Source organism: Xenopus laevis, chromosome 8L (assembly GCF_017654675.1).
Source record: "Xenopus laevis strain J_2021 chromosome 8L, Xenopus_laevis_v10.1, whole genome shotgun sequence".
In the NCBI taxonomy this organism is placed as follows: domain Eukaryota; kingdom Metazoa; phylum Chordata; class Amphibia; order Anura; family Pipidae; genus Xenopus; species Xenopus laevis.
The window spans coordinates 100,257,995-100,402,173 of NC_054385.1; the positions used below are offsets into that span (position 1 = coordinate 100,257,995).

The 144,179-nt window shown below is 38.6% G+C and overlaps 2 protein-coding genes across 12 annotated transcripts; one reads left to right on the plus strand and one right to left on the minus strand.

Annotated features, from left to right (window-relative positions):
- Positions 1-950: 950 nt before the first annotated feature.
- On the minus strand, positions 951-109,560 carry ralgapa1.L (Ral GTPase activating protein, alpha subunit 1 (catalytic) L homeolog). 11 transcript variants are annotated; one of them, XM_041573317.1, is made up of 42 exons: positions 109,180-109,559; positions 90,871-90,981; positions 89,449-89,498; positions 87,381-87,438; positions 84,335-84,378; positions 82,044-82,221; positions 81,233-81,348; positions 79,885-80,023; positions 78,495-78,703; positions 77,476-77,706; positions 75,491-75,688; positions 73,342-73,476; positions 73,106-73,254; positions 71,293-71,422; positions 70,214-70,451; positions 69,837-69,998; positions 67,446-67,586; positions 62,524-63,840; positions 58,352-58,476; positions 56,652-56,868; positions 56,362-56,538; positions 55,229-55,366; positions 54,798-54,991; positions 53,953-54,051; positions 50,189-50,344; positions 49,521-49,649; positions 48,252-48,377; positions 46,698-46,756; positions 46,215-46,323; positions 45,394-45,504; positions 45,150-45,218; positions 44,687-44,821; positions 39,204-39,387; positions 28,919-29,768; positions 27,882-27,953; positions 26,598-26,721; positions 25,609-25,764; positions 21,490-21,648; positions 20,718-20,845; positions 7,782-7,906; positions 5,000-5,027; positions 2,548-2,685 (listed from the first exon to the last, which is right to left on the minus strand). In XM_041573317.1, the coding sequence occupies exons 1-41, from the start codon at positions 109,283-109,285 to the stop codon at positions 5,020-5,022; spliced, it is 7,362 nt and encodes a 2,453-aa protein (XP_041429251.1). In that variant the 5' UTR covers positions 109,286-109,559; the 3' UTR covers positions 2,548-2,685; positions 5,000-5,019. The 11 variants fall into 11 exon arrangements, with proteins under 11 accessions (XP_041429250.1, XP_041429249.1, XP_041429246.1 ...); XM_041573316.1 differs by lacking the exon at positions 5,000-5,027 and having other exon boundaries at positions 951-2,685; positions 56,362-56,487; positions 109,180-109,560; XM_041573315.1 differs by lacking the exon at positions 5,000-5,027 and having other exon boundaries at positions 951-2,685; positions 56,362-56,490; positions 109,180-109,560.
- Positions 109,561-123,222: 13,662 nt separating this feature from the next.
- On the plus strand, positions 123,223-140,208 carry brms1l.L (BRMS1 like transcriptional repressor L homeolog). The gene is made up of 10 exons (NM_001093253.1): positions 123,223-123,370; positions 128,094-128,184; positions 130,677-130,804; positions 130,946-131,025; positions 132,230-132,326; positions 133,366-133,452; positions 134,500-134,564; positions 135,221-135,260; positions 137,875-138,001; positions 138,685-140,208. The coding sequence occupies exons 1-10, from the start codon at positions 123,235-123,237 to the stop codon at positions 138,800-138,802; spliced, it is 969 nt and encodes a 322-aa protein (NP_001086722.1). The 5' UTR covers positions 123,223-123,234; the 3' UTR covers positions 138,803-140,208.
- The last annotated feature ends 3,971 nt before the right edge of the window (positions 140,209-144,179 follow it).

Sequence of the window (144,179 nt, forward strand, 5' to 3'; positions counted from 1 at the left end):
CTCAATGTAGTTTCACCTAAAATAAAATACAATTGGGGGAAATTTATCGAGATTTATTATACCCCGAACCTGCTAAAAGTCCGAATCTGAAAATACTCCTGCCGAAGTCATGTAGAAATCAATGACAGAGATCCCTTTAACCATTTGAAGATGTTGTTTGCCCTGGTTATTTACACTCGTTTGTGCTCTTAAACTCTATAAATTGGAGTTTTTTTCCCTGATTGCATTCAATGGAGTTTCTTGCATTTGGGTTTTTTCATAAATAAGCAAAACATTCTAGTTGTGAGTATATTCGAGGCAGAAAAAACCTCACAAGCTCGACCTTTGATAAATAACCCCCTTAATACAACTGTTACTAGAATAAGGATTCTTACATATAACCCCCAACTGGGCTGCAAACTCCAGCCCATCTGTCCTCTAGAATTCTAATTGCTGTCTATCTGGCAACAAGGTCACTTATTATGGCAAAAAGAAGAAGGTGGGCGACATACCGAAAAGTCTTTGCTGTCTCTCTTCTGTCCATCACTTTTATTTCTTTCTAGATTCAGTTCTAGGAGCTTTGGTAGAGCAATGAAACTTGAATACAATGCTTTATAAAATACTATTTGACACAGGAACACTATTTACACATAGAGGGAAATTACAAAAAGAAAATGAATACAAATTCAGGTGTCTATGTCTATGGGTGCCATGAATGGTGGAATCAACAAGTGACATTTACCCCTCTTACACTTAATTGGACTCTCCTTGCCAGGGACCTTTCCTTTGGCTTGCCCAATCCACCAGCCGACAGTAGGGCACTTACAGAGCAGCTATTATAAAAGTGTGTACCCGCTGACATAGGATCCTATTGGCACTGAGATGGCAGAACTGCATAAGGAGATATTTTCAATAGGAAAGCATTAATAGGGCAATTAAGAAAAAGGGCATCTGGGCTGCCAAAGAAAACGTAAAATATGTAGTGTTTTTATTTGTAACTTGCAGGCGTTAAATTTGGCTATGAGTGGAAAAGAACAATACAATGCGACCACAATCACATAATGAAAGAGAGGCTGTACAGTCATTGCAATGCAATAGTTACTGTGCAAGAAAAGCAGCCATATTGCAGCTATACATGGGAGGTACACAATGTCACTGCTTCTGATAATGGCCTTAATGGAACCCTAGTGGTCTGCACTCCTCTCATGAAGGACAAGCAATGCTATAGCAGCAGGAATGTTAACTATGCAGAGTTTAATTGAATAAGATGCTCATTCTGTATAGTTTCCCTAGAAGACATGGCGCTCTGTATCAGTGCTCATAGACTAACCACAAGCAGGACGAGAAAAATAATAAAGAAATAACAAAAATAATAAAGAAAACAATGCAGGCAATGCAGGGGAGTGACATGATTGGAACACACAAAAACAATCCATGTGGAATTATACGAGACCGGCATCTCATAGGTGCTTAAGTCTACAGACTAATGGGTTTCAGTCCATGACTTTAGGAGCACTCGGCCCCGATTGGCCAATTTACAGAGGGTTATTCAAGGTCGTGATTAGAGAAATGCCTTCTATAATACAGCAATGCTTTGTTGCCAAGGCATAGACCATTGTGTGATGCCTGTACAATATTCATTTACATGCAACCAGTTTCATCACGTATATATATATATATATATATATATATATATATATATATATATATATATATATATATATATATAAATATATATAACAAAAACAACAATAAAACCTCCAATGTTATCTTTTGGGAAGTGGAATGACCTTCTCGGGAGCTCGGCTCATCAGCCAATGAGAAGCACCGACACATCCATCCCGCTAAACAAACAAAGCCATCTTGCCTTTGCAAGCCCTGCGCCAAATAACACATTATTCTGAAATAAAATCAGGCCTGTGAAAGAAATATAGATATATATTATATATAAAACAAATAACACATGTATAAAAATAGTGAGTTGCTGTGCTACATTAATCTTTAATCTGGAATCTCTTTAGGTTTCATTGTACCAAAAAAAAGCCATAGACATATTTATACAAGAGATCTTTCAAAATCAGATCATGATCAGTGAAACAACAGTTTACATCTAGGTTTCATTTTTGTGTTGACCCAGACAAAACAGGTTTAAAAAAAAAAAAAAAGAGGAAAAAAAGCCTCTGGTAATAATAATAATAATAATAAATGTGAATAAATATACAACTTGGAGAACACAAAAATGAAATAGCTACGAGAGCTCACTGAATGTTCATTTCAGGCATTGTTTCAGCCTTTCAAAGACCCAGTACTAGAGGCTAAAAGCTGCAAAGATATACATATGGCACCCTGCATCGTATAGAATTAAAAACACGGGTATCAGGCTAAAATATTAAATAAGGTTTAAAAGTCCAGTGTTGTTCACTCAAATAAAATGTGAAAAAAAAAAACTACCATAAAAACATAGGAAGTATAAAGTCTGGAGTATGGAGTGCCTGGATTTGTCCTGGATATGGCACTGCCAGTGATTGGGAAAACTCAGCCGCGCAGCCCAGGGATATGTAGAGAAGACTCAGGTTTTGTTGGCAGATCCAGAGGAACGTCGTAGCTTAATGGACATGCGACTTTTGCTGCTCCGTGGCGACAAAGGTTCTGATCCATCCGCCGGAGGTGAGAGGCTCTCGTCTTGCTCTTTCGTGGGGCAGGTGCCTGGACAATGACACATAAGAAGAAAGGAAGGTCAAGGGGAGAACCTCAAATCTTTCTCAACATGTCAACTGCACATACACTATAAAGATTGAACCATTGCTAAATATCAATAAAATAGCTCTGGCCATGCTCCCATCCCATGGCGCCAGTGGCGTAACTAGTTGTTTCTGGGCCCCATAGCAAATTCAATTTAGGGCCCCAAAATATTTATAAGTTGGCCTATTTTACCAAGATATATTAAAATTGCTAATTAATTAGGGTCTCACTGGGCCCCTTACACTCCTGGGCCCCCCTGCAACCGCAGGGTCTGCTTCCTCTATAGTTACTCCCCTGCATGGCACTGTACAGTGCAAGATAACTTGTATTAATCCACAAGTACATCCAATGGAAGGAAAGATCTGTGTGTGTGTGTATATATATATATATATATATATATATATATATATATATATATATATGTGGTAGAATAATCCAAGATAAATGAATATGTAAGATGTACTGTATTGTAAAGTATTAACATATAACGATACTGCTAGTGAGACATCAACACCACATAAGTTAAATATATGTTTATTATTCATGAGGCCACAAAGTGCTGTCACTATTTCCACAGCTTTAAGCTCCTCTTTCCATAGCAGATTTTCTATGCCTTTGCACTTTATTGGGTTAGGCCAGGTCTAAAGTATAAAACAATAGTGGGGTTTATGACGTTAGTCTGGTCTGAAAAGGTCTCATGAACGGCTTTGAAGCTAAACTAATAGCAAGCAATCCATAGCGGAGGGAAGGGAGGAGTTTGTTCATACAGAGGCTTCTCAGGGGGCTGCTGATTTTTTTGACTTTGCTCTTTGGGATCAGGAAATAGAATGCGACTTCAGTTTCATTTTCAAACCTTATCCTGTTTAGAGCAAGAGATAAAAACCGTACACAGTAACATAGTAAGTTAGGTTGAAAAAAGACACCTGTCCATCAAGTTCAACCTTTGAAATCTATTTTAACCTGCCTGCCATTTGATCCAGAGGAATGCAAAACTTCTCATTGGAAGCCTTTCCAATTTGCCTCAGAGGGGTAAAAATTCCTTCCTTCCTGGCTCCAAAATGGCAATGGGACTAGTCCCTGGATCAACTTGTACTATGAGCTATTTCCCATAACCCTGTATTTCCTCACTTGCTAAAAAGCCATCCAACCCCTTCTTAAAGCTATCTAATGTATCAGCCTGTACAACTGATTCAGGGAGAGAATTCTACATCTTCACAGCTCTCACTGTACTTTCCAAATATTTAGACAGAACATCCAAAACAGGCAAAAAGAATGTTTAGGATAAGCCCTATTCACTAAAAGACTGTTGAAAAAGGGGGTAAACTGTCCCTTTAAAACAGTTTTCTACCTTGATGCAAATAGTTGACACCGGAGTTGATGCCATACTTTTCAGTAAATGCATGTCAAGGTTAGATTGCCTTTTTACCTGACCTGATTCCATAAAATCTCACTGGTTTGGGGCCTCATTTAAAGGGGGGATTCAATATGTTATAGAATGGCTAATTCTAATTAACTTTTCAATTGTTCTACATTTTTTCTTTTTAATAGTTTTTGAATTATTTGCCTCCTTTTTTCTGACCCTTTCCAGCTTTCAAATGGGGGTCACTGACCCCATCTAAAAACAGATGCTCTGTAAGGCTACAAATATATTGTTATTGCTACTTTTTATTACTCATCCTTCTATTCATGGTTGATAGGTTAATCTGAACCCTAGCAACCAGATTGCTGAAATTTCAAACTGAAGAGCTGCTGAATAAAAAGCGAAATAATTCAAAAACCACAAATAATAAAAAATTAAAACCAACGGCAAATTGTCTCCGAATATCACTCTCTACATCATACTAAAAGTTAATCTGAAGGTGAACAACCACTTTAACAAAGTGTTGAGTCAGTATAACTGGAAATTGCCTCAAATTTTTGCCAAGTTCCAGGATATTACAACCTTACAAGGGCAGAATAGCAGGACACTGGTATCACTTACCCATGAGATGAGTAGGAAGAGAGCAAATCACTGTTTGTTACAGAACTGCTGCCGAATGTGTCATACGCAATGAATTGTCATGTGATGGCTCTGCACAAAGCTTATTAGTATTAGCCATACCCCCGTTACATGCAGTACACAAGGTGCTGGGGTGAGTGAGAGCTATTAGTGAACAGTGTCTTATTGCCCAATAGTCATGCAGTAATTAGAAGTCAGAAAAGGAAAGTAGTAAGGGATAACAGGCATGTGCTGAATCATAAGGAAGGGTGAAGGAGACAGGCAGAAGAAAGGTCTTACCTTTGATAAACAGAACAGATTTAATGATCTGAAGAAGGGAAATAATAAAAGAAAAAAAACAAAAGAATACAAATCAAATCACGAGCAAAGATTGAACAGATCGACTGGATGCGACAAACTGAGTATAAATCAACAATTTTAACAGCCTGGGCCAATCACAAAAGAGCACCGATCAATACAAACAAGATTGTAGCACCATACTCTGCATTGGCTCCTAATCAAGAACTGATCACAGCAATAATCATTCCAAATTGGCTTCACATGTCATTACTGAGGCTATGGGTTATTGATTCCTAAACAAACAGAAGCTACTATTGATTGGCCAGATCAAGTAGTGGTAGTAGTAGCCAGGATCACATTAAAAGACCATCAGATTCATCTCGAAAGATTTGTTTAATCTTACAGAGATTAAAGAGAGTGGAACTGTGAGTTTTTTTGCTTTAGCCTCTCCTCATTAACACTGGGAAGCTGGAATAAGAAGCATTTATTATGTAGACAAGGAAGGTCTTAACCATCCTGCAATAATCTTCATTTCATTATTTGTTTATTTAAATAGTAATAATAAAGCTTTTTATTTTGCAAACCCTTACATTTAGAAAATTAATAAGCATATACTTTTCTTTCTTCAGGTAATATATTGCTGAGAATTTCACCCCAATACTATCCTGGTTATTCTGCATGGAGAGAAATCAGCCCAGGCTAAAGATGGCCATACATGGACAGATCTGCCCACCTAGGGCCCAACAATTGGATCACAAAAGCAAGAATGCAGGTGGTCAGGGCCGGCCTTAGGCCTATTGGACCAATTGGGCCCAATAGGGCCCCGCACCTCTGGGGGCCCCACACCAGAGGGCAGCACAGATAGTATTTCCCCCAGCACATGATGTTGCCTGGCCTGCCCCCAACTTTGAGAGTCCAGCCCATCCCCAAATCCATAGGTCCAGCCCACCCCCAACTCTGATAAGCCAGCCTATGCCCCAACTCCATAGGTCTAGCCCGCCCCCAACTCTCATAGGCCCAACTTTCCTCCAACTTTGATAGGCCCTGCCAGCCCCCAATCCAACCAAGCCTGCTCCCAAGCTGAATCGGCCCAGCCTGCCCCAAACTAATTGGCCCAGTCCACTCTCCTATTTCCTCCCTCTCTCTCTTACCCTGTGTGCCCCTATTATGTGCCCCTATTTCATCCCTCTCACTCTCTTACCTTGTCTGCCCCTTTCCTTTCTATTTTGTGCCTGTATGCCCTTATTTTCCTAAATACTTGTTGTGTCAGTAGCCAGCAACACTTTGTCTAGGGGCCCCGCCAACATGGTTCCAATTGGGCCCCACATTTGATAGGACCAGCCCTGCAGGTGGTAGGATTGAGGACCACATCAACAAACCAATGTGGTCCTCAAGCAAACAGGATTTTTAACCCTACCTGATGAACATCTGGCTGATTTTTGGCCAAATATTGGTCAGGGAAGCCTGTTGGAGAGCCCCATACACCGGCCAATTAGCTGCTGACTTTGTAGGCAGCTTCTATCGGCCCCTGTATGACCACCTTAAGAGCAGTGTCGCCCCAACTGCCAGCATCCAAGCTGTTCATGTTGTTCTCCAATCCTTTAGATGTTGCCTCAAAGCAGGTGCTTATTTTTTAATCTCTGGCTTGAAGGCAAAACCATGGGCACTGTCAAACAGAGCCTCCTGTTGACTGTAAATCCACATAGGGCCTATCAATAGCCAATGACAGCCTTCATTTGGCACCCTAGGAACTTTTTTTCATACTATGTTACCAACTTTTTTGGATGTGGCTCACGGGTAAAAAAAGGTTGGGGACTAAAAAACACTGAGCTGATCTCAAGACAGACAAGGCATCGTTATTTCTGCAGAATCACTATATCTATACATTATAGACCAGCATTATAAAAATAAATTTCACAACACAGGGTTATCCTCTTTAAAGCTATGTGTTTTGTTTTTGCTGTAATCATGAGGGGTTGTTAGGGGGAGACACGATGGAGCCAGCCACAAGTCAAGTGTGAATGAGCACCAAGGGGCACCGTTTCATTCCTTGTGGCAGGGGCAATTATAAATGACCCATAAGGCTGACAGAAAGCATATGGCAGCAAATCTGAGCAAAGTCCATAAACCACTACATGGAGAAATGTTAGCAGTATGTTGAGCTTAAAAATAGATTACGGTAATACCATGCTGCCATTGCTTTGCATGTACCAAGAACACTTCTATATGACATTTGCATTTTATCAGCAATGTTTTAACACCAGGGCTCCTCTGAGAATAGACATCAGATAAATTCAATTCTTTGCCGTGTCTTTGCATTTCTGGGCATTCTATTGCTCCAACGGGAGGAACATTTAGACTTTAGGGCCTGCTCCAAACAAAGCTTTGCAGTAAATTATTTAATTTGTTAGCCGTGAATTTCTCCAGTCAGTAATGAGCAAACCAATTAATGATCTCTCAGTTTTTGCCTTGTCGTGTAGGTCAGTGATCATCTGGCTAAGGGCCAGGACTAGTTTTATTTCAAGGGCAGCCGTGGCTGTTACATAAATTCATATCTGTTTTGTGAGAGATATAACTAACCTCATCTTTTTGATTTTGAAAAAGGGGGTCAATATGTTTATGTTAAAATGTATTGCAACACTACAGTGAAATATTTATAGGGCATATCACAAACGGGACACTCCAACTAAAGGATATTTCAGTGTTTTCAAATAAATAGTTAGCTCCCTTTTCCAACTCTTTAACAGTTGATCATCAAAGTATTGTCACTGTCCAGACTTACGTGCATTCAGCTGGAGGGGATTGTGTGGCACTGGGCAGAACACTTGGGCAGCATAGTCTTCAAAGGTGGTTGGCTCCAAATGCTGCTGTGTGATTGAATCCAAGTAGCGCATCCGTTCCTCAAAACTGATTTAAACAGGTTAAGCAAAATATTCATGGAAAGGGTTTAATTATTCACTTCATTATTCACTTTCCCTCTGCTCACATAAACCTACTGAGTTATACCATGAACCTCATAGATCTGGAGCAGAAATTCCAGTAAATCACAACTATTCACATACTTCTTGCTATCTAAAACTTCTTTCTATAAAACATCTACATCTGGAGCAAAAAAAAAAAAGCAAGTGAAAATGTACTATGAACTATATCTTGTATCAAATGAACTTTCTCTTGCATTGATTGAACTTTACCTGGTGTTTAAAGCACAATCCAGACCCACAACCCAACCCAGACCCACAACTACCACTCCGCTATGCCCCTTTCCCAGACCTGCGACACGACCAGCACCTGCAATGGGTTTGTCGACCCGCACATCACTACTGAGCTGGTGCAAAGCACAGGTACAGGATTCATTATCCGGAAACCCATTATCAGGAAAGCTCCGAATTACAGGAAGGCCATCTCTTATAGACTCATTTTAATAAAATAATTACATTTTTTACAAATGATTTTCAGTTAATAGTGCTGCTCCAGCAGAATTCTGCACTGACATCCATTTCTCAAAAGAGCAAACAGATTTTTTTTTTATATTCAATTTTGAAATCTGACATGGGGCTAGACATATTGTCAATTTCCCAGCTGCCCCATGTCATGTGACTTATGCCTGCACTTTAGGATGGAACTACTTTCTGGCAGGCTGTTATTTCTGTAACTGAATCAGTCTCAGTGGGACTTGGCTTTTACTATTGAGTGTTGTTTTTAGATCTACCAGGGAGCTGTTATCCTGTGTTAGGGTGCTGCTATCTGGTTACCTTCCCATTGTTCATTTGTTAGGCTGCTGGGGAGGACAGGGAGGGGGTGATATTACTCCAACTTACAGTACAGCAGTAAAGAGTGACTAAAGTTAATCAGAGCACAAGTCACATGACTGGGGCAGTTGGGAAACTGACAATATGTCTAGCCCCATGTCAGATTTCAAAATTGAATATAAAAAAAATCTGTTTACTCTTTTGAGAAATGTATTTCAGTGCAGAATTCTGCTGGAACAGCACTATTAACTGATTCATTTTGAAAAAAACATTTTTTTTCCCATGACAATTCCCTTTAAGGTATGGAGATCCAAATGACTGAAATCCACAAAACCCCAAATCCTGAGCATCTTGGATTATAGGTTCCATACTTGTACAAATAAAATCTTGCATGCAGGCTCTTTATCCAGGGCATTAATAGAAGATCTGACCTGTTTTGCCATACATGTAGCTACTAGTATTCCCTTGTCTGTAACCATATCTTGGACTATGATTTTGGGCTTGACTTATAGGACTAATTCTGCCCCATAAGGAAACAGAGGTGCCTGGAAAACCCTGACATTTCTTCCTTACAACTATACAAATACCATGTATCGTACCTGGATGGTGACTTTAGGGTAAAATGATGAATCACAGTATATATACATATAAAGCGAATATGAATACAGGTACATTAAGAAACAAACAATTATTCCGGTTCACAAAAGCTTGTAGATAACCAGTAAACTTGTGAGCCGCAGGCAGCCGCATCCAGTTATTGGGAGGAAATAAGTAGCCTGCTTTATTTGTTTTGCTTCCAAACATCTCTCAATCCACATGTCTTTAAAAATGTTAAAAAAAACAAAACAATGTCCTATTGTTGTTTACAATTAAAATAAGGCCAGGACTTTCTTTCAAGGTAATGTGTCAGTTCAGAAGATATGGAGCCATGCCACGTACTACTTACTGTACTTATCTATTCTGGGACCCAATCTCAGGAGCAGGTATTAGTGAACCTGTGAGTACATCAGTAGCAACAGTCTAGGGAGCTTTAGTCCTCACCATAAAATCATACAGGGGAATACCTAAAGTGAATTCAAAGGTGTATTTCACCATTAAATCAACCTTAAGTATTATGAAGACAGTGATATTCTGAGGCAACTTGCAATTGGTCTTTATTTTTTGAGGTTGTTAGGGACCAATTTACCTAGCAACCAGGCAGTGAAGGTGAAAAGCAGAGGGCAAGGGAATAGCATGGAAGATGAATAGCAGAGAACCTGAACAGAAAGACAGGTAATAAAAAGTACCAATATCCAGTATGGAAAATGTTTGTGGCCATGGCGTGCTTCGAATGATGTTTTTAGTTCAATAATGTACAGCTATGGGACTGGTTATCCAGAATGCTCAGGACCTGGTGTTTTCTGTATAAGGAGTTTTTCCATAATTTGGCTCTTCATTTCTTAAGTCTATTAAATAATTATTTAAAAATTAAATAAACCCAATAGGCTGGTTTTGCCTCCAATACGGATTAATTACATCTTAGTTTGGATCACGTACAAGGTGCTGTACTGATCCCATGTTTAAAGATATGTATTTTATAAAAAATCTCTTATCATATGTAGATATACATGCAATAGATTATGCTATTTTTCTAATGTCATCTATTTGTCTACATTTATGTCTTTATTTACACACTAAATAACACCTTTTAATATATCTCCAGTAATATTAGCTGGACAGACAGAACTAAACAGGCGTATGTGTAGTAGCACATCAGTTGTTTCTGAAAGCAGCAGCTTCAACGACGGTGGGAGAAGGTTACAGGTAGATTATGGCAATGCGGCCCGGGAGACACAACTCACTAGAGATTCTATAGTGGACATTAATCTTTTGATTGGAGGTGTACATTTGTGTGTCTATACAGAGAAGGAAGTGGCTGATAGAAGAGCCTCTCGCAGCTGCCTATTTCTTTGCAGTTAATAGAATCCTCAGATTCACAGCAGTCTCCTTTGCACATAAAAAAAATGTCCTTTGTGTATAACACAAACTAATTTTCTATTTGGCTGCAAAGGGAAAAAAAAAACAGTTTTTGCTTCTCTCTCCCGTGGAGCTTTTCATTATGTTTAGTTCACTCAACTTGCAAGCTATTCCTTGGAGAAGGGGGAGAGAGAGAAAAGCCATGGGCAGGCAAGAGGGACAGAAATGAGCTTGTTAGCACATTGTAAGTGTGGTATCTTGGTGGGCTGTGCAAATCCCACTGGCATGCTAACTGATCACTCTAGGCATGCTGGCAACCCCTTTCACACTTTATAGGTGACACTAGATGCATAGCTTTTGCCATATGTAAGCAAAAGCATGGAAAATAAAAGCTGTTGACGTTCACTATCTTTTCTTTTTCATGTACCATTGACTCATGACATACTATTCAACATGCTATCCACAACTTACAGCCTCACGCACATCTGCACTTGGCCACCTACGGCAATGATCTAGGACAACGTCTTGCAATGGTCAATTATGTCACATCATGGAATTGTGTGTTATTTTCATGCAGTTTTATAAGAATTTGGACAGACCTAAGGTAGTCAGAATGAATGGAATACATATAAAGCTGGCCATACACAAACAGATCCCCTCATTTGGCAAGGTCACCCAGCAAGTGGATCCTTTTCCAACATGATTGCCAGTAAGTGCGCAGCCAAATTAGACAGATTCTAATAGGGGGCCTGGGCAGGCCAACTCGAAAAGGGCCACCTCAATGAGCCAATATGGTCATTGTCTGATGGGATTTTCTAAACTGCCATATTGAAATCTGACCAATATTCTGGTAGAACACAGTCAGCAGACAATTAGAAGGTCCCCATATGTGGGCCAGCAACCTGCCAACTTGGTCAGGAGGTGACAGGTTTATTGGTCCGTGTATGGCCACCTTTAATCCATCAAGATTAGTTTTTCCATAACACTCTACTAATTGATCCAGAAGATGGCAAACCAAAATCCCCCTTAGCTCGACAGGGGCAGATTAAGCCTCAGAGTGAAAAATCCTTATTGTCCCCAAATCAGCAATCCATTCCCTGAAATGGCTATTAGTTGATTTACAAAGCATAACAAGCTAAGCCTGTTGTGTAAAAGAAATCCAGCCCATTTCTATCTGAACCAATGAATCTATGAATGAATTCTATAAACATACTTTTTTTATACCACAGAACCCTTGTCTGGAGTATGATAAAAAGAAAACTCTGAGACACGTATGGACTGGGGAGCTGTGATTTGGGGAAATGATCAATGAAAGAGAAAACTGGGGGAAGCTGGGAAACAGCAGAATCAAGGCAATAAAGTAACTGCTATAATAAGTGGGAAAGTAATAAGATGTATTGTGAGAAAGAAAAAGACGTGAGTTTGGCACACACTCCGGTATAAGGGAAGAAGGTGCAGAGAAGAGATCAGCATGACTTGTATTGTGTGCTTGGCTGGCCAGTGATTAGAGGACTCCTGGTATGTCTGGCTAAATCCCACAGGCTACCAGATGACTCAAAATCCAGAACAGGTGCTGATGGCTGTGCAAGCAGAGCCTGCATTAGGACATCTGCCACAACAATAATGGACATGATTAAAAGGCGCTAAATTAATGGCTTTGCAGGGAGAAGCCGGTACTAATAAAGCAATAACTTAAGCAAATTTGAAGACCAAGTTCTGGGGTAATCACTAAATAAAAAAACAACGTGTAATAATGGCAAATGGAATCCGCTAATCTAGACTGGGAGATGTGACAGTGCAGGGCCTCTGACCTGCTGCTTTGCTTTGTGTCTCTTTACCTCCCCCCCCCAACCCTTCTTGGATAATACATAGAAACTGCCCACATTGTCCAAATTAATGAGTAGTAACAGTCGCCAAAACCTGAAGGGTAATGGCACACAGTTACATTTTGTAGTCTCCTCCAGCGCATGCAATCACCTTTCCCTTGTTGGCAGTGTGCATTGTCATCAGTAAAACGCTTGAATGGCGCAACTGTCGGAAAATGCAAGGGAAGGCAATTTCCTGCAGTTACGTAAATGAAAAGTTTTACTGCCAGCAACTAACTGACACCAGTGGAAAGGTATTTTAGGACGTCTTGTTGACTGCGCTGGAGGAGATAAAGTGTGGGTGGCAAAACATACGGTTTGCCATTACTGTTGCCACAAGGGGCACTTTTGGCTGCTCTGAGCACCACGTTTTTACACAGCCCAAAAAGTCTAACCGTCCAAAACTGACTCCAAAACTGCCCCCTATGACTTCTACAAGGTTGTTTTTTAAAGCCCTTCAATCGCTAATAACTGAACTCGATGGCAGAATAAGTGATATCTGAAACAGAGACAACAGGACACATGGTTTAAAGCCAGCGCTCTCCTATACTCCCTCAAGTAGGACAGCCAGACAGGTTCAATTGTCCAGTATTATGTGCTTATCTGCATCTATGCATACATGAATCAAGTTAATGTCCAATTTAATCTTGTAATTGTTATTAACGCACAAAAAAAAAAAAAACATTGATTGCATTACTTTAAGTGAGCTCTGACAAATGACAGGGAGATATTGTGTCAGACACAGAGTGTATCTCCCCGATAAGCAGCATATTGGTTTAAACTAATGCACAATCTGCCTCTAGGGGGTCAGCTGGAGTGAGCTCTGGAACCTGACTCTGCAACTAACCATTAATCTACACTTAAATTTAATAATATATATATATATATATATATATATATATATATATATATATATATATATATATATATATATATATATATATATATACACATACATACATACATATACATACATACATACATATACACACACACATTTATATATATATATAAATATATACATATATATATACACACACACATACATTAAATCCAGTGCCTGCACTCTTACCGGATTATAGACAACTTCGGGTGCAAGGGTCAAAGGCTCTTCATATAACGTAATGAAAGGACCCGCACGTGAATAACTTGTGTTTTATTTCATTAAAATAGGATATGCATTAAATAAAACATAAGTTATTCACGCAAATATGGAGTGCGGGTCCTTTCATTACATATATACATATATATATACATACATATATACATACATACATACACACCAAAAAGATGACCAGATGGCTTTCGGTCAGTTCAATACAGGAAACTTTAGGAATTGGAAGAGGTGGCTCTGCAGCTGCACTTGAACTACAATACACAGAATTCCCTGATGGGATGCTGGGAACTGTAGTTTACACGTAGCAAACATTTCTGCATTAAATACAAGACTAAGCAACAAAATCTCGAGGGGTGTGAATTGTCCTCGGCTGCACGAATGAGTAGAAGAACATTCACTTACAGATAAAGAACGACGGCCGCTCTATGCATTAAGAGCTTATATTCTGCATGTTTTTATGTTAGATCTGCTGCTAAATGAGACTCAAATGGAAAAGTAATACAAGCAGAAAAGTTAGGGTCAGAAATGGGCTGCACAGCAAATCCAAGCCTCAGACACAGTGTTGAGTCCCAGGTTATGCAGATGGTGTCAAGAGACAGATTCCTGCCATAACCTAACCCCCTGATTGCAGAATCCGTCAAGCTGCTTAGGAACATTAGCAACAGTACAATACTGCTATTGTGTACATTGTCGGTCATCTCTTCCCACTGAGAGGAAGCTCCTGCTGCCCCTGATTGGTGCCTGCAAGAACAAAAGCACAGATTCAGGCTTTCATCCACACAAGCAAAGCCAAGCGCTGCTATCAGGCTGCAACATATGCCAACCCGGATGGCCAGACTCTTGTGCTTATGAGAAAGCTACAGCAGTTACAAATACTAAATGAGTGTTTGCCTTTGTGACAGGCATGGCGATGCTGAAATGGCTTGGACGGGGGAATACCTCGCTCTTCTATTGTGAGCGCCAGATGTTACACTTTATGCAGAGGTCAAAGCCAATGTCCTAATGATATGGATAAAACATCTTCCCCTCTTTTGTCATTCTAATTTCTTAGGGCCTCTTAATCCAAACATTGGGAAATACAGCTGTAACTGGAGACTCAGCAAACTACTTCCATCTTGCTTGTATCAATGATTTTGCAGCACTGGGTCAAAAGGTGTCAACAGGGGAGGGAAAAAATATGATATTGTCCAATAAAATGTAGGTAAATTGGTGTCAGTGAGAGTTCTGGGTATTAACTTTTTTTTTTACTTTTCTACTTTAAAAATTAAAACTGATAATATAGATCGAATAAAATAAAACACAGGGAGCTCACACCCCTGAATAAACACCCTTTGTGGTATAAGGTGCTGTACAGGGAAACCCACACCTACCTCATGGGTCAAAACTCATTTGAAAGAAGTACCAGCAGCACACTGAAAAATTGAAGTAGCACAAGGTTTATTTAACCCCAAAACATACAGAAAAAGGGCAGCGTTTCAAACCAAACAGGCTTGATAAAGGGCCCAGGTAGCCTGAAATGTTGTTTTGTTGTTAAATAAACCTTGTACTAATTAAAATTTCTGCTCTCAATCTGTTCTAACTCATACACCCTATACTGAGTGAGTCGGAGAGGGGTAAACAGATCAAGTCCCAGCTCTCAAAACCGATGCCTTTAAAGGAGAACTCAGCCCCACCACTAATAAAACCCCCTACCCAGAACCCTACATAGTCCCCTCCCTGCTACCCCCCCCGCATAGGTGATAACACCTATAACCCCCCCTAATCCTTTACTTGCCTAGTGGAGCTCATGGGTGCTATCTTCCCGCTCTTCGGGATTCTTCGGGTCCTCTTCCCTTCAGCAATTTCTGTCACTTTTGGTGCATGCACATTTGCAGCAAACAGGAAGACTGCTCCAACTGCGCATGCGCCAATACGTCGCTCACTTCCCCAAGAAATTCGAAGAGCCGGAAGATGGCGCCCACAAGCTCCTCTGCGCTTACTCTGCACCTATAGGCAAGTAAAGGATTAGGGGCACTTACAGGTATTATCAAATATCCGGGGGTGGGGAGCAGGGACTATGTAAGGAACTGGGTATGGGTTTTTATTAGTGGAGGGTTGATTTCTTGCATGGCAGCAAGTAGCACTTACCTAGCGTTCTGACCACCCCACCTTTCCTATTTTGCCAATACAGGTATGAGACATGTTATCCAGAATGCTCAGGACCTGTGGTTTTCTGGATAAGGCGATCTTTCCTTAATTTCTATCACCATACCTTAAGTCTGCTAAAAAAAAAAAAAAAGATTTAAACATTAAATAAACCCAATAGCATTGTTTTTCCTCCAATAAGGATTAATTAAATGTTAGATGGGATCAAGTACAAGGTATTGTTTTATTATTACAGAGAAAAAGGAAATCATTTCAAAACCAGCCTACATTTTCCTTTCCCCCCAGTTTTGGGAGCAACATCATCTGTCCCAAAGGGTTAAAACCAACAACTGAGCCTGGTCTGAACACTCAAGCTTTTAAAAAAAGTATCCCAGGGGAAAAATAACCCATCTACCAACAGGTAAGAAATACATTACTGGCAGACACACATGTATCTGCCACTAGTTGAGAAAAGAACAATTGTTCCGGCAATTGCTGCTTGTTGTACCCCTCATTCTAACTGCAGGAAGAAGCTGTTAAAAAGTAGGCAATGAAAATAAAACCTAGCAGGTTAAAGATGTGGAAAAAGGTGGCACGCACATTTGATGAGAAGGACATGCTAGGGGAGGGTGACGGACCTCAGACTTGGAGCCATGGGCAGTGATAGAGACAGATTGCTGTAATTCTTTCTGATTGATCCACGGAGAAACGTACAATCAATGAACGGCCTATTTTGCTGAGCAGTACAAATAGGCATTTGTTAAAGCTCTACATTACTAAAACCAAAAGCTTTGGAGGGGGGTAGCATAATTTTCTCAGCTCTTGCTAGCTTAATGCCTACTTACAAAAACCCTTGTGAGCAAGTGCTTTTTTTTTTTTGTAAAGGTGGTTGGCAGCAACAGAAACTAGAACCCAAGCAATTACGACTAGAATCTAAAAAATAAAGAATTAGCAGAAGTCATTTTATGAGATCACAAAAAATCTGTTATTTTAAGAGATTAAGTTACAATCCAATTCCCACATGAATAGATCCTTATGCATGAATAGAAAATGGAACCTGGAATTCTGCTCTTTTTATGTACGAGAGCAATTACATCTCTAAACCAGAATTCCTGCCCTTCTCTTCATTTCTGCCACCTTGGGTAGTAAGTACCCCCTTATTGTGCTACAGCTTATAAATACTACAACTTATTTACACGCTGAAAGGTTTTTTTTTTTTATATATATATATATACCAATATCATGTGCACTTAACCATACTTCTATAGCAAAGGTAAGGTTGCCACCTGTCCAGCTTTGACCTGGAAAGCCGGCTGCCCAGTTTCCAAATTAAGAAAACCGGGCAGGATTTCCTGGGATTGGCGCGAGATCGGCCAATAGCAACGTCACAGCCCGCCTCCCCCCCGGAGTTCGTCCGGGGGGAGGGGGGGGAAAGGTGCCGACCCTAAGCAGAGGTGTGCATACTTTAAGAGCTTAAAGACCAAAATTCGGGCCAAACTTTCCTCTTGACACTCATAGCTCATAACATGGTTACATATATATAGGAAATATAACTAGCTTCTACACTGCTGGAGTTACAGGGGCTTCAACAAAAAAAGTCACACTACTAAGGCTCACACTGTAGACCCTCTTTCCACTCAACGGTGTTTCCCAAGGGGGGGGGGGGCAGGCCCAGTGTTTGATTGGGATACCACAAGCCCACAAGAAATATTAACCCATAGGCCCAATCTTCATGTATTTCTCCTCTTCTCTTTACTTAGCTTCCTTACTCTCCTAGTATCTTCCATTTTCCTACTGTCAACTAGGCTCTCCATTTCTCCTCTTTGTTCTCATACAGAAAAAAGAAATGACAAAGTTATAGCCATACAAGGCAAATTGGTTGGGTGAGCAGGAGGTCCCACTGACACCTGGAGTTTTCCTGGTATCCCGATGTGCCAGTCCAACAATGGTCAGGGCTCCATTGGGCTGTAGAAATCTTCACAACCTATTCCCATGTGTGCTCCAATGTCTACAGCCCAGGGACAGGGGGCACAGGGAACTTACAATACAAGGGATCAGAGATGCAATGTAAAGTGTGAAAAATGTTACGGTCAGTCAGGGAGAGACTGGGACCATGTTTTTATAACTATAGCACTGTAAATCATTACTGCACCAGCAACTTCAAGAGCATTTGTATTCCAGAATTTAGAACAGATTGGACATTGCATTTGGGTCCTAAAACAGGTTTAAACCTGTCACAAGCTATGTAGAAAACAAAAATAGAATATTTATGATGATCTTATGATATGATTTTCTTCACGTGAGTTCTATTTTTTTTTTACCAGGTGCCAATTTATACAGTAAGAAGTGCCTAAATATAAGCAATAAAAAATATTATAAAACAAGGAATTCCCTTTTTTTAGAAAGATCCAAATAATGGAAAGGTCATCTCCCATGGACTCCATTTTAATCAAAATAATCCAAAACTTTAAAAATATTTATTTTTTCTCTATAATAATAACAGTTCCTTGCATATGATCCAAAGTAAGATACAATTAATCCTTGTTGGCTACAAAACAATCCTATTAGGTTTATGTAATTTTTATGTGCTTTTTTTTTTTTTTTTTTTTAGTAAACTTCTAATCTGGGAAACCCCAAATCCTGAAAATTCTTGATAACAAGTCCCATATCAGTACAAATCTCTAGCCACATATTCTGCTGTCTCTCACATCAGTGACCCCCCGTGACCAATAGAGTTTAGGTTTCACTTAGGAGAAAGGTCTCAATAGGAAAGGTAATTAATTAATTGTAAAAACACATGCAAAACACAAAAAAACATACACTTTTAAAACAAAAACAGAATGTTGGTGTGTGTCAGAGGCAAATACATAAAATAATCCTTGTTGAATGCAAAGCTACATATATAAGTGCTTATATGTATTCAGGTTTTAATTTTGGGCTAAAATATGTTCATTCTTTGCCTCAGATATTTCATGCTCTGAATGTGTATAAATAAAATGAAAATCAGAAGCAACATAAATGTTCTCCAGGTTTCCTACGTAATCAGAGTGCATTCAGTCCCAGGCAGAGGATTTGAGAGCCCTGGAAGCATTAAATGCCGAGGCATGAATCAGAGTCGCTCTGAAAGGGAGCAGCTGACAAAGGTGTAGTTATGACTTTGCAGGTGGATCAGGAGCGATTATAAAAACACTTTTTAAGAACGGAAGGGGAAGAATAGAGAGCAGTTAGCATCCGCAATCATCTAGAATTACGCATCTCAAAAATCATAAAAGAAAAATGGGGAAAACACTTACATACACCTAAAATCTGGAGTTATTTACTTGATTTTGAACAATGTGGAAAATGCTCCAAACAAATAAAAGCACACATTTCTCTAGTAGCAAGAGAGACCATATACTAAACGCAGCTTCACTCAACACTGCCTTTGTACTCACAAGGCATAGCACTGCTAAGAAGCCATGGAATACAAAGAGAAGATTATTGTTAATATGTTGTCAAATGAAGAAAATGGCATTCTATCAAAATCTGCAACTGGTTTCCATATGATATGATTTTGTTTCATTTGAGTTCTACTTTTCTCTTTTGTTCCCAGTTGCCAATTTATACAATAAGAAGTGCCTAAATATAAAAATAAGCAATAAAAATATTACAAAACCGGGGATTCCCTTATCCATAATGCAACAAATTATCGAAACGAAGCCCATCTCCCATGGACTCTATTAGATTATTGAAGGCAAAACAATCCTATTGGGTTACATGCTTTGTTAGAAGATAAGTATGGAGATCCAAATTACGGAAAACCCCTAATCTGGAAACCCCCTGATCCTGAGCATTTTGGATAACAGGTCCCATACCTGTACAAATCTCTAGCCACACATTCTGCAGTCTCTCACATCAGTGACCCCCCATGACCAGAGAGAGTTTTAGGGCTGAGCTCTACAGCCATTTATCGGCAGATTAATACACGGCGACGAAACACAGGCTATAAGTCAGATGCAATTGCAGGTGGCAAAATATAATTGGACTCAACGAAAAGTCGCAGGTAAAAACTACATTACATCCGACGCGACACCACTGTCGGATGTGAACGCAGAAAGCAGTCTTCAACTGATAGTCTAACTGTGTAGTTTTTACCTGCGACTTCTCGTTGAGTCCAATTATATTTTGCCGCCTGTAATTGCATCCGACTTGCTGTCTGCGTTTCGTTTCTGCTCACTGATCTGCCAAAAACGCCCGTGGATTTAAGCCCTAAGTTTAACTTTGGAGAAAGGTCTCAATAGGAAAGGTAATTAATTGTAAAAACATATGCAAAACACACAAAAAAGACCAGTTTTAAAACTGCTTAGAATAATTCCATCTGCAACCAGTTAAATGTCACAGGTAACTTCCCACTTAAACCATTTTCTTGCATAGTTCTACTTTAAGCAACTCTGGCATGATTCCCACATAAAATATTATTCCTTATGTACATGTTTTTCTTTCATTTACAATTAGGAAGTAAAGACTAGTTGTAGGTGGCAGTGTGATGGCTCTGCTGACAAATACTCCCCCTGCTCTCTATAGCCATGGCTATAATTACATGTCATTCACAACACTAACTGTCTGCTGCTGCGATGAATGAAAAGACAGCTTCTACTGGCAGAAACCATATAAAAGATGGCTCAGCAAGAGCAGAAGATGGGGGCTGCTATGGACAATGTTGAAGGCATGGATCATTGCTATTATAGGGTTGCTAAACTATCGGGCTGGGACAGAAAGTTTAGCATATAAAAGGGTCCTATTATTTTTGGGAGTTCTCCTTTGTGTCAAACACTTTACTTGATTCATTGAAGGCAAATTGACTAGATACAATGTGGTAATGTCTATGACCACCTTTCCATGAGCAATACCTATAATAGGAAGGATACAAGTTTTGGTACAGGGGAATGAGAGATTTAAGTGCTCTGCTGGCATTGATGGCTGTTGCACGAACCAGTCCTGGGAGGATCTTTCCATTTACGATGGCTCCATCGAAGAGGGGCCCGAAAAATGGGACCTTGGAGAAAAAATAAAAAATAAAAAAAACCGAGTTCTGCTACAAATATAAATAGCTGTGTAAAAACAGTCAATGCTAACTATCTGCCCAGATTCATTTCTGTAAGAAGCAAAAATAGCAAAACATATTAACTGCAAAAAACGTTTTCTCTTAGCTGAAATTTTCTTCTTTACCTACCAGCAAAGGATAGCCTTGTGTCTCTCTGCGAGGGACTATTAATATAGGACTATTAAACTTTTATGTGGAACCTGCATACATTCTGGCCCCTACAAGTGCCACTCCAGTGTAAAAAGCACAGCCCGGCTAGTAATAGTGTTGTGAAATTCTGGTATTCTATTTCTACGCCAAGAATGGCTGAAGTTTGGGGTCTTGGTGACTACTAAATTAACTTAAACGGGAGCTTTGATCATTCTAACAGGCTTCTCAGGTAAAAACTTGTTCTGTTTTCTTAAATGATTTCATTAAAATAAACACGTGTCCAGGTGTCTTAGTTGAATAAGCTATTTCATATACATTTAATTGGTATGAATAATGCTGTATAATGTAACTTCTGCATATCAAAGTATTAATTACAATTCATTATATGTTAGAATGCCATTTGTGCATTTGGTGCACGTGCAAGCACACATTTGCAACTTTCTTACTTCTGGCTTCTTCATGATCTGGATGCTGAACATGTGGTTCTTCATGGGGTATATTACAAGTAGGACATCCCCGAATTCAGTGGGTATGATGCCGCGCCGATACTCCCGACTGTGTTCTGACCACACAATATGCACCTCGTCGTTCCCAAGGTGGCGAAGCTTCAGAGAATAAAAAGCACCAATCAACATGGCCAGACCTCATAGCAACACAATGACATTATTTTAGTTCACAAACTAAAAAAAACCTTTAAACATGCTGCCATTTCCAAAAAAAAAGTCCAGTCTCTTATAATCTGCCATTGAATGGGTTGTTCACATTCCAAAATTTTTTTCAGCTCAGTTCAGCAGAAGACTTTTCCCAAAGACTTATATTTTCTAGGTGACTGTTTTTCTAATATTGAAGTGTAATTTTTCACCTGTAACCGACCCTGTAAACCAGGGATCCCCAACCTTTACAACCTGTGAGCAACATTCAGAAGTAAAAGGAGTTGCGGAGCAACACTACCATGAAAACTGTTCCTGGGGTGCCAAATAAGTGCTGTGATTGGCCATTTGGTAGCCTCTATGTGGATTGTCAGCCTACATTGAGGCTTGATTTGGCAGTACATCTGGTTTTTATCCAACCGAACTTGCCTCCAAGCCTGGAATTCAAAAATAAGCACCTGCTTTGGTGCCACTGGGAGCAACATCCAAGGGGTTGGAGAGCAACATGTTGCTCGCGAGCTACTGGTTGGGGATCACTGCTGTAAACTGTTCTAAATTGATCAATTTACGTTTCTTATCTTTGTCCCTGCTGAGCAGAATCCCTGAGTTTCATTAAAGGCAGCAGTTAGTATTGATACAATAGTTGCTAAAACTCCAGAGAAGCTGCTGAAAAATGTGTGATGTCACACGCACAGACGTCGCGGAAGTGACGTCAAGCAAAGTGTGTACGTGATGTCACTTCCGGCGACCAGCCCAGCCCCCTACCCCTCACCGGATTTCCTATACGCCCCTGTATGCAGGGATGGGACTTTTGTTGAACACAAAAACGCAAATCCAAAATTCTTCATAGCCAGTAGTCCCTGTTTATATTGATTCATCTTTGTTAAGTAACATTAAGTAGGAATGAAACAATACTTAGAGCCAATCATTTAGAGTCCTTTCGCTGGCTAACTAAGGAAAGCACATTTTCGCTTCCTCTGAAATATTTAGCCTTTCTTTCATTTTACGAGTCTGCAAATAACAAAAACACATTAAGATGCGTTTTCTACTCTTTGGAGATGCCTCTGAGATGTTATCTTCCATGTGCCTTTCTGTTCAGCATCTTACTGTGATGTGAACTGCTGTACCCTGCCATGTCACTCCTTGTTCTGTGTAGCCACAGGACAAATGTGATGTAAATTAAACCTTAAGGCAGGATTAAATGCAGGTTTCATCTAATAATGATTTAATCCTTGATGCTAGAATTATGTTTTGTGGCTATTGGCTCTCTAGACATCTTTACAAAGTGCTCAATGACATAAATGGTTATGGAATTACAGCTGAAAGAAAGACACCAGCATCACAATATATGTAGGGCAAGGGTCTTATTCATAGTATACCCATGCAATAACAAGGAACTCCCCATGTTTCCACACTTTGTGAAAGAAAGCGGACAATTTCTATCCTGTGGCTGACCATCTGGTGCCACCCCCCTCGGGCACCCTATTAATTAGAAAGGTCGTTGCTCCGTAGGTATTCCTAGCACCAAAAACACTGGAAAGTTTTGACACTGTACTTAGATCCCTGCCATGTATAATTTAAACCTATTAATTGACTATGAACTTTTATGATTTTAAAAATAAAGATATATATATATATATATATATATATATATCCACATTACTCAAATGTTTCTTTGATGTTATTATTTTCTTATGCTGCTTAGCTGCCATAAGGCCCCATAAGGTGTTTATATCATAAATAACAAGGTCCATATCGAGCATGAAACTGAGCAAAGTTAGTACAGCAAGATATGGAATAGTTTACTCAACCTGGCACATAAAAGTGTACATTAATATAATGAATGTTTGTTTACCTTTAAATGTAGATGTGCCATTGGCCTTAGAAATAAGCCATTTCTGTTACAGTAATAAAATCTCTTACTTTAATGTAAAACCCCTACATCCTTATTATCAAAAACTTTGTACAGGAGATATATAATATATATATATATATAAAAAACAAGGGAAAGTTGTGCTCACCACTAGTTTTTAAAACCATTAGGCGGGGGTGCAATGAGGGTGTGACCACAAAATACATATAGTCAACTACAAGATTCCTCTGCACTCAACCCATTATCAATATATTTAAGACAGAGACATTTTGTGCATACTGCTACTGAAAAATGCCTTACCCTTTAAACAAAATATATTTAAGCTGGCCAACTACGTCAAAGTCATCCCATATCTGGCCAGTCCTATGCTCAATTTTCATTTGATTCATTAAGAATTCTATGGTTTCATTATACATTTTATAAAAGGGACGAATACGTTTTACCTGCAACTTACTAGCTGCTTTCAAAGTAAAACTCCCAAACTTGTAAGTTGCAGGTAAAACGTATTCGTCCCTTTTATAAAATGTATAATGAAACCATAGAATTCTTAATGAATCAAATGAAAATTGAGCGTAGGACTGGCCAGATATGGGATGACTTTGACGTAGTTGGCCAGCTTAAATATATTGCAATATATGGACAAACAATCCCTGTTTTGTTTAAAGGGTAAGGCATTTTTCAGTAGTAGCAAAATGTCGCTGTCTTAAATATATTGATAATGGGTTGAGTGCAGAGGAATCTTGTATTTGTCTATATATATATATATATATATATATATATATATATATATATATATATATATATATATATATATATATATATATATATATATATATATATATATATATTATATGTAGAGTACATGGTTAAAGGGAAGATGGGTGTAATGTATTGCTTTCCCTTGGATCATTTTTCCCTGCAAATGATGATGAAAAAGAGTGGTTGTTCTTCAGATTGGACAAGAGGCTTGAACAATGGATACATAACAAGCAGCTAATGCCTGGGGCCAGGCCAGCGCCCAATACTCCATTCTTCTAATCTAATTAGAGGCATTAAACTTCATGCTGAGGTCAAGCAGCTTCTACTTCCTGCATCCTCAGACCTCCAGCCTGAGCTCATTAATGTATCCACTGGCTAGATTAACACCTCTAAACATGCATGTAGGAAGGAGCCAGGGGACAAATGAATCTCTAAAAGTCATCACTGATAACAATCCCATGATATCAAATATATTTACGTGTCCGCAATCATTGTGCAGAAAAAATACAGGGAGCACTTTCAAGACATCATTTATCTGTGAATATTCACATACAGCACTAAAGGAAACGTAGCTTATTTATGACCAATTGCACCTCTTATGCTGAGTGCAAATAAAGTGCTGGAGGTGGTTGAACAGATGGAGAATTTAAATGAATCTGTTACCGGCCCATTTCATGCCAGCTTTATAACGTGGGCCATGCAGTTGCATTACTATTCCCATTTATTTATAAAAGGACAAACCTCCCTGGAAAACAACTTGAGAACACTTACAAGGATCGCCGAAAGAAGGAGATTCATACACAAGAGAAATACATGTAGTGCAAATAAGTTCTGAGTGCTCAGATTTCTACGATAACATTTTCAGTCCTAAAATGGGCATACAACTGGCAAATGTTCAAGTATCCAATTTACTCTTACAGTGAGTCTTAAAAAAACATGGATTCAGAAAGTTCCGAATAACTGGAAGCCCATTTACCATAGACTCCGTTATAATCATATATTAATAATAATAATTCACATTTTTAAAAGTGTGATGTGTATCTCACGGGCTTACACCAAAAATGAGGTCTGCTGATATCTTATTATCATTACAAGGCCAGGCTAAATAGCTTCACGTAGAGCAGTCTTGCAGAGCAAATGCTATGCTGTATTATTAAGTAAGATTTATATGCGCAGTTTCTGATGTTACTTTGCACACTAAGAATTTTGCAAATATGCAAAAGTATACCAAATAAAAGTCGCACCTAGTGACAAAAAAAAAAAGAAAAGATGCGGATACTCACCTTTTTGGTTAAACAATCATCAGAGTCCGAAAGCATTCTTGTAGAAACATGAAACATAACCTCCACTATTGAGGTTGCAAAATAAGGAGTGCTAAAGCCAGTGCTCTTGTTTCTCTGAAGTCCTCCCAGGAAACCGCAGTGATTGGCCAGATTGACCTGGAGAAATGAAGAACATTTTGATGTTCTCTAGGTCATGCCATTCTGTAGTACAGTTGAAGACTGAAGGGAATTTTTTTTTAGTTTCAGTGTGCTATAGGCATCATAGGAAAACCCTAAACTTTGGTATTCTCAGGGTTGTCATATTAATCCACAACTGCTTGACGCAAGACATTTCTATGATGCAAAACATCTAATGAGATTTAGTCTAATCCAACTGGATGTTTCTGACATTTATGCTTCAAAAAAGCACCCACACCCCCAAATTATTATTTAAAAAAACTGGTGGTAAAGTATACTGTATATTATTAATGAAATTTTAGATGTGACTGGAGCTACTATCTGTTATATAACAAGAATATAGCTTTGGCATTTTGGGTAGCCAGAACACAAATGCATTCTATAAGACACTCGCTGTGCTTCAGTGGAAACTGCAGCTTGTTGGTTTAAGTCTAGGAAAATGCATTATAGCAACCCCATTGTATAAGAAGAACATGCCATGATAGGGACTCAGAAATAGTCATTTGCCCTATGGTAAACTTGATGTTGAGACCTTTTTACTCTTGTGCTTGTACAGTAGGTGATGGGAGCCTACAAAGCGCATTAATCCTTTTAAATTTTTAGGTTATACAAACTCCCATAAGCTACAAGGAATATTAAAAAAAACAACAGGGTTTAATGATTATATGGCAGGGGAACAGGATGGTATGATGGGACCTGCTGCATTAGTTCCTGTCCTCCTATTGTTAGGCCTTTGCTTTATCTCATTTTCTTTATAAATAAATCATGAATATAAACAACTCAGTAAACAAGATGTATGTTGGTGATTATACCTCCCATCCAAGACCAGCCACAAAATCCTCGTAATCCTGGCTGCCACCAGTGTTTGATAGTATTGAATGCTTGTCCTCCTGCCCATCTGCAACGTAGAAAACTGCAATTTTGTGTGTCTCGCGGCTATAAAATAGAAGAATGAATTTTATCAAATGCAAAAAAAACCCCAAAAAGATAAAAAAGGGTATTTCGGGAAATCCTATAATCTCTCAGATAATGTCCATTTTCCCTTATTCATATGATTTTTATAATTTCCCATCTTTATAGTCCTATTTAAAGGACAAATAGATTGTAATAGAAAAAGCGACCCCAGTTTTAGGACAGGGATGGCCCTAAAGTTGTTGAAATAAACCTCTAAGCATCCCAAAAGAAGCAGTTGGCATCTGATTGACCCATCACAAATATTTTTTGGAGAACACCTTTTAATCAACTAAATGTATGTTTGAGAGACGTGACTACAAAAATACAACTGGTAGAATACCATTTAAGTTAACTTTTAGTATTTTATAGAATGTCCTATTCTTAGGAACTAGATTTTTTTTAACTATTCATCTTTTATTCTGCTTGAGTGTGTTTGTGACTCCAGCAGCCAAAAAATGATTGCTCTTATGCTCAACAATTGTTTATGTTAATTTTTTTATTACTTCTCATTTTATTCAGGCCTCTCCAAATCATCTTTCAGCCACTTAAACCACTGCCTGGTTGACAGGGTAAACTGGGCCCTAGCTAAGCAGAAAGCTGCTGAAATTCCAAAACGGAGAGCTGCTCAACAAAAAGCCAGATAATTCAAAAACCATAAAAAACAATTGCAATCGTCTTAGACTACAAATGTCTACGTCATACTAAAATTGAATTTGAAGGTGAACCACCCCTTTACAGTTAAACATATTCCTCTGTATCTGTAAACCTGACACACCAGCTGTAGCTGAGGAAAGGGAGGTCTTTTTTTAAAAAGGACTCACTATCTGTGTTCAAACCAACTGTGTTAATAAATGAACTGGTAATTTGCTTAATTGCATTCTCCTCCCACCACAATTTCTGTCAAGAAGCAGGGAAAATAGAAAATAAAGGTACTTCAGTTTAAACTCTTGCAAGAAATAACATAAAACAAAAAAGAATGCCCAGCACAAGCCAGTAGTGTAGTTCTCAAACAAATATAAGAAAGTCCATGAAGGAACTGGACTACATGGAACTGTGTATCACACAAACTTTTTAAAAGCAGACTTCTTTGTGTATTTGAACCAATGCTCTTGCATTGAAAGGACAATTAAACCAGGGCTTACCATTGCCGGGAGTCTAAATTTTTCAGCTCACGCAGCAGTTTCTCGTTCTTCTTGAGCAAGTGGAAGTTTCGCCTGTAGAACAGAGGGTGCGTGTTTGATTGCATGTATCAGTTCCATATCACTTACACAGCATGAAAACTTTAAGCACACATAATAGCCTGCAGTTTAACGTGGAGCCAATTACAACTGCCCTATAATGCACTAATGGAAAGAAATATTTTGCTTTAACTGGAGTATGACAAAAAAAACACAACAGAGTGTCAATTCAAATACCTTTGGAATTGACAGCAGCAGTTCATTTAAAAGATATAGCAAGACACAAAACTCACCACAATCTGACTTATTCCTTCTCAAGTTCAACCTCCCCCATGTGTTGCAACTCTTGTAAGCAAAGACCAATGATAGAATTAACTACTTTTCCAGAAGGTACTCAATTAGCCATTATTAATGGTACTGGATATATGTCTTTCCCAACATCTTAGAGCACTCACACATACAAATATTTAATAACTTTAGCACCACAGTGAAACAGAAGCTTCTTGCTGCTGCTGACAATGCCTGATGTTTCAGGGGATGGAAGAGCGACCAAACACACATTATGGAAAATGGTTAGTGTGTTTTGAGCTCCATTTTTTTAGCCAGAAGACTGTTTGGTGATTTGGACAGATCCACCAGGGAAGGATGCAACTATTCTCCTGCAGATTAATCTTGCAACGTACAATACCTTACACAACATCAAAGATCTCACTTATCTATAGGGTATCCTATTTGCACTACACTTTGTATTGAAACGTGGGGGCTTCTTCCGGAGTTTGAGTCCAAGTTTGTTACGTATGATACTCAACATTTATTTGCAAAATATTTGATGCATCGAATTGCTATTGATTTCCTTTTATTAGCAGCTTAGCTTATTAGCAAAGTTACTTTGCACTTTATGGAAATAATTCAACTCAAAAGGGAGGCAAAAACTATAAATATTCATTTGTGTCCTGGAAAATGGAAAGGAACATGGCAGAAACATTCACACACTGCTTTACCTCTTCTCCCAGGAGTTCATGCCGAGGATACTAAGCAATAGCCGGGAGTAGTAGAAAGCCGATTGGGGTTTTTGGTTTACAGGCTGATCTTGAGGCATTGCTCTCATGTGAAGGTTACCACTATGTCTTTCCACAAATTCTCTCTCTTCAGCGCTCTGTTTCAGAATTGCATTGCTAACCTCATTCTCCAGCTTCTCAGAAAAGCAAGCAGGTGGAGGTGAGGGCACATTGAGGGGGACTCCTGCCCTCTGAAGGCACTCTGGACCAGTAGCTCCCAGATACTGCAAAAGGCAGTCAAGAGCATCTTGTTCATCTGATAAGCTGTCCCATAGGGGCAGAGATTCCCTTCCTCTCCTTCTTGATGAAAGAGATGAAAAGTCCTCAGATTCCCGCTGGGTTGATGGGTATTCAACCTCTTGATTGGAAGGAGGAGAGAATGTTGCCAGAACGGAAGACCACTGAGTCATTTGTCCCTCACATGGGAGTACAGGTCCATATAAGATAGAGGAATCCCAACTGTACTTGCCAGAAAGATCCCGCATAATTACGCGTACAGTTGATCTGGCAGAAGAGAGGTCCTCACCAGGAGGTAGTTTCTCTTCAGACTGAATCTGAAGGCAGGACACAAGAGTGGTATTATTGAGAGCAAAGAACTGCAGATTGGGGCTATGGAAGAGTTGAGGAGATAGATCAGAACTTTCACAATAAGGATTATCATGGTTCTCGCAGATTTGGCTAGTCAACATGGCAGGGTCTCCACTCATCGGATAGTGCCCCAAGTGGTTTACCAAATGTGTGATTACTGTCCGCGCTGCTACTGGGATAAGACCTTGCTGCTTTGGAATTTTCACTGAAAAGAGAAGATGTGCAAAATGTTTTAATGACTTTAAAAGAAAAAAAGACAATAAAAATAGGGCAGTGCCCTCTATTTATTTGACAGGGGAGTTTGTTTGCGTTTCAAGCAAGCACTAGGCTGGAGGAGCTGCCTGTCCAAATCAAAAAAGACCCTTAGAATTAGTTTTATTAATTAATGTATTTTAACCCATGCCTTATATTTGTTTTTAATAGATTCTGGATTCTGCCATGAGATGGAGCAAGGAGTGAAAAACAGAAAACTGATGACATTTTTGGAAAGGATTGAGAGATCATTGTAACTACCCAGCCACGTTTCGAAAAAGCACTTACCTTTGGGGGTGAACAATTAACTCTGGCCTCGATTGTTTAGCGGAGCAGAGTGCTCAGTAGGCTGGAAATTTAACAACCCCTTACCTAATGAGTAACTTAGCATATTCTTGCCAGTGTGGTTGAAGCCTTTTTCAAAAAAATCTACATTCCTACATATCATCCAAAGCCTCCCTGGGGCATTTATAACATTTCAAATCCTTCATCGCAGAGTCTAACACTCACAAATGAAAATGAAGTAAATACATTTAACTGGAAAAGCACAAATACTATAAGGCCCATTTACTAACAGGCAAATTTAGTTTTTTTTCCACGAATCTCTAAAAATTTGTAGTTTTCACATTTTTTTTTAAAAGCTCTAAAAATTCTAGATTTATCTAAAAACCACACAAACCACGAATACAAAACAGGTAATAGCTGTCGAGGTCCTGCAGAAGTCAATGGGAGCTGGGCTGATCCCGTTGGACCATTTTAAATCAATTTGGACTTTAAGAGGTTTTTGTATTTTTCTCTCTCTTTAGAGTTTGTGTGTTTAGTCGTGGTTTCAAACACCTCTAAATCCACCAAAATTTGACCTTTGATAAATAAGCCTCCACGAATGCCACGCTTTCATACCATAGGGTTGGTATTATTGCCTTGGAGTACTGGGGGTCTTGGTTTCAATTGTGACCAGGGTACTGTCTACATAGAGTTTGGTTTTCTCTATTTGCTTGAGTGGAATTTTCATCAGGCAGTTCAGTTTCCTCCGATACTCCAAAAACATACTCTCCGGTCAAAGGGTTCTTGATAAAACTGATCATAATGTAACTGAGCACACCTTATTTCTAGTCCGGCTAAGACATAATAAAGGTTGTTAACCAAGCCAATCCTATAGAAAACATTGTGCTTATTGTAGAGGCAACACTGCTATATACCCACCACTATAACAATACAAGTCAATCTGAGGTTGAGCACAATAGCCTAGGACTGGGATGAACTGTCATCCTTTAGCTGTCGTTGCACTACAACTCCAAGCAATCCTGAACGAATACCAAAAAAACAAAAAAAAGACAGCAGGGCACAGTAAGAGTGTCCCTTGCTCTAGGAGAAATAAGCAAATTAAGATGCAGAATATCTTTTAAATAGATTTAAAAACTTTCCCTACAGACATTACATGTTACAATACACTCTTACAAATCAACATGTTTTTGAGCCCCTTCGTCATACTAAATTATATTGTTGGTCAAAGTGTGGCTCAGAGGAATAGTCAATTCTGTTTTTAATGCATCTGCTGCTAATATGGTTAGTATTTGAACAGGGGCACTTTGCAGGTCAACAAGGAAGACAAATTTCAGACCCATATTCAAATTAAGTGGAGAATATCAAACTCATCTTTCCAGCTAATGTACTACTGTTATCTGGCATTCAATAATTAAGCAATAGATCTGCTAAAAGTCTACAATTTGTCTTTATTTGGAAGATAGGGCCTCGGGCTGTGGTGATATTAAAAAAGCAACGGACATTTGCGTGCAATTACTTTCCCTCTGCTTTAATTAAAGCTCTGTATACGTGCCTATTAAGCAAGCCAATGGGAATGTGATTAAAAATCTGAAAAAGGTACTGGAAGGTCAGATAAACCCCAAAAAATTGCAAAAGTTTCCTAAAATTCAGGTGTTCAAACATATTATGCATTCCTGTAATCATAGTTTATTTTAGTACTGCTGTTTTTAAATTTTCCATGCTTTCGTGATGCCAATTGGGCAAATCATGAAAGAGTTACAGATGTGTATATTTATTTGCAAGAAAAAATACTCTGAAGCAAAAAAGCAAAATTGCAGAATTAAAAATAAAATTGGAATCTGCCTTCTAATTAAAATGTCATAAACAACAATTTTTCATAATCGACTAATTAAGCAATCTCAACATTTCTAGTTTTGGTTAGGTGTCCGCCAATGTAACTGGTTTATGTTTACAGTCATATGAAAAAGTTTGGGAACCCCTCTCAGGCTACATAATAATTTACTCTACTGTCAACAAAAAAGATAACAGTGGTATGTCTTTCATTTCCCAGGAACATCTGAGAACTGGGGTGTTTTCTGAACAAAGAGTTTTAGTGAAGCAGTATTCAGTTGTATAAAATTAAATCAAATGTGAAAAGCTGGCTGTGCAAACATTTGGATACCCTTGTAATTTTGCTAATTTGAATGCATGTAACTGCTCAATACTGATTACTGGCAAAACCAAATTGGTTGGATTAGCTCATTAAGCCTTGAACTTCATAGGCAGGTGTGTCCAATCATGAGAAAAGGTATTTAAGGTGACCAATTGCAAGTTGTGCTTCTGTTTGACTCTCATCTGAAGAGTGTCAGCATGGGATCCTCAAAACAACTCTCAAAAGATCTGAAAACAAAGATTGTTCAGTATCATGGTTTAGGGGAAGGCTACAAAAAAGCCATCTCAGAGGTTTAAACTGTCAGTTTCAACTGGAAGGAATGTATTCAGGAAATGGAAGGCCACGGGCAGAGTTGCTTTAAAACGCAGGTCTGGCAGGCCAAGAAAAATACAGGAGCGGCATATCCAGAGGATTGTGAGAATAGTTACTGACAACCCAAAGATCACCTCCAAAGACCTGCAAAAACATCTTGCTGCAGATGGTGTATTTGTACATCGTTCTACAATTCAGGGCAATTTGCACAAAGAATATCTGTATGGCAGGGTGATGAGAAAGAAGCACTTTCTGCACTCCGGCCACAAACAGAGTCGCTTGTTGTATGCAAAAGCTCATTTAGACAAGCCACAGTCATTTTGAAACAAAGCACTTTGGACTGATGAGACAAATATTGAGTTATTTGGCCATAACAAAAAGCGCTTTGCATGGTAGACGAAGAACACCACAGAAGAAAAAAACTTGCTACCTACTGTCAAGCTCAGCCAATGATAAACAAAACCCAAAGAATTAAAAGGCGTTCCCAAACTTTTTAATATGACTGTAACTATGACAAAATTTGAAATGAAAGGTTCTGGAAAAAGGAGCAAAACTCCCTACAACACCAGATGCCTCAGAAATGAGACCGATTTTGCAATTCATAAAAAGACATTTGAGGTGTGGGAAATTTTATTTGAGACTCTAGAAGCGAGAAAAGATGGAGGAAGGATAAGTTTGAAAGGCAAACCACTGGACTTTTTGTGAATCCTGGAGCTATGAAGGGAAGAAAGAAATCTTAGTTTATTTGTACTCAGCATCTATCACCTAAAAAAGAAAGAACTGGGCTTTTTAAAAAAAATAAAACAAATGGAGGCTTACAGGGAAGTAAACATATTGTGGCTGAGGACATACCATCAAACAGTGATAAATAACCACACTGTTCAACAAGGGAAAGTGGGTATCTAAGAAAACAGATGCCCAAGAATCTGTTATATGATTCAGTTAATGCCTTTAAGAATGGCTTGGATGATTTTTTTAGACAGCCATAATATCAAAGGCTATTGTGATACTAAGCTCTATAGTTAGTATAGGTATGGGTATATAGAATTTAATTAAAAGTAGGGAGGGGTGTGTGTATGGATGCTGGGTTTTCATTTGGAGGGGTTGAACTTGATGGACTTTGTCTTTTTTCAACCCAATTTAACTATGTAACTATGATGGAAAGACTGAGTTTAAAGAGAAAAATTGCAGAGTTAGAAGAATGTCAAAGGATATTCCATTCAACTAACAAGTCTATGTCTGATCCTTATGATTATAAAACCATTGGATGTCTTCCAATATCCACATCTTTTACAGCACAGGGTCCTGCAATTTTTTTTTAAAAAACCCCGCAAGTGTGTGTCATGTGACACAAATGATATCACTGAGCACCATTTATAAGAATAAAGTTTGAAGGACATTCATGACTTGTGTATTACAGGTATGGGACCTATTATTCAGAATGCTTGGAACCTGGGTTTTTCCGGATAAGGGATATTTCTGTAATTTGGATCTCCACTAGGGATGGGTGAATTTTTTCACCTTGTTTCGCCGCGGAAATGACGCCCATAGACTTGTGAAAAAAAAAAAAGACATGCGTCAAAAAAAATATACAAAAAAATTGACACCCATAGACTATAATGGGCGTCATTTCGCCGGCGGCAAATTTTTGACGAAACTAAATGGGTCAAATTCGCCCATCCCTAATCTCCACAGCTTTAGTCCATTAAAAAATCATTTAAACATTGAAGAAACCCAATAGGATTGTTTTGCATCCAATAAGGATTAATTATATTCTTAGTTGGGTAAAAGGTACTGTTTCATTACTACAGAGAAAAAGGAAATCATTTTTAAAAATGTGAATTATTTGATTATAATGGAGTCCATGGGACTCTTAATATTATAGAAATGATAAGATATATAATTATATATATATATATTATGATTTCTATAATATACACAATAGTGTGTAGAAAGACCACCTCGGAGCCTTGTTTAATGGTTGTTCATTTAAAATAGGCCTATTCAGTGCAAAGGTTTAAACAAACAGCCGGGCATTGTGCTGCAAATTCAGTAATTAGAGATGATTAATTTGCCCACAGATGCCAGACAAAAGCATAACGCCTGCTCTTCTTTACTCAAGCAAAAGAAAAGACATGGAAACTAATTGGGATCAGATGATGGGCTCACTTTAATAGAAATAGGTGAAGATGTTATTAAAGGAGAATAGCAATGTTCTGCTCTTACAGAATAGCACACTGAACTTTTAGGTCAATTATAGTAAGGAGAAAAAAAGTCTGGAATAAATAGACTGAAGCATTTCCATATCTGACATAATTGCAACCTCTCATGCCCGAACAAAGCCACAGTATTTTACGGACCCGAATATGATATTAAGCACATTTTGCTGCATTGTACCGCGGTGTCTCATTTATACTCCTGAACCAACACAGGTAGAAAGTCAAGTTAAACCTTGCTTTTTTTTTTTTTTTTTAATGAACATAAAAAGGAGCAGCCGAAGCCTGATATTTCGTCTTACGGCTCCTGTTCAGATTGTCTGGCCCAGGGACCATCAACTACAATCTGCACAATCTTGTACAATCTGGTTACACAAACTGAGTGCCCCATAAATGTAGCAGCAGTCTGACAATTGGACAAAAAAAAAAAAAAGTTTTCCTGCATTAATGCAAAGTTTATGTCCAACATGGCAGGCCTATTTCGTATCATATAACACGCATTTACAATTATGATTAATTTGCAGCCACAATTGTGCAGGAATTGTGGGGAAAAACACAGCATTGTTGTAAAACATGGCAATTGTGTACAAAACTGCCTTTTTTGTTTATTTATTTACTTCGTATATATAAATATGGGGCCTATTATTCAGAGCCTGGGATTTTCCAGATAAGGGATCTTTCTGTAAATTGTATCATCATACCTTAAGTCTGCTAAAAATCATTGGAACATTAAATACAGCCAATAGGATTGTTTTGCCTCCTTTTTAAAAATTTCGATTACATGGATAAAATGGAGTCTATGGGGCAAATTCACTATTGGCCGAAAATGGGCCAGCGACGGGTTCGCCACACTTCGCCAAGCGTAGTTTCGGCAGGGCTGCTCAAATTCACTAAAATCTGAAGTTTCCCCCAGGGAGGCTAAAGGTAGCGAAGTTGCTCTAGCGTTAATTCGTCAAGCAAAGCGAAGTTACGCTAGCGATGCCTAATTTGCATACGGCGCCAAGTTAAAGTAAAATGGACGTATATGTAGCAGCAAATACATTACACTACACAAGCCTGGGAAAGCTTCATAAAATAAAATAGAGTTGTTATTTTGCCCTATACATATGCCCACTGTATAGTTTAGGTGCCGCATGTTAGGAAATGTAGGGGGGGAAGGAGGGTACCCCCAAAAAAATTTACGCAAGTTAGTGAATTAGCGTAGTTACGTCCCTTTGCCACATCGCAACTTTGCCTGGCGTTAGCGCTAGAGTATGTCTACTTCGCTAGCGAATTTATGCCAGCACCCATTAGTAAATCGGCGAAGTGGCAAAATGACGTCACGCTGGCGAATTTTATCTAGCGTTTGCCAATTCGCCCTTTAGTAAATTTGCCCCTATGGGAGATGGCCTTCCCATAACATGGGAACAAACATAGCAATATGGTACGTACATCTTAATGCAGTGAAAGGGATGATTCACCTTTAGGTTAACTTTTTAGCATGTTATAGAATAGTGAAATCTAAGCAACTTTTCAACTGGCCTTCATTATTTATTTGTATAGTTTTTGAATTATTTACCTCCTTCTGACTTGGGGGTCACTGACCCTATCTAAAAAACAAATGCTCGGAGGGGCTGCAAATGTATTGTTTTTGCTACTTTTTATTACTCATTTTCTATTCAGGCCTCTCCTATTCATATTCCAGTCTGTTATTCAAATCAATGCATGGTTGCTAGGGTAATTTGGACCCTATCAACCAGATTGCTGAAATTGCTAACTGTTGAGCCGCGGAATAATAAAAATGAAAACCAATGAAAACCAATTCCAAATTGTCTCAGAATTTCACTCTCTACATCATACTCTAGGACAATAGATCTCTTTTGTCTTTATTTTGCTTCCTTGGACATTTTTAATAATAATACGTTTTGAAAGGAAAGCCATGCAAGTGTGAGCTAATGACATAGAACTATGTAGGACAATAAAGGTTTTATGGGATAATATATATATAGTCACTGCACCTGAAAAACAACAGCAGGAGGTGAATATCAAACATAACACATTACAGGTATTGGAAAGTAGCTCATAGAAGCTCTGCATGCACTAACGTAAAAAGGAAAAGAACATTTTCTTTTTCCATGACCTAGAAGTTTCACTCTACTGATTACAGTACTGAGTATATCTTTAATATGACCATGGGTGTATTTTCCCATGTAGGCACATATTGCTCAGCTGTGCTCTGCACAACATCTCTGGGGCTGGCTTGGCGCATGCAAAATCGTCATCAATCAACCTGAATAAGATGCTGGCTGTAAGAGTTATTTGTAGTCTAAATAAGCACAGCCTACCTCTGAAAGTCGTGGCTTTACATTTCCAAATACTACAACTCCAGGAAATTAAAGAACTGAACAAGGTTAAGCCCCGTCAATGAACAAAGACCCATATGGAGGATTCAATTTACTTGCTGATCCAAGAAATGAAATGATTTGTGTATGAATCCCTACTGGGAAACTTCAGCTAGTGCCATGATTGTTAATAGAATTGCTGTTTTTTTACCATTCAGGACCTGGCTTGAAGCCATCCTTCATTTTTTTTGGTGTGATAAATTCTAAATTATGGCTATAAAAACTTTTGGCACTCAATATTTGTTCTGGCCTCCTTATTAAATTAAAAACAAAAACAACAGACCGCATACTGCAGGTCGTTAAGTAGGTCAAACTAGCAGTACATTTCTGTAAAATGTTATAAAAAAAATAATTGGGATAAATGTGCTTCTTAACACAGTTACATGGAATAGCAGAAAAAGCAACCTGGAACACATCATTTTTATAATGCTCGTTTCTTCTGCCATGGTTAGAGAAAACACACACACATACTTGATGGCAGCTACTAGTGACATACAAGACAAATGTGGTGAATGAATGAAAAGGGATCAAGTTAGAGAAAGAGGTACCAGTTCTGCTTGAGATAATGAGATATATATATATATATATATATATATATATATATATATATATATATATATATATATATATATATATATATATATATATGCGCCTATGATAAGGTGTCAGAGTCAGTGTCCAGAAAACTTCACATCAGGACAGTGTCCTTTCTGTGAATTGTCACATTTTTTACAGATGTTCTATTTCTTATCGTGATATATTAGAAGCAAAGGCAAAAGCTCCTAGCCAATCAGGATTTAAAGTTGCCAACTAGAAGCAAGCAGTGGCAGACTGCCATTCGCCCACTAATAAACTTGCTCCAAAGAGAGCAAAAAATAAACCTGGCAACGATAAGCACCTACCCAATCAATACTCTATACACTGACTTTTTGCTCGCCCACAAAATTGGATATTTTCCTTGTTACACTTCCCAGTTCAACAGAATTCACAGATAAAGTAAATGTTCACTTTGTAGCATACTACTTGGCCTAGCTGCTGGGCTGCACATATGGAACATTCATATCCACTCAACTGGAATTTGACTGGTGGAAAGTAAGAATTGTGCTATAAAGAAAGAGGTATGAAGAGGGGGTATTTTAATTTATGCAGGACTCTGCAAAACCATCTACAGTAAAACCACTATATTAATATAAAAACCCAATATGAAAAAACAGTGAAGGGGGCAGTTTGCCAGAAGACCTGCAGATACTTTGGTGCCTTTTAGTTTCGCACTATACTGTATTTTCTTGAAATGTACCCAACCTCATCTAATTCTACAAATAATACTCTAGCGGTCACTCACTTAAGTGGGAGGACACCAATTTTACATCCCTCAAATTTATGTTTTCCCAGATCATTCACCCATTATTCAAGGCCCATACACTTCGGACATTTTCTCCTGGATTTTATGTTTTCCTGAATTTAAGTTTGTTAAACTCAACCCCTTGAGAAACTTAAAAGCAGGGTTCTACTGTGACACATTTTGAGTTCTTTGTTTACTGCTCATCAATATTGTAACAAATTAAACAAAATTATTTTTCTAAGCCAAAAATGTTTGGCAAAATGCTTTAAAAACAAATGTACAATTTTGTCTTTAGTAATGACATGCATTAGCACATATACAGTCGACTTAAAATGTTTTCAGCTACATGTATGCAGTACAATTTTTTGTAGGAAACTGACATTATTAGAACTTATTTAGGCATATAAATATTCTATAAACCAGAATGGAACGCATAACACTTGGGAAGGGTTCCCCATAAAAACATATGTGCTCCTCACACCAATGAAGCAAGAAAGGGGACCATTCTAAGATTAGGACTCAAAGGCATCAACTGCCTCCACAACATGAATTCACTTTAAGCATAAACCCTCTAAAACTAACAAGAATGACTGTAATTATTCACTAGGCTAAGCTACATTTTAAAACACAACATGAGACTATTAAATAACGTGTCTTGTGCAATATTCTGTACATTTAATAAAAGCAGTTACACACATACCCTCAGTAACAGGCTGCAATTTGGTGGACCGCTCAGAATCTGGGGAATGTAATGGTTCCGGCTCTTTTAGGCATTCCAGTTGCATAAAGGGATCATAATCCTCAGACGCCAGATCTGAAAGGCTCATTGGAAAGTACTTGGGATTGCTGTAATGTTGGGAGCCATAGACACAATCATGTAGAACCTGTAGAATGAGATTTGAAACCATAAATATATCTTACTATAATATGTATTCTTATAAAAAGTGCTTAGTGATGTCATCAGTTATAATCAGTGCTTAGTAATGTCAGTTGTGTCATATGAATACTGAGCACTGCCCCTCCCCCCCAAAAAAAAGTGCCCCCCCCTTGTAAAATATGTGTATATTAGGAGTCACTTCAGAGTTTGATGGCCAGTATAAAAGGCCTCTAGCTTCATGCCTTTATATGGTTATGCAACTCCTTGAAGACTTCCAATTTGCTTTTTTTCCTGGCCAACAAACTCCCTCTGCGCACATATGCAAACTAATGAGCAGTGGGAGGGACAAGGGCCAGGACTTTCAAAACAGTAATGAATTTGTAACTACTGTGTGCTCCTATAATATATCAGCTTTGAACTGACCACGTAATTAAAGGGGAACTATCGTGAAAATGAAAATATAATATAAGCTTCCTCATACTGCAGTAAGAAACTTTCTAACTACAATCAATTAAAAACTCTGAAAAATCGAAGGATTTTAATCGATCGATCGAACGATTTTTCTTCGACCAAAAAAAAGCTTAGAAAGCCTATGGGGACCTTCCCCGTAGGCTAACATTGAGGTTTGGTAGGTTTTAGGTGGCGAAGTTGGGGGTTGACGTTTTTTTTAAAGAGACAGTACTTCGACTATCGAATGGTCGAATAGTTGAACGATTTTTAGTTCGAATCGTTCGATTCGAAGGTCGAAGTAGCCAATTCGATGGTCGAAGTAGCCAAAAAAACACTTCAAAATTCGAAGTTTTTTGCATTCGAATCCTTCACTCGATGTGCCCCTATGTCTCTCTCAGCGCCTGTTTATCTTCATTCTGTCTTCATGCAGAAGTTGGGTGTTAAATGAATGATCCAATACATCTTATAGAGGAGCTTCCTTTCCTAGCAGATGTATTAGAGCTCACTCAAGTAACTGATTCCAGTACAAACAAAATCTAACAAAATAACTGCCTTTTTTCCACAAATTCTACATGTAGAGATACCCGAGTTCTGCTGTTTTAAGCAGAGTGAGCTCTAATACATCTTCTAGTTAAAAGAAGCCCCCTATGAGATATATTGGAGCATTCATCTGACACCCAACTGCTGAATGAAGAGAAACAGATGCTGAGAGAGGAAAAGTGAAGATGAACTTGACTATTTCAGAAACGGTTCAAAAATTTTAATTGATTGTATTTCGAAAGTTTCTTATTTCAGTATGCTGAAGCTAATATTAAATTTTCATTTTCGCGATAGTTCCCCTTTAAGGCAGGGACTTTTATAACTAAACATCCAACAGCCATGCAGCAAGCCAAACAAAGAACAAAAATATATTAAATAGGACATTTAAGATAAAGAATCATCTCAAAATAATATTTGGAGGGGATGTACATTATTTGAGGCATAAGCCTAGAATCTTTTCAATCCCAACAGAGTGTGGCAGCTGCCAACGTTTAAGAAGTGCATTTTAAATACATAATAATTATAGTAATGAAAAAAGCAATAGTTTAAAGAGGACTGTAACCAAGAAGAGCCTGTACGTGCTGCCCCCTTGGGCATAAGTGTACGGATAAATGGCCAGACTGTCCCAATGCAATATAAGCCATTAGCGATCTGAGAGAGAGCTGTTTCTGCAGCGGAAATGAAAGAATTGTTTCAGAGTGATAATTTCTAATAATCAGAGAACTGCACAGGCATGGGCTGTAGTATTAGAAATAATGTGAATAAAATGATGATAAATCCTGTTGCTTTATGGACAAGACCTGGTGAAAGAGCCATGATTCAATGTGACATAATGCCCACAACAAATATAAACACCCGCTAAATGGCCATGAAAACAAGATTTCTCTACAATACCCTGGAGCCTGGAATGAAATGAGCATGTCCCAAATCCTTTTAAAAACAACGTTGGCACCTAATGGTGTAATATAACCTCTACTTTGAAATGAAATAACCAAGCGCAAGGTCAAAACTGGCATGGCATAAAATACAACTGATGGTTGTACAGTTGTAATTAGCGGCTAGTTGTGTCTTGCAAAAAGAAAGGGGCCTACTCAGCTATGGACCCTGTAAAAAAAGGCTTTACAAGCTTTTATATAGAAACCTCAATTTTACATTTTCCAAGATTTTTATAGTACACTGCACGAATATATCCAAACAAGCAGATAAAAAGCACACACACACATATATATATATATATATATATATATATATATATATATATATATATATATATATATATATATATATATATATATATATATATATATATATATATATATATACACACACCTTCGGAGAAAGATCAGCACTCACAGAACTTAAAAAAAACTTCACTTTATTGTAGAGTAAAAGGACTGATGTTTCGACCCTCACTGGGCCTTTCTCAACGTGTCAAATGAACAATGAAAGTGCCTTATATCTACAATGTGGCGGGAAAACAACAGCATTGCCCCTGACGTGTTAAAGGAATAGTTCAGTGTGAAAATAAAAACTGCGTAAATAGACAGGCTGTGCAAAATAAAAAATGTTTCTAATATAATTAGTTAGCCAAAAATGTAATGTATAAAGGCTGGAGTGACTGGATGTCTAATAAAACAGCCAGAATCCAACTTCCTGCTTTTCAGCTCTATAACTCTGAGTTAAGGTGGCCATACACGGGCCAATAAAAGCTGCCGACAGACCGTGTCGGCAGCTTATTGGCCCGTGTATGGGGGCCCCCGACGGGCTTCCCCGATCGAGATCTGGCCGAAAGTCGGCCAGATCTCGATCGGATGGGATTAAAAATCCCGTCGGATCGCGGCCGCATCTGTTCGTTGATGCGGTCCCGCGATCCGACCGCCTGTTTGGCAAACGCTAGGATCCGATCGTTGGGCCCTAGGGCCCACGATCGGATCAGCCCGATATTGCCCACCTCAAGGTGGGCATATCGGAGGGAGATCCGCTCGTTTGGCGACATCGCCAAACGAGCGGATCTATCCGTGTATGGCCACCTTTAGTCAGCGACTTGAAGGGGGGCCACATGGTGCATTTCTGTTCAGTGAGTTTGTAATTGATCCTCAATATTCAGCTCAGATTCAAAAGCAACAGATATGACCCATGTGGCCCCCCCTAAAGTCTCTGATTGGTTACTGCCTGGTAACCAGGGTAACCAGTCAGTGTAAACCAAGAGAGCTGAAAAGCAGGAAGTAGTGTCCTGACTGACTTATTATACATCAAATCACTCCAGCCTTTATACATTACATTTTTGGCTAACTAACTATATTAGAAACATGTTTTATTTTGCACAGCCGATCTATTTACCCAGTTTTTATTTTTACACTGAACAATTCCTTTAACCCCGTCATACCAAAGCGACTATCATTTTAAACATCAATAAACATACATATAGCTAAAAAAGTTATAAATACATATCAATTAATAAAGTTTTGATACCATTCATTACTTGTTATACATACATTTAAAAACAAGACACATAGTAGCAATCTTTACCACATTTATATTGTAACATCTCAGCTGCCAGTTTGAATACATTTTTGCTATTGTGTCAATCTCTGAGTAAAATGTTATTATATAAAGCTACCAGCCATTCCGTGGACTGTCAAGAGTATACCACTTCTTTATCTATTAATTCCATTTCTAACATTATAGATCAGGAGTGTCCAAACTTTTTCCACCAAGGTAAAATACACAAAGAGCCGGGCCACTCACTCGAGGTGGAGTACGTAGGTACACCGTGCAGGTCCTCTCCATTTTTAATTAGACACTGAAACACTGTAGGTTCAGACACTGAAACACTGTAGGTTCCACCCCCCAATGACGCAGTGGTTAGAAAAAATTTTTTTCTGGCTGCTGAAAAACTTGTCAGCACTTTTAGGGGGGGAGGGATTTTTGCACTCTGCGAGCCAATAAAAATGGATATCGGGCCGCATTTGGCCCCTGTTATAGCTCTTTCTACAATTATTTGGTACAATATCACATTAATTCCTTAATATATATTAATATGTCACTTAATTCATCACTAAATTTAATGAAATCATTATTTATCCTTTATTAGTTATCACTGGGAATCTGTTTAGGACTCCCTGGCTTTTAACGCACTACATTATTAATGTGGAATATTCCCTCATATTCCCATTGTGCGAAGCATGAGAGATCCCTGGGTCTTGACCCATCCCCCTCTAATTACTACAGGACTGTGTTCAATGATTAGTAATGCTATCTATCCCAGATATCTATACATCTAGGTGGTTAAACGATATATTTGAAAAACCAAGCATCAATGATTGCTATATTGTACCATTTAAAACGTGTCATCCCCAATACCATTCTATAACTCATGAAATAAAACACCACTTTAAACCCTCCTGTTAGTCTGTGCATCACCTTATTACGGATCCTGTTGTGTATAGACCCCTTACTTATTGTTAAAAGTAAATAAATGTGGACACATTTATCATGTTAGTGCAACAGATCACCTCAATAAGGCAGTTAAAATTAAAACTAAATATAAAAACTAAAAATAAAACATCAACAAATAGTGTCATTCACTTGAATGTATCCGCATTTCACCTAAATGTGCAACTACAACTCCTTTGAGTGCGGATCTTTCTCTGGAGGTATGGATAAGTTATGATGATTTTGCACCCAGGCATACTAATGGACTTTATCGTACATGTAGCAGTCAGTGAATATCACCCTCAAGCAGATATTAGGTCTGTTGAGATTTAAGCTTACATATAATTATGCAATAATAATTAAAATTATGCTATAATAATAGTCTAGAAAATATTCATTAAAATATATTGGATAGTCCCTACAGGCAGCCCTGTCTGTGCATTTTTGTGTTATCATGGCTGCTCTCATGACAACACCTTGGCTGATGACTCAATCCAAAGACTAATGAAATGATGCCAGATTACAACTAACTGTGGCAGAATAGTCTCTTGGTTTTAACAAGCGATAACATTTAAAGTAACCATCTCACAAACATGGAAATACTCAAGGATGAAAGTGATATAAGAAGGATTAGATCATGATATACACGTTGAGCGTCATGAACCTTGCTACAGTGGTTCTTGTTATATAGATACGAAACTTAATTAGAGAGGGTGCACTTGAAGCAAGTAGATGTGTTACACAAAGTATCGATGCAAAATTGCAGTTTTCTGATAACTAATATCACCATATAGGCCAATTACAAAAGAATGAATCAATACCATTAAAGAAATTAACATTTGCTTTAAATGTTTAAAAAATATTATGGTTTCTTACACTACCTTATATGCGCAGTTTAACACAGAATTCTCCCTTCCATCACTCTCCGACTCAGCATGGTGTAGTGGTTTCAGTAACAACGGAAGGGGTAAAGCCATCATCCAGTCCAAAAGGGAGAGAAGCAGGGAGACCACCAACTGGAAGAAAAAATTAATTACCGTAGATGCACCAAAAAGGCCAGTATGTGGCAGTTTTTCTCAGTTAAAAAACATGTATTATTTGGATCAAATATATACTAGGGTCATGCCTTCTGTAATTATAGAACATGAAACAGATTTTAAATTTGCCAATGCCTGCACAAAAGAAATATAAATCTTTATGATAACTGCTCCATAATATGGCTCTCAAATCTTTATTATCTGTAGTATTTATAGGTGTAGGAGTATAAATGTGACGTACAATGCCAAATGGTATAAAACATTAATTCCACCCATGTGCAAAATGTTGCCAGAGTGGCATTCTCACCCGCTTGTCTTGTTCATAAGATGAGGTCTCGGCACTTGGCAGCAGATAGGTCACTGTTGCTAGCAGGATCTTAAATTAAAATTATTAGCATTAGTGAGAAGTAGTAAATCTCTGCAAAGTGTATAATGAACAACCTGCTTACTAACAAATAAACCAGAAACCGCTCAATAGAATTAATTTTAACTTTAAAGTGTCATTAAATGAAGTTTTCTTTATCTTGAAGAGTGGTGTTATTTCAACTTACCTCTATGATTTTAAGTGGGTAGTCTGAATGGTAAATCTGAAGTTGCTGAACATAATTGAGCAACACATTCAGCACACTGCAGGCGACCTGGGCCACCACTTTATTGGGAAACTAAAAAAAAAAAAACAACAGTATCCCTATTAAAGTATGGACAGCTATATGTGTATAACACACTTTGCCTTGACTTTGTATTTCATAGACACCACATAGAGGATGGGCAGGTTTAAAGAATAAAACAAGGAAGAAATAACTTGATAGGATTGATAGGATAGGCTGAAAGAATGCGTGGTTCCTGCATAAGGGTATACATAGTCTGAACACAAAGGTGATGCACTTGAATACAAATGCTAACCAGCAGGTAGCAAACTACAGTTAAGATGCTTTTGAGGCAACCCTTATTCCATGAAAGCAGACAAAATGCTAAATTCAAAGTCTGACATTTACCTGTGTAGGTGAGCTTTTTGTCATCAAAATAATATTTCAGCCAATGCTATTATTCCATATACGTATATATTTGTATAATAAAGATGAAGTATGAGGATCTGGGGTATTTCAAGGACCATCCAGATAAAAATGTGCAAGGGAATAGAATAGAATGGGTTATGGCTATGAAGATTTTCATTCATCCAGGTCATGGAATATCTAATATAAGTAATTATAAAAAGTATAAATTATAAATTGTAAAAATTATAAATAGAATGGGCTACTTAATCAGTCATCATAGAGGAAACCACTAACACTGAATTGAGTAGTAATATTGCAAAATCTCTGAGAAGTTCCATTTTGATACTACAGATAGAACAGTAGCTATAACTACTTACTTTTAGAGAGACACAGATGACATTGAGTGCTTCTTTGATTTGTGGATGATTTGTTTGATTGACAAACTCCTCACACATCCATATTCCTAAACTGCATAAAGCTACACATCTGCAAAATACAAACAGAGTTTCACAGACAGGCTACAGGGTTACACAAGTCTACAGCATGAATCGGATGCTTCATATTTAGGAATATATTAAGATATAATTAATATATTTTATTTCCATTTGATACCCTTAAATGGTCTCTTGCTTCAAAATGGGTTGGGTGAGCTTTTTATGGCAGCATGAAACCAAGAATCTTCCAATCAAGACGGTTTCATTGTGAACATTATTTTGTAGAGGGAGATTTGTCTCAAAATAGGAGGCTTCCCTGAACACTCATTTACCAGAAAGGTGCATAGTGGATATTTTACTTTATAATGGCAGCTGAAAACACGAAACCAAGTGAATATAAAATAGATGGAGGTTATTTTCACCTACCTTGCAGGGCCAGATGGTTCTTCTCTGGCTGAATTTAGTACAGTTTTAATTGTGAGCTCCTGATATATGAAGATAATAGAAAAAAACAATTTATGCTGTTTATATGTATATGGATCAGCCATGCTTTCACAAGCCATAAATCAATTATATACACATATCGCGTCCACAATAATTAACTAATTTGTATAAAATGATTAAATGCATGATAAAATACTACACTGTAATGGGGTGGACTGATACGTTAGCAAGAGTCCATAAGTAACAAAATAAAACAAGAAAAACAGTGAAGAAGGACAACTAAAATTCAAAAGAGAAAGGAACTTCACTTAAACCACTCATTAAAAAAACATTACCAAATTCCCATATTATACCACATATGTACAACTGTATGTATGTATGTATGTATGTATGTGTAAAATGATCACAAATGAAAAACACGGATAATTTTAAAGGGATTCTGTAATGGGAAAACATGTTTTTTCCCAAAACGCATCAGTTAATAGTGCTGCTCTAAAGAATTCTGCACTGAAATCCATTTCTCAAAAGAGCAAACAGACTTTTTTTATATTTAATTTTGAAATCTGACATGGGGCTAGACATTGTGTAAATTTCCCAGCTGCCCCAGTCAAGTGACTTGTGCCTGCACTTTAGGATGGAATTACTTTCTGGCAGGCTGTTATTTCTGTAACTGAATCAGTCTCAGTGGGACTTGGCTTTTATTATTGAGTGCTGTTCTTAGATCTTCCAGGGAGCTGTTATCTTGTGTTAGGGAGCTACTTTCTCGTTACCGTCCCATTGTTCTGTTGTTAGGCTGCTGGGGGGGGTGATATCACTCCAACTTACAGTACAGCAGTAAAGAGTGATTGAAGTTTATCAGAGCACAAAGTCACATGACTGGGGGCAGCTGGAAAATTGACAATATGTGAATAAAATGACTATATACTGTATAATGGTTTTAATGGCTTTTAATCTAAAGGCAAAATGTATGTTCACATCCCTCCTTCTTCTGGAAAAAAAGACAGCAAATCAGTCAACATCACTTTAAATATTATAGTTATTAAAGTTATTTTTCCAGCCTAAGTGTCCTTTAAGCTGTGAGTCTAACTTTCCCCAAAGGGACCTGTTGTCCTATATTGTTGCAATTACTTATTTGCTTATCTCAAATTTGTTACAAAAGTATATTATATGCTGCTGAGGCTGTTCTGGGCTCTCTGCCAAAAGCCAATTAAGTTAGAAAACTTTGTTTCTTTTTCTGGCTGTTCAGTGCAGAGAAAAACTGGACTTTCCAGTACTTTCCAGGACTGCAGGTTGAGCTGTAAAAAGAGGGACTGTCCCTCTAAAAGCGGGATAGTTGGGAGGTATGATTGATATATATATACATACATATATATATATATATATATATATATATATATATATATATATATATATATATATATAGGGTTTCGTAGAAATTGATATGCAAAGAAAACCATTCATGTTTTCTATGTGACAAAACAACAAATATTATCCCATGAAGTATGTGGGTATAAAGATGAATGTGCAATTCTTTACCTTGACATCTGTAAAATGGGACATTACAATGTCAGAATTACTTGGGTGCAAAGCAGGCAATTCCTGGTAGAGGTTGGGGAAGCAAACAATGGATCCCAGAAGAACTTGAGCTTCCACACGTGGAGCCTGCCATTGGAAGAAATAATTTATTCCTCAGTGGTAAAGCTGCCACCTTCTATATCTGGTTGGCATATAAATAATACATTGAATAGTCTGGCCCAAAAATGAAAGATCTGCAAACAATAACACGGGACCAGATAAAGGATTTGACTTTGCTGCTTATAGAACTGCTAAAAAAGCACAAGCGCAAAACGGGATGCAAAATTTGCAGCATTAAATTATATAAAATCGTTCCTCCATCTGAATTTTTTTTTTTAATCATTCAAGGCAATTTTCCAGCAGTGGATGTTAAAGTTATTTGTAAATGTATTTCCCGTTTAAAATCAGTGTCAGTTCATATCTTTCTGTTCTCTGGGCCTGACTCTCTTAAACAATGTAGAAGAAATTAGTTCTCCTCTAGGCTTGTTAATCAGCTGGCTTGCTACATTGTTTCAAAAGTCAGAGCCAGGAGTGCAGATAAGACATATATTACTTATAAAAGCAAATACATTTAAAAAAAAAAGGTTTGAAACGTCCATGATGCTTAGAATTACATTTTGTTGTACTTTCTTGCAAAATGCCCAGGATTGTATAGGACAGATAAAATGAACATCTGTATTAAAAAGACCTTCAAGGACTGCGCTGTATATGTGCAACTGACTTATGTTAATTTGTGGAACATGCTATTTAGCTGCCACCCTCTATTATACTGGCATAAAATTTATAAATTGCGTGTAAACAAACATGGAGCCAATATTTTGCACTTTGCATAAAGCAAAGCTTGCATATACTATTTGGCTACATGGATGCTAATCCACGCATCAGAATTGGTAAAATGCATAGAAATGGAAGTGCATGCTATTTTGTGGGCACCCACAATCTGGATAATAACCCTGTATTTTAGGCAAACAGCAGATTGCATTCGAGTCATGCACATCATTGTTAATGGGACCTAAAATCTTGATACAGACTCTAATATATATTGCCCTCTGCAGGCCAAACATATTTTCCAACTCTACCACATGGCAGCAGCTTGCCTCTTCAAATACAGTTTTAACCTCAAGTTCCTTTCCCCATTTACCATTATGAAAGCACAGAGTATACTGTATGTACATGCATTTTCTAATACAACTCTACGGGAGAAAAAAAAAGTCAACAAAGAGGACTTACATTAAGGGATGACGAGGAAGCAACTCTCCCAGCAGCTACAATAAAGTCCATAATAAGGAGTGTGGCACCAGGAAGCCCAAGGGCAAAGAACTGAGGTGAGCAGTGCTTGATTATAGTGTTCACAATGTCCTGAAAGAAATGCACCAAAAATTGTACATGACATTCCTTCCCGACATCCAGGTTATGGGACCAAAATGCTCAGGAGCTGGTGTTTCTGGGTGAAGGGTCTTTCTGTCATTTTAATTACCATACCTTGAGTCTGTTAAAAATCATTTAAAAATTAAACCAACCCAATTGATTGTTTTGTCTCCAATAATGATTAAATATATCTAAGCTGGGATCAAAGGAAAGGGGAATATTTTAGTTATTTGCTTAAAATGCGGTCTATGGGAGATGACCTTCCTATAATTCAAAGCTTTCTGGAAAACAGGTTGCTGGATAAAGACATAGATAAAGACTTCTGTATTAAAGAAATCTGGTAATGTTCATATATAAAAAAGCCAAATTTCTTATAGCTTCAAAAAACATTAAGACGCGTAAAAACTATTGTGTGTGTATTTTTTATATATGTATATAATAATATAGTGCATTTATATGGAAGCAGGCACATGGGTAGTGAGATGGATGCACTTTTAAAAGGTGTCTCTACCTGTATAGAGGAAGAATACCTGATCAGTGTGAAGAAGACCACAGTGCATAATGTTATAGAAGTGCGTTAAGAAGTCCCTGTTTGGGGATACGTCCTGTCTTCTCTTCATGATCTTGCAAATCAGTTTGTACGCATGGAGTTTGCCCTGCTTGTACTTTTCAGGCAGCATGGTAGCCTAAAATTGAACACAGATCTAGTTGATAATGACACAAGCAGATATTTGGTTTATGTAAGCACTTGGACTGTGTACTTATCACAGCTGATTTCAAATTTACATATGCTTCAGTGCCAAAAATGAAAGAAAAACAAATAATTATGTTTTGGGCAATGTTTGTTTTTCTCCAAAAACAGGATATTTAACGTGACAGATGTATTAAATACAGAGACATATGAACTTCAAGGGTTACAAATTAGTAATTTGCTTTATAGTGGCATGCGCCAGTTGCATATGAAGTGATTACAGTAGGAGTTGGAAACAAACAAAAGTTCAAGGAGTCCTAGAAAGTTCAAGAAAAAATAGCCTTTTGATCACTTCAGGACATTGTGCTGCTTTACTTCCTCCCCTATAAAGTAGCCCTTTACAAATACAAATAAGGTCCGCTTTAACATAGATGTGGGCACCTGCTGGTGTTTTGACCTAGGGCTGCACGAAAAAACAGTAAATTCGATTACAGTTTCAGGCTTATGTAAAAGCTTTAACACAGATCTGTAAAGACAATTTACTTAAAAGGCTGGCTCTAAAGGTGCCCATACACAGGGAGATCGGCTTGTTTGTCGATGTCGCCAAACAAGCAAATCTCTCCCCGATATGCCCACAATGAGGTGGGTAATATCTTGCTGATCCGATCTTGGGGCCCTAAAGCCCAACGATAGGATCAGAATGGAGGCCATACGGGCGGTCAGATCAACAAAAAGATGCGGTCGCGATCCGACGGGATTTTTACCTTGCCTCATCTGCATCTGGCTGACTTTCGGCCAGATATCGATTGGGGACGCCTGCTGGATGGCCCCCCACACAGGGCAATAAGCTGCCGGTCTGTCGGCAGCTTTTATTGGCCCGTGTATGGGGGTCTTAAATCCTTAAGACATTTTTATTTGTTTATATAGCAAACAGCAATGAAGATTACACATTAGTTCAATGAATGAGGATTAACTGCAGTGCAATGAAGTGAGGGGTAGCACACTTTTGCCTGAGATTTAGGGGCAGATTTATCAAGGGTCGAATTTCGAAGTACAAAAAACTTTGAAATTCGACCATCGAATTAAAAAACGTAGAATTCGAATATCGAATTCTACGTTTTTTCAGCAAATTTGGCAATCCTGCGGTTGAATAAAAATTGATTCAAACGATTTTAGCGTATGATCGAAGGATTTTTATTCGATGTGTAAAGACTTAGAAAAATGTTGTAGAAGGTTTTTAAAGAGACAGTACTTCGATTATCGAATGGTCAAATATCCGAATGATTTTTACTTCAAGTCTAAGTAAATTCGAAGTCGTAGCATCCTATTCGATGGTCGAAGTATCCAAAACATTAATTTGAATCTCGAATTTTTTTACTTTGAAAATTCCCTCGAATTCACTTCGAACCCTTGATAAATCTGCCCCTTAATATACCTGGCAGCTATCATAATGGTTGTCCTAGCTGAGGAGATCTCTATTATCAATCTCAGAACAGAACAATCTTCCTGTAATATATAAGAGCTTTAAATATATATTTATATGTGTCACCAATGCCAGACCTAAGAAATGTAGCCCCTGGTTCCTCATAGCTTCACCACCCTTCTTCTCCTTAAATAACTGTAAAATGTGTAAATGCAAACCAAAATATCAAAAGATTTGAGATTCTTCAATCTTGAATGGTTTTTCCATTCATAGATTTACTAATTAGGTTTACAGGGTTGAACCCAGCTATACCTCTATTGTTTTTCTTAAAAGCGGTTTTCAGATTTAAATTAACTTTAGAGAGTGATATTATAAGGCAATTTACAATATTTTAATGTGTGGTTATGGAGTTATTTAACTTATTCAACAGCTCTCCAGTTCCAGTCCAGCTCTCCAGCAGGGACCAATGACCGTAGCAACCATGCATTGATTTGTATAAGAGACTAGAATGTGAATCGCAGAGGGCCTGAATACAAAGAGTGACAAAAAGAAAGAGTAACAATATCAATAATTTTGTTGCCTTACAGAGCATTTGTTTTTTAGATGGGGTCAGTGAACACCATTTGAAAGCTGGAAATTGTCAGAAGAAAAAAAGCAATTAACTCAAAAAGTGAAAAAATGCTTAGAATTAGCCATTCTGTAACATACTAAAATGTAACTTAACGGGGAACTCCACACAAACATAACTTACGCTTTTTGAAAAGTAACCCTAATTTCAAGCAACTTTTCAATATACTGTACATCAATTAAAAAATATGCAGACTTTTCATGATTTTTAATGGTTGGAAGTTTCTTAAGCCTAGCCCCCTGCTCTCCTGATAATCTGTCTGACTACTTTGCTGAGCTGTCTGACTACTGTTACTTTGTATCAACAGTCAGCTGTTCTCAGCCTGCATCCTCCAAACCCAACAATTCCCTGCACACGTGATTTCAATCACAGTGCAATGCATTGTGGGTTATGTAGTTCCTGCATGCTGTCTGTAAGCTGTTGAGAAGTTGTTACAATTTGTAACATCAGTGTTTATTCCCTCCTTCCCTGCCAGGATTTCAAATGATGCAGAAAGAGAAGAACTGTTAACCAGCTGGATTTCAGCATAGAAAATGTAATTTATTCATACTTTTTGAAGAAACAGGTAACTGTGATGGATAAATTAGGGGTTTCTGTGTTATGTGGGCTTCTTTATTAAATTTTGGTTTGGAAGTCGGATTTCCTCTTAAAAGGCGAATGCCGAATCCTTCGTGAAAGATTCGACCGAATACTGAACTGAATCCTAATTTGCATATGCAAATTAGGGGAGGAAAGGAGAAAATATTTTTTACTTTTTTGTGACAAAAAGTCATGCGATTTCCCTCTCTGCCCCCAATTTGCATATGCAAATTCGGATTTGGTTCGGCCAGGCAGAAAGATTCGGCCAAATCAGAATCCTGCTGAAAAAGGCCAAATTCTGGCCAAATCCCGAACCGAATCCTGGATTTGGTGCATCCTTAGTTTTTATGCTTTCTTCCCTTCATCTTCCACTCAGATTTTTTGAATTTCTGCTGCATGGATTCAACTAATCCGGGAGTGTCATGCACAGTAAGAGAAAACTTGAATCCAGGGCAGCCTTAGTGTAAAGACCCTTCATGCCAGTATCAGACTAAAGAACTTTGGGCCCAAGGAACCAAACGTCTAGGGCACACCTCTGACCACCACAGATTCACCCCTCAATGCATAGTACACAGCTACCCCACCATGGTGAATACTTCGACCAAGATTCCCCTCAGGGGGGGAAGGGAACTGCAACACAGATAAATAGAAAAATAAAATTATTTGCCTTCTGACTCTCTCCAGCGGTCAAATGGGGGTCACTGATCCCTTCTAAAAAAAATGTTCTACATGTTGTTACTTTTTTTTTTTACTCATTGCTCTATCCAGACCCTCTCCTATTCATACAACATTTCAGTCTCAAATCAATGCATGGTTGTTAGGGTAATTTGGAAGTTACAAACCAGATTGCTGAAATTGCAGACTACAGAGCTGCTGAATAAAAAGCTAAATAACTAAAAAACCACAAATAATGAAAAATTAAAACCAATTGCATGATAGATGTCCTAAATAAACAAAACATTGTGCAAATTACCTTAAAAAGCCAGGGAGTAAGAATCCTTAGGGGAGGGATAAGAACTGGAGGTCGAGGAGAAGACTGATTATCCAAGGATATTCCCAAATTATCTCTAATCTAAAAGAATTAAACACAAGCACATGAAATACAAGATACAAGGATTTCTCAGAAGTCTAACAAGTCAGTAGCTTGTTGCAGTCTACACAAGCAATGATATCTATATCACAGCTAAAGAGATTTTTTAATGGCCACTAAGGGCAGGGGCACACTAGGCAATTCGGGGAGATTTAGTCGCCTGGCAACTAATCGCCTCAGCTTTGCAGCGATTAATCTCCACAAACGCCTTCCATCTGTCTTGCGCTGGCTATACTGAAAAGTTGCCTGCGGCATGGCACACACGGTGCTTCGTATTCCAAAGTCGCCCGAAGGTGCCTCACAAGGAAACTTCACGCGACTTTGGAATACGAAGCACTGCGTGTGCCATGCTGCAGGCGACTTTTCATTATAGCCAGCGCAAGACAGATGGAAGGTGTTCGGGGAGATTGGTCACCGCAAAGATGAGGCGATTAATTGGCAGATGACTAAATCTCCCCGAATCGCCCAGTGTGCCCCTACCCTAATACCTTGTGTTTTACTGCAGAACAGATTTAGTGTAGAGGCATAGATTAATGGTATCTCTTTAAACACAAAGCAAGAAAAACAAGGCATGAGATGTCGAAGTAGATTTTTTTAAAAACTATGCTGTAGAGCCTCTTCGTAGGTGGTCAGAAAGATACTCACCTTCAATTTATCGGCTCTCATTTAGAAGAGTCAACATCTTACAACCTAGCTGCTATTATTTTAAGAAATGGAGAATTGTGTACCTTAGCCAGGTTTTGCCAGAGTTCGCACAAGTAATCAAAAACCTGAGCATGTATCTCAGGATTGGCAATGTTATTGACATCCCCTAGAATTCCAAGCATTCTTCTCCACATGACTGTGGAAACGTCCGCGTGCCATCCAGTAAGTGTGCCTCCGGCCATAACACTGCAGCTTTCTAAAGGAAAGTCACAAGGCTCTAAAGGAAGAAAAACTATATGCAAACATACTTATTTAACACACAATGTATGCTTTCAAAATGGACAATGGAAAAGGCATTGAGATTCAAAGTAATGAATTGCTTCCTTTAATGTCATCAGCTTATATCCCATTTCTCAGTGAACATTTTCTTGCTTCAACGAAAAGTGCAAATGCAACTGTTCATTTGTAGGAACGGTAAAAAATGCTGTCCATGCAATAAATGCATCTTGCTTACCGATGTCATCAGGAGTGTGTAAAACTGAATGCTGAAGCTTCTCATGCAACTCTGCCTGGTCTGAATTTAAAGCTGCAGGGGAGGGAGTCTCTGATCTTGACCCATGAGCAGACAGTGCAGGGGAAACACTTTCTGACCCTGAAAGAAAGCAAAAAAGGAAAACTTTACGTTTGTAAAATGTGTTTATGTGGGAGTATAAGAAAATAAATTTGCAAATTAAACTACCTACGTAAAGTTAATACTTTAAATTAAACAAAAATAAACAAACAAATTTGGTGTTTCAAAGAAAACAAAAATAAAAAGAAGGTTAAATATACGTGTGTGTGTGTTGAGGAAAGCATCATTGCATTATGCAACTATATGTTCTCAATGAAAATGCAAGTTTTTATTTATAAACAAAACGTATACCTATATTGTTAAATATTGGAATAAAAAAACTGTATTTTTCTTCCTTGAAGGAGTGAGCTCCCCAAAGCAGTAACTTAGTAGTCTCTTATCCAACTCCCTAAAGGAGCAGTATACAACTACACTTTTATTTAACATGAGTACTGAAAATGCATTCTACTCTTTTCTTTAATATAAAGTGATCCATGTTTTCCCTTATAATTTAAACTTATAAAGCAATAACAAATTAAAGGAATAGTAACACCAAAAAATGAAAGTTTTTTAAAGTAATGAAAATATCATGTAGTGTTGCCCAGCACTGGTAAAACTCATCTTTGTGCTTCAGAAACACTACTATAGTTCATATAAACAAGCTGCTGAGTAGCAATGGTGGAAATTGAAAAAAGGCTATATGGCACAGGTCAAATAGTGGATAACAGATAACATTATGTTCTACAGAGCTTATCTGCTGTGTAACTTGAGCCTTTTCTCCTTTGAATGGCTGCTCCCATTGCTACACTGCAGCTTATCTATATAAACAATAGTAGTGTTTCTAAAGCAAACACACCAGTTTTACTAGTGCAGGGAAACACTCAATTTTTATTACTTTTTAATTTTTCAATTTCAATTAAATTATTTGATGTTACTGGTCCTTTAAATGGAATACCATCACTGCCCTGGTATTAGGGGAGTTTAAGAGGTCATATAGCTACTCAGATTCTAGCTATTAACATAATCATAGATCATACCCGTTACAGCCACTGCTTCTGTGCACATGGCCTGCTGATTAAAGCTGCTGGTCTCTGAGTCAATATGCAGTGTTGTAAGACTTCCAACTTCTTGTTCCTCAGCGCTTAGATGTGTAGAGCCAGCATCTGCTTCAATACATATGGGAACTGTTGAATCTCCTCCAAAGGGGAAACCTGCTAAAGTAATAGGGCTTATACTGTATGCATGAGGGCAAGGAGTTGTTTATACATTTAGCATGGTGCATTCACTGACCCTAGTAAAACTAGACAGAGCAGATAAAACAGGATACCTTCAAACTTCCTTGCATCATACTGGAAGGCGTTAAAAGAGTCCGAATGGCTGTCTGAGCTAAGAAGATCACTGCTGGCTGCGCTTGCTGGAGAGGTCCACTCTGAAGGGACACCAGGGTCATCAGCTGGGCGCATCTGGCTATGCTTGTTAAGCATATCTGGTAAATCTTTCGGAACTTCAAGACTACCAGGACTGCTGCCTCTTCGTGTGATAGTCTGGAACACAGTAGAAAATGATAAATCCTTAGTTTCTGGTTCCAAAAGAAATGGTGGAATTAACATTTTGTTGGGTTTTTCCTTTCCATAACAAAGACTTTTGCTGGCTGTCTCTCATTAAAGACACCTAATTAACTGCCACTGTGCTTTCTATGCACAAATAGATGGTTTGTACTTAGCTGTTCCTACCATCTTTGGATATTTATATAATCATTTGACTTATTTGCTTTTTGTATTTGCTAATAGTGACTGAAACCTGGTCTAACCCTGATAGCAGTACAAAGAGACTGTATTAAACTTCTTTAAAGAGAAAGGATTATTTTGTTTAAGAACTGTATATTTTATGCTTCATTTACAGTAAAAAAAAAAAAAAGTATAATTCTAACCTTTTGGGCTCAATTAATTTTAAGGATCATGCTTCCCCATAATTTTTTATAAATTGTATTTACAAAAGATTTCTAACTATCATATGAGTGCTATAGGCCTAAAGATTTCCAAACACGGCAACAGATTTGTTCAACCACTCTGCAAGTATGGCAATTGGGGTCAATCCAATGATCCTGATTGAAGTGAATAGGAGCCGCAGTGCTCCGTGTATGGCCACCTTTAGGGGTGGTGGCACACATGGCTACTCAGGGAGATTAATCACCTCTTCTTCGGGCGACTAATCTCCCCTAATGTCTTCCCGCCCGTTAGAATGTAAATCGCCGGCAAGATGCCACTTGGAAAGCTTCGTGTTCCGAAGTCACCCTAAGTTGCCTCACAAGGAAACTTCGGAAAGTCGAATCGATCAGAGTGCCATCCCGCCGGCAATTCGCATTTTAGCCGGCAGGAAGGCATTTCGGGGAGATTAGTCGCCCGAAGAAGAGGTAATTTGTCACGGGGCGACTAATCTCCCCAAGTAGCAGTATCTATGCACCTTTAGAAGTCTATGGCGGTAACACAAAGATATTGTATTGTTGTCTAAAGGGCCCAACAATCATGCTGATATGGCTGGTTTCAGTTATGTTTGGAAAGTTTGCAACAATGCCACGCTCCAAGTTCTGACTGCTTTTAATATTCACTACATGTGCCACCTTCTGGTATAATTCTAATGCATGGATACAAGCTATGGATTGGATTATTTAAAATAAGACCATTGATAACAGTAATATTACAGAGTGTAACGACAAATGATCAGATGCTGGATTTTGCCATTTCTCTGTACTAACTCATGGCTCTCTCTCAACAAGAACTTGCGGACATACCTTTTTCCAGTCTGCCCCATAATATTTTCTCTTACAGATCCAAACCTTGAAATCATTATTTTAAACTTTCTACATTCATATTGTGGACTTTTAGCCTGGCAGTATCACCAGGGCATGACAAAATAGCTTAAATCCACATCTATGTATTTTCCACCCAAGCATACCCCTTCTCTTCAGTCACATCTTTCCAAACTCTATTTATTATACAGCCACTACACAGTAATTTACAGACTTACCACACCGGTGCCTGATCGCAGTCTCTCAGCTATAAACTCGTCCATCAAGTCTGGGATATTTGCATTAGTGCCAATTTCAGCACTGGCGATGTCATTGACTTGGGGAGCCATATCTTCTTTATTAGCTAAACACATAAAAATGAAAAACAATATCATATATTTGAAATTCAAATGGCGTTGAATGAGTGCTTATACAAGCATGGAAGCCCAGGTATTACAGTAAGGGAAACTGCACTTGCTATAAGGGCAGCATGCAGTTAGGAGGAAATATTCCCATTGTGGCAGCAGATTTAATAACTGGGAATTAGTACATGCCAAAACTACTAATAAGGTTTCCATAAAAAAAGCAGAAATTAGATTAGGTGGAATTCCAGAAGCAAGGGAACTCCAGAGAAGTAGTCAGGAGGTAAAGAGAGATTGGGAAACTGGCAGTGCAAATGAACAATTGTATTAAGTTTGATCATCATAAGGTTTTCTTTTGGATGGAAACATTTGCGTGCTTCAGAGAAGATAAAAGGAAATCTACATTGGCCAAGCTGACTGTTACTGTTCTTGTCACTTTTTAAACTGTTAAAATTTCCAATAGCCCACCAACCAAAGACCAACAAAAAGCGCCATCTCTATGTATTAAATTGGATCACATAAAGGTTGGATAAGATACGGCTGGTAATGTACATGTGCAAATGAAAACTTAAAACAATAAGACCAGGTAAAAGAAAAAAAACATTTACTACGTACTTCCACTATACATTTGCAGGTTACTGCCTAAACCCATAGAAATGGTGCAAGGTCATCGATTAAGGTTTATTAATCTGTATTTATGCACGCTGCTGATTACACAGAGAGAGGCTTCACATGAATCCTTAGTGGATAGAGAAGCAGAATCTCAGACTTTTAAGGGGATGTTTAACTTTATATTCAATATTTGTATGTTATAGATGTATATAGATATACTCCAACTTTAAGGTTTTGTTTTATTTTATTGGGACTTGAGCCCTAGCCCATACCCTGCAAACAGACCCAGACCATTATTCCTCCTCCACCAAACTTTACAGTCAGTTAGTGTGCTCCTGGCATCTGCCAAAGCCAAACTTTTATCACCAGATGGTGAAATGCCAATTATGCTGCAATGTCAAATGGCATTAATCCTTACACCACTCCAGGCAACCCTTGGCACTGCAAGTTTAGGTTTGTTTTTCCACTGATCACCGATAAAAATCCTACAATCCCTATGAAAAGTTCTTGTACAGACATTGCTTCCAGAGATTCTTGTAACTCAGCAGTAAGTGTTCCAACTGAGAAAATGTAATTGAATATGGAATGTTTACGTACTTTTGGCTAAAAAATGTGTTTGGATACTTTTGGCCATATAACATGCAGGTATGTTATCCAGAATGCATTGGACCTTGGGTTTTCCGGACAACAGATTTTTCCTTAATTTGGATCTTTATATATCTACTAGAAAATCATGTAAACATTGCTTCCGATAAGGATTAATTATATCTTAGTTTGGATCAAGTACAAAGTACTGATTTATTACTACAGAGACAAAGGAAATCATTTTGAAAAATTTGTATTATTTGGATAAAATAGTCTATGGGAGACTATCTTTCTGTAATTTGGAGCTTTCTGGATAATGGGTTTCCTATATGCCACAATTCAGAAATGTCACCGACACCCAATACTAAACAACTCCAGGTACAACGCCTTTAATGAGAAGCAACTGTTAAGTTGAAAATGAAGTCTAGAAATAGTATGGAACAAAAAAAAAGTCTTACAATCTATGAATATTTATCTACCCACTGGCAATGACTTGCTACTAGGGATGCACCGAATCCACTTTTTTGGATTCGGCCGAACCCCCGAATCCTTCGTGAAAGATTCGGCCGAATACCGAACCCTAATTTGCATATGCAAATTAGGGGTGGTAAGGGGAAAACATTTTTTACTTCCTTGTTTTCTGACAAAAAGTCATGCAATTTCCCTCCCGCCCCTAATTTGCATATGCAAATTAGGATTCGGATTCGGTTCGGCTAGGCAGAAGGATTCGGCCGAATCCGAATCCTGCTGAAAAAGGCCGAATCCCGAACCGAATCCTGGATTCGGTGAATCCCTACTTGCTACTATGGAGTTACAGCAATCAGACTCTAAAAAAGCCAACAGCCATACTGTGATTCCCCCTGCATCATCTATAAAACTGCTTAGGATGTCAATAAAAGCTGTCTTGTGGCAGTATCACTGGGAACGCATGCAGGTGCTCAATAAAAGGAAATAAAGAGTGGCAGTAGTGATGCCTATAACATGGCAACAATTGTTGCTCAATTGACACTGCACTAGGGATACCCAGATACCAGCATTCCCAAGAGAGAAAGACACACACAGTCTGAAACACAAGGTAACACTGAAAGGAAACACAACAAACAAAAATATAACATGTCTAGAAAACAAACAAAAGGGTTGTTCAATTTTAAGATGATGCTTTACACACACCTTGTGCATTGTTTACCAAAGTTGCCAAAATGACGTGTGCAGACATGAAAGCCTGACTACAGTAGCACTACATGAATAAAGATATGCATAAAAGACTTAGTTCTAGTTTACAAAACATTTGGGGGGTAGACATTAACTAAAGTATATGTGTATGTCAAAGAGAATGACTTGGCCAATCTACATGGCCGATTTACATACACAAAAGCCAACAGCTATATTTATGGCAATAGATGCACCGCTTATTACGTACAAAGCTAATGTTTGTATGATATTCGGTGTGTGTATGTTGGGAGACGAGCCAACATATATCGTCAGAAGACTTGGATATCGGTTGGCTTGTCAATCGGGCTAGCTGGAAAATTTTGATTGGGCTCCTTTGAAGGAGCCCAGAACATTGGCCGTTGTTAGTGCCGAATCTTCAGATACAGGTAGAATTCTATTGTTTCTACCTGTATATCTGACAATTCAGCTCTACATGTGTGTATTGAAACTAACGATTTTCAGAAAGATCATAATTTTAACATCTATGGCCACCTTAACTCTGACTGCTCAACCACATGTTTTAGTTATATATAGAAAGGCGTGTGCATTTGATAAATATAACAAAATACTGTACAGCCACAAAAGCACATGGACACATTTAAAATTAATCAAGTGGCACAGGTACAGTATTGTTATTGCATTTAGTACCCTAGAGAAGCATATGGCAAATGTATGTAACCCTAGACTTTCACTTTTTTTTTGTTTTTTGACACCTAAGATCACCTTCTGGACATGCCTTCTGAATCACCGCTTTGCTGAAAAATTAAGTGGAAATGACTTATGGAGGCAACTTCTTATAACCTAAGAAAACTTTAAAACACTTATACTGATATAGTAACCTGTTTTCAAATAAATAAAAAAAAGATGGATACGCCAGTCATAAAGCCCCAAGCTATGATACTTCTTCAGTTAAGCTAAAAGCCTAAAAATTCAAATATCTCAGAAATTGCTAAAAAAAGAAAATTAATATAAATTGTAAATGTGCTCAGAGAAGCACCCCGTGTATGTTTGCATCAATTCATTTTTTGGGTTTTGATGCCCTTTAAGGAGCTTATGCGGCTTGAAGAACATAAAAATCCCTGGAAAGGTCACACCTGACCCATGGGTTTCAACTATTCACCTTTAAATACACAAACACAGTTGTCTGGTAGCTCATTAAATCACAAAGGTAAAAGCTGGAAAACAGGTAGCTATCCAAACATGTAGACACATCATCAACATGTAATTACCCAACTAATTTCTCTCATTGTGGTTATTATGAAAATAGCTCTACTAAAACTGAATGCAAGGCAATGGCTGACAACGAATTGTGCCATGGCTAGCTACATGAAAATGTAACAGCCAAGAAATTGTAGGACTCACCTTATGGGAAAGGACATTAGTACAGAAAGCAGAGCCGCTTAAAAAAGGTAAAGGAAAGGCTTTTAGAGAGGATTTTTCAGCCATAGGAAAGTCACATGCAAAGATCCAAGAAAGGGTGTCAATGAGGCACGGGTGAGGAATAAGCGACTAGGCATCCCAAAAAAAAGCTCCTGATTGCTGGCAGCTGGGTTTTATTTTTTCGGCTGCAATACAAAGCCAAACAGGTGCTGCATCTCTACGTGCGCTCTGGGAATAAATCCCAGAGCGTGCCATCTCACCTGCTGCCTTCCTTCCAAAATAGCCCATAACATGACCGTACAGGTCCTTCAGTGGAGCCTCGGTTGCCATCTTTTGTTGCTTCTGCAGGGACACACTGGCCTTAGGTTTTGAGAGAGCATGGACAACAGTTTTATATACGCCACCCAATGACGCATGAGAGGGGGCTCTCTCCTGACTGCAGGATCTTTGCCTAATGCGGGCACATCCCTTATGTATTTGTGGGGGAGGGTAAGATAATTCTTGGTGGTCATTACCTGGCTGGCTGACACCTGACGCTACTCTGACTGCACCGAGTGCAGCATAGGCAGTGGATTTCCCTGGCTCTACTGCTATAGAAGGGCTAGTGCTTAAACCACTTAATTTGCGCAGCCTCACTTTCCAAGGGGCATCTTTGTTTTCCATAGAGTTGTAGAAATGCACAGCCTCAGTGGCTGGGCGGAAGGTGACCTGAACGCTGCCACGTTTCCGACGCATTGCTTTAGTCTTGTGTGTTACAGACTCACAAAGATTTTTTATGTTGGCCCCATGTTCGGTGCCAGAGAAGTGTTGAAATTTTGAAGATGCCAAGTCAGAGGGTTCCTCTTCCTCAGCTGCTTGTTGCCTACAGAGGCCTTTCTTTCGCTCACCTTGTTCCTGGGCATGGTTATCATTCTCCCTTTCTTCTTCATCAACCCGTATCCGTACATGGACTTCTCGTGACCTGTTACTCATTCTAATGCAACCAGCTTTCTTGGCTATATTGCCCTCCCCACTTAAACGAGTATCATCCTGCTCTGAAGAAACTGTTTGACTGTATAGCTCTGGAATGAAGGCAATAGCATCCCCTTTATTACAACTATCTATGTATTCAGAATTCTCACTGTCTTGATGAAACAAGTAAGTGCCTGCCCTGTCCTTCAGTGCCTCTAGAACTTCCTGCTCACTTAAATATGCTCTTAAATGTGGCAACAGACCTTCACAATCCAATTCCTCATACAAGCCCTGTTCTTTTGTTCCATCTCTCAATTCAGCTGAGCCAGCAAGCTGGCAGAGATGATCATATATACTGCCATCGACCTGCGTAATGGGTGCTTCCTGAGACAGTGTGTTAGAGGAGGGGGGGTCCGAAGCCTGAGGGGTGAGATGATCTGTACCAGACACCACACCTTTGGTTCTTTCAGCTGTGAAGGGGCCCAGGATGTCAGAGGTGCTGCTGCTGCGAGGTAGAGTTGGTGCTTCTTCATTTACTGCTGCAAATGCTTCTGTAGGCATCTCCTCACTCTGAGAATAGTGTCTCACTCGTGAAGGTCGTGGATGCATAGGAGCATCATCCATATCTACCAAACAGGAGAGAAAACAATGTATAAGTAAACCAAGGCAGCAATTAATGCACCCACAATCGGAAAAGTACCAAAAATATACTTGTTCAAATATATAAGTGAAAGATCTGGACAGCAAAATGTTGCATCTGGGTAATAGAAGTCTGAACTAATCTATAATAAAAGGTTTTATTAGAAGATTAAGAGACTGAACTATAAATAGCTTAGCATGTATGCAAAACTGTTAACCAATTCTATATGTTAGAACCTGGGCAGCTTCTTTTTCTAGTATAGATGAGAACAGACTTCTTTATGCAAAAGAAAAGTACATTTATTTTATAAAATGTCCAGAGGGTATAGGAAAATAACCAAAGGAAAGGTTAGTATATAAATCATGAGCATGCATGGAGTTTGTGGATGGAAGGAAGCAAAAGCTGAGGCATTTATTGCACAAACCAGGTATGTTGCAATTTATTATTTTTAAGTGTAGCAAAAAGTTATTTTTAAGAACAGTGATGTGGTAAGGTTTCTTTTTTGTATTAAAGTATTTTTTATTTCAAGCAGTAAAAAAAAAACATGTAAAAACACACAATGTAATGATATAAATGACCCACTTGTTATGAGTTAAAAAAAAAATGCACATTCATAATTTTTCCATAAACCAAAGGCATAACAGTATGAGCAAAGTGATGGCAAAAAGGACAGTGCTATACTGTTGTCTTTAAAATAGACAGATAAACATTGCTGCCCTCTATATTCAAAAAAAAAAATTATCTGCAATTTTAAAGGGAAAGTATTTGAAAGAAATCACTCGACCAATGAAATGGATGCATCATATACATATATGAGAAAATACATGAAAATTGTTCTATGGGGTCTAACCCATGCCAACATGACTTAAAACTGCAGGGGAAACATGGTACTGGGCCATTCTGGCTTGTTCTTGAGAAATAAAGCATTAATGAACCTAAAGCCAAAATAAACAAACCATGACAAGCTTGATTCAAATGCCAAAAGAACAACTATATGTTAAAGAACCTGCAAAAAAAAATTAAAATTATTAATCTGAACTAACAGACCACTTACTTCTAAATGAGTACATGTGAATATTCTTAGAACCGATTAAAAAGCCCTAGTGTTTTTAATTCAGTATAATTCCTCAGTTTTTTTCTAAAAAGGACTGAAAACAAAAGTGCATTCAGGCTACAAGGTTGGTACCTGGTATTTGGAAGCAGAAAACAGACAACCCTGGCATTTTAAAGAAATAAGGGAATCACCAGGGGATGCCATAATGTTAGGCACAATGGTTATAATCACTTACTTGATACCCTGGGTCAGTGCTCCTGTTGTCTGAAAAGTGCACGGCCCAGGGTACTTCTATAGGAGCGCCATCATATTCCTCTAAATCTTCTTCTACGTTTCAAGTGGGCAAGCGCAGTTGAGAGAAAATCAGAAACAAGGCAAAAAGACGGATTTTAATCAACTAGAGCCAATGAGACAATGGAAGAAGACCACGACATGGTGCTCCTATGGAAGTACCCTGATCCTGGGTGGTTTTCAGCAAACAGGAGTACAGGCCTGGGGAATCAGGTAAACAATTAAAATGTCAATGAGGTTATATATTTACTTCTACTTTAACTGCTCTATAGTGTGCCTGACTATTATAAGTTAAGGGTTGTTTGGTCTTTATGTCCTTCTTCAATTAATTAAATTAAATGGGTTACCTGAAAGGAACATCATTGACAGAGGGACAACATTAGTATAGAACAAAGTAGTAACTGATGACAGAATGATATATTATTTTGCTTTCTGGGTAGTTAAATCTCATCGATGTATTGATTGATGAATTGTTTAAAGAAACTCCATGTTTTAGAGATAGCAGGTAGTAAGTTCAGTAATTTAGAAATACAGGTATTAAATAATAAGGGTTTAGTAAAGGTTTGTTATGACGTCATACTGTAAGATTTAAATTATATGAATTACGCACAAATTACAAGAGGGAAATTCAATCATGTTTATTGCAAATCACCAGGTTTTTGTTTCAAATAGTAAGTATGTTCCTGACCAAAGTCTGCCAGAGTGAAATTTCCTCTGCCAGGATAATAGTACACAAAATGTCATAATAAATAGTGGAATCCTGGTGCATTATTCAACACCTTCACGTATCACTTTTATCTCTAGGGACTAAACAGTTAATGCTGACTCACCTTGACTTTTGCTGATGAACTCTTCTATTTTTATATAAAAAAAGATGTAGAAGGCAAGGTGTACAAACAGCTTTGTTAAAATATAATTTGCATAACTCTAGACGACTACCATGATGTAATGTCAGAGGGAGCAGGATACTTTTGTCCATGCATGTAACACAGTACAAGGGACACAACTGCATATATGAGTAATTAGAACAAAAATCTCTTGTTCCTCATCTATATGCTATATGGTGAGTGTTGCTGTGGCATTCACTGTAAAAGGTGGAAGTGTGCACCACAATGGAAAACTGGGTACGCTGCTTGCAAAATAACCAACATCAACCACTCATGCATTATGAAACTTTAGCTGCACAAATACACCAAAATGTTAAATTATCTTTTATGCAAGCACCTTCATTTTAGTATGCATGCCTCTCTAAGTCCAGCTTTTTCAGCATACTTTCCCTTTAATGATGCAGAAAAACACATTCCAAACCAGTTTTGCAACTGCTATTACAAGAAGTTAGTTAATGTTATCCAAAAAAAAAGCAATAACAGGAAAAGTTAGTGCCTTGTTGGAAGATGCTTTAAGCTTAAAACATACTACAGTTATTCTCAAACTTTTCATATACTCTCTCAAAAAATGTCACTATGTAGAAAGTCTATATACAAAGCATAGAACACACATTAAGGCAACATGTTATGGCTAGAGCCAAGTTGCCAGGATCTAAACACTGGACCATTGCTCCATAATTGTATAGTTTCATTGGATTTATAAATAATATATATATTTTTTTAAGATAAAACTGAAGAAATGCAGATATTATTTGCTAATTAATTTTGCTTTGATATATTTCAAAGAGAAGAATGCAGAAAAGCACTTAATAATGCTCAAGTCAAAGTATTATGCCATTGATAATTCTGATATATAGAGTCAATCATAAGGAATTGGGGGCAATACCATCAGATAACCAGAGAGGTTAGTCATCAAAAGGCCAACCAGATGCAACACAGTGATTCCATGTGATGTGCAAGTATACTCTTTAAATAACTGGACATTTTACAGATATTTAACATAAAAGTATATTAAAGGTCTACACTGAACTATTTTGGTAAAGAACCTCTTTAGTTGCATGATGGTATTGCCTGTGATTGCTTAAGGGTCTCGCAATGCCTCATGGCAGTAAAAGCCTTGCTCTGTTGTGTTCAGCTATCGAAGTAAAACTCCAAAATCCAATTTAATTGGATTTCTTTATGTAATATCAATGAAGACGTTTGAGAATCACTGCGTTTGAGCATGAAAATTACTAGATCAGAAATCAGATAACCCTCTGTTATAGCATAAGGTAACAAACATCCCCATATAGTACAAGGTTTTTGTTGTATCGTTAGAAGGGCTGCAGTTGGTGGGAGTGCAGATGGAGGTGCCACTACCTGACAGCTCATCGGAAAGCAGAGTGAGAACAATATCAGGCAGAAGGGGTTTGGAAGGATGGATCAGGACAGGTGCACTTTTAGCGCTGCGGATAGAGGTGGATGGCAAGGCACTGTCCCCAATGGATCGGCTCCTCATGGCTTAAAAAAAAAAAAAGACAGGGAGAGACAGGAGAGATTGGGGAGAAAAGGGGCCGGAGAGGAAAGAGAAGTGACTAATGAGAGAGCTGCAAAACCACAATAAGCAGGCAGAAAGTGAAAAGACAGAAGGCATGTGAGAGGAAAAGAAGAAAGTGTATGTTTGCTGAATGCATTACTAAGGCACATCGACATATATGTGGCACAGAGGTTGAGAGTCGTACAGAGTAGAAAAGAAAGGACAGACAAGACATACAGAGATTGCCAGAAAATACATTGAAAATAGTAAACACGTGATTAAACACAGACACAGAAGCAAAGGTTGTCTCAGCAGCAGGATAATACTGGTTTTCACTTCTGCTGTACGGATCCTTAAATACCAAAGAATTGTGCAAAAAGGTGCCATGAACACAGAAGAAAAAAGGGTGATTATGTGGCACTTAAACTGTGAATCAGACAAGCAGGCAGCTGATAGAACTCATTTGGGTTTAAAGAGTAGAACCTTTGTGTTGATACTGATTTAAACACCTTATTTACCAAGAACTACTCAAAACTGCTTCTGTTTGATTTCCTAACATGAAAGGGCAACACACGTGATTAAATTTCTCCTAATAAATTATCAAAATATCATATTATTTACATATAGCAGAGGTACACAATGCCGATGTTCCAGACCCCAGCCAAATTTAGAGCCTTTCCTGAACAAAGGGTTATCTCAAAAACATAAATTGGCATTTGACAAAACAGTTTCCACACAACAACATTGTGCATATCTGCGATATACTGGGTGGCACAATTCCCCAGTTACCAGGCCAACAAAAGGCTGGGATATTATATGAAAGACTCACTGAAACGAGTACACTCAGTGATATAAATAAAATAAAGCCGTAGGCTACTTTAAAGGAGAAGGAAAGGTTCAAACTAAGTAAGCCTTATCAGAAAGGCCAATCTAAATATACCAGTAAACCCCCAAAGTAATGTTCCTCTGAGTCCCCTGTCAAAAGAAACACAGCATTTCTTTCCTTCTATTGTGTACACATGGGCTTCTGTATCAGACTTCCTGCCCACAGCTTAAACCTTATTGCCCTGGGCAAGAGCATGCTCAGTTTGCTCCTCTCCCCCCCCCCTCCCTTCTCTACTGTAATCTGAGCCCAGAGCAGGGAGAGACTCAGGCAGGAAGTGATGTCACACCACATTAATACTGCAGCTCCTATCCTAAACAAACAGAGTTTCTAGAGCATTTTACTCAGGTATGGTAAAACATTCTACAGACTAAATATAGCATTCTAGCTTGCACTATTGCAGCTAATCTATTGGCAATAAAATGCATCCGTAGCTTTCCTTCTCCTTTAACATTACTGTGTAGATTATATGGAATGCCTGGAACAGAAGTATTCTTGGAATACATTTATTGTATAGTTTAATCATAACAATTTAGTAGGGTTGCTACCAATTTCTAAATAGAGTTGTTACAAGCAGAAATTCAGTTTTTAACCTTGCATGAAAGTGAGAAAATAATACTGTCTGCTCTAAGGTAAGGTAAAATGGGTTAATATGTAATAAATATAATTTATTACTTCGCAATATACATCATTTAAAAAATATGCAAACATTGCATGATTTTTAATGGTTTCTGACAGTTCCCTAAGCCTAGCCCCCTGCTCTCCTGCTGATCTTTCTGACTACTTTGCTAAGCTGGCTGACTACTTGTACTTTGTATCAACAGCCAGCTGTTCTCAGCCTGCATCCTCCAAACCCCACAATTCCCTGCAGACGGATGGATATATTAGGGGTTTCTGTGTTATGCGGGCCTCTTTATCAAATTTTGGTTTGGAAGCTGGAGTTCCCCATTGACATGGAATTTATTAAAAGACCCAGTAAAATCAAAACATTAGGGTTCCTATGAATTTAAATATTTTAATATGATATTCACTGGTACCTTTCAGAAAGGCTTTAGGGCTGTAGGGCAAAGAAAATAACAGATAAAATGTGTAGAATACTATGGGCTTAGAACTGAAGCGGTGATAAACAAGGGACAATATATCACTTATGGTTCTTTACCCCCTTAGAACGTTTCTATTTAAAATAGGACTAGTAGTACCCTATTGGAACCCTATTTTTAAAAAACCCACTTCTCAAGGAGATATTTTAGTGAAGATACTGAGAAAGTACATAACAGAAGTTATGTTATCAAGAAGGTTCAAGGATTAAAAACAGATATGGAATTGTCAAAGATGCTACTGTTTCCCATACCAATGGTTTTCTGGCGCACAATATTTCTGGCTTTCTCAGTGCCGGGGGAACCAGTGGTTGTGGCACTCCGCTGCCGCATTGGGGCCTGCCCAGGCTGCTCTCTACTCCAGCCTCGTGAGAAAGATTTGTCCACAGAGACCTTCTGGAAATCATGGCTACCCCCTGCATGCATAAGAAAACCATATATTTTGTGAATTTACAGTGCATTGTCAACAACTATTTACATTACACCTCTTCTAATATTAAGTATTCAAGATATTCTAGGCGAAAGATATTTTGCTAGGGGTTTGCATCTGAGGTACTTAAAGCTTTAGCAAAGTATCTACCTAGTGTGCAGCAATCAAAGACTTCAAATAAATATATAAGTAGCTTTTGACCTTTGCCTTTGTGTTTCTTCTGTTTCTGTTCGCTCAGCTTGTCTAAGGGCAAATCATTTAAGTCGAGGTGGTAGACATTCTTGGCTAGCACTTTGGTCAAAGTTTCCATGGTGTGAGCCCATTCTGTAGCCTGCTCCTCCCAATACGTCAATGAAGACATTACCGCAAGAAGATCATCCCACAATTCCCGGGACACACTAACATGCAGACTTGACTTTATCCATGCAACAATCAGGGTCTAAGAGGTAAGAATATAAAATATTAAAAACAAAAGTAGTTTCAGAAAAATATGCTCACGAAACAAACTTGTAAAGGGATGTTCACCAAAATGTAAACTTTGTAGATGCAACTTTGCATAAAGGCATTCATGTTTTTTTTTTTTAATCAATTTGTCTCCCTATATGGACTTTCTACAACTCACAATTATTCTTTCAGCAAAATAAAAAAATTATATTTAGGTTCCTGGGTCGGTCATTAGCAGCAGGAAGCAGAATGGGATGCTGGGAGCTGCAGATCATAAATATTTGAAGTTAAATTGAAAACTTCCAATGTCTACAACATATAAAATGACTTGTGGTGAACATTCACTTACAGCAAACTCGGCAGTTACTAGTCAGTGTTGTTCTAAAGTTTCACTATTGAGGAACTTTTCCCCTAATGTTTTCTCATCCTGTTTGAACCTTTGTTTTCTATCTGCCAGTGAAACATGGGATCAATATCAGCCAACAAAAGGAGCAGTAGAATTAATTTAATAAGCAGTATTATAGCTTTTGCAGCATAAAGAAGTAAAGCAGTTTTTGCACAAAATCCAGACAAAAATTGAACCTTGTGCAAAGCAGCAATGTTTCTGGATTACTCAAACCATGTTACTCATATTTGCATTTACAGACATACAGTACAGATCACACGAATGCACTAAATGAAATATGGTCTAATATATAACTTAGCAGCAAGAAGCTTTCATCCCTTAACCTTTTTCCATATCTGTGTTATTTTTTTACATTTTAAAAAAACATTTTTAAAAAGTCCTTGGTTAACAGAATAACAGTTAACTTCTAGTCTAGCGTAAAAAAACTTGCCTGAAAGAGGGGTCCCGCCAGTCGTCCAGCCAGGATCTGATTCTTTCTGCCTTGATACTGACCTAAAACTTGTGGTGAGATCTTCAGTACAGACTCTGTGACCCTTAGCATGACAAGCAGCAGCTGCATCCTGTATACAAAACAAGGTGCATGCAGATTATTTTCAACCCCCAAAGTCTGCAACTGTTCAATTATATTCCTCTCTTTTATGCCACATACATTGAACAGAACATGCACACTCTGCAAATGTATGTGTTACAACTTCCTTTTGGAAGCCACTGGATAAGCATCAGCACGCTTAAATATTTCAGGCTTTAGTTGCCCTTTAATATGCCTTTAGAGTTTTGATCCCAATATCCTTACAGTAATAAAAGAAAAAATGATGTGTTAAGGTCAGTATTGATTCAACAAATTAATTGATAATAGCATTCAGCTGAATCTTTAAAAGTAGACTGAATGCTTCAGTAGTTTAAAGTGGACCTGTCACCCAGACACAAAAATCTGTATAACAAAAGTCCTTTTCAAATTCAACATGAAATCCAATTTCTATTTTTTATTAAAGCATTCATAGCTGTTGTAAGCTCATTTAAACATCTCAGCTGTCAATCAAATATTGTCTGCCACTCCTCTATGCCATGGGCATAGAGGCGGGGCAGGCAATTACTTTCACTTTCCATTCAGCACTTCCTAGATGTCACTGCTCTCCACATATTCCCCCATTCTCTTTACTATTTAATTGTGTAGCCAGGGCATGGGGATGGACTTCGGGCCCCCCATTCTGGTGCACAAACAAGATTCTGAGATGATTCAAGACTTGTCTTAATAACAGTATGCACAAAATGGCTGCTGCCTGCTTGCTATAATTATGAATTCCCAGACTGAAGGAAACAAGATTCAAATAATTTATATAGTGTAATTAAAGTTAATTTTGCTTGACTAATGTGATGAAATAGGATTTTTAAATTTTTTTGGGTGACGGGTCCCCTTTAAGGAGTAAACTAAGGAGTCTTCTCAGAGCTAAGGAAGTAAGGTAATAAAAAAACTAGCAATTGTACCAATTTAACCACCTTTTTCAAGGGATTCTGTCATAATTTTTTGATGTAGTTATTATTTCTACACTGTTTACACTGCAAATAGTTCACTCTACCATATAAAATGTAATTTGTGAACCAACAAGTGTATTTTTTAGTTGTAATATTGGTGTGTAGGCAGCCATCTCCAGTCATTTTGCCTGGCCATGTTCTTTCAGAAAGAACCAGTAATTTAGGATGGAACTGCTTTCTGGCAGGCTCCTAGTGAAGGTGTTGCAATGGTATTTGGATTTTAATACTGAATACCGTTCTTATACCAGGGAGCTATTATCTTGTGTCAGGGAGCTATTATCTGGTTACATTCCCATTGTTCAGGCTGCTGGGGGAAGTACAGCAGTAAAGTGTGACTGAATTTTATCACAGCACAAGTCACATGACTGGGGGTAGCTAGGAAACTGACAACATGTCTAGCCTCATGTCAGATTTCAAAATTAAAAATATAAAAATCAGTTCGCTCTTTTAAAAAGATTTCAGTGCAGGATTCTGCTTGAGCAGCACTATTAACGGACACATTTTGAAAAAAAACTTTCCTGTGACAGTATCCCTTTAAATTCAAAAATTTTACTAGGCTGCTATCAGATACATCTTTGTGCAAACTTTACAACTTTTATTACATTAAAACGTCAATATGGAAATACCCGATGGCTGGTACACTAGCGAGAACTTCAAGAACAGAAAAGATTGTTGCAATATATTGGGTCCAAGAAAAAGAGATATATTACCAGGTCTTCTTGTTCATGGAGACTTGGACCACCATGTATCGATAAATGTTCAGAACTCTCTTGCACATATCTGTATGTTCATTCAGCATTATTTTATTCTCATTAGCAGGCTCCAGCAAAATGATATTTGCAGAATTTACAATAAACACCTGTTGTGAGTTAACAAGGAAACATTGGATGAGTGTGTGCATACTACATGCCATGCATTCAGCTACTGTCACAATCATTTATAGCACCTGGTACACAGCTTGAGCCCCTGCTTTTACTTTTCTGTCCAATGTTTCTGCTTCCGACAGCTTATTACTGGCTTCCTTGTGGTTTTTATTCAAGCTGGGGGTTCGAATATGTCCAGAAGATCCTGTCATTTTTTCCTATAAAGAATAGATATCAATGAACTTTACTACAGGCTTGAAGAATGGAGAAAATATCAGTATCAATAAATAAAATGCAAAAATCAGCACTTTATTTTTTTTTTTTTGCCAAAAAAATTATTTATGAGGAGGTTAAAGTACACCATTTGCCTGAGAATAAGAAAGCAAAGGCTGAAAGAACTGCAATTCCTGTTCCGCAGGACAAATATGCAACTTAATAAAAATTAAAAAAGGGGCCATTTTAAAATCAAGCGTTTCTTTGAATTACAACTGCCAGATACCCAGAGAAACCAAAAAGTACACCTGATGCAAGTTAAAAATAAATTTGAGTTTTGATAATTTTCACAGGATAAATGCAGAGGCCCGAGAGGGAGGCACGCAGAGGTAAGCCAGGAGGGGGCCCACGGTGACTGCCTGGAGGGGCCTTCATGTGGCAGTCCCGGTGGGCCAATGTGTAAAAGAAAACGGATCCGCACACACACTGATTAGTGCAGTCGGGGATTATCCCCTTTTATTCAGCCACCAAACATCAACGTTTCGGGGGAGAAACACCCACCCTTCATCAGGATGCTAAGGGACCCGGCCGGGTCAACGGAAGGAACGCACCACCAGCTTGCAGGAGTGGTGAACTACAGGTGTGCGGTAGGAGAATTACATTGTAGTCCCGGTGGGCCCCCATTACTCCAGTCCGACCCTGGGCACACACGGGGAGCATAGGGCAGGCAGAGTATGGTGCACACACAAGGGGCATAGGGCAGACAGAGTATGGCACACACAGGGAGCATAGGGCAGGCAGAGTATGGCACACATAGGGAGCATAGGGCAGGCAGAGTATGTCACACACAAGGAGCATAGGGCAGGCAGAATATAGTAGGAGACAGGAAAACCACAGGGACCACTCTAAAATGAACAGTTCATACTGTGCCACATATATTGACACAATACTGGTGCCCCTCCATCAGTTTATAGGAGTGTGGACAGGTGAAAAATATGGGCACTTTTATCCTGGGTCTGAGGTGTGAACAGTACAGGCCTTTAGGGGTGTGAACAATAGAGGTGTCACAGGTGTGAACAATGCAGGGGGATTACAGGTGTGAACAATGCAGGAGTTTACGGTCTGGATTTGAGGTGTAAACAATGCAGGGGCTAGCTAATCTCAGTACTGATACTTTTTAAATCTAACTCAAGGTAAGCAGTCACAGCAGGCAGACTTTTATTTGGGGGGCCTGTGGGCCACCAGTTGGACAGCAATGATCTAATTAATGAAGGAGCACCATGCCAACATGGTCTTCAAGGCATCCCCACTGTGATTGGGTGAGCACCACCCTGCCATTTTTTCCCTTTACCAATTCTAGTAGGGAGCACCACCAGCACAGAAATCTTTGAGAAAAAGTTCTGACCTGCACATGTGCTTGTCTAAAGCTGGCCATAGACACAAAGATCTCATCATACGAATCGAGGATTCATACGATTTTCGGAACGTATGTGGAGAGTCCAGACCTTTTTTCGTCCGGCGGAGATCGGTCGTTTGGTTGATCGGACAGGTTAGAAAATTTCTGTCGGCTGCCGATAATATATCTGCGTGTATTGCCGATCGTACGATTTGCAGTGGGAGACTGTCACTAGCTTTGTCTATCGTACGATTGCTGTCAGGGGCAGAACATCGGCTGATCTGTTCTTTAACTACTTTATTTGGTCGGAATGGCAAGACTTTGATCTGAATGGTTAGTGGCAGGTCGGGAGATGGGAAAGTCCGATAGTACATTGATTCGTACGATCGGATCTTTGCGTCTGTGACTGCTTTAGTCCAGCAGGGATCTCAGGAAGACTTGAACAAATTGGCAGCATTTAGCAAACAGTACTCAGAGCTGGTGCAGTATAGATAGTATGTAACAGGAATCACTGGGGAGTGATTACAATAGAAAGTCTCTAAACTGAGGCATTTGCACAGCACTCAATTATTTAATGCTCTTTATTTAGAAAAAATCTCTAATACCAGCATATTATCTCATACCTCTTCCCCTTCCTTTGTCATTTCAGTAGGCACGTTGGACATTTCTTGGAGCTCTACAGCAATTTCTGCAGCATTGGTGGGGACTGTATCGTCTGGCTCTTGCATGAATAAAGGCTTGTCTTTCTGTTTGATCCACTGTTCATATACTTTTAACGCCTTGCGCATGGCAGCAGCTTCACATATAGGCAACAAAAATGCCTGCAAGAAAAGACCAAACACAAAAAAACATGCAATAAACTGTGTATAACAGTAATGGCATTTGCAAACTTGGATATTTGTGGCTAAACTTGTATCAGAAAACAGGATCAATCATTATCAAATTAACATGTAACCTAGAGATGTAAAATATATGGCACTGCCACTCAATGAAGGTCCATGCAATTACAATCTACCAAATATAAAGGGTTAAGGCTAATGTTAAAGCAGAACTAAAGTCTAAAAAGGAATATGGCTAAAAATGCCATATTTTAAATACTGCACTTATTGCACCAGCCTAAAGTTTCAGCTTCTCAATAGCAGCAATGATCCAGGACTTCAAACATGTCACAGGGGTCACCATCTTGGAAAGTGTCTGCGACACGGACATGCCCAGTGGGTTCTGAGCAGCTGTCGAGAAGCTAAGCTTAGGGGTCGCCTCAGAAAATGAAGCTGGCCTGTAATAAAAGCTGATACTACAGGGCTGATTATTACATTCTGAAACTAATAACAGTGGTTTCTGAGCTGCCATGTAGTAATTATCTGTATTAATTTACTAGTCAGCCTTATATTGCAGCATTTCTATTCTATGTGTACTGTATATTGTGAGTGGGTCCCTAAGCTCAGTAAGTGACAGCAGCACAGGGCATGTGCAATGAATCAGCAGAAAAGAAGATGGGGAGATACTGAGGCATCTTTGGAGACACAGATCTTTACTGTTAAAGGGCTGTGGTTGCCTTAAGCTTGTACAGAAGCTAAAACATAATGTACAACATTTATAGCCTGCTTCTTTAGTTAAGCTTCAATTCTCTTTTAAATAAAACAGTTTCTGGTGGTATATTTATTGTGTGAAATGCCCAAAACTGCTTTTGTGGCTGTTACTTTGTTGGCAGAGAAACCACCAAGTCTGACATGAGGCAAAACTTACCTCCCTTTCTCTTCTCATATAAAATATGACATCTGTAGCCACAAATTATTTACTTGTGGGACAGATATAAAAGTTGTGTAAAAAATGGCAGTACAACAATACTAAGTAGCATTCATGCAAATTTAATTCAGAGTCATGAGCAATTTTAGTTCCACCCATGGAAGTAAAAACACAAGTGGGCAATTAGACGCATTATATCACTCAATGTTACGTTACCATAAGGAGCCTATGATATAAATCGGTGTAAAACAATCTACATATGAAAATGTGAAAAGTGGGGTGAAATAGATGGCATATCTATAAAGCTGTGTATTTCTCCTAACACAGGATTTTATGCTGTGCACCGCAATCCCTGTTGATGAAGTTATCAATTTGTCGTGTCACCCAGCATTAAATGATTTTTTTAAAATTCCAAGCAAAACGATGGCCAATTAAATCAGGGGAAAAGGAACAGAATTGTTTTGAAGAAAAGATAACTTGTATATTTGTTTAATATAGGCAAGACAACCCCTAACTATTTCATTCTGTTAAATTGAGTATTTGAATACTGTTCATTGAGGAATATGTAACTTATTTTACGCTCACTAAAATCCAGGTTTGTAATTCCAATAAGAGCAAGACAAATTTAAAAACCAAAATGACATGAGTCACATAAAACCTGCAGCATGCTGAGGCTACAATTGCAAGTGGCAGTATGACCCAACACATTGGGGCAAAAATAGTCTATTTCTTGTGTAAAGTCCCCAAAATGGCATAATCGAAGACTGGATGAACAAAAAATTTGTCTTTTCTTTTTAATGATAACTTGGGCCAGTAGTGAATGCTTACTTAAAAAGAAAAAAAAAAAAAAACAATACCTTACCTGCCTGAAGATCTCTATTACAAAATCAACATGGCAGCGCTTGCTCGAAAAGAACCTGCGGATGATTTCATAGTCTGTAACATGCTCCTCTGCAATACTACAGAGGCTGGATACACTGGGTTCTCTCTCTGTAAGTGTGCTGGTGTTTGAATGGGATTGCTCTGGCTCAGCTGTGCGCTCCATGCTCTCGTTCCTATTTTCCTCTTGGGCAGCCAGACTGGCAGCAGCTCTCTGGTTACAAACAAGGGAAAACAAAGAAGAGAATATATATATATATATATATATATATATATATATATATATATATATATATATATATATATATATATATATATATATATAAAACCATGTCCTATTGTTTCTGTATTAGTTCAGTGCATTAAAAGATCTCTAAGCATATTTAGTATAGATTATACAGATCATACATTATTAGTAGCTACCCTCAGACCAGCAGTGCTTACACCTCCAGACATTCTCATAAGGCAAATTACCCAAGTACTTAAAGCTAGTTCTGTCAATCACACTGGGTTGGGGGGTAATGCAAACTTTAAACAGGCTGGAACACTGTTCATATTTGGAATAATGGGGTGTAGGCTGTTGGTGTCATCTGGTGCAAAACACCATGGTGAATGCCCTGGTCGATGCACGTGAAATGGTAAAACTCTCCATGCAAAAATAAACTTTCAAGCAAGGTCTGTCATCACTCTGTGTATTCTAACCTCTCCAAGCCCACTGAGGAAGGTACAGTAGCTCCATCTTCTCTTTCTACTGGAGAGTTTTGTATATATTTTAAATAATATAACTAAATAAGATTAGTTTTTACTTTTTTTTAACAAATAATGAAATAAACAGTTCTTTGTAGGAGACTTTGATTATTGACTTTAATGCATGTATGTGTGTTTGTGTGTGGTGCACATGAGTAAGTATATAAAAATATATATTTATATATTCAAAAACAGGAAAATGTCAAATAAGTCATCTAAATCCTTCCTATTAACAATGGGATCCATGTCCAACACCTGTATATTCTTTGGCACATTCTCCCCTTCAGTCCCAGGAATCTGCACTCCTGCATGTGGCTTTGGTTCAAGCCAGAATGACACCAGCCACCGGATGACAGTCACCCGAGCACTGAGGAAGGGCTCTTTGGTGCAGTACTGAGCTTCATTGCTCTCTGCATCTCTCCGGATCAGCATATAGTGAGGTTTAGATCTCATCTGTGGGATCTCTGTAACAGAGCAAATAGTACAATATTTTTTATCTTTAGTAAATGCAGCTCAGTATAAAATCTACTTTATTTCAAAATATTACTGCTTAGATTGGATGGTGCAGGTTCTGGCTTTCAGCTTGGGAGCATTTGCTAAATAATATATATATATATATATATATATATATATATATATATATATATATATATATATATATATATATATATATATATATATATATATATATAGTCAACTACAAGAAGACCTCTGCACTCAACCCATTATCAATATATTTAAGACAGAGACATTTTGTGCATACTGCAAGCCGTTTCGTAAGAGAACGAATAAGGGAGCACAAATCAGCAACAAGAACAAAGAAAACTGAACAAGCTGTGGCATCCCATTTCGTGGAGATGTGTCATGGTATAAAACATCTTAAATACCAAATTGTAGACCATGTACCTAAAATATGTAGAGGTGGCGATTGGATAAACATACTGAGAAAGGAAGCCATTTGGATTAGGAAATTAGACACCCTTACTCCCCATGGGTTAAATAGGGAATATGATCTACAGGCAATTTTTCGTACGTAATTCTTTTTAATGTGCTTATAATACTTGTGTTTTACAGATATCTTATTGTTCTTGAATACATATGGATTTATAACAAGATGTGAGATACGATATTCTGTAACACTGTGCAAGATTGTAACATCTTTGTAATTTTTTTTAATGGTGATAAGCATTGTAACAAAGTATAAATGATGATAAGGCCAGCAGATGGCGTAATGCTTTCTGTCTATAAAAGGAAGTAATTATGTAGCAGTTGGTAAGCTTGAGAAACGGCCAAACAAGGCCTGAAACGTCGCTGTGTCCAGATTGTTGCCATGTGTATAGAATAAAGGCTTTTTTATTTTAAACACAGACCAGTTCTGTGCCTCAAGTATTCCATAACCCTGTATTCCCTCATATCATGTTCGTGCTAACATAGCCTACTGTACTTTCAATGTAAATGCTAAATGTCATGTACATACTCTGTCTAACTCTACTTTATGTTCATTTTAATCAATCAATAAAACAGTTTAACCAAAAAAAAAAAAGAATACTAGCATTTTGTCATCTCAGAAGGTCTGTAAATACATATTATAGTACTGCAGAAAATATACACACTCATAGGATTACCTCTCCGTACTGGCACTTACCAAGTACTGGGTTGTATAGGCTGCTTTCCCTGCTCATGGCAGGGAAAATGTAAGGCATGTAAAATTGCTTAAAGTTTGAGAATAAAAAGGCAAAGCCACATTCCTCTTTTTCTTTGTTGCGCCATTCCAAACTTCGGACCTAGGATCAACACAATTTAACAAACGTAGAGTTAAAAGGCAAATTAAAAATTAATTTATAGTAACATTAAACACATAAATTGGACGCAGTGAGCTTGCATTTAGTAACCCACAGTAACTAATCAGACGTTGAGCTGCAAATACTACAAGCTTTTGCAATATGTTATTAGACCAGCAAAATTAACACCCTTTGTTATTATTTTACCCTTATAGTCTGTTGCTCCATGTAACAACACAAAAAAGAACAAATATCTAGCCATGAATCGTAAACAAAATATGAGGGCTCCACCAAGACAAAAGAAAGCTCCTACAATGCAGCATGCAGTTTTATTAAATGTCCTAATTCCTCCTCAGTTTTCTGCACATCGCACAGGTGGCTGTTCAGTTCACCAGGACCATATGAAAAAAATGCTAGTTACCGTTTAAAGGAGAAGGAAAGCTCATTCCAAAGGGGGGTGCCAAACGTTAGGACATCCCCCAAGGATTATAATTACTTACCAGATACCCTGGAATGGTGCTCCTGTTAAAAGAAAACTGCACTGGCCCGGGGCGCTTGTGAGCGAGTGATCCACTTCCTCCCTTCTTTTTTCTTTAAAGGAGAATTCAACCATTTTCCAAAAAAAAAAAAAAAAACCCTACCCCCCTCCCTCATCCCCCCCAGCCTAGCTATCCCCCGGGGAAATGCCCCTAACTTTAGACGTATCCCTCTGCGCCAATTCAGGCATCGGAGTTCACCCCAGCCATCTTCTGGGTCTTCGTGTCTTCTCCCAGTGCCAATTTACATCCATTTAGGCGCATGCACAGTTGTTGCAAACCGGCAAATTGCTCCAACTGCGCATGCACCGCTTCGCCGGTCACCCAGTTAGTTTCCCGAAGACCCGGAAGATGGCTGCGTGGAACTCCGATGCCTGAATCTGCGAGGGGTAAGTATAATGAATTCACTCTACTGCACTTGCCCAAATAAAGAAGGAAGAAGACTGCTCACACGTGCCCCTGACTCGTGCAGTTTTCTGCTAACAGGAGCACCAGCAGGGGTATCAGGTCATTATAATCATTGGGGGTACCCTAATTTTTGGCAACCCCCCCTGGACTGGAGTTTCTTTGTCCTTTAAGTCTTTCAATAGCAGTTTGCTCTCCACATAGGAAACACCAAGAATGAACTGAGGTATATTTTAATAATTCCACTTAACTATAATGACTTGCTTCGTACCTGTATTACCATGTACTTCAATAAAGCTTCAAGATAGAAACTAGTAGAATCTTCCTGAGCTTTTTCTCCCGATTGTGGCGGTACAAGTGGTGTAATTTCCTCAACTGTGATTTGATCTGGATGCATGAAAAAAAAAAAAAAAGTTTTTTTTTTTTAAAAAAAAATGTTCCTTATTTGTTAAAATAAAAACTGGGTAAATAGATAGGCTGTGCAAAATAAGTCATGTTTTCAATATAGTTAGTTAGCCAAAAATGTAATCTATATAGGCTGAAGTAAGTGACTGGATGTCTAATATAAAAGCCAGAACACTACTTCCTGCTTTGCAGCTGTCATGGTTTCTACTGATTGGTTACCAGGCAATAACCAATCGGTGACTTGAGGGGGGGGGGCACATGGGTCATAACTGTTGCTTTTGGATTGGAGCTGAATGCTAAGGATCAATTGCAAACTCACTGAACAGTTATGTCCCATGTGGCCACCATTAAAGGGGTTGTTCGCCTTCCAAACAGTTTTGTCAGTTCAATTGACAAAGAGCTAAAGCGATTGTCTAGGGAACTTTAAAATATTTTCATATTTCTATTACAGAACAGATGAATGTATTCACAAGAGAGCTTGCATATTAAATACTAAAAGTAATCCCTGGACTAAAAAAATACATATACAGTGCAGTTAGCTCAATGGAGGACAAAGCAGAGATCATTTTAATAAGTTACTGAGCACAGGGTGGATTTGCAAAAAGATAGATAAAAATAAACAAAAGTTGTCTAGTGTTTCTGATACACAACAGTCCCACAGACTGCCAAACTCTTACTTTCTTGGAGATTCAAAGGAAGGTTTATTAGATTATCCAGAGTGCATATCCCATGGTCAGATGGTGGCGCCGGGAAGCCAGGAATGAGACAAGCGAATATACCGAGTTGCTCTGAACTGCAGTTATTCTGGAGTGCTTGAAGCCACAGGAGGAATAAGCGCAGTCCTTCAAGGCGGATCTGAGGAACAGCATAATAATCAGATGACTGATGTAAATGTCAAGCAAGATGCTTAGTAGCCATTAACCAGCAGGGACCCATGATTGCAAAAGCATTTATGTTTAATAGGAAGCATCCTAAACTGTAATGAAAATGATAGCTAGTGGAAATGCTCTGTAGAGGAGGTGTGCCAATTTTTTTTTTTATCAATGTGGAAATAACAGACATATAATTAGAGCACCTTGGCAGCATAACTGTGCATTTATAATGACAAGTGCAGGGCTTTGTACCACTGGGGAAAAAAATGATTTGCAGTGAGTTGATTTCAGTGTAGAACATAGAACAGTGTGTATATTAAGAATTGTTCACAAAATTATGCACTTTGTTCATTCTAGACAAATAATGGAACATTTTCTGCCAGTTTTCTATGAAGTTTTTTTTTTTTGTTTTTTTTTTAATGAAAATCTATCACTCCACCCACTCAAGAATTGTCAACAGTTTTAAAATTTCCAGTGATTATTAAAGTCAATGTCATCCTAGCGCTATTGTCCAGTGAAAACTTTTCAGGTGTTATTCACGTTATATTTAAGCCACAAATAATACCCAGAAGAAATCACAATCACTTGAAACAGCTCTTAACCTGCAATGGTAGCTTGAAACAGCATACAGAATGCCTTTGGTGGGTAGTTTATGGCTGACTGTGTTTTTGGGCTGCTTAAAAACACAGTAAACACTTTGGCTAAAATAGCCCAGTCTACAATTACTCTTACATGTCGGAAGTCTCGGTCGGACATAGACAAACTCTTGCACAAGTCCTTGGCATCTTCCATTTTATTTTGGTGGCCACAACATTCTTCAAGCAATGACTTCATACAAGAAGTGAAGTGAAAGGCCACCATGTGAACTGCTAGAAAATTTGTATCATATCTATAACAACAGTTATATCAAAGCAGTTGCAGGTATGGGACCTGTTATCCACAACCTGGGGTTTTCCAGATAACAGATCTTTCCGTAATTTGGATCTTCAAGTCTACTAGAAAATCATGTAAACATTAAATAAATCCAATAGGCTGGGTTTGCTTCCAATAAGGATTTATTATATAATAGTCTGGATCAAGTTAAATGTTCTGTTCTATTATTACAGAGAAAAATGTTTAAAATTTTGATTATTTGGAGTCTATGGGAGACAGCCTTTCTGTAATTCAGAGCTGTCTGGTTAACAGGTTTCTAGATAATAGATGCCATACCTGTATGTTTAATAGAAAACATCCTAAACTGTAATGAAAATGGTAACTAGTGGAAAAGCTCTAGAGAGGATGTCTGTCTTGTTTAAAATCAATTTAGAGAGGAAAATTGATCAATCACCTCCTAAAAAGACTTAATAGCCAGATCAGCAGTGAGACATCAAACCATTCAAATCAATGAGACTGCAAATCATTCAAATCAATGAGCACTGCGTTGCTTTTTAAATGAAATTCACTCCACTTACTCAAAAATTCTCAACAGTTGTTGGGAATTTTCTTCTTCTGACAAATAAAGTCAATTTTCAATGTTTTCAGGTATTTTTCTAGGTTATATTTAAATCACAAATGAGAATTCCCCAGAAGAAAATTTTGATATATCACCTCTTAAGAAAGACTTAACAGCCAGCTAGTCAGTGAGGTTCTAGGTTTATAAACTATTAACTGGGGACTGGTATTAACACATGGAGCATAAGAAAGATTGTACACAGAGGGGATATTGATGATGTGCTTCTTATTCTTTACTAAATCATGAGCACTCACACACACAAAATTGGTGAGGACAGTGCACACAACAAATGATTGATAATGAGAATTATGTTTGAAAACATACAATGTTGGACTTACTTGGACCCATCCACCTCGCTGCACACAATGTTTTTAAAAGGTGCCCATAAAAGGTAATATTTGCCCATATAGTTCAAAAGAAACTATAGTGAAAGTTGCACACAATAAAAATTTAAATAAAGAAATTTGGGGAGATTCAGATGAGATCAGTGGCTGAACATCAGATTTACATGGCTCCCAGCAAGCTCAGATGCTCTATGGGCACTTCTTTGTGGAGTTAACTGATGGTTCAAATAAATAATGAAAAACATTAGCATTACTTTTACCTTTAAGGAATTCCCAGTATGAAGCAGCTTTTTCAGTATCAAACCTTAAATACAAAATATATATTAATATGTAGTATACATGTAGCTTTCACACAGGTTAATCAAAAACAAACAAACAGTTCTCGGAAACTTGCTAGCAGCTGTATTTTGTTGAATCTAAGAAAGATATGGAATTTTAAAGGGATTGATCACCTGCCAACACTGCTTTCAGGTTAGTTGTTTTCAGATAGTTCACTAGTTTTCAAATACTTTCTATTTACTATTTGTCACCATTTTATAACATTGAAATATAAGGTTTCATTTTCACCTTCTTTTGTATTTCTAAAGCAGCTCTGGGAGGGGGGTCACCGACTCTGTAAACTGTTCTAAATTGATACATTTAGTTGATACATTTCTTATCTTTGTCCCTGCTGAGTGGAATCCTTGAGTTTCATTAAAAGCAGCTCTTAGAATTGATACAGTAGTTGCTATTCCACAGATACAATTTGCTACATTAGTTGATACATTTCTCAGCAGTATCACTAGAGATATCACTGAGCTGCCAGATTGAAACACCTAAACTTTAATTCTGGGTAATATTGAAAGTAATTGCAGATTATCTTTATTTCTGGTGAACAATCTGAAAACAACAGAACTTAAAAAAAGTGTTTGCTCCTTGGACACTGGGAGACACATTTATTAAAGGTCGAATTTCGAATTCATAGGAGTTTTATAAAAATTCCCCTAAACTCCCATAAATTCGAAATCAAAATGTATTTAAAAAAAATCGAATTTTTCAAACTCCGATGAATTAAATTGACCTGAAAAATCGAAAAAATCTAATTTGAATCGAATTTAAAAAACTCGAATGTCAGGAAGGGTTCAAACAACTCCAAATTGATCCCTGGATGTCTCCCATTGACTTGAACAGCAATTCGGCAGGTTTTAGGTGGCGAATAGTCAAATTTGAGTTCTTAAAGTGTCAGATTATGATAAATCTCGAAAATCGAATTCGAATTTTTTTAAAACCTCGAAAATTTGAATAACTCCCTAGTTGAATTTGACAGTTTTGACCTTCTGGGTCAAAACACTTTCAAGACAATTAAAGCATTTGCTCAATGTGATTTATACACAGACCAGCATCTGCTAAAATCTAGCTACTTTTCAAAAGAGGTTTCCATTTGATGGAAATACAAAATCTACAAGCCATGAAGTTCGCTAGCCATTAATTAGGAAATGTATGAACTATACAGCTGCTTGAAAAAGCATACAGATTCAGAATGTCTTTGGTGGACAGCTTCAAGCACAGCTTCAAGTTTTTAGTCTAAAACAGGTCAGTCTAAAACGACTCTTTACATGTTCGAAGTCTCGGTCGGACACAGACACAACTCTTGTACAGGTCCTTGGCATCTTCCATTTTTATTTTGGTGGCTACAACATTCTTCAGGCAATGACTTAATGCAAGAAGTGAAGTGTAAGGCCACCAGTAGGTACTGCTAGTAAATGTGCATTATATCTATATGCTTGTGCATCATTCTGCTCTCTGGTTATATTTATCTGGTGAAATGCTTGATGTATTACAAAAAAAAAAAAATAATAATAAGTGATTTAACTGTTACATAGTTTAACTATGTAACTATGTAACTGTTAAATTACTAACACATCAAGCATTTCACCAGATAAATATAACCAAGCTGCTATCCAAGTAAGGAAGTTTGACAAATAATTATCCAAAAACAAACACTGCCACTAATTGTTTGGTGGCTCTGTCTAGAGATTCTCATCTAGCTCCTGTGTCATACCTTATATGTTCTCTTAAAGGGAATGTCAACCCAAAAAAATATTTATTTCCTCATAAAAGAATATATAATTCTAAGCAACTTTGCAAACTACATTCATTTAATTTTTTAATGTTTTTTGTGTTATTTGATATGTAATGCTATTGAAAGCAGTGTTTGTTTGTCCCTGTGTATTCAATGCCCTGATGGCTCAGATTGTTGATACAATCTAAGACAAGGCAGCTGATTGACAGACCTTTGTTTGCTGGGGAACTAAGGGGCAAATTCACTAAGCAGCGAAAAATCGCCAGCGCTGGCTTTGCGCACATCGCAACACTTCGCCAGGCGTAAATTTGCCTGGACAATGTTAATTCACGAAAATCCAAAGTTGCGCATAGGGTTTACGAGCGCTGGCGAAATTACGCTCAGCAGTTTGAAGTTACGCTAGCGTTGGCTAATTAGCATACGGTGTGCAGTTAAAGTCCAACGGCTGTATATGCTGCAACAAATACAATACACAAGACCAGGGAACCTTAATTAAATTTATATAAAGTTGTTATATTGCCCTTCACATGTGCCCACAGTATAGTTTAGGTGCCATATGTTATAGCTGTTGTGGGGGGGGGGAGGGTACTCCAAAAAAAAATTTACGATCTTTTTCAGTCTATCACCCTTTAAATAGGAAAAAAGCCAGCGTTTTTTGGGACTTCGAAAAATTTTCAACTTTTTTTTTAAGGAACTCCTATCTACTCTATTGCACTTCGCCTGGTCTGTGGTGGTCGAAGGCAAGTCTGGTGATAGAGGTAAAGGTCAGTAAAATAAAAAACAATGAATTTTCGTAGTAATGCTCTTTCACCAGACCGAAAATTAGCCTGGCTTTAGAGTGCGAAGTTGCACCAGAGTCTATCTCCTTGGTGAAATTACGCCAGCGAAATTACACCAGCTACTGTTAGTAAATCGGTGAAGTGCCGAAGTCACACTTCGCCCTTTAGTAAATTTCCCCCAATGACTTTTGCAACACTGTTTAAAAAGTAACAAGCAGGAAATAGGCAAATTCTGCTTTCAATAGCAATTGCTTTTACAAATAACTTTAAAAACACCTTAAAATGTTTAATACATGTATATTGGAAAGTTGCTTAGAATTTTGTTTTCTTTTATTAGGCACATTTTTATTTCAGGGTTGACTTGTCATTTTAATGTATTTTAGTTCTGAAGTGCAGTGAAAAAAAAAAAGAACTTTATATCCATGCATTATAAAAATGACAGTTGCTTTCCCTAAACATACTTACTGATGCTGTGATACTGCCATCTCTGATGGATTCTCTCTGGAAGAAGCTGTAAGATTTTCTAAAGGGAAAACAAAACATAGGTCATAAGGTTTTATAAAACTGTTCTATCAGGAATTTGGCATCCCAAAAGCAAGTGTCGATGTCACAAATTGCAGTCAAAAGAAGTCCAAGGAGCCGTCACGTGGCACTTGGTGGTTTGGAGGTTACAGAGGTGGCTCACCTTTAAGTTAACTTTTAGTATGGTATAGAATGATGAATTATAAGCAACTTTTCAATTCGTTCTAAACTGCCCAGCAGTGTTGCAATTGCTGAAGCTACACTCAGTTGGGCAACTGTCAGTCAAGACACTGCTAAAGGAACACGGCAGCTGCCTTTGTAATGCTGGGAAAACATAATTTCATGGCAGCACCAGGTTTTCATGCATTTTTGTGGCAAAGGTTCTTGTCATTCAGTAACTTGCCAGTAAAATCACAGTAGCATGGGCACAGATCAAAAGAGAACACAGAACTGTAGAATCTATAGCACAGGCACAATGGTACTTTTATGCCTTTAAAATAAATTCTACAGGAGTTTGCACTTGAATGGCTAAGCCTGATCCACAGTATTTTATTGGAGTGTTTCTTGTTTGTTATCCTATTTGTATTCCCTCTGCATTGCACAGTGCTGCAGAGTATGCTGGGCCTTTATAAATGCAATGATGATGATCTCGAATGCAGGCATAAAAGGTAAACCTGCTATTAACAATTCTTCACATAACAATGTGTATGGCACTAGATATTACTCATATAAACAAACTAATTGCTGGTAGGTGCAGTTAATTATAGATTGGAAATTTCAATTAAATGTTTATTATTATTATTATTATTAGTGTTCACTGTGTATTCTCTTGGGTCTGCTTATGATGTACAGTAATAAAATAAAACATTAGCATCTTGGAAGGGTGGTGTGTTGTATATTATTATATATCACAGTTTTGCTTAGTATGTTTAAAAGCAACAGAAAAAAAATCAGGAAAAGAGCGTGAAGTAGCCCAAGGGCAGTGGCGTAACTACCGGGGGAGCAGGGGGTGCGATTGGACAAGGGCCCGCACCCCCTCAGGGCCCCCCGGCAGCTTGCGCGTCACTGAGTTCTTCCGTAGTTGCAGCCGTTTCCTGACGGAGGGGGCGGGGCCCGGCTGCACATCCCGCCCCCCTCTAGTTACGTTACTGCCCAAGGGTGCATTGTTTTTTTTCATGAAAATTTTAATTTTATCGTTTTTTGGGGATCAAAACATTTTCTGGTTTAAAAAAAAAAAAAAAATATTCCTGTTTTAAAAAAATAAATATATAAACTAGAATTTAATATATTTATTATACCCCAACCCTGGAAATAGCTCGAATCCGAAAATAAGTGTATTTTGTGTAAGCATTAAACTAACCTGGGGATGTGTAGGCTACAGATTCGTGTCCAAGAACGCTGGAGTACTTGAGCAGCTGGAGGCAATTATCTGCTCCATGTTCTGGGCCAAGGAAGTCCATGCAGCAGCAGCAGACATATGTGTCTACTGCGACTATGTGGACCCTGGGTGATCACACCCCAGGGTCCACATTTCCCACCGATCACCTCATGGCCTAGGGGCTTCTGAGCGAGCTCAAGAGGAGCAAGTGGCTCCTCTGCTCCCCTACCCGGATGTGCTGCAGAACGTAAAATCTACATTCTGTGGCACGTATGTACTTTTACATAACGTAGATTCTAAGTGGCACTTAAAAGTGTTAATATGTCAAACCTGTAAGGGAAAAGCATAAAAACTGTGTGTTGCTATCACGGACATTCCCTTTTGAATATTTAGATCTTTAGAACTGCATTTATCTGCATCTTAAGAAGGTGTCACTTTATTAGCTTTTTATAAAAATCCATGGCATTATTTATTACAGAAGCTGACACAGCCCAATTTAATTGGTTTGCTGCATCACATAAGTAATAATAGCTTTCATGTAACTGATGAGTTTTGGCATGCAGTACAGTACAAACAAAATGAATGTCATTATGAACAATTATGTATATGATTCCATAAAAAGGACAAACCTACCTCAAATATAAACAGAATGGCATCTAGTTCCTCTCTTTGAGATTTGTGACCTAAAGAAACGGAAGATATTTTAGTTATTATTGTGAATCTGTCTTTTTAAGCAAAACATATCTTTTTTTCTGTTGCTGTTTTAAAGCATGTGACATATTCTCCGCTGGCAGTAAAGTGGCCAAATCCAGTCATGCAGCCTGTCATTCGTTTTATTGGAAACTGTCAATGCTAGTAGCAGGCATATCTCAGCCTAAAAACATGTAGAGTTTTGCCCAAATTGCCCAAAATTAAGGGTGGAACCAAAGAAGTGAATTGAGGTCTGCCCATCATATAAGTAATAACATCCTAAATACTATGTTTTTTTTTATTTCCATAACTGTCTCAAGCAGAGTAAGTGTGATCAAAATACATGTCTGCAGCATTACATTCAACTGGATGCAAGTGGGATGAGTGAAAATAGGGAAGTCAAAATATTTTTAACCAAGCGATATGCATGCAGTTCACTTTTTCCCATTCCCCCAAACTAGGTTTTGGCTTTGGTTCGGTATTCAGCCAAATCTTTCACACAGGATTTGGCTGAATCCTAAAATAGTAGATTCAGTGCATCCCTAGTTATTACTAATGGTGGGTTCACCTTTACAGCTCAAACGTATGACACAGAGAATCATCTCATTCCATTTAAGCAAACACTGCTCACTTTCATCCTGATCCCAAAGGACAAGCAATTAGCTGCCAACATAACACACCGGACATGGCTACATTTAAAAGTGATCAAACACAGCTTTCTAAATTTCCTTCCTCAAAATACTGAGTTTTCTTCTTTGGCTGACATAAGTATTTAAATGTGAAAAGCCTCTGATACTTTAGGGATCTTTCTTGTGCTCACTAAGAGTAAATATATTTTTCTTCAACCACAGCAACCTGTAGGGGGACGGTTGCTTGCTCTTAGCACTTGAGCTAGCCATACACCCAATTTGGCCGTCTATATACTGGGCAAATCAACTATTTGGCCCACGGGCCAACAAACAAATCATAATGGGAGCCAAGCAAGACCCAATGGGAGAAAACAGCATGCGTGTGCCAGATGTGGTCCTTGTCTGACTAACCTCCCAAATGAAATGTAGCCAAGATATCAGTAAGGCAGGCTTTAAGGCCAGCTTAATGCAAGCGTTATTCACAAACAATAATTCACTGAAACACAGGGGCAAGTTAATCAATAATTAGAACACTTCAAACCCCCCCCCCCATGCTTGTCTGTAATTTTAGGGCACATACTAATATGGCCAACAACATTGTCTCGTTTTTAGTTGTAAGCAAGTAGGGAGAAAACATCTCAACCTCAAACCTTTGATACATCTGCCCATATGATCAGAGGCAACATTCATACATATGCCCTTTTCAAATCATTCATGTAGATCAAATCATGCTTACCTTTTTGTTTCAAAGATGTTTCAATCAGCACAAAATTTTCAAAGAAGACATAATATATATGGGAGTAGTTTTGTTCAAAAAACTGTTTGAGATCGATGGATTCTGCATTTTCTGCAAGAAAAATAAAACATGGTGTTTAGAGAAGTGGTTTACATTTGTTATAGGAATAAAAGGGATGAAGCTACACTGACTGGCCATGTACATAGGCAATGTACATTCCCTTGGAAACATACTTGCTTTAGACGAGGCAATTGCTTTAGTTCTAAAGTTCTTTTTATGATATTCTGCACCAGATGAAGCACTGCTTGTTTGTTTTACAAGAAAAGAAAACAAAAGGTGAGTACCCCATGTGGAAACGTCAGCACCGGTAACAAAGATGGTTATGAACGACTGAAAGCTTAGTAAAGATTTAGTTAGGTGCTACATTGCATGTCAGACCACTGAGAAACATACAATTACAATATTCTCTCTCTTTTTAGGACATATGCGGCTAAAGTACACAAGGATGCCTCAATCTGTTGTTAAAGGACATATGAAAAGTTTAAACATCTTCTCCCAACATTTTTGCAGCCTCTCTAAAGCCTAGAAAGATCTGCACAATTCTAATAGCTTTGGCCAAGTAACAGAATAAAGGTTAATATAAATATAAAACATAAAATGTGTAGGTAGAAAACATATAATTTACTTCTCTCATCTGATAGCAAAGGACAGCTAAAGATTTAAGCAACTGATACATTCCCTTCAGACAAGTTGGCAGCTTATCTGCCTGTGTAGAACCCTCTGGGTTCATGCTGTACTTGCCCAGAGAGCCTGCATATACAATTGTGTTGAGTCAATCTGATCATCTTGCCCGAGGGACAAACGCCTGGGTATGTATATCTAGGAAACATCACTAAACAAAGAGATATTTCAATGTATGGCCAGCTGAAAGCTTCCAGTGCCTGTTTGTGTGCCAAATGGTTCTGCCCTATTCTTTACTTACACCAATAATTATCATTTATACTACATACAGAATTCACATTCCTCTCCTTTCACACTTTCATTGTAATTTTAGGCTGGCTGACACCTGCAATTCTAAAAATTACGAGCTATAAAACATCACACTACACAGGTCATATTTCATATTTATTGCTACTATTCTTATTATCTATTATTTATATAGCAACTAGAACTTGTTTACGTAGTGCTGTATAGAGAGCATTCACCTTTCACTGCCTCAGTGAATCTTACAGTCTAAGGCCCCTACTACATTTACACATATTAGGATCAATTTCAGCACTATCAGTATGTTTTCCCTGTATTTGCTTGGGTTTCTACTGCATGACTTTGGCGAGAGTTCTGCCTATGGAATTTACAGTACAATGTGTCAGATTGCCACCCAATTAGTTGAAGCAGCAATAGTGAGGCCTTTCAGAATCAGCATTCCATGACTATATCGGCAAAGGGGGATACCAGGGCCCATTTCTGACGAGGCCACCAGGAAGGCAGACAGTGATGCAGTGAAAATCTAGGGTGCCAGGAAACCTGCTGCACTGTAGCGAGAAGGGCAAACTGTGGATCAGGTGCAAATATTGCACCAAGGCCCATAAGTCTCTAGTTACACCAGTGTCTATGAATAAACCACTGAACAATTACTGAGTAATAATAAAAATTGTTTATTATTTCTCAGTAATTATATATTCCTATAAGATACTATAAGATATAAGATACTGATAAGCAGAAGTTTGCCATCCATAACTTTTATAGCCATATTACTGCACTTCTTTTCTTGTCTTTCCCACAACTGCTTTGTAAAAGGAAGGAAATCTACAACAAAAATCTTTACCAGAAACCTCTAATTACATGTTTTCAGATTTTTTTCTTCTTCAAAATCATTAGTACAGTGTGTTGCATTTCATGAAAAGGATATAGCACCACATTTATGTAAACAATGACACTTCCGGAACAGTATAAAAGGTACAAAAGTTGTTGTGTTATACATTGCTATATAACTACAAAATGAGACTTGGATTTTCTCTTTGTTAACAAACAAATAAAAAAACAAACACAAAAAGTATTGAAGAAGTAATACCTATATTGGCTAACAATAAAAAAATACATTGCAAGCTTTCAGAGCACCAAGGCCCCTTCGTCAGGCAAAATACAAATGAAAGCTAGAACTGCACAGCATATATTCTGTTAGATCAGTGAAAGGTATTCATGGGCAATAAATTAGGAAGTTACAGATAGATAGAGATCAATTGTAGATATAATACAATGAATTAGGGTGGGTTGTAAATAGTCCAGGAGTCTGGATTCATTCAGGTCACATAGTGTGACATGAAACCTAAATTAAGGCCCTGTCTTAATGTGTTAAATAACTCCATACATTTGAATTCATAAATCTTCCTTTCCTGTTCAGTTTTAAAGTTCCCTTTTAGACATGCATGTCCTGAAGACTGGGATTTTGATGCAGCAGTGTTGCCCCACTGGTGTATCACATGATTTGGTGTTGATTTTACGTCTGTGACGGTTCATCCTTGTGCGCAATTTTTGTCCTGTTTCACCAATGTATATGCCTCCTGTAGAGCACCTAGTACATGTAATCATGTATACCTCATTGGATGAAGCACACTACTGGTAGTCCAGAATGGTGACTTTTTGTGTATTCTTCGCACACAATGTATTTGCAGGTTTCACATCTGTTGCTGTTGCAGGGAAATGTACCTGCTTTAGTTGTTTTAGGAAGATCACTTCTGACAATCATTTTCCTCAGATTAAGCGATTGTCTATAAGACAAGAGAGGTAGTTCCGGGAATATTTGTTTTAGTCAGGTATCTGTATGGAGCATGGGTTGCAGGTCTCTGGTTATTTATCTAATAAATGTTCAGTTGTGGGTTGTAGGTAACTACAATAGGTACCCTGTTGTTTTCTGTCTTTTCTTTGTAATCCAAGAGTGTGTCTCTGGGTATTTGAGTTGCTCTGTGGATTTGATCATCAATACCCTGCGGTTGGTATCCCTGATAAGGAATGGAGATGTTTATTTCTGTCATCAAGGTTTGAGCAAATCTGGTTGTATCTCAGAGCCTGGCTAAACACAATTGATTTTTTTATGTGATGAGGATGAAAACTGTCCCACATAAGATATGCAGGACGGTCTGTTCGTTTTTGGTATAGTAATGTTTGTATGGTTCCATTTTTGATGTAGGTGGTTGTATCCAAGAAGTTGATGTGTGAGTAAGAGTGGTTAAGGGTAAGGTTGATGGTGGGGTGGAATTGGTTAAATCTTTGGTGGAATGCTAATAGTTATTTTTCTGATGCCGTCCGATAAGTATGTCATCTATATACCGTAAATAGGTTAAGGGCCTGGTGTTGCAGGAAGCCAGGTAATTTTCCTCTAACTGAGGTGCTTTTCTGCTTCCCATAGCACTTCCCATCAGTTGGAGGTATATGGCATCCCCTAAAGAGAAGTAGTTGTGTGTCAGTATAAATCTGATCAGTTGTAGAGTTGGTACTGTGGGCATATGATTTATTTCTAGGAAGTGCTGGCAGGCTTCAACACCGTCTTCATGTGGGATGTTCGTATACAGAGACTCCACATCCATGGTAGCTAGGATGGTGCCCTCTGGAAGTGGACCTATATTGGCCAGTTTGTTTAAAAGGTCAGTGGTGTCTTGTATAAAGCTGGGTGTTTTTCTTACAATTGGCTTCAGGATGTTTTCTACCCAGACAGATATGCCCTCAGTTAATGTTCCAATACAAGAGATGATGGGTCGCCGTGGGTTTCCTTCCTTATGTATTTTGGGTAACATGTAAAAGGTACCAATTCTGGGGTTCACTGGTATCAAGTCCATTAAGTGTGTCTGCGGGGGGGAGAGACCACTGATAACTTGTTTTAATTCCTTTGTATATTTATGAGTTGGGTCCTCTTCCAGTCTTTTATAATATGTGGTGTTAGACAGTTGTCTATTGGCTTCTTTTATGTAATCTATGGTGTCCATTATTACCACAACACCCCCTTTATCAGCTGGTTTAATTATTAAGTCCTTGTTGGTTTTCAAAGTCCGTATAGCATTTTTCTCCTGGATACTGATATTGTAAATCAACTTTCTTTGTCTGGCCAGTATATTGGATGTAACCCTTTTTCTGAAACAATCAATGTATTGGTCCAGTTTCTGGTTTTGTCCTGGTTGTGGGGTCCAGTTGCTATTCTTTTTTGCTTTGTTTAAACGATTCTCTGTGTTATTCTCTGATGTTATGTTTGGTCTTCCATGGAAGAAATCTTTGAGACTTAATCTCCAAAAAAACTCCTCCATGTCGCTGCAGAGCTCTATTTTATCAAGGTTTTTTGTAGGGCAGAAAGTCAGTCCCTTTGAGAGTACTCTAAGTTCCACTGTACTCGGTTTATATTTGGAGAGGTTGATGACAGAGCAGTCAGTGTTGCACTTTGTACTTTGTTTCTTTGATTGATCGACCGTAAAGCCTGCCTGAAGTCTAAAGGTGGCCATACAGTGAGAGATCCGCTCATTTGGCGATGTCGACAAACGAGCGGATCTCTCCCCGATATGCCCACCTTGAGGTGGGCAATATCGGGCTGATCCGATCGTGGGCCCTAGGGCCCAACGATCGGATCCTAACGAATAGTAATGGGCGGTCGGAACGCGGTACCGCATCAACGAATAGATGCGGCTGTGATCCAACAGGATTTTTCGTCCCATCCGATCAAATGTATAGAATGAACTTTAAAACTGAACTGGAAAGGAAGATTTATGAATTCAAATGTATGGAGTTATTTAACACATTAAGACAGGGCCTTAATTTAGGGTCAGGTTTCATGTCATGTGACCTGACTGAATCCAGACTCCTGGACTATTTACAACCCACCCTAATTCATTGTATTATCTCTACATTTGATCTCTATCTATCTGTAACGTCCTAATTTATTGCCCATGAATACCTTTCACTGATCTAAGAGAATATATGCTGTGCCTTTCTAGCTTTCATTTGTATTTTGCCTGACGAAGGGGCCTTGATGCTCCGAAAGCTTGCAATGTATTTTTTTTATTGTTAGCCAATATAGGTATCACTTCTACAATACTTTTTTTTATTGTTTGTTTTTTTTTATATGTTATTTTTGCTACTGGCTAACACGGTACCACAGTTTTTGTTTTGTGCTCTTTCTTGAGGTAAGTGTATTAGAAAGCTAAAAACAAGAATTCTCTCAAGGCACAGAGCTAAAGGAGTAACAAATCACATTCAATGCTTACAAGCTTCAGACAAATGTATACACAGAATCAGGAATAAAATATTTGGAATATTTGTAACTCTGTGAAGCACTGTATGTGGGTAAGGCATTCATTTGGCAGGCCCCTAACTGCAGAGACAGTTCCATATAGAAGAAATTGCGAATTTGTAAAAGGAGCTGAAGAACTATAATAATAATTTACACATTTTATATAATTAAATTTGCATTATATTTAGGGTTCTGCCAAACCAACTTTGAACAACACAAATACAGACAAATATGAATCCCAAAAAAAGTGCTGACTTCAGCCATATCCTTAACGAGTAAAGACAAAAGACTTCCAAAAAACAGATATAGGGTTGTCCTATATAACTTTTGGGTTTGGCTTCCAAGCTAAATCTTTTACTCCTGGCCAGCATTAGTAGGCCCACCAAGAGTAAAGCCATTATAAAATACAGTCACATTGTAGCCCATAGCTTGGGGCCTGTTCTAGATTTGCAAAGTGAGAAGGAAAAGGTCCAGCATGATTTAGTCTTTGTGCTTAGGTGCTTAGTAGGCATTTCTTCTGCAACTATCTTGCTTTACACTTAATAAGCCATACTTAGTGGGGGGGGGGAGATGAGACAGGTTATACTTAAGACTTTTAGACATGATGCTCTTTAGTTTTCTCTTCAGTGCTAGTATTTTCAAGCATCAGTTGGGATACCTGACAATTGATTGAACTGCAGATTCACTTCACTATATGCTATGTTGTCCCTGTTTGGGTGTTACTACAACAAATAACAGCTATCCTCAAGTAGATTTAACATGATTGCTGAAATTGTTTGTGGTAGTCAATAGGCCCCAACAGTGACATGCTTTGCCTGCAGCTGTCCTCCACCCTGCAATAGGAATGCTGGTACGATAAATACAATTTGGTCTCACCTCGGGGAGTGACACAAAGTCTAATCAGTACAGGGACCACAGAGGAAGTGTGCATTTTCTGGTCTGTCACCCACAGTTCTGATGGACACAGTACAGTTTACAATAAATTTTCCTCTTTGTATCAGTAAATTTGGCATTGTGGAACTTTAAGTTACCTTTATTTCTTGTTTGGGGTACATAGTAACATAGTAAGTTAGGTTGAAAAAAGACACACGTCCATCAAGTTCAACCTTTTAACTTTTTTAAACCTGCCAAACGGCCAGTTGATTCAGAGGAAGGCAAAAAAAAAAAACCTCATCTGAAGCCTCTCCAATTTGCCTCAGAGGGGGAAAAAATCCTTCCTGACACCAAAATGGCAATCGGATTAGTCCCTGGATCAACTTGTTCTATGAGCTATCTTCCATAATCTGGTATTCGCTCACTTACTAAAAAGCTAATCTAATTTATCAGCCAGTACAACTGATTCAGGGAGAGAATTCCACATCTTCACAGCTCTCACTGTAACAAAACCCTTTCCGAACCGGCGGAACCTCCTTTCTTCTAATCGGAATGGGTGACGTTGTGTCAGCTGGATAGACCTACTGGTAAATAAAGCATTAGAGAGATTATAAAGATCCCCTTATATATTTATACATAGTTATTATATCACCCTTTAAGCACCTCTTCTCCAGTGTGAACATCCCCAATTTGGCCAGTCTTTCCTCATAGCTAAGATTTCCCATACCTTTTACCAGCTTAGTTGCCCTTCTCTGTACCCTCTCTAATACAATAATGTCCTGTTTGAGTGATGGAGACAAAAACTGTACGGTGTATTCTAGATGGGGCCTTACCAATGCTCTTTAAAGTGGAAGAATGACAGCTTCATGCCGTCAATCAATGCCCTTTTTAAAATTTAATTCCTGTCTCTGGCATTTAGAGTTGAGGCCTAGAGGTACCCTCTTAAGGGGGCAGACATGTACCTATTCTACACTGAAAAGAGTTGAGAGGACCTTCCAGTTAAATGCAGCAATTCAGCACTTTTCACCAAGTTGAGGTGAATTCTACTCTTTTTGTATGCTTGTATCGTCAGTGTCACCACTGGGCTGCTTTTCTTAGTTTCACTTTTGCAGGCAAGGGTAGTAAGATAGATAGTAACAAAAAATCTTCTACCTCCCCTATCTTTGTGGTTGCTCACATGTGTTAGTGTTTTCTGTTTTTAAAACAGAAGTCCAGAAATAGAACTGGCAAGAACCTGCAATCCAGAGGAGGGGGCAAAAAGACCAAGCAGATCAACACAAAGAATAAACATTCTCTGCTGCCTCTAAATGACTGAAGGTCAAGCCTTCCTTGCTGCTGAAATTATTCAAATTCTTTGGCGCAACGGCTATCTACAGAAGATTTCTTCCAACAGGTCCAGTATTATGTGAATAACACACCTTGTCTATTACCCATAACATAGTAGGTTGTTCACAAGCACACCCGGGCCTCTAGGGTAGTTCTAACTAGTGCAAGGGCCCTAAGGGAGATGCCACTCAGTGGAAGATTGAAATTGCCTTTTGAGTGCCGGTAACAGCTTTTTTTTTTTTTTTTTTTTCAAACCCACTATTCGAATGTAAATTCGAGATTTATCACATCTCGACCATGGAAGCAGTCCTAAATCAAATATTCTCCACCTTAAACCTGCAGAGTTCATGTACAAAGCAATGGCAGAGGTATGCTGTTAATAGCCTTCCTGACATTCGAGGTATTTTTTCATGGAAAAACTCGATTCATACGAATCGAATCCGAAAAGTAATCGAATACACATCGAATTTTATGGGTCCAAAACCTTTGATCGAATATAAGACAGTCAATTTTTTTCTTAAATAACCTCTCAGTCGAATTGTGACTATATTTAAATTACAAAAAATTCACATGAATTCGAAATTCGACCTTTGATAAATGGGCCTCTAAATGTGTGTTGCAATTTGCATTTAGGCTTTACTGTATTTGTGATTTTTCCATATTTATAAAAAAGTGAATGCACAAAGACAAAAACTTTAAATAACACCACTCAGAGCTACCGAGATGCCGTCGGAGCATCAATGGCAGGTGGATAATCAAAAATCACACTACTTGAGCTTTATTTTTGAAAATGACAGCAGTTATTTCTTAAGATCCTGAGGAACCCATCTGTGATTTTTCTTAAATTGAGAGCAGTACAATGGAGCTTAGACACAATTAGGCTTTTTTCCAACCATAACTGCAAAGTTTTTAAGAAATGTGCCACCTCATCCAGTCAATGACTTACAAAAACATGATGCTATATCCAAAAAATTTAAACTGGATTCAATAGCTTAAAAACCCTTTTACCATTCTGTTCTTGTGTTTCTTTGACAAGCAGGCCTCATAACCCTGTTTAGTTCATAGGTTTTACATGACCCTTCAGCCCTGCTTCCTGAAGTCTTCTCTGCCCTGATGAAGTGGACACTTTGTTCGCCTTATCGGGGACAGTAAAGGTCCCCATAGACGCAAAGATTTTTCTTTGATGAAAGACCAATTTTAATGCAATCCAACCAATCCATCAAATTATCGTGAGGTTAGTGGGAATTGAACGATCGTGCATCTAAAGATCTTATGTCCGACATTACTCAGAAAATAGATCGGCCAGGTTAGAAAATTTAGTTCATGGGAGTTTATGGGAGTTTTTTTTAAAACTCCCATAAACTCCATGAACTAAATTCGACCAATCTAAATTTATTTTAAAAAAATCAAATTTTCCAAACTCGGGTGAATAGGATCGACCAGAAACTTTATTTGAGTTTTTTCTATGAAAAATTTTCTCAGAAAAAAACTCGAATGTCAGGAAGGCACCAAACAACTCCAAATTGAGCCCAGGATGTCTCCCATTGACTAAAACAGCAATTCGGCAGGTTTTAGGTGGCGAATAGTCTAATTTGACAGTTTTGGGCATAAAAACTCTAAAATTCTAATTTTCACTTCAACCCTTGATAAATCTGCCCATAAATGTCTGTACAGTCAGTTTGCTAGGCTTGCTGAATCTTGTTTTTGATATAAGGGGATAATATAGACGGCAGCACTAAAGTTATCTGCTTTTAAAGAAGTCAGAAGCCGAAAACGATTCTATTAACTTAATTGAATACATGGGCCTGCAATGTTTATATGAATATTTCTTTCCCAGAAATCCTCAGATTTGCATGCTTAACCAAAATTGTGTGCCGGTTAATCATTGCTGTTTGAATGCTGCTAAATGGAGTATCCTATGTGCTTGAATGGAGCTGTGGAATGTTAAAACACTAGGTTGCAGCCTAGAGGAACAGATCTGGGAATTGTTGACCTATTAATCATCAACTTTAAAAAGAATGAGCTGAAACAAAAACATACATTTAGGCTGAGGGAACACAGGGTGTCAGGTACACTTCTCTCCACATGCATTTGAATGTGCTTCTGTGTGTAGCTCCACTGACAGGCACTGTGTCGGCCTGAGTGCTGCAACACAGAGCTACACACTGAAACCCCCCTTCCCCCAAAAATCTCCGCTCTGTGTATCTACACTCAGCCCGAAACGCTGCCTGTCAGTGGGGTTACACACAGAAGTGCATAAAAAGCAGATGAGTGGATCAGAGTAAATCCAACTTGTCTTAAAATTGCTTTGCGCGTCACACACTTGAACAAACTTTTTGAAAGAACAGTCTGATCACAACTGTTCTGACCGAATGCCCCATTGATCCATGATCCATACAGGAACAAAGTGAAGATAATTGACATCACGAATGCACCACCATTGTGTGACCCTTGCAGTCTAATTATATGACATGACATAATCCCCACAAGGTTCTTTAAAAATGGTCTCCAGTCTCTTTTTCTCTATTGTGGGGGTAAGCATTGTCCCCTGGATGCTTGGCAAGCCATCATTCATTTGTGTAAGCCAAACTAGCAGTGACCAGTAGATCAAACTTTTTTTTTGGGGGGGGGGTTAACCTTTATGAAGGGGTCATCTATTTTAGGACCAATGTATGTGCAATAATGTCTTGCATATAAATATTTCTGCTTGAAGTCTGCCCAGTGCACTTTACAAACTCAGTAGAGGGATGTACATAATAGCCTTAATGGCGATACTTTTTTTTGCATGCATCAATCTAATCACCAGGCAAGGCAAATGTTATGTCTAACGTCATTCACAGTGTGCCAAAATGGAATGTCTCTTTAACACCTCAATTTGATAACCAAGACTAGGTAATAGACAGTTGCTATTATGATTAAGATTGTAGTCATGGCATTTGCTCCAAAAGGAATCACGGCCCTTCCTTGTTTGCCCAGGAACAGTGACACCTACAGTATATCTCATCCTGAGCAATGTGTTCTAGTGAGGCCGCGAACATTGTGTTATTTGCCTCCATCCTGTCAGTGGGAAGACCATTCCATTGTTAGTTATAAATATTTACCTCCGTTTATTGCAAAGTGAGGATGTAGAGCATTGCAGCAGCAAACATTAGGTTCAGTTTTCCATTGTGTGCTAATTGTTTTTGAAAGAGAACTGGGATTGTAGCCAAATTAGCAGAACAGAACAAATGCCAATGGAAATGGGGAAAAAGCAAACATGACGCCTTACAGGTCTGCATAAAAACTTCCTGCACAGCACAAACTTATAGCATTATCCCTGACTAGTGATATGCAGAATTCATTTTCAAGACAATTTGAAGCCAGACTTTACACTAACACATTATGTAGTGTTTATACATTAAGGGGTAGATTTATTAAAGTTTGAGTTGTGTTTTCCACAAAAAAAATCAGAATTTTCAAGATTAAATTAGAGTAAAAAAAAATAGATATTTCGGGTTTAAAAAAAAAAAAAACTTTAAAAAAACTAAAGTTTTTCAAGATTTATAATACCCCAACCCTGAAAACAGTTTGAATCTGAAAATACACCATCTAAAACCTGTCGAGTATGTCATGTAGAAGTCAATGGCAGAGGTCCCTTGAACCATTTGAATTTGTTAATAGCCTCCATGATGTTCGAGTTTTTTTCTGAGCTTTTCGCCCGATCAATTCGAGTGATTCAAGGTTTTTTTCATTGTTAACCCTGAACTTGCTGATTCAAGTTTTTCCCATTAGAGTTTTTTCTTAAATTAGAAACTATTCAAGTTGTGAGATCCTTCGAGGTCTAAAAAAACTCAACCTTGGATAAATAACCCCCTAAATATAAAAGTAGAAAAACAAGCCTGAATATTGTATTTAGCTTTACATATATGATCTGCATCTAATACTTAGCAAATTTACAATGCAGCCCTGCATACAAAACATATTTTGAATCATGTGTAAAAGTAAAAGGTAGGAATTCCTTTAAGGAAAATCGGTCTCTGCTAATCATGAAGGTTGGTTGAGTCCACTGCAAATATTTTATAATACTTAGCTTGTTTCCACTGTAAATTTTTATCCAGCAGTCTATTATATAGGGATAAGCTATACCTGAGTAACAGATAATTCAAACTGTATGATATGTTCCTTCCAGATTAAATGAGTTACTGTTTCTTTAAACTGCAAGGGTATATAACTAAAAGATATTATTTATAGCCCGGACATCTCTCCTATTTATACTGGATAAGTAACAAAGGGTATGATAAAATTGCAAAATATATAATTTAGCATGAAGAACACGGAGCACTCATGGGACATTAAGACCTTTGTCAAGACATCTGTGTAGGACCGAAATGTTGTTGTCAGTAGAGTGAGCGCACTCTTTCTGGATTTAGAGTATAGATGGTGGTGCGTCGGTCAAGACTTCATAATACATTTCAGTAAATGGACTCCTTCATTTTGGTGAAATAAATCAATGTGCTTTATTCACAAATTCAGATGAATCTGTGAATAAAGCACATTAATTTATTTCACCAAAATGAAATATATATATATATATATATATATATATATATATATATATATATATATATATATATATATATATATATATATATATATATATATATATATATATATATATACATACACACACACACACATTTTTTTCTCTCTAACAAAAAGCAATATATTGTACTTGATCCTAACTAAGATATAATTAATCCTTGTTGGAAGCATAACCAGTCTATTGGGTTTATTTAAAGTTTACAAGATTTTCTAGTAGACGCAAGGTATGAAGATCTCAATTACGGAAAGATCCCTTATCTGGAAAACACAGGGTCCCAAGCATTCTGGATAACAGGTCCAATACCTGTAGTGCAATAAAGGGAAACGCTGAGCCATCCTGGCTCTTGCGTTTTATATGAACAGAAGTGTCTGTTTCTTGACTCCTCCATTCATATGGGGGCCCCATACTAGATAGCTAGCCCCAAGCCTCATCACCCTGTTAGGACTATCCTGGGGAAAAGGGTGTGCATACACATAGATCTCATAAACCATTACATAAAAAAAATTATGCCATTGATTATTCACAGACCCATATTCCATTTTTACAGGCAGAAAAGCACCTCCCAGTGCTCTGCTATGTAATCTAATAATGTCTTCCTTAGCAGTTTCTATTAACAATACATACCAACAACTCAACAATATTGTTACCATATTCTATCTACTTTCTGTTATGTGTTGCTTAAACTGCAACAATGTTTTAGCCTGTCTCAGGTAAGTTTTAGTAAATATTAAGTCTTCTCTGTGTTCAAAATGTAATCAACGGAACATGTGGGAGCAAAGCCATATTACATGCACATTCGCAAGGACAATTTGAAATATTGTTGCATGTTTAGGCATTGTTTATATTTCCACAAAGACGACCCTCAAGTTAAGTGCTCTGGCAATGACTCAGTTAAGCAAAAGCAGCAAAGAATAGAGACCCCATGAGGAATTCTCTTAGAGCAAAGTTCCCATGACGTAGATTTTTTTTCCACGAGAAAAGGGTAAAAATAAACTCAGTGCCGAGTCGGATCTTCGTTTCTGAGTCTAAAATATGCCCCTTTCAATTGACAACTGAAAAGATAATTGTTTTGCAGATTAGTAATAGGGCATCGTCTAAGATGCTGGTATATAATTATTTACTGGTTAAGGGCAGAGACACACACACTTAGATTTGGGGAGATTAGTAGCCCAGCGACAAATCTCCACTTCTTCGGGGTGACTAATATCCCCAAACTGCCTCCCGCCGGCTAGAATTAAAATCGTCGGCGGGATGGCAATCAGTGTGCTTCGTTTTCCGAAGTTGCTCAAAGTTGCTTCAGAAAATGAAGCGATCAGAGCGCCAACCCAGCCGTAGGTTTAGATAATAGCCGGCATGAGGCAGTTCAGGAAGAAGAAGAGGCGATTTAGCGCCGGGTGACTAAATCTCCTTGAATCTGAGCGTGAGTCTCTGCCCTAAAAGAATTTAAATAAACAAGAGAATGTTTCTTTCCTTAATGCCGATGACAGCATTCATATGGAAAAAAACAGATCCAGATAGCAAAGATACAAGAAGAACACATTGAACCTCATTTTCTGCAGGATATTTTGCGACGACCCCTAAGCTTAGCTTCTCAACAGCTGCTCAAAGCCCACTGAGCATGCGAGTGTCACAGACACTTTCCAAGATGGTGATCCCAATGTGGCATTTTTAGCCATATTCATGTTAAGGGTTTAGTTCTCCTTTAAATTGATAGAACCAGTGCAGTATAACCATTTTAAACTTTTAAATTCTTCAAAGATAGTAGCACAGGTCTAACAGCTTGGGGCCAAAGCAGAGATCTCAGGGAGGGGAGCTGGTGCTCACTACAATAGCACCCTGCATGTTTTAAAGCAAAGACAAACACTGGCCCAGCATCTGAGGAAATTGATTATATATACTATATACTAGGGCAGTGATCCCCAACCAGTAGCTCGCGAGCAACATGTTGCTCTCCAACCGCTTGGATGTTGCTCCCAGTGGCCTCAAATCAGGTGATTATTTTTGAATTCCAGGCTTGGAGGCAAGTTTTGGTTGCATAAAAACCAGATGTACAGCCAAACAGAGCCTTAACGTAGGTTGACATTCCACATAGGGGCTACTAAATGGCCAATAACAGAACTTATTTGGCACCCAGGAATATTGTTCAAGCTAGTGTTGCTCCCCAACTCCTTTTACTTCTGAATGTTGCTCACGGGTTGTAAAGGTTGGGGATCCCTGTACTAGGGAATGCCAGATTGGCACCCCCATCCAGTGACTAAACATCACTTTCTCCTTTAAGTTCACAAGTGAAACTGCAATGAAGATAAGGAAAGAGGAAAGCAATTAACTCACATGCAAACACTAAAGAGTAGATTTCTCCTTAGCCTGACCTCAACAACTATAAAAAACTCAAATAGGCTCTAGTTTATACATTTATGCCAAGAACATGAGCCACAAGCATTCTTGTGCCTGTAGGTTGCATATTAATTGCACACAGAATGCAATAAAAAAAATTGGACAAGATGCAATTATTTAGATAGCTGTGTATCCCACAGATTATAAGAACTCTAAAAGTCCCCATACACGGGCATATATAAGATGCCAACAGGCTAATTCAGCAGCGTATTGACTGGCAATGCTTAGCTTTGACTGCAACAATGTCCACAGGTGGAACATGAGAGCTAAGAGTAGTTATATAGCGTGAAGTGGATAAATAAAATTTAGTCAGCGGTTCTGGAGAGGTGGTAGAAACCAAACACTCCAAAAGGGATGCAACTCACTACCAGTCCTCTAGAAAAGAAAGAAGATACTTCTCCAATGTTCTGATTTATTCAATCAACTCATTGTTTCCTTCAGTGCAACGTAGAGCCATACATAATGTGCAACTTGCAGAGACAAGTATTTGTTGACACTTGTACATTCCACAACTTGGACAAAATTTTTTGGTAGATTTGATGGCATCCTCAGATAAAAAAGTAAACGCACTAGAAATATCCTGCTTTTATGGAACAAATTAGACAATAACGAAAGCAAAATACAACTTAGGGCATAAAGAAAACTATAAATATAAAGGGTCAAATGTGAGCACCTGGACACATTGCTACCATATAAAGAGCACAACATAGCAAAGGTTATATTCCGCTGTCAATAAAAAAGGCCATCTGGTAAATAATCTTTTGCACAGATAACTGAATTGAAATCAGTCTGACAAATGTCCTTGTGGAGGTTGCTGAGCTGCTTGGACATGTTTGGGAAACATTCTCCTAACACACCAATCATATTACAGGTTATATTAAAGGGGTGATTCACCTTTAAGTTAACTCTTATTATGTAACAGACTGGCTAATTCTAATCAACTTTACAATAGGCCTTCATGTTTTGCTTTTTATAGTTTTTTAAATATTTGTCTTCTTCTGACTCTGTCCAGCAGTCATATGGGGGTCACTGACCTCATTGAAAACAAATGTTCTGTAAAGCTACAAATGTATTGCTATTGTTACTTTTTATTACTCATCTTTCTACTCAAGTACTCCACTATTAATATCCCAGTCTCTTAGCCAAATGAATGCATGGTTGCTAAGGTAGTGGGCCCTAGCTACCAGATTGCTAAAGCAGCAAACTGGAGAGCTGCAGAATAAAAAGCTAAATAACTTAAACCCCCCATCCAAAGGTATGCCTGCTAGGCCTGGTGAATGACATACTGCCTCTAAAGAAAACCAGATCACTAATCCGAATACTGCTATTCTACGCAAAGAAGCTTCTGATGTTCAAATGGATGGCACCCCATCCCCCCCCGCAGTGCCTGACTGGATAGTACTAATTAACAAAACTCTTCCACTGATTTAACTCACTTATGAGGGTCCAGGCTGCCCAAAGAAATTCAAAAGGGTCTGGACTCCTTGGTTGGAAGCAAACCCAGAAGCACAAATTGATTAGTTAACCATGAGTATGATAATTCTCTGACTAGTGACATAAGCAGGACCCTAACTCAACTAGCCCCAATAATCACACCCACTGAGCTAAGCCCGATAGATGTTAATATATAATGCTACATGTGAATATTTCTGGCTAAACTGACTATTGTAAAATGTGGTGGTTCATACTTGTTGTTTTCTATCAACTCTTGTTTTGTTAAAAGCACAAATAAAGCCTTTAAAAAAAATAACCTAAAAACCACCAATGATAGACATGAAAACCAATTGCAAATTATCTCAGAATACACTCTCTACATAATACTAAAAGTTAATTTAAAGTGTACAACCCATTTAACACTGTCACAGTTAAAGTATAATGCAAAATACAAAATATTGGGGTATACTAAGCCACACAAAGTACAGTGCTATATATCACTGGCCATAAGTTGTGACTGTTTGCAGTGCTGTGTAGGCGTATGCATTCCACTGCACTGTAGGTCTGCACTCAAAAAAAAACAGACACCACCGATGAAAGACAGAAAAAATAGATCAAGACTTGTTTTTTCTGCATTCGTTGTTTTTGTTCATGGGAGGAGGATTATGAAGGCTTAGCCTCTTCAAAAAGTGACCAACTGCTACACATTCATAAACAATTGTAAGTTCTTCAGTTGCAAGACTTCTATGGGTAGGTGCCTAAACACAGATAGCGCCCTGCTCCTCTGATTTATTAATGCTCCGGTGGCACAGACATGCAGTGCAAAAGAGGATTAAGCCACATACATTGTAGTGGAGCACACAAAGCTGTAATGGCAAGCACTGCTGTAAAGAGTGTGAAGTTACAAAAGGCTGAAACTCTTATCTAGGCCAAAAGGTCAGGAACACAATCACATCACCATTCAGCACTCGGGATTCCATACAAAAAGTACTGTGCAATGGGGTATTAACATTATAATTTAGCATTTTAGATTCATATGTTACCATACAGATAACCATTATTTTTATTACAAAATTCATGATGCAAAAAAGAGGGGGGGGGCTGAACTTCCAAACGCAGACCAGTTTCACCAACCCCATTATATTTGATCAGTCTAGTGCTGATTAATGAAGGCAAATGTCTAAATGAAACTGGCTGATCTCTGCCCCAGAGAAAATGAGATCCGTAGTCCCTGATCCAGCCTTCCAGGTGTTGTTGAACTGCAAGGTCCCAGGTAATTAGTGGAAGCTAAAGCACGGCAGGATCTGGAGGACCACAAGCTCACATCACTTGCAAGGGCTCCCACAGAATCCATCTGGGGGAGTTATATAATTTGAACTCTTGGACCCTGTGTCCCTTATTTAACAGTTAACATAGCCTTAGGCTAAGGCCACACTAGGCGATAGAGCCGCGATTTGACTCGCGGCGACTTTTCGCCGCGACTTTTAAGCCGCAATCGCTGGGGAAACTTTTGCGCTGGCGTCTATGGGGAATCGCGAAAAATCGCCAGCGTAAAAACACACGTGGCGATCTTTTCTCTACTGTCGCTCGAAATTGCCTCGCTAGGCGATTTCGAGCGACAATAGAAAAAAGATCGCCGCGTGTGTTTTTACGCTGGCGATTTTTCACGATTCCCCATAGACGCCAGCGCAAAAGTTTGCCCAGCGATTGCGGCTTTAAAGTCGCGGCGAAAAGTCGCCGCGAGTCAAATCGCGGCGCTATCGCCTAGTGTGGCCTTAGCCTTAAGGGTAGAACACAGAGCAATGCCCTTAAATGGTTTGAAATGTTAAAACGAAGTAAGCTTTATCAGAAAGGCTGATATAAATACACCAGTAAACCCTCAATCCTCTGTTAAAAGATACACCACATTTCTTTCCTTCTATTGTGTACACATGGGCTTCTGTATCAGACTTCCTGTTTTCAGCTTAAACCTCCAGGGCTTGGGCTTGAGCATGTTCAGTTTGCTCCTCTCTCCCTGCTGAGCTCAGAGCTATGAGTGAGCAGGAGAGACTCAAGCAGGAAGTGATGTCACAGCAAGCTAATATGGCAGCTGCTGTTTTCTCAAGTATGGTAAAGCACTCTGAAGAATTACAATGGCATTCTATTTTACACTGGTGTGGCTAATCTATTGGCAATAAACTGCATTGGTAGCTTTCTTTCTCCTTTAAATCCCTATTTCTGTGCCTCCTCCCAACATTCATGTTTATCTTCTCCCTCCTCCCCCCATTCCCGAGTAAGTGGATCATAACAAACCCCAAAAAGACCCGGTAATAGAAATAGAATGTGCCACAAGTACAGCCCTGGTCACAGCATATCTTTAATAGCTTCCTGCAATTAGCACAGGATGATCTGGCATCCCTATCCCATTCCCCTGGCTTTGCCTACTCACCAATGACGATCCGCAAGTGTTTCAGGCGGGTCAGAACGTCCTTTTTAGGGTCCAGTACTTTCTGGGTGGATTTCTTTACATCCCCGTGAGTTTTTTTAGAAAACATCCCGGAGCAGAGGAGTGGGAGGGAAGGAGGACGTACTCCCGGCTCATGCACCGGGAAGGAGAGACGGGAACTCCCCCACTAGGCAATGAAAACCCCACGGCTCATAAGAAGGGGCACAGGATATAACGGGATGGGGTGCGGGTCTCCCCCGCTCTGACAGCAGCAGGTTACGCCGACACACTCAACATGGCCGCCCCTTCTAGCTCCAGGCTTAAGCAATCGAACGCCGAGCTATTCACCGCTCTCTTCATCCAGTATCCATTATTAGGCTGTAATCCCATATGTGACCCCTAGTAAAATCAGGTAGAGCCCTTGGGGGATATACCACCTGCAGTCTGCGAGGGGAATATGTGACTCATCAATGAAATCGTACATGTAAATACATGTTTGCATTATATTTATTTAAAAAGTATTTATGCTATGCAATTACTGGGGGGCTGTGTGTGAAACTATGTGTAAAGTTTAGTTGATTAGGGTACCATTAAAAACATCTACTTTTATATCCTGTATCCTATGTATTTTAAATATGCAAAACACTCTAGTTTCATAAGGGAATATTTTTCCATTCTGCTTTTTCCCAATTGTAGGATTTGCCTGAATTTGCAGAGAATTGGGTCAGGACTCCACAGACGATTCCGCCACGATCTGACTCGCTGCGCAGTTGTCACGTCGGATTAGACGGAAATAAGGTAAGTAATTCTATTGTCGGATCGTGCCGCATTGTTGATGCCACACGTTCCGACAATAGAATTACTTACGTTATTTCCGTCGCATCTGACGTGACGCCTGCGCTGATCAGCTAAAGGCATGATCAGCTAAATTATTAATTATTGCCCCCTCCTGGTGCGAGTATCCTAGGGCTGGTGGGGGGAGGGGCATTTAAAAAAAAAAAAAAACCTACCCACAACCGGAGTGCAACTCTATTAGCCTACACCTTTGGTTGGAGAAGCTATTTTTAGCCCAACAGGTGCCCTTTAATGAAGGCACATATTGGGCAGTGTTTTCTTCTTCTAGGAGTATTAAGTATCTATTTGCATTTGTTTTAATGAGAAAACCTGGGTCTTTTCCAGTCCAATAACATAATCTGTGACAGAGAATCAAAAAAATTAGTCTGTCCTTGGGCAACTATGTGTAAACCGAATCAAAGTCCTCATGTTGTTTCATCAGATTAGTCAATGATGTAGAAAATAAATAGATACATTTCAAAATAACACTTGGTCCCTTATACATTTCAGAAAGGGCTTAAATGTGTGTAAATGGTTGTTTGGAGTAAATTCATACCTGAGATTATTTGTCACCTGTTTTTGTCAGTCCTGGCCAGGGCCGCCATCAGAAATTGCAGGGCCCCTTACGAAAAAATTTCCTGGGCCCCCTGGGCTGCGCCCACCACAAGCCCCACCTACAGGTCCGCCCTCCCAACCCCACAGGTCCACCACACACTTAAAAAAAAAAAACATTGGTGGCTATGGTTCCCACATGTTAATAAAAAAATATTGGTGGTCAGGGGCCCCCCATTGAAAAAAACATTTGTGGTTAGGGCCCCCCCATTAAAAAATATTGGCGGCTAGGACCCCACATGTGGAAAAAAATTGGTGGCCAGGGCCCCCCCCACGTTATAAGAAAATTGGTGGCTAGGGCCCCCCTTAAACGTCCATGTAAAAAAACTTGCCCCCCTCAGAAGTTTAAAAAAAATTACAGAAGGGAGGAGGGAAGCACAGGTGGCTGCATCTTCTTCCAGTGACAGCATTTTCTTCCCTTATTGGTCGCAGAATTTTAAGTCCTGGTAAAGCTGCATGGTGATTGGATGAGCTGGAGGAGAAGTTCAAACCTCAGCTATCCAATCCCTGAGCAGCTCAACCGGGACTTAAACTCAGTGACTAATAAGGGGAAGTAATGGACAGAAGATACCTCCCCTTGTGCTCCCGCCTTCCCAAAGTCAGCAGCTCTCAGAAAGCAGGGGACCCGGCTAATCAAGAAAGTGTGGCGTGGCCGGCCCCCCCTTACCCTCGGGCCCCCTACAACTCTCCCCCCTGTCCCCCCCTGATGGCTGCCCTGGTCCTGGCGCCTGGTTTTGTACAGTATTTTTATTCTTAACTTGATTAAAGGGATACTGTCATCAAAAATGTTAAAATATTTGTTTGTAACAGAAAACAATGCAGAAATTGGGCCACATGCACCCAGTTTACACCAATGCCTGCCACCTAGGTCCAGACTGGCAATCTGTGAGTTCTGGGAAATGCCAGAGAGGCTGCTGTAAGATGGAATCCCAGAGCCTATTTTGACTAACAGTCCAGGATTGCAGCCATCCTGCTACCCCAGTCGCTTGCAAAGCCCTACCCCATTGGCACAGCCAATTGCTGCAACCCCGCACCAAGCAGGCATACCTATTCCCTGCTGGTAACTTAACTCACCACCTCCTTCCACTTTGTGCCCCCACCCTGTTGCCCTCTAGGCAGCTGTCTACTGTCTATCCCTAGTTCTAGCCCTTTGTTTTTACTTTGATTTTTACTTTTTGTAGGCACATTTCTGCTTGCAATGATACGTATAAGTCTTGCTATTATTTTCTAGTCATGTAATTCTAGCCTCAACAGAAAAAATAGAATGTATTCTCCTGTATCACACTACAGCAGCCTTGTGATGATTCGTTTATACAAAGAAAGTGGAGGAAATCAGAAAACCATATGAGTCAGCTGTTGGCACATGGGGCATTTTGTCTGCTGCTGTCTAGTGGAAAACAGTTGCAGTCAAGATGTCATTGTCCCCTGCTTTCTATCCAGTACTGCTAGTAGTGGTGACAGATGGACATGTCCAGACTAAAGGCCCCTATACCGACCGAGTCGGCAGCTTATTGGCCCGTGTGTGGGGCTATCCCACGGGCGTCCCTGATCGATATCTGGCCAAAAGTCGGCCAGAAGTTGATTGGGCAGGGTAAAAAATCCTGTCGGATCGCATCTACATCTGTTCATTGCTGCAGTCCCATGATCTGTCCACCGTATTGTCTCCATTCTGATCAAAGGGCCCAATGATCGGATCAGCCCGATATCGCCCACCTCAATGTGTGGTGTATGCGGAGTGGATCCTCTGTGTATGGCCACCTTAAAATAGGTCCTAGCATATAAAGTACACAGAGACCCAAACAGCCCCCACAGGCACAGGCAATTGCCTATGGCATCTTACCGAAGCCCCTCTGGCCAGTGGCGTAACTACCGGGGGAGCGATTGGGCCAGGGCCCCCCCTGGCATCTCGCGCCACTGTTCTGATGCGGCCGTTTCTGGCCGTACGGAGGGGGGCAGGGACCGGCTGCACGTCCCGTGCCAGGGCCCACCCCCCTCTAGTTACGGCTCTGCCTCTGGCATTTACCAGAATCTACCAGAATCAGTCTGCGCTCGACTGACAATGTTTTCCAACAGAAACAGCAAAATGTGCCATGTCCATAGGTCTGTTGTCCCAACCTGGCTGCTCGAACCAGGAGCTCAATAGGAAAGTATCCACTTGAATGCAAATAGCTGGCACTGTGGTTATGTTTTCTTTCAGTGCTTAGGTCTTGAGTTTTGTATGCTCTCTTGGTATGAGTTTACTCCATCTAAATGGAAAAAAGGAATTACCCTCGCACACCCTGGCTGTCCAATCAATCCGAATCCCCTGTGCACGATGAAAGAGGAATTGGCAACCTCAAATTCAGTGAAGAAGAAAACGAAATCACCGGCACAACATGGGTAATGCTAGCAGGGAGGACCCCTTGCTCGTTTATTGCGGATGCAATGTTTTGGGGCGTAACCCCTTTGTCAAGCATATGCTTCTGTCCGGATGATTCTGTCAATGGTGGTTTGAACCATATAAGATGTTTTATTTTGTTTTTAATAAAATTCCATCATGTAGTTGCTTGTTATAAAATATTCTAATCTTTGGTGGGTCACATCCATTGTAATTAAAAAAACATATTACACACAGTTTAGGTATTAACCAACATGGTTTTTTAGATTTCCAGTTTGTGGCAATGAAATATCTGGTTGCAATCAAGATATGGGTGGCTGTACCTTGAAAATTATAGAGGTCTCCTCCATATTCAAGTTCAAATAAGCCAGTGCTGGAGATGGAGAGGTGTTATCTTGGACAAATGACTTTTTCCTTGTAGAATTCTAATACCCAAATGGACTCCCAAATGGAGGCACATTTATCAAGGATCGAATTGCGAATTCATGTTTTTTTAAAACTTCGATAAACTCCCATAAACTCGAAATTCGACCAATTGCAAATTATTATAAAAAATTAAATTTTTTAAACTCGAGTGACTAGGATGGCCCTGAAAACTCAAATTCGATTTGAATTTTAAAAACTCAATTCCAGTCTTTTTTCTCAGAAAAAAACTTCAATGTCAGCAAGACTGCAAACAACTCCAAATTGATACCTGGACATCTCCCAGTTGACTTAAACAGCAATTTGGGAGGTTTTAGGTGGCAAATAGTTGAATTCGAGTTCTTAAAGGGACCAGAGTAGGATAAATCTCGAAAATCGAATTAGAATTTTTTGAGAAAATCGATTCGAATTTGAATAACTCCCTAGCTGAATTTGACAGTTTTAACCATATAAAAACCTCGAAAATTCTAATTGAAAATTCTCAATTCGACCCTTGATAAATCTGCCCTGTAGTATAGGACTGCTGTTAGTGTAGGTTAACAATTATAATCACTGGGGGTGCCTAATAAACTGGAACCCCCCCCCCCCGTAATTTTACTTTTACTTCTGCTTTAAAGGTGTTGTTAACCTTCCAAACACTTTTTTCAGTTCAATTGTTTACAAATTTTTCACCAGAAATAAAGACTTTTTCAGTTGCTTTCCATTTTCTGTTTTATACTATTTTTCCAAAATTAAAATGTAATGTTCCTGCCTCTGCTGTTTCAGTCTGGCAGATCAGTAATTCAGGTGCAGATCTGAACTGTTACAATTTACTACATTATTTGCTACATTTCCTAGCAGCATCTTTGAGATATTAGCAACTATTGTTCTTAACAGCTGCCTTTTATGAAACTCAATGATTCTGCTCAGTAGGGCCAAAAATAATAAATGTATTAACTACAATTTAGAACAGTAACAGAGTCAGTGATCCCCAACCAGAGCTGCTTTGGAAGGACATAAGAAGGTGAAAAATTAAACTTCACACTTCAATATTACAAAAATATCCACAAATTGAACATTGATAGTATCTGAAAAAAAGTCTTCATTTCTAGTGAATTATCTAACAAACAAACAACTGAAAAAAAGTGTTGGAAGGTGAACAACCCCTTTAAGACTAAATTAAAAAAAATTAATAATGTTCAGCACACAATCTGTGCTGCCATACACAAACAATACTTTGCTACAATATTTTGAACGAGTTCCTCCCCTTCACATCCAAGTTGTATCAGAGAAGATCAAATCAGAATGACCTCTTGCCACACAGTCCAATCCTAAAAGCACTTTAGATCACAATAACTTTCATAACTTACAAAAAACATTATCTTACCCCCCCCCCCCCAAACAAAAACCCCATCCACTGCCCATCAGAATGGGAGCTGATGGAGGGCAGTGGAGGGGCTTTAGTGCTCCTCTAAGGTTTGCCCATTGATAAAAAAAATACTTTTTAGTTGATCAGTACTGCCCCTATGTGGCAGATAGAAACATTGTTTCCGGAAACACAGAACTAAGGGCACTAAAACTAGCAACTTACCATCCAATGGAAAAGTCAGTGGATAATTTTAGTGGGACTTTGCAAACAGTTGGAAGTAATTTTTAACTATACTTGCACAGAGTTCTGCATGAGGCATTTAGGAGCACTTTACTGACAGTGGGACATGTCAGCTAAAACCTCCCAAACCCTTTATTAAAATCCAATATAATCAGTAGCAATTCACAAGATGAGAGGACAACTACCCAGACAATACACATACAATACAGATGTATCTGAAAATGTCTAGGTTCTAGGCTGCATTGAGAAGATGATCTGCTGTGAGCTATAAAGGGGTTTTCCTGTTGTGTGTAATAAGTATATCTGCTCTCAAAATTACCTTTAAAGGAGACATATTATGTAAAAAAATAAAAATGTGCCAGCGCATTAAACTATCCTCTTTAAAAAAAAAATAATTGTACACTTGTACTTGGTCCTTTGTCTGGAGCAGGGTTCCACAGCACTGGCTAGATAGTTAACTATTAACAAAATAAAAGAAACACATGAGGAAATGTTTGATACGGAAAATATATTATAAGCAGGTGCTACAACATAGAAAGTGCTGTTGCTGAATTAATGAACTACACCACTATCATGTATAGAAAACTATAGCCAGGCTGAATTATTAAATATCTGGTTGACCTTGCAAGAGGAAGAGACCCTGGCAACTGTAAGAGAGGGGTAATGGCTGGAAGCTACAGCAAGGAAGATGTCCAACTTGCTGATGTGTCAGGCTTGACACCAACTAATGTGATCTTGACAACAAAGTTTGAGGTAAAGACATTAAAGCAAATATCAGGAATGGTCATTCTCCACCATACATGTTCATGTAGAAAATGTGTATTTTATCTCTCCAATCGTGTTAGTCTTTTAAAGGTATAAGGATGTAGTAGTTTGGGGAGGGCCAGTGTCCTATTGAATCATGCAACAGCCTTCCTTCAAATATATCGGGAACTAATTTAGTAAAGAATCTATCAGGGGATAGATACAAAGCATGTTTCTTTTTTTTTTCTTTTTTTTTAACTAGTTTTTATTAATTTATATAGCATGTTATACATTTCCTGGATTTTTATGTCCAGTTACTAGTACAGTAATCAATGGTATTGTATTACATGCATTGAATAGAAAAGAGAAATAAAGTAAGTAGAGAAAGAAAATTCAATTTTAACATAGTGATACGTTCAGTGTTGGACTGGGACACCAGGGGCCCACCCAAAAACCTTAGACCAGGGCCCACCAAAGAACCATAGACCAGGGGCCCACTCGCAGTACTATTATTCTTCTTCTCCTCACTCAACCTCTAGTCTCCTATTCTCTATTCTTTACATGCTATAATCTCATATTCCATCTATTTAGCCTCTTTGTTCTCAAAGAAATAAGAAATGGCCATGAAATAGGCCAAATCTTTAGCAGCACAAGGGCCCCCTGACACCTGGGCCCACCGGGAGTTTTCCTGTATCCCGGTGGGCCAGTCCGACACTGGATATGTTTGTACTCAGCAAACATTGAGATTAAATACAAATTTAACAGGCTGATGTTGTTTACCTTAAATAAGATGTCAGAAGCCTATTAGTGCGTTGACTCCTGGGGGGTGACCGTGACGGTATTCCAGTTCTTGGAAATGTATTTTGAATATATTGATTTGTTTCTTGTACCAGTGAGTTACCCCTCAACATTTCTATATCATACCAAGTTGAGTTTGTGAAGGTGTGGGTAGTTAAGTATTTGAGTGGTGAGGGGAGGTTGTTGATGTATGTGGTGCAAGTGAGAAAGAATTTTTTAGTTTGTTGTTTTTTCTTTGTCATGGCTTCTAGCCAGTCCATGTGGAAGATGTAGTGCAATTTATACTTTGCTAGTGTAACTGATCGGGTTTCTGTTGAAAGCCACTGATGAAGAATTGCCTTTCGAGATGCTGCCGCCAACCTAGCCGCCAAATGTTTTTCCCCTTTGTTCAAGTCTGGGAAATGTTGAACAGTGCTAAACAAGGCCCAGTCTACGGTTGGTTGGATGGGTTTGTTTACTAACTGCATCCAATAGGAGGTTATTTCCAGCGAAAAGTTTTGTATTTTAGGGCATGACCAGAGCATGTGTAAGAGATCAGCCTTGGGAGTCTGACATTGAATACACCTGTCTGAGGGGAGATGTCCCATTTTAAACCGTTTTTCAGGTGTTAGGTAAGAATTGTGGAGGATTTGTAGCGCCATTTCCTGGTATCTGCTGGTTGGTAGAAATTGAATTATGTGTGTGTGGGATTTCAGAATTTCCGCAATTGGTATTTGTGGTGTAAGCGTTGTCCATTTAAACGGGAGAGATCCTTCTGTATCTATGTTTATGTTGGTTCTTAATATATGGTATATTTGAGCAGTTGAGCGTACAACAGTTTTCCCTTTCCAGGTTTGTCTATTACATTGTCATTTCCAGTGTTTTTTATTTTGTGGATAGTGTTTCTTGCAAAATGTAATATTTGCATGCTAAGAAAGATATGTGAGTTTGTGAATGGAAATGTATCTTTTAATTCTGTTGGGGAAAGCAAGTCCCAATTTCTTTTGATAAGATTTCTTACATTATGTAGACCTTCATCTTGCCAGGAATGTAGGACTTGGTTTGATAGATATAGGCCTATAGGGAATCCCTTGTTCCCTATCCATGTTAGATATGGGCATATACAAAGCACTTTTAAGGGCTTAAAAGAGAAATTAAGTGCCCGAGGCATGGCCCTTTGCCCACTCCCTACACTTCCCAATCACTGATCAGAAAGAAAATTACCCCCCACACTTCTACATTTAGCCACAAATGTCTAGTGGCAACCTGGGGTGTTAACTAAAGAGGAAGCAGACCCTGCAGCTGCAGGAGGGGCCAGGAGGTATAGGGGCCCCATGAGGCCCTAATTCATATACAATTTCAATAAACATTGGTAAGAAAGACTCTAGACATTTTGGGGGCCTGAAAAATAATTTGCTGCGGGGTCCACTGATATCTAGTTACGCTACTGGTGGCAGCCTTGAGGTACTTAAAAAAAAAAAGCTTTTTCATAGAATCCTCTGAAGCTGCTGCACTAGGCACATGCCCTTTGGTGCCTATATAGAAATGTACTTGTTTACAGTGAAGATTTTTTTTTTTTGTAAAATCATGGACTGTACAGTTATATCTGCTTTTTGTGTGCTATTTATAGAGGAATCTATTTTGTATCTTTTTTTTGTACCTTCTAACATATCATCATTACCCAAAAAGAAGAAATTGGAGGAAAATGGATGTGCAGACAACTCCACTAATTGAATTATACAGAAGAACTACCAGAAGAGTTATATTGTGTTGCACCATCCATATACCATGACTGTAGTGTAATAAAAAGGAGAAAAAAGTTAATAAAAATAATTCAAAGTGAGGAAAAATTCTTGTTACTCTCAGAAAAATTCATTGTGCAAATTTGCAATAAAGTCATTTTTAACAAACATTTGTGAGTCATTCAATTGATCGAATTTAAGGTGAATTCATTGGATAATTAAATAAATATAACGTGCTTCCAGTCAATAAAGTGCCCTGTATTAATCATTATGATATTTCATATTGAGCCAAGATCCTGTGTTGGAATATTCTAAAACTTAGAATTTAATTTATCAATTAAAAAGAATGGGACAATTCATGGGGTTAAAACCACTTAAAATTATTATGATGTATAGATATAGTCTTATGGGATAATACTAAGTAGTAACAATGTATAAATTAATCCCACCTTGATCGAAGGGTGTGAGTTCAATTTGAATAATAAATGGTACAACTGGTATTCATTAACATATAACATCACCACAACTGCCAATAAAATTTATTGGGCTTTACCAATATGCCATAGGGATTACCTCTAATGCTTTTGTCCTCTCAGAGGCACCTAAATGTGTAATGGCCTAATCCCTATCACTTGCCCTCATGGCAATCGTCTCTTATTAAATACAAAAGGCATAAAGATGGCAATAAAAGTTTAGTGAAACAAAATTAGCATCTTCCAGAAACAATGCTATCTTTTTTTTAAGCCGGCACTATTCAAAAAAACAATCCCCCTTCTCCTCTTTCCATTTGTCCACCTCTGCACCTGACGCGCGTTTCGCCCATAAAGGCTTTGACATCACGGTTGTGATTTTCAACAGGGACATACTGAATGTGTCAAGGCATTAGCCTTACAAATGCAGTGGCAACATTACTGGGAAAATATTTCAGCAAGGGCACAATGAGTGTCTCAAGCCATCAACCTTGCAAATACATTAGCCACCATACTGAGAAAATATATTGTATTGCAACATGAAGCACATGCGTATTAGCATAAAATTAAAAATCACATCAGCAAATATATACGTAAATCATAAATTGCTGAAATCAAAATAAGAATTACTATTTACTGATATACAGTATGTAACGATAGACGTTCATTTAGTCTACAGGGACTAAGGGTATTAAGTTCCTATATCCATCGACATTCTTTAGATAAGAGCATTCAATCTAAATTGCCTCTTCTAATTCCCAGAGAAACATGCTCTAGGACTGTAAATGTTAAGGTCATCATACACAAGCAGATTTTGCTGGCTGCAAAGTTAACAATCATATTGTACATGAACGTCTCACGATATACGATCCACGGGCAACGACTTTGTAAAAAGATGCCATTGTTTCGTTGCTGACTGGTATGAACGATTATACATCTACGATGCGATATCTACTTGTGGAGCAGGAAGTGATGAAGCTACTGGAAAAAGGAAGTGATGTATATTTTCGTTATACAGTCGCCCTCGTTTCATATCCTGCCATTTCTAAACTGTATGGCCATAGGGCATCAGAGGATGACCACTCTTTCCAGTAACAAGCTTTGCAATATTTGCATATGCACCTTTTCTTTTTAAAAAGAAATACATATAATAATGTGTGATTTTTCTTAGTACACATAGTACATTTTCTATATGCTGCTATGATTTTAGCACTTTTGTTTTTTTATATGGCCAAATAAATGTGGTTTTGAGAAAAGTGTTCTGTGTTCTCTTTATTTATGTATAGACTGCTATAGTTTCTTGACAAGCATGGGTATGATCATTTGTTTGTTTACTGCCCCTCCAAATACAGGCATGCGCAGTGAACGATCGTATAACGATTATTTGTTTGCTCCATACAATGACTGATTTGATCGGTTCACGATTAAAAATTTTTAAACTTGACCGATCGACAATTGGGATGATTTTATCGGAACGATCGTTTGGACCACATTCACGTTACGATGAGTAGACGATTTTATTGGATTGTCCCAAAATCACACAACAAAATCTGCCTGTGTATGGCCTGATTTAGTCTTTCAGGATTACCATCATGATAGAAGTAAAAATGTTTGCCAAGAGGACTTATTTTTTTATTCCATCTCACTATGACTCTGTCTCTGAACTTGTAAATTAGTCATAATTAGGGTTTATAATTAGGGTTGAGGAACAAATATTAGATAAGTGCTCTGAGATTCTCTTTTTTTTAGGGCAGAGACACATGGTCAGATTCGGGGAGATTAGTCGCCCCGCGACAAATCTCCTCTTCTTCAAGGTGATTAATCTCCTCGAACTGCCTTCCCGCCGGCTAGAATGTAAATCACCAGCAGGATGGCACTCGGAGCAATTCATTTTCCGAAGTCTCCTGAAGTTTCCTTGTGAGAAAACGAAGCGATCCAAGTGCCATTCCACTGGCGATTTACATTCTAGCCGGCGGGAAGGCAGTTCGGGGAGATTAGTCACCCTGAAGTAGAGGAGATTTAATATATTATCCTGCGATTTTGCATAAATAACCATTACCTGATATAATTGGTCAACTTGGCGGTTTATCTTTTTTATGAACTTTTGTTAGCATATAAAAAGATATAGCTATTCTTGGATTATGGTTAATTAGTGCATTATATTTTTGAGAAGATAATAATCCTGAGTGTTTAGCATCCTTCAGCAAATTATGATATTCAGTACTGAAGGTATTGGTAGGATCATAGTGTAATTTCTAACAACTTACATCATTCAGTTGCTTTAAAGCTTCAGCTGTATATATATTTTTGGGCCATATAACTATATTGCCCCCTTTGTCAGCGGCCTTGATTATTATATCATTGTTTGATATAATTTATGGCCTTCCTTTCCAAAGCCGATAAGTTATCAGAAAACTTTCTACAAAATAAAAATAGATCTTTAAGTGAAGGATAAACCCTTCTTGAGAACTTGCAATTGTATTTCTGTTAGAACATGGTCACTCAAATTAATATTTAATTCTTCGGTTGTCTCCTGTTTCTCCAATTCCCTCTCTCTCTCTGTTTCTCTCCCACATATCTGTCTGGGATTACCCCACCTGTCCCAGTTTCTTAGATTTCTTGAATCCCCTTCGGGCTAAAAAAAATGCTTGGGTGGTGGAACTAGCTGTAGCTGAAGAATTACTTGGGTGATCTGAGTTCTTGGTTTCACCCATTTTCACATACTAAGTATCTGTCCTTTTGGCTAAGATCAAGTGTAGCGCTGGGCCTTTTGGCTGGGTACCCCTTCTTATGATCCTCTGTGAAGAAGGAAAAACACTTGGTCCTCTGGCTGGCAAGATCAAGGAGAAGTATCTGTTCTTATGATCTTATGCGAAGAACGGAGAAACACTTAGGCATCGGAGCCCATGCCTTTGGGTAGGACTCGGAAAGGATGATTCAATATAATCTGTACTAATCATTTCACTGTCTGAATTAACTTGTCCTTGTACTGATCTTTCACTCTTCCTGCCCCATTTATATATGCTCCTTGATTGAAAGTCATATACATCTCTCATAAATGTGTCTCTTTTTGGCAGCAGTTTTTTGTTCTAATTTATCAAGCACTTTATTGACTGGAAGAACCTTATATTTATTTAATTATCCAATGAATTCACCTTCAATTCAATCACATGAATGACTCACAAGTGTTTGTTACAAATGAATTTATTGCAAATTTGAGTTACAAGAATTTTTTCTCCTTTTTATTACACTTAAATCATGGTATATGGATGGTGCAACAAATATAAACTCTGGTAGTTCTTCTGTATATTTATAGAGGAAGCAGACAATGATTTTGTGTGGGATCTGTTATTCGGAAATGTCCCCCCCCCCCTAAAAAAAAAGCAAATGCCATTTCCTAGAGTCCCATTTGAACATGCAATAATAAGACAGTGCGTGTATTTAATGGTAGTTAAGCTGCATACCTCCCAACTGTCCCATTTTGAGCGGGACTGTCCCGCTTTTGACAGCTCAACCTGCAGTCCCGGGTTTGTACAGATATTTCCAGAGTTTCTCTTTGATCTGCTGCACTGAACAGCCAGAAAAAGATACAAAGTTTCTAACTTAATTGGCTAGAGAGCCCAATACACATATTTAAATATTTTGTAACAATTTCAGATAAGAACAAAGACTCACAGATTAAAGGGCAATTTGCCGTCATTAGCAAAACTTTAATAACATATAAAAAGCATAGAAATATGTTCAAACTTTGATAACCTGCTAAATGTTGTAAAATGGACATGGTAATGAGGGGGTGTGGCTACAACAATGGGCGTGGTCAATAATTATCTTTCTGTTTCCAAAATGTTGGGAGGTATGAAGCTGTATCATCATGTATAAATACATATTAGCAGCAAAGCAATTCTATTGGGTATTGTTCAATGATTTTTTTAGGAGCCTTTGGGAATGGTACTTCATTGAGACCCCTTTTCCGTAAAATCCCAAGTATTCCGGATAACAGATACCACACAGCCGGAATCCTACTAGCCATCGAACCTCTGGAAAAGCCAGGTTTCCATAAAGCAAGGCTACACAATGCTAAGGACAGAGGTAGTTGATTACTACAGTCTGACGTCTGCTCTGTTTATAAACCGCCCGAAAACCACGCTGCCTCGCAATGACCTTCGGAATTTGTAGTCAAACTTACCGCCGTGTCATCGTCATTAAGTAATAAGTAAACTACATTTCCCAGCAAACCACAGGGCCCGCCCTTGCTCTTTTATAGATACGTAGGAGGGAGTAATAAGCGACGGAAAGATTTCGCCGTGGCCTATGGCTAATAAATGATGCGTGGTCGTCATCCAATCGTAAGCGCGAACGATTGATGTGTGGGCGGAGCTGAAATTATAGTATCTTAGAGCGACCAATAGGAAAGGAAAGGTGGGTGCCGGCGCGGGTGGCAATTGGGGTTCGGAGAGGCGCAGTTTTCGGACGGAGGGAGTGAAGGCGAAGATGCCGGTTCACTCACGGGAAAAGAAGGAAAGTAACCACAATGACATGGAGGTCGACTATCCGGAAAATGAGGGCAGTAGTTCCGAAGAGGACGACTCGGATAGCTCCAGCGGGAGCGAAGAGGGAGACAGCTCGGGTAAGCAGCTGACTGGAGCTCCCTGCTCGCAACACGCACATCTATAGGGCTGCAGTACCGCCCGTGGCCGCTAGTTGTTTTCATGGTGGGACGGCTGCGGGCTCCATGGTCTTTATCCTGTGGCTCCCTGTTGCTGGGCTAGTTCCACGAAACCGCAGCCACCAACACTGGGCGCTCTACCGGTCTTCATTTGCACCAGTGAAGTGCGGAAATAGTTCACAGACACTCATTGGTTTCTGAGAGAATCTCTTTTCAGTCAGAACTCCTCCCCCTTACAGTTTGACAGGCGCATGCTGGATGTGACCTACACCAGGTTTCATTTGTCAGTCACTAACCAGTTCTGGGATTAGGAGGGACATTTGACTCTTTCTCTTTGGTCTCCTCATGTGAAGTTCCTCTCTGGGTGAAAAACAAGTAGTCAGGATATAAGACAACTCCTGTCCATTCATACAGAACGCATTTTAGTACATCCTCCGGAAAATTCCCGTGCTCCATGCCATGTCCTACGGCTTAGGAATGCCGCATCGGGTGCTTTTACTGTCACTCATCCTCCAAATCTGCAGTCACATCTCCGTCCTCTACCCACCATCCTCTACCCTCCCTTCTCAGCTGTCAGCCATACGAACTCCGCCATTGGCCCTCCGTCTTCCGCCCTCAGCCTTCCACCCTCCCTGCTCAGCCCTCTTTCCTCAGCCATCCACTTTACCTGTTCATCCCTCCGCACTTTCCCTCCGCTCTCCCCCCTCAGAACTCATCTTCGTCTCGTCTTCTCTTTAAGCTTCAGTCCGAGAAAGCGGAAATGTGTTTTAAACATCTCTATAATAGTACTGGCGAAGTGCGGAGGGATGAAGGGGTAAAGCGGAAGGCTGAGAGTAGAGGGCTGAGCAGGGAGGGAACAGGGTGGAGCACTGAGAGCGTAGGAAAGAGGGAGGAAGGCGGAGGACTAAGGGCGGAGTTCGTATGGCTGACAGCTGAGAAGGTAGGGTAGAGGACGGAGGTATGACTGCAGATTTGGAGGATGAGTGACGGTAAAAGCACCCAATGCGGCATTCCTAAGCCGTAGGACATTGCATGGAGGACCGGTATTTCGCCGGAGGATGTACTAAAATGCTTTACATACATTGACCCCTGTATTGTGACTGTGCATCATGGTTGCCAGGTCTAATTTTCAAAACCAGCCAATGTCTGCTACAAAACCAGCCCACAACTAGCCTAGAGGCACTTCAAAAGTAACCCAAAATAACACAACATGTGAAATGAAAAAAAGTCTAATAAATAAATAAATTATATGTGAAAATTGTGAAAATACGCCTTTTTAAATTTGCACTGATTTGCACATTTTTCCATGAAGCAAAATGGGAAAGATTCGCCCCCTTTACCAGGGATGTAACTACAGAGGGGGGCTCAGGAGGTATAGGGGCCCCATGAGGCCCGAATACATATACAATTTCAATAAATATTGGTAAAATAATTCAAACTCTAGACATTTTGGTGGCCGGCAGATTTGTGCCCCAAAATTGTCTGAAATTGAGGAAAGTCACCGGAAAATGCGAGAATACAGAGCCCAAACTCTGGAAACTCCCAACTTCTACACAAGTCAGTCCCATTGCATACTGGATATTGTAGTCTTACGGTAAACTTGGCAGTTGGCAAATTCCTGAACAAAAACTACATTTCCCAACATGCATCGGGAGGCGCAGGCTTGGGAGATTAGGGCAAGAAAAAACTTTGGCTGGTTTCTAAAGTAAAAACCAGCCAAAATGTAGCCCAAATCCGTACCTTGGCTAGTTTATACTTTCAAAACCGGCATGGACTAGTAGCCCAATTTGGCTGGAAACTAGCCAACCTGGCAACCCTGCTATGCATTGATCAAGAAGAGGCAGTTGATACCACTTACCCCCCTGTTTCATAAGTAATTTAGTATCTGTGCAAGTGCATACATTTTCATAAACAGGGGCCTCCTGTGACAAGGTTACTATCAAAAAATTGCTCAGCTGCTGTATCACACCAAGGCAAAGCCTCAAACGTAGGTCTCCACTACCCACCTTCATACCCATTCCATAAGCTGGCAAATTCCTATCTGTCTGCAACCCTGAAAAAGGATCTCCTCGGCTGGCTGATTTTCCCCCACTATAGCTTCTTTAGGGGAGAAAGCTCCTAGACCAGCACACATTTTTAAAGGAATAAGGTCAAGGTGGGTTAACTTTTAATATGTTATAGAATGGTCTATTTCTAGCAACTCTGCAATTGGTCTTCATTTTTTTGTAGTTTTTGAATTATTGTCCTTCCTCTTTTACATCTTTCCAGCTTTTAAAGGAGAAGTAAACTCCTTATTAAAAAAAACTCCTACCCCCCACCCTACATAGACCCTACCCCCACCCCAGCCTACCAATGACTGTCATACTAAAACTTATTTTCAATGTGAACAGCCCCTATGTTTGGACATTCTTCCTGCAGCATAGTTTTGCAAAATATACCACGGATAAGTAAAGTACAATAGAAGTGTAACTGATGAGGCCAAATTTATTATAAACATATTAAAGGGATGGGAATTGATCAATGCACATTCCCTGGTCCCCTGTTAATCCTTGTATCCTTGTAAGTGCATACATTTTTAAAAACATGGGCCTCCAGTCAAAAGGTTATGATCATAAAATTGGCAAGCCCCACATGGTTGTCTCAACTACCCACTTCCGGTCATTTCCCCCTTAGACTGGAACCTCATTACTTGCATAAAGCTCACAGCATTCTCTGGTGCAAACAAGTCCTCTACATTACTCTTAACCAAGGAGTAAGTGTTGGGCTCTCATTCAGAGTTGTAGCTTTCTGTGCTCCTCTCTGTGGGAGTTGAATTAGTTGCAACAGCGCTTATACATTTTGCAATGCCTACTTGGATGCCACCACATTTACAACACTGTTGCGTTTGCAACTGTATTAACACCTCTGTCTGGTTTTGTGGTACACTTAGTAACTCTTGGATGCTGGAAGAGAATGTTGCAATGTTTTCGTAATGCTTTACTCAAATTTAGTAAGCAAGCCCTATAAAATCTGGATTAGGGTGAGATTATTGAGTTGGTTTCACAGACACAGACATCATTTTTAGTAGATCTGTTGCTATGAGCAAAATATTCGGTCTTAAAATGCAACCACATAGCTTATTTTTAGGGCAGATGTTGAGACTGAAATTAGGACAAACCCTTTTAGCTGTTCACACACTGGCAATGTGTGGGCCTGCCCTAAAGCAGGTTTCGGCCGACCTCATTTTTCTTCTTGCGGGTCGTGGTCGGGTTTGGGTTGAGCTATTCTACCTGCTCTCCCTCACCTGCGACCTTAGACTGCTGACTTCCGGTTTCCTGTTATATAAGCTTGTCCCCTGCCCCTCCCCACCCCTTTTGTGATGTCATTGTCTGGGCGGGTCTATAAATGGAGGGGAATGGCGGATGCGGGTCGAGGTTTTCTCGACCCGCACATCACAAGTTGCCATCTTTTCCAGCTCCAGGTGGCAGGCAGTGATTTCATATGGGGCAGAGAGGGGTGGGCTTGTAATGTCACAGGCGCAGGGCTGTGGAGATTGGAATTTGGAAAACTAGGCAGGCAATTTTTTCGGGGCGGACAGCCCTTTAAAAAAAAATGGTCTGTCTGGGTCAAAACCGGTGAAAACTCTTCATTAGTCAAAGGGTGCACGAAATATTACCTACATTGAGTTCACAGATAATGCCCCTGTATAATGGACTCTTGCTCAAAACAGTCGGAAAACAGAGGTTGAAGGAAAGTGGTTGTATACAGATATTATCTACCTTTCAAGGACCAAACTGCTTCAATTTCCCTGTTTGCCCTGTTCAGCTTAAGAAAATCATAGATTTTTCTGTGATTAAAAAAGTAGGAAAAAGTTCAGCACAAGCCCTATTCATCCTCTAAAGCAACTGCTAGTTATTATTAGGGATGCACCGAATCCAGGATTCAGTTCGGGATTCGGCCAGGATTCTGCCTTTTTTTCAGCAGAATTCGGCCAAATCTTTCTGCCCGGCCGAACCGAATCCTAATTTGTGACTTTTTGTCACAAAACAAGGAAGTAAAAAATGTTTTTCCTTTCCCACCCCTAATTTACATGTGCGAATTAGGATTTGGTTCGGTATTCGGCCTATCTTTCAAGAAGGATTCGGGGGTTCGGCCAAATCCAAAATAGTGGATTGGGTGCATACCTAATTTTCATGTGTTTTCTAACATGAAATCAAAAACAAAACACATTTTATACCATTCTCTGACCTGATGGTCCTTTAAAAATACATATTTTCATGAGTGAGTGCACAGTATTCGATTATACAGGTATGGAATCCATTATTTGGAAACCCATTATCCAGAAAGTTCCAAATTACAGAAAGGCCATCTACCATAGTCCCCATTTTATCCATATAATCCAAATTTTTAAAAAGGATTTCCTTTTTCTCTGTAATAATAAAACTGAACCTTGTACTTGATCCAAACTAAAATATAAATAATCCTTAATGGAAGCAAAACCAGCCTGTTGGGTTTATCTAATGTTGACATTTTTTTCTAGTAGATGAAGATCCAAATTACGGAAAGATCCATTATTTAATTTTTTTTTATCCATTTTTTTTATCAGGAGGTTGTAAAAATTTGTGTCGGCGTGAAGAATCTTTTTGAAAGACTACTTTTGGTGGAATGCGTTGACTATTAGTATTGCTTTATTTTTTTCTTGCAGAGATGGATGATGAAGATTGTGAAAGACGCCGAATGGAATGTTTGGATGAAATGTCTACCCTTGAGAAACAGTTTACAGATCTCAAAGATCAGTAAGTCGACCCTTGTGGCAGGTTTCATAGGACAGATTGTGCCATAAATGCTGAGGCAAGTGTTGCGCTCTGATAGTCTTGGGCAATAATCACCCTTCTCATTTTTGGCATCTCCCACAAATTCATGAGCCTGAGACAATGGCAGAATTTACATTTTTGGTAGGAAGGCTTGGGGCATTTATGGTCTATTCAAAACTACAAATTTCATATCCTCTTCGGTAACAATCCAGATTTAACCAGTGCTCTTTGATTTCATTGGTATATACTTTATCATTTTAACCAAGGTGCCAAATTCCTTCTAAACAGTAGAGGTGGAAGCGGTCAGATGATTGACAGCTGTCAGCACACAGGGATAAGGTGGACTAATTTAAGCAGAGTGCAACTTTTGCAATTTTGTAAATTGCTGATGTGTGGGAAACATGGAAATTAAAATAGTCTTTTGACTTTAGATCCTCCCACCAAAGTAGAGTCCCCATTACAGTCTGGTTTAAGGGTATATAAGGGTATATAGGGTTCTTTGGTGCTGGCCCACCACTGCAAACAGGGAGGTGAAAATGATCAAAATAGGATTAGCTTGCCATGTCCAGTATTCCAGAGCAGTTGGAAGAGAGAGCTTTTTCTTAAGATGGGCAGTCCCATTCCAGTATCTCGGGCCATGCACCAATGTAAATACTTAAAAAAGAGAAATGTGTTTAAAAGACCAGTAACATGGAATTTTCTTTAAAAAAAAATAGTTTCCATTTAACGAAAAAAAAACACCAAGGCAGTTTTAACTTTAAATTCTTTATTAAGAAATTACTTACCCGTTCTCCTCTTTAGAAACAGCGACAGGGCAAAGATCCATTGTGCAGCGCTCCATTTCTCCTCCCTGCTTTCTATAGGAGATAGCCAGGGAGGAGAAATCGAGCGCTGCTCGATGGATCGGCGACCTGTCGCCATTTCTGAGGAGGAGCTCAATCAGAGAATCGGTAATTTCTTAATAATGAATTTAAAGTTAAAACTGCCTTGGTGTTTTTTTTTTCCCGTTAAGTAGAAACTAATTTTTTTTTAAATAAAAAATGTGTTACTGGTCCTTTAAGACAACACAGTGTACTTGTTATCAAGCAATATAATTCATACATTTTGTCAGGAAAATTTTGTGTAAAGACGTCCATAACAGATACAAGGTCCAAAAACTAAATGAAACATATACAGCCATCAAACATTAATTGCTCCTTAAAGTGGTTGAATTAACTTTTAGTATATATAGAGACAATTTGCAATTGGTTTCCATTTTTTATTATTTTTTGGTTTTTGAATTTAGTGTTTTATTCAGCAGCTCTCCAGTTTGCAATTTCAGAAATCTGGTTGCTAGGGTCTAAATTACATAGCAACCATGCATTGTTTTGAATAAGAGACTGGGATATGAATAGGAGAGCCTGAATAGAAACATGGGTAATAAAAATTACAGTTACAATAAATTTGTAGCCTTACAGAGTATTTGTTTTAGATTGGGTCAGTGACCCCCATTTGAGAGCTGAAGAGAGTCAGGAGAAGAAGGCAAATAACTCAAAAACTATATAAAAAAAAAAAATAATGAAGACCAACTGAAAAGTTGCCTAGAATTGCCCATTCTGTAACATATTAAACGTTAGCACAAAGGTAAACCACCCCTTTTAAGAGAAAGGAGATCCATACGGGTTCGGTAGACTTAGTTCTTTTGTTAGAATCTTCCCAGGCTGTTGTTTTACTCATTCATTTGGAAGACATTTATTTCAAAGTTCATATTTTACATTTCTAGCTGTGTTTAGGCAGAGCCTGTGACCCTGAAAACCCAAAAATAAACCCAAAAAAATCAGTCATTACCCTAAATATATTACATTTAGTAAATATATATATATATATATATATATATATATATATATATATATATATATATATATATATACACACACACACACAAAATCACGATCTGGAGCACTCCCAAGTTCTGGTCAATGCCTAGGTGCTGGTAAAACAATAAATATCAAATTTGCAAATAAACCGCACAACCAGGTCTTGCATAAAGTGTTAAAAACAAAAAATTATTTTATTATCAATAATAATCGTCATGTGTATATATATATATATATATATATATATATATATATATATATATATATATATATTTCTATTTCGATCCATTATTGAGTGTGAGCTATATCTTGCAGGGTGCAATGTACAATATCTGCAAAATCTAAATAGCCATAGTGCTTTGTATGGTTTGTATCAAGGTAAAAGTAGCAAACTTGAGTTTTTTCCCTAGACCTGTGCCTAAAGGTCTGTCTTGTTCCATGTTCTGCTCTGATTTATATAATGAGTATGATTATAAACTGCTGCCCCTTAGAATTAAGTAATGAGACAAAGTTGAAACCAATCATTTGTTCTGTGGCAACACATTATTCAGCTCATGTACTATAAGGCATTGTCCTATACTGAGACAATTGACCTTCAGCTGTTATTGTTATTTCTAGACTTTACAAGGAGAGGTTGAGCCAAGTAGATGCCAAACTGCAGGAGGTAAAGGCAGACCAAGCACAAGAATATCTGGAACCCCTTGCAAATTTACAGGAAAACATGCAGATCAGAACTAAAGTAGCAGGTATGAAAACTCCTCATTGTGTTAAAACCACTTAGTGGTGAGCACATGAAAAGCTGATACTTCAGAGTTGTGGTGTTTGTTTTGTGTGTGTTATAGTTTTACATTTTAGTCCTTCCTCAATTCCCCTTCCTCTCTTTAAAGGAATATACCGTGAACTGTGCCTAGAGTCTGTGAAGAACAAACATGACTGTGAAATTCAAGCAGCACGCCAACACTGTGAGGTACTTCTTTACACCCTTGCAATGGCACAGATATTCTTTAGAAACGATGTTTGTGAAGCAGGAACATTGTGAGTTTCTGTGGTTGTAAAAGTTTGCCTTCCATGTTCAGTTTGTAGGCCTTCGTGATCAGGGCCTTGTAAATGTTTAGCTTTGCCAGAGGAGCTGTTACAGCAGTGCCTGGTTATAAAAAGTTTTATCATCTTTACACTCCTTCCAGAAAAAAATATACATCAAGAACCAACAGAATATAATGTTCTAAATGTTTAATAAATAATCCCAATGCTTCTTTTACTCCCTTTACGTTTGGGAATATCTCCGGATGTGTAGGTTAAGCAATGCTTCTTCTAACTTTATTTTTTTATATCAAGATATCAAAACACGTTCACAAAAAAATAAAAATACAGCCATAATGCAGAACTATTTGAATCCAAGGCTGATTCCACACGGGTGCTGAAAATGTAAGCCTGAAATACGAAGGCTGAGAATTGGCCCCTACACGGACATTAGCCTCCCGTCCTGCCTGTACCCAGCGCAGTACACTTAGGGGCCGATTCACTAACTTCGAGTGAAGGATTCGAAGGTAAAAAACTTCGAATTTCAACTTTTTTTTGGGCTACTTCGACCATCGAATGGGCTCCTTCGACTACGACTTCGAATCGAAGGATTCGAAGTAAAAATCGTACGACTATTCGTCCATTCGATAGTCGCAGTTCTGTCTCTTTTAAAAAAAACCTCTACCCCCTAGTTCGCCATCTAAAAGCTACCGAAGTCAATGTTAGCCTATGGGGAAGGTCCCCATAGGCTTGGCTAACTTTTTTTGATCGAAGGATATTCGAAGGATATTCCTTCGATCGTTGGATTAAAATCCAATTCGAAGGATTTTATCGTTCGATCGAAGGAATTATCCTTCGATCGTTCGATCGAACTATCTGCACTAAATCCTTCGACTTCGATATGGATAGGATTTTAATTCCTAGTCGAATATCGAGGGTTAATTAACCCTCGATATTCGACCTTTAGTGAATCGGCCCCTAAAACTGTAGTACCACCTTATGCTCAGCCAGCAGAAAAAAAAAAAAAAAAATGTATAAATTCTTGGTACTTAAACTTAATCCAGTGGAATTGGAAGTTCGTATTGCTGGAAAACTTGTACATTAGTGCTAGGTACATTTATAAATAACCTATGTATTAAAATTCATTTCAGAGTGAAAAGCTGTTGCTTTATGACACGGTTCAGAGTGAACTGGAAGAGAAAATACGTAGATTGGAAGAAGATCGCCACAGTATTGATATTACCTCTGGTAAATGAAAATGCGTAGTAACTTTTTCCAAATTTCGAGTAGATGGTATATATAAGGTACATATTTCAGCTGAGGCCAGGATGGAGGTAAATAATGACAATGTCTATAGAATGCTGTCCATTATGTAAATACGTAAATGGTTATTTTGATTGATTATTGGTTATTTTAAGGATAACTTACCGTGTTTTTACACTCAGCTGGAAACCCATGGTTGAATGGAATCGACTAGACCTAAATATATGTAGGGCAATTTAGCTAATAAAAATAAAAGAGACTGTGCCCTAATGGCAGGATGGCAGCAATCTGATATTTAAGGGCACCAATAGCATTTGAAAGGACAGTACTGAGGATACAGATAAAAAACATGATTCAATAAAGGTATTAATGACATTTAAGATGAAGCTGTTATACTATCCTGCATACCACTTCACAGGGGCGTATCTATAGAGGAAGCAGACCCTGCACCTGCAGGGGGGCCCAGGAGGTATAGGGGCCCCACAAGGCCCTAATTCATATACAGTTTCAATAAATATTGGTAAAACAATTCAACTGCTAAAAATTTTGGGGGCCTGAAAAATTATTTGCTGTGGGGCCCAGTAATATCTAGTTACGCCACTGCCACTTCAACAAATGAGGGTTTATATAAAATAAATGCTACCATTCTAAAATAAAGTCCAAGGAATAGGAGATATGATACTTTTCTCATAAACCAATAGGCAAAGAATCAAAAAATAAATGACCAACCTGGCCCATTTATGAAAGCATTTGTGCACATTTTTTTTCTTTCTCAAGAAAGTCTTTTCCACCTTTAAGTAGACAAAGGCCATTTTATCCTATGGGCCAAAAACTTCAAAATGTGGAAGATTTATTACAATGGAAGTCTGGAAAGTCTTCCAATTTCTGGTCTCTGACGTTGCTCCTTGGTTCCACTATGTTCCACCGCTAACAACCCTTGTACAACAGTAAAATAAACATTTGAATAGCTCTTTGCTGTAGTGAACATTGTTCCTTTAAGTCCGTTCATATGATTCTCTTTCAGAGCTCTGGAATGATGAGTTACAGTCGAGGCGGAAGCGAAAGGACCCATTCAGCCCTGATAAGAAGAAAAAGCCCGTTGTAGTGTCTGATATCCTTTGTGCAGAGTTTAGCAGGTCTCATCACAGACTCATCCCTTTACTTACTCAGAACACTAGCACATGGAACATATTGTCACCAGAGATGTAATGCAGCATTTTCATAAAGTTATGCAACTTGGACTGGCTTATATGCAGCAATTCACACTGTCTGTGATGCAAATTTATTACTGTGTGTTTTGTTGCCCACGCGGGAAGTACTTTTGCAAAGGTAATAAAACTCCCCATGTGCCATTGCCTTAAATCCTTAGAAGGATTTTTTCTTTGTAGATTCTGGATTCTATAAACATGATCAAAGGATAAGGGGATAAAAACAAAACAAGAAAAACATATAGGGGATAAAAACAAAAGTCTTTACTGGGCAGGACAGAATCAGGACCCAGATATTCCTGTCTAGATTAGGAATGCATCAAAACCAGGTTTCATCCAAATCCCATTTTTTTAAAAATTTTTTTAGAAGGATTTCAATTCAGTGCAATTTCTAAATGTTGTCTTAATAATGATTAGGCATCATAATTAATTGTATGCCTTTAGGATTTCATTTACTCATTGCATGTAAGGCCATTATCTTTGTTTTAGGACTGTTCTGCCAGTGTGTAGGGAACAGGTACAAATATTTGTCTATACTTTTGGGAGTACAAACACACACTGACTGCCACCTCTAAGAACCGATGGGTCAAGACTAAAGGTGGCCATAGACGCAAAGATCGTATCGTACAAATCGAGGATTCGTATGATTTTCGGACCGTGTGTGGAGAGTCCCGACATTTTTCATCCAGCGGAGATCGTTCGTTTGGTCGATCGGACAGGTTGGATTTTGTCCTGACCGATACCGCCGGAGCCCATTGCGCTCTCATCATAATCTGATCGTTCGGCGATAGGGCCGAATGTTCAGATTACCCCCGATATAGGCATGCCCGTTAGTAGCATATCGGGGAAAGATCGGCTCGTTTGGCGAGTGGATCTTTTCGTCTATGGCCACCTTAAGGGAATGTTGTCAGTAATCCAGCCTAGTGCAGTTTATTCCTAAATATTTCCACGCCCATATATAGTTTATATGTTACAAGACTTGGATATACTTGAAGACTGGACTACAATAAGAAAGGTAACAAAAGTGTATATCCTATCTCTGTTAAAAACTTAGGGTTTTTTTGTGCAGGTTTGTGTTTTTTTGAATGTTGTCATTCTCATGTTATTGAGAGCTGTTGCTAGGTTCCATCTGTCATAAAGTTATTTTAGAAGTACAAAGACCTTAAACAATTCTCTCATTTTATCAAATATTATCTATATATTTTTATGGTAGCTTTTAAAATATTGTCTTAATTATTTTTAAAAAATGAAACCACTCAACATTCTTTAATATTTAGGACTAATAATTTTTGGTTTTATAGGCACCACCTGTGCACAATTTCAGGGTGATTATGGTCGGTTCTTCAAGGCCGATGTGCGTCTGGCTATTTGGGATCATTTTCCTACTGAAATATGAACTTTTGTCCAAGCTTCAATTTACATGTGGTATTTTACACTATCCATTCACTGATGATGAAAAGCAGCCCCAATATATGATGATGATACCACCACCAAGTGTTACTGCATGCATAAATGTCTTACTTTTGTGTTACACCCTCTCATACAGTCATGTTATGTTTAGAGGCCTAAATGCACTGTAACTTTAATATTTTCAGTTAAATGCTTCCTACATTGAGATTTTACTGTAATAGCTATTGCAATATCACACTTTTTTTTTTTAATTCTTTCTAGGCAATGGCTTCATTTGGGCCTCACAGGGTAAAACCCGAAGGTATGTCTTTCTTATTAGTGGTGCTTGCGAAGCAAAGCATCACTACTGTTATCTTGCAAACTTATTTTTATTAGTGGTGCTTGCGAAGCAAAGCATCACTACTGTTATCTTGCAAACTTATTTTTATTCTTCTTCCGTATGAAAGTTTGGCGCGTAACTAGTCCCGCACCGTTTGTCCTAGACCCATGAATGAGGTGTCAAATCGTGCGGCTTAATCGGGAATGGGGTGGTATGACTTTTCTAAGGGGTGGGTGGTTAATTGCCCCTTGCGGGGGCAATTAACCACCCCGAAAAGTCCATAGATTAACATTGAGGCCAACTTTTGACGGATTCTAGCGCAGAGAGGGGAATCTTGTAGAAACGTTAAATTTACCACATTTGAAGAGGTTTGCGACCTGTGTCAGATGATACCCCACACGAGGGTATAAGTTTTACCCCCGGGGCAGGAGAGGTCCCCAAATTTGCCCCATTGACTTATAATGGGGAATTTATCGAATAATTAGTTTGTCGCAGACCCATGAATGAGGTGTCAAACCGTTCAGCTTATTCGGGAATGGGGTGTTGTGACTTTTCTGTCCTATTTTGGGGACCCAAAAAAGTGAGCGGAGCCGCAAACAACCAATCAGATTTTCCCTATTGACTTCAATGAGAAAATGTAAACAGCTGTAATTCTCACAGTAATAAAACCAGAGCTCCCAAACTTGGCACCGTGGGTCACTGGGTGACTGCGGCCAAAATTTACAAAAAGTGGGCGGAGTCTACAACAGCCAATCAAATTTCAGCCATTCAATTAAATAGGAAAATTTTAAACTGCTGCCGCTCTTAGACGGTTAATGGCAGCCTCCTCAAAGTTGGCACAGTTGGTCACTGGGGGACTGGGATTAAAATTAAGAAAAGTGGGTGGAGCCAAAACCAACCAATCAGATTTCTTTGATTGGTTTTAATGGGAAAAATTAAGAAGGCTGCCATTCTCTCAGTATTGATGTCAGGGACCTTGAATATCACAAATGTGGTCGCTGGGGGTTTCCACTTCAAGTTTAGAAAAAGTGGGCGGAGCCACCAACAACCAATCAAATTTCATTCATTGATTTTCAATAGAAAAAAATAAAAATGCTGCCATTTTTACACATTAAATGACAGCATTCCGAAACTTTGGTATGTTAGTCACTGAGTGACTGTGGTTCATAATTAGGAAAAAAAGGGGCGGGGCAACAACAGCCAATCAGATTTCAGCCTTTGACCTTAATGAAAAATGATAAACTGCTGCTATTATCACGGTTTAAATGCTAGGTGTACCAAACTTGGCTCAATTACTCACTGGGTGACTGCGGTCAAAATTTAGGAAAAGTGGGTGGAGCCATAAACAGCCAATCCGTTTTCACCTATTGACTTCAATGTAAATTTTTGATTACCGCCGTTCTCACAGTTTTAAAACCGGAGGCCCCAAACTTGGCACTGACCATGACTAGGTAACTGGGGTTAAAATTCAGAAAAATGGGCGGAGCTTAAGACAGCCAATCAAATTTTACCTAACGCTATTCAATGGGAATATTTAAATTCCTGTCATTCTTACACTGTTAATGTAAGAGTGCTCAAACTTGGTCCATTTGGTGACTGGGTTGCAAATTTTTAAAAGTGGGCGGAGCCAAAAATAGCCAGTTTGTTTGGATTGATTTCAATGGTAAAATTTGGTTGGCTTTAAATTTCACCGGTTTAATCCGGATTCTACCGACTTTGTGTACTCTCTAGGCACCAGGGGCGACTGGGCAAGACACCCAACATATATGGGGGGCCTGAGTTTTGCCACGGCAAGCACCACTCACATTTTCTTCAGGAAATGTACCTCTCTAGTTATTTATGTAGTTTTATTCTAAAGGACATGAACTGTGTGTGTGTGTGTGTGTGTGTGTGTGTGTGTGTGTGTGGTCGCATGTGTGGGTGGAGTCGCATGTGTGGGTGGAGTCGCATGTGTGTGTGTGGAGTCGCACTAGTGTGTGTGTGTGTGTGTGTGTATGTGGAGTCGCACTAGTGTGTGTGTGTATGTGGAGTCGCACTAGTGTGTGTGTGTGTGTAGAGTCGCAATATTTTTATAATATATATAACATGTGTCCCCTAAAGAGGCCCCGCTCCTGACCCACACTCCCAAATTCTGCCCTGTTTGCCATGTTAATGAACCAATGAAGGTTCTCATTTATCCAGATCATGATATATACAGTATCTAGTAGAATTAAGTCAAAAGCAAATAGGCATTTGTTTTCTTTTATTTAAAAACATTTCACCGCTCATCTGTGGCTTCTTCAGTTTAGCTGGTAGGGAATTCCCCAGCATTTAAACCCTTGAGGGTAGTAAAGTCACTGATATCCAATCACAATAGCTCCATAGCAAAGTTGGAAAGAGCAGACTGTTTTAAAGGCTTGCTAAACATATATCATTTTTTTTTTCTTTGAAGCAAGATTTTACAAACTAAAATTTATAGGTGTGCTAAAATGTTACTATAAAGACAGAATTACTGACACATTGATTTAACTGCATAATTTTTTTAAGTTCCAACCTAAACCCTGCTATTCTACTCTAATTTTTTTGGCATAATAAAAACATTTTGGTTTTTTTTCAGTTACAGTCAAGATAGAGAAACATCAACACAGTGCCAGATCAGAAGAAGGTCGGCTGCATTATGATGGAGAATGGTATGGTCGAGGACAGACAATTTGCATTGACAAAAAAGACGAGTTTCCAACCAGGTGAGGTTATCGGGCATGGTGTGTGGTACGATGATGTAAAGGAAGCTTATTTTGTGCCTTATTTTGTCACCTTCATTTTAAGAAAAGCACAAATATAAAATAATTTGTCGAATAAATCTGAAAACTTTGCTGTTTACTAAAGATTTTTCTGAAAAACTCAAATCTTAGAAGTAAATATTTTACAATTTACTAAGGAAACTGTCCTCTCGGTTTTAAGTTGACTAGTATTGTACAGGTGGTTTTTACACTTTTTACGGCAATTTTTTGCACGAAAACGTTCGATTTGCAGAAAAGAAAAAACTAAAAAAATTTTGTCTGCAGCAAAACCATTGACCTCTGACAAGAGGGAAATCCGTTCCAAATACTGCAAAATAATATTAGTACATGATGCGAGAGGTGGCACTACAAGTGTCCAAGCGATCGCTTTACTGCAAAAACACTTGGATAAAGTAGTTTGCCAGCTATGGCAGATATAAATGTTTTCATCTGCTTGAGGAGCTTCATACAATGGTAAAATGTCATAACATACTAAATCTCAAGGTCAGGAAGGTCATTGCAGGCCAAAGCTGACCGTTTCTGGTATTGTGAAATCACCATTCAAATCTTGATTGTAACTGACTATTTTCATATGTGTGAACCATTTCACACTTTTTTTTTATTTATTTTTCTCCACTCCATTTTAGTGCCGTTATCACGACAATTAACAGTGACGAGGTCTGGTTTAAGAGGCAAGACGGCAGCAAATCAAAACTGTACATTTCTCAATTACAGAAAGGAAAATACAGCATCAAGCATATTTGATTGTCCGCTTGATACGATCATCCGCTACAGGCAGCTTCTCGCTGCAGCCCTTGTGCAACAGGAACGTGCCATTTTATGGAATTATATGTATTTATCTACCTTCATTTCTTGTATTTGCAAGTATTACTTCAGCTGTGTAAATGAGTGCATATTGTGTAATATCATGGCTCGAAGTATTTGACGGCTTATCTGTGTACCTTGGCAAGGTAATAATCAGTGGGGATATTCTGTATGGTACAATGACTGATAACTCCTGACCTCATTCATTGCCAAAACCACATAAAAATGGGCAGCGACAGCTGATGCTCAATATAGGATACAAAGCATTGTGGCTTAAAGGGACACTAATTGTGCAATACAGTTTACAAGAACCTGTAAGCTCTTATTGTGAAAGAGAAACTGAAAAGTTCCCGTAACATGGTAGAAGTGGAATGATTAAGATCGATAACATTTGTTTCTAAAGCGGGCGTTTCTAGTATTCTCTCACATGTTGCTAACTTTGGTATGCATATTGGCAAGCTGCATCCATGTTGCTTGAAATTGCTAGGAACATATTTTATCTTTAATTTTTTTTTATCAAACCAGGAGCAAAGCCTAAACATCTGAAATGTGCCGCCAGCTTTTATAACTGACTATGACCATCATTCCTCCCCCCCTTCCGCATATGTAAGCATTTGTATTTTAGCATTAGTGTGTCTTTGTGTCAAATATCTATCAAATCATATTTTAAAAATCCATTTGGAGCGCACACAGTATTCAAAAGACTGAGACAGTGACTGCTGTGAGCCACCTGGGATGTTTTATATGCTGGCATGTTTGAGGTACTTCATTAAAAGTGTAAAACATTCAGAATTGGGAGATATTCTCTGCAGTTCCCTGCATCCTCCATCAATACTGGATTCAGCTTGAGCTGAAGGATTGCATTGAAGTTAGTCCCCTAAAGGGAAAATAAACCCTTCTATAAAGCAATATGTATGTCACATTTCATATGTAGACACATCATTTTGCCTTTTCTGCATATTCACATTTTAAAAAAATGAGTGGAATTTGCCAAATTGCTTGTTTTTAAATGCAGAATTCTTCAAAGGAATCCACCAACAGTAATGGCAGTGTGTTGATATTAAAGCATTGTTGCATTTCAGGATTTATTTATTTGGCAGATGGCCACATGGATATTGGGAAAGAAGGAATATTTCGTGAACACAAGAAGCTGTCTTTTTCTCCTCTTACTGTCTCTGAGAGAGCAACATTTTAAGAATTAAACTCCTATAACTAGCTTGTACAGATAGTGGTTCTATTGCTATGAATAGGTCATACGCTCCTGATTTGCGATCAAAAGGATAATGGTTATCTGCAGTGCTAATAATTATGTGTTTGCTTTAAAACACACCCACTCTCAGTTTACTTTTGTGTTGAAGTTTTCGATTTTCAGGTTTTGCATGAGAAGCTGCTGCACGATGAACACACTAGAAATACATTCTTGATATCTAAGAAAGTGCAAGATCCATCCATAAATACACAGATTCATAGAGCACAGACCAAACAAAACCCAGAGAGGATCTTCTCCTATAAAGATTGCCTATATGCTCTTGTTATATGGGATCACTTCAATTCAGCATCTATGAAGCTGGACAGCTCCATTGGGTCACTGGCTGGAACCCACTTAGAAATGTGCACCCTTTTAATTGTGCCTGTGAGGGGTAGAGCTGATGCAGTGTGAATGAGAGACCTGCATGAGATGGACATTGAGCAGCATGCTTCTGTCATTGGTAAACCATACATTCTACACAGGCATTACTAAGGTAAGAGGTTTGTGACAGGTACACTTCCTATCTCAAACTTCATATGTCTTTTTTAAAAAAAAAGCTCCACTTATTTACATATTTCCGTATTTGTAGTAAAAGCACTACACACATTAGTGTACCACAAATAATGTCTTTCCATTTTCTATACAAAAAAATATCTGTGATTTATATGAGTGTGTCCCCCTTTCATGTTTCCCAGTGGAAGGTCACAAAATTCAATGCTCTCAATTAACAGGGTGGTTCACCTTTAAGTTAACTTATAGTATGTTTTTTTTAATTAATTGTCTTTTTCTTCCGACTCTTTCCAGCTTTTAAATGGGGGTCACTGACCCCATCTAAAAACAAATGTTCGCTAAGACAACAAATGTATTGTTATTGCTATTTTTCTATAACTCGACTTTATATTCAGGCCCTCTCTTATTCATATTCCAGTCCCTTATTCAAATATAATGCATGGAACCGGATTGCTGAAAATGAGCTGCTGAATAAAAAGCTTAATAACTCAAAAAAAACAAATAATAAAAAATGAAAACCAATTGCAAATTGTTTCAGAATATCATACTAAAAATTAATTTAAACGTGCACAAACCCCTTTAAAGAAAAAGGAAAATATTTGGATTATATAATATTTAAACTCATTCTGCTGCCCTAACTTGCCTTGATTGTAAAGAATCTCCATGATCCTGATAGCCCTGCCATCCCTAGCGTTTCTGCCCCTTCCCCCCTGGCATCACCCAGTTGCCTTAACAGTTATCTTTTCTCAATCTTCAAATCTGTTTTCCCAGCTCTTCATTTCTCCATTTTCTCTAATGCTCTACTGTTATCCATATATTCTTTGTATCTGCTCATTGCCGTGTTACCTACTTTATGTTTTTTCTGTTTCCCTTTATTTCACCCTGACACTTTTTATCTGCGTATATTTGTCCCCTCATCTCTTTTGCACCTCCTTTCCTGCCTCTATTATCCTTGGATACTCCCATTGGCTCTACCACGTCTTCATTGTATGAGAAAACTTGGCAAGTAGAGTTCAGCCATATATTTGGTATGTACAGTCACACAATAGTGCTGTGTTACATTGGGATTAACCCGAAGGGACTCCTACCTGTTCATTCAATCATCTGACAATTTATGGTTGTCACACTGTAAATGCTACAAGTTCCCTGCTGTATTTAAAAGAAAAATGCTATTGCTGCACTGTATACCCCATATATAATAATAGGCACTAAGTTTGCCCAGGAGCAGTAACCCATAGCAACCAATGAAATTTTTACTTTTAAACAGGTGACGAATAAATGCTATATGCTGATTGGTTGCTATGGGTTACTGCTCCTGGACAAACTTAGTGCCTTTTATTACATAACCCCATAGGTGTTTGTGGACTGTTCTATGGCCATAGGAATCTGGGCTGGTGGCTGAACTGAAAATTGCCGGTTTATACAGACACCGGATTGGCTTAATGATCTGCTACTTAACATGAGAGCGGGGGAAACCAACTCATTTTTATATTCATTATTCTTGGCATAATATTTGAAAACAATACTTTTTATACAGAATAAAGTGTTTACTTGTACCTAAAACAGAGTGTAATGTTGTGTAGAAGAAACATGTACTGTATTTGGGAATATATGAATTTAAAGGAAATATGGGTTTTCTCAAATATTATATAAGCCTAAACCAGGACTGTCTAATAAATGTTTGTTATGGAAGGAGAAAGCGTTTCAAATCTCAAGTATCATGCCTGTAGGAATATGTATGTATATCACAGCCAAAAATAAGTAGCCTTTTGCTTGTCCTTGTTTAGCCCTGAATTGAATATATCAATACACTGAAATGTCAATAACATGCAATATATTTGTTTTAAATGCAGTATTTTTTATGTTGCATATATGTACATTAGAGTGCTGCATGGGTCCAGTTGGGCTCGTGCCTGAACTAGACCTGCTGACCAACCTGGACCCACTTACTCACAAGGCTCCCTCCTCGCCCATGCTGCTCAGCTCTACATACAGTTTTTTGGTTTCTAACCTGACCAGGACCTGCAAAACTTGAAATGACGTCACTCCTGAGGCAGATCAATCAGGTCATGGGGAGAAAATAATCTTTCAACTGGGATAGACAGGTGGGATGAGAGCCTGCCATTGAGTCAGGTACCCATGCAGCTACCCACAGACTGCCCTGCACAGTTATGGAATTGCCACTTCTAAAAACCCGACTGATTTTACAGCATGGGAGCAGCGGTATCGTCACACTCTTTACTTCTGGCATCTTTTGCCATCCCATGCTACTCAATGATTGATGTATTGTGCTTTATCTTGCATATGATGTCAATAGGAACCTTCCTTTCTGCTGCCCAGGATGTAGCCACTGCCCTAACAGAATGTGCTGTAATACCCATTGGAATATCCTTCTAATGTTCTACATAGTCTCTCTTAATTACACAAACTAGCCATCTGGGTAAAGGAGCTATAGCTATAGTGGCAGGATGACCTTTCCTTATTCCAGCTGGGATGACAAAGTGATTAGCAGATCTTCTCCAAGAAGCAGATCTGTCCAGATATATCCTCAAGCTTCTTACTGGACCCAGAAGGTGAATAGTCACAAACTCTTTTCTCTATATTTGACAATGCTGGTAAGACAAGACAAAGACATTTCAAAAATCAGGAAGAAATTAGTTTTTTTAGGTTTGGACATAAACAATTTCTTAGAAAAGACCATCTCTTTCTCCTCCCCACAATTCAAGACTCTTTAATGGCCTTTATTAAAGGTTCAACCATTTTGAAGTCAAAGACAGGAATCCTCAGTTTCTAACTCCAAGCCCTCCTCACTCATTGCTTCAACCTGAGAAGCAGTTGTAAGTGGCTTTCTGGATTTATAAGATGAAGAGGCTTGAGCAGCAGAAAGCATACCATCTGTAACCGTTTTTTTGATCATATCCCATACGTCTGAATATTCTTTGGAAGTCTCTACGGCCATTTCAGTAAGGCAATTATGACAAATATTTCCCATTTAAAACCCTATTAGGGCATGTTCTACATCTGGAAATATCGGACTCTTCCATAGCCCTCACACCTCTTTGGAGGGTTCTTTGGAGCCAACATGATCTACTTCATCATAAGTGCAGATTCTTCTAGTAGAGAGCCTATCAAAAATAAATAATGAAATCAAAAATCAATCTCACCTAGAACCTGAGCAATGTGAACCGCAGCCAGTGGGGGAATCCTCCATGTTAATCGGCTAAAAAAAAAAAGGCCCAAAATAAATAAAAGGAAACCCCAATTGGAGATCATGCAACAGGGAGTTGCAACAGAGGGAACAATAGGACAGGGAATAGCCCCATAAAACTTACCCAAAAGAACCAATCTAAAGAAGGATGCAAGACAGCCAGAGGCAGCAACCCAAGCCAATCCTTACTGGCATCCTTAAAGGAGAATTCAACTGTAAAATAAAAAGAAACCCTACCCTACATAGACCCCCTCCCCCCCAGCCTAGCTGCTACCCCAGGCAAATGACCCTAACTCTTTACTTACCCCTCGGTGCAGATTCTGTCCAGCCGAGTTCATGGCAGCCATCTT

Excerpts from the sequence above, each read along its gene's own strand:
- ralgapa1.L (XM_041573311.1), bottom strand. The coding sequence starts at position 109,285 with ATGTTTTCTAAAAAAACTCACGGGGATGTAAAGAAATCCACCCAGAAA. Across the intron at positions 81,349-82,043 it reads TCCTTTGAATCTCCAAGAAA|ATCAAATCACAGTTGAGGAA; the intron begins GTAAGAGTTTGG and ends TCATGCATCCAG. Across the intron at positions 56,539-56,651 it reads TGATGCAAGGAAGTTTGAAG|CAGGTTTCCCCTTTGGAGGA; the intron begins GTATCCTGTTTT and ends CTATTACTTTAG.
- brms1l.L (NM_001093253.1), top strand. The coding sequence starts at position 123,235 with ATGCCGGTTCACTCACGGGAAAAGAAGGAAAGTAACCACAATGACATG. Across the intron at positions 123,371-128,093 it reads CGAAGAGGGAGACAGCTCGG|AGATGGATGATGAAGATTGT; the intron begins GTAAGCAGCTGA and ends TTTTTCTTGCAG. Across the intron at positions 135,261-137,874 it reads TCACAGGGTAAAACCCGAAG|TTACAGTCAAGATAGAGAAA; the intron begins GTATGTCTTTCT and ends GTTTTTTTTCAG.